This window comes from Leucoraja erinacea, chromosome 6 (assembly GCF_028641065.1).
Source record: "Leucoraja erinacea ecotype New England chromosome 6, Leri_hhj_1, whole genome shotgun sequence".
NCBI lineage: Eukaryota > Metazoa > Chordata > Chondrichthyes > Rajiformes > Rajidae > Leucoraja > Leucoraja erinaceus.
Genome location: NC_073382.1, coordinates 70,917,368 through 71,061,546, shown reverse-complemented (window position 1 = coordinate 71,061,546; position 144,179 = coordinate 70,917,368). Strand labels below are relative to the sequence as shown.

Sequence of the window (144,179 nt, the reverse complement as noted above, 5' to 3'; positions counted from 1 at the left end):
TCACTCGTGGTGCAGTGGAATGGGGTCACTATTTACTTACAGACATTCGAAGCCAGCCGTAGGCCATCTCCTTCACTGACCGGCCATTTTGATTGGCTCATTGGAGTTTCATGACCTAAGAAGACCTACCGGTAGTAAAATGCCCGCTAACTTTATTAAATTTCTTAAAAATGTCTCCACTTCTTTCCCCCTGCTTCTCTCCCCTTCTCCTCCCCTTCTCTCCCCTTCTCTCCCCTTCTCTCCCCTTCTCTCCCCTTCTCTCCCCCCTTCTTCTCCCCCTTCTCCCCCCTCTCTCCCCTTCTCTCCCCCCTTCTACCACCCCCCTTATATCCCCCTTCTGTCCCCTTCTGGCGGTGCAGGCTCGAAGGGCCGAATGGCCTACTCCTTCCCTAATTTCTATGTTTCTATGTCCCCTTCTGTCCCCTTCTGTCCCCTTCTGTCCCCTTCTGTCCCCTTCCCTCTCCCTTCCCTCTCCCTTCTCTCCCCTTCTCTTCCCCCCCCCCCCCCCCCTTCCCCCACTCTTACGCTACTTACGGTACTCTGTGGCAGCCGTTTACCTTCATCTTCATCGTGGAGAAAGCGCTACTCCACTGTCCCTGGCCCCCACCTTTTCGATGTGTGTGTGTGTGTGTGTGTGTTTGCGGTCGGTAGATGCAGCTCGCGGTCGGTCGATCCAGCTCACAGTTTCAACGCGACCGGTTGATCCAGCTCGAGGCTTTCCAGGCGAAGGTCGAAGGCACTCTTCTGGACTCGCGGATTAGGTCTCTCAAGTGGGACAGGCCGTCTAGGCTGAGAATTGGATATTGAGTTTGGAAGGCTGCAATGTTGTAATCACAAGGTCTTTGATTATATCACTACCTTCACAGGAGAACACGAGATAACTTATAAATGCCAAGGCCGCCATACTAGGTTGTTTTTTTCATTTAACATTAATGGGATTAATTTTTTATTTTATAGTGGACCACTTTGGGTCATGTACTGTAGCAGCCTACATTCTCATACACGTTTGGCTCGTAAGCACCATCTGTTTCAACCCTGATGGATTCCGCTTTGCTATTTTTAGAAAGTATCACCATATTTCATTTATTATGGGATGTAGTAAAAACACATTTTTGTATCATGTTTTCTGGCTTCTTTGCTGTAATCTTGCCAATTATGTTCACATAAAGTCGTGAAAGATGCAAGAGAACAAATAACACACATACATCTGGTCAATAAGGACCTGCCGTCAACCCACTTCTACCCATCAAAACCTTGAGAAATGTGAGGCAATGAACTAAAGCAGATTTCTTTACCCTCAACATCTATGTCTGTATCCATCTGACCAGACAAGTGGAAGCACAAATCTATTAGATGTGAGAATTTTATATGAATTTATCTTGGTGAAATTCAACGTAGTATCCTCTGGGTCAGAAGTGCATAATCGATATTATTATAAAACTCTGATCTTGGATGTTTACATTTGTTTGTTTACTCAAGTCTTTTTCTTTAATTTACATCTCCTCGAAAACCCGACGCGCTAATGGTGACATTTTTACATATGTCACCATTTGTAGGGATTTACCTCATTATCTCGAAAATCGCCTCATCTGAAAGTTCGATTCATTATTTTCCAAGTTTTTTACTAAAATTGTTCACCAATCTGAGATCTTTTTAAAATCTAACGAGCTGAAGCGAGCTGATGACGACACAATGGCTCCTCCTCGCGGCCAGCTGTGCAGAGTTTTCAATGCTGGCGAAACTTACATGGCCATCAACTGCCTGATCAGTCTGAAGAAGGGTTTCGGCCCCCCCCCCCCCCCCCCCCCACCCCTCCCCCCCACTGTGACCAATCTATCTTATACGTAGGTCTGTGTGAATGGTTTCTCCGAAAAATCACAATGAAGATAATTAGATGTCTGTTAAAGACAATGCACTGGGATCCTGTGAGGATATGAAGAACTAAATATAACCATAGAAACAAGGAACTGCATATGCTGGTTTTCACAAAAGGGTCACAAAATGCTGGAGTAACTCAGCTGGTCAGGCAGCATCTCTGAAGAACATGGATAGATAAGGTTTCAGGCTGGGAACTCAATGTCACCTATCCATGTTCTCCATAGATGCTGCCTGATCTGCTGAGTTATTCCAGCACTTTGTGTCATTTTATTATAATAGAACTGCAAAAGTTTTCCTATCTCCTGCTTTTAATCAATGCTATCCACTCTGAGGATGAAATATGACATATGGATGTTGGGCTGAAGGGCATGTTTCCATGCCATGTGACTATAGGTCTATCACATGATAACAATGTCTTGGCTTGTAGTATCAAATTTACCACAACGGAAAATTGCAGTGTCATTTCAACGCTGTTTGCTCACATGTTGTCAAACATATGAAAGGCAAATTAGCACCTTCAAAAGTGTCAGACTTGCTATCTGCTGTGTTAATCAACTTAATGGAAAATTATGTAAGCCTTTTCCACTGAATTTGAGTTGTTGATGAGGTAAGTCAACAGTGCATTACATTTCAGTTTGCTCACTGTTCAATTCCAGGCAATCTTTATAACAATCCAGTAATCAACCATAATTTTCCGGTTCAGCTGATAACAGTAAATTCTTAACAAGCTCCATATATAGACAATCACATGTGGTTTAACTATTACTGTCCATACAATTTCCTGGACAAGAGACTGGCTTGCAAAGCAGAAGGTATGGCAGCTAGAACAGGGTTCTGTGTATTCTATCAGAGATGTGATGTTTAAAGGAGTGATTTTGAAAATGATGGCTCTTTTCGAAGTTCAATAGAACATAAACAGTTTACAAGAGATTTGCATCAGCAAACTATTCTAGCAGTGGGAGACAAGAATTGGCAAGACACCACCTTGGCGAAAAGTAAAGAGAATCTGGAACAGAACACAAACTGCTGGAGGAACTCAGCAACTCAGGCAGCTTAGACCCCAGCTGTATGAACATTGGCGTCTCTAACTTCAAGTAACCCTTGCTTTCCCTCTCTCTTCATCACCTCCCCCTTCCCAGTTCTCTGACCCGTCTTACTGTCTCCGACTACATTTTATCTCTCTTTGTTTTATTGTTACCTTCTCCCAACAAACAATGATCTATTCTACATTTTCCTTGATCTACATTCCCTTGGTCCTGTTTTCACACCTTACACTTCTTTATCTATGTACCTCCCACTCCCCTGATATCAGTCTGAAGAAGGGTCTCGACCCAAAATGTCACCCATTCCTTCTCTCCAGAGATGCTGCCTGTCCCGCTGAGTTACTCCAGCATTTTGTATCCATCTCTGGAGGGAATGGACAGGTGATATTTTGGGCCGGAACTCATCTTCAGACATCAGACCAAAAATTTGTCTGTTCATTCTCTCCACGGATGCTGCCTGACACTCAGATTTTCCAGCATTTTGTGTCTTGCTCAATATTCCAGCATCTGCGGTTCCGTGTATTCCCATATTCTGAAACATAACTTCAGCATTATACATGAGGTTTACTCTGAATAGTTCAGTTAACTGTTTCTTGATAGAAAATCTTGAATTAAATTAACTGCAAATGTGGAAAATTCAGAGGGAGTGAAAAGGTTACTTTTATAACTACTAAACCAGGTTCACTTCTTAATAAACAGACACCACACAAACTGTTTGGTAGACCAGTTCAAAACTTTACTTAACATCGGCCGATGGAAGGGAGCGAGAATTCCAGCTAAGTGACCAATGTAGACACTCGACTGTCCTCAGTCCCCTTCCCTGAACAACAGAATTACATTGCCTTAAATAGGTTTTTTTTTGTCCCCTTAGCACATTCCACAGACATTAGTCATGGTCAGAGGTACAGGAAAAGGTTTCCACAGAATGCATCACATCAAAGGCCTTTTGTTTACATGGTACAAGATATACTAAAAACATTGGCCATTTGTTTTAGGTCATTTTATCTTCAAAGAGATCACCCTAGCTCTTTTCGCTGCTTCCTCTCTGTCACTTGGTCCCTCATAAACATAGGCCATTTGGTTTATGGCATCTTACATCAAAGAAATCTCTCTAGCTTCTCCTCTCTGCTTGTCACTTGGGAGACAATGTTATAGGATTTATTATCTCACACACCGCAACCTGAGGCAAACCTAATTTGAGACTAAATATAAGATGCAAGCTAGCCCAGAAGCCAATTTAATATCTTCTTATATTTTTAACTAAAATTCGGCTTCATCAGGAGAATGAAGTGGATTAGCGTCTGGCTGGAGATTGTTCTAAATATTTACTTCCCAACACCCCCCTCCCCCACACCACCCAAACCCACCTCGACCTCTCCACTTCTTTCTAGACACAATACTTCAGCAAGTGCTGCTGCAGCAAGAATATATTTAACTCAATGAAAATGCACATCAAATGGATGGTAAAAAAACAATTTTAAATTAAATCTGAATGGCACTCCAGCACGCCATGAAGAACTAACAGAACTTTAACATGATCCTTTATAACAGGTTGCGAAATATAAACTCCTGGAAGAAGTCAACGCATCAAGCAGCATGTGTGGAGGCAAAGGGACAGATGACGTTTTGAGTCGAGACTCTGCATCAGGTCTGAGAATGTAATGGGAAGAAAGCCAGTGTGTATAACAGGGAGAGGGAGGGGTGAGGCTGGTAGGTGAAACGTGGAACGAGAGGAGAGGAGGGGGTAGGGTGTGGATGGGCAGAGAGATCTAAATGGGGAGTGGAGAGGGAAGATGAACCAACAGAGAAGCTATTTGGGAGATGAGCAGATGGAACCAGGTTGGGAAGGGTGATGAATCTAGTAAGAGTCTAGTAAGAGGAGGGATAAACGGGTCCTTTTCATAATGGCAGGCAGTGACTAGTGGGGTACCGCAAGGCTCAATGCTGGGACCCCAGCTATTTACAATATATATTAATGATTTGGACGAGGGAATTGAAGGCAACATCTCCAAGTTTATGGATGACACAAAGCTGGGGGGCAGTGTTAGCTGTGAGGAGGATGCTAGGAGGCTGCAAGGTGACTTGGATAGGCTGGGTGAGTGGGAAAATGCATGGCAGATGCAGTATAATGTGGATAAATGTGAGGTTATCCACTTTGGTGGCAAAAACAGGAAAGTAGATTATTATCTAAATGGTGTCCGATTAGGAAAAGGGGAGATGCAACGAGACCTGGGTGTCATGGTACACCAGTCATTGAAAGCAGGCATGCAGGTGCAGCAGGCAGTGAAGAAAGCGAATGGTATGTTAGCATTCATAACAAAAGGATTTGAGTATAGGAGCAGGGAGGTTCTACTGCAGTTGTACATGGTCTTGGTGAGACCACACCTGGAGTATTGCGTACAGTTTTGGTCTCCTAATCAGAGGAAATACATTATTGCCATAGAGGGAGTACAGAGAAGGTTCACCAGACTGATTCCTGGGATGGCAGGACTTTCATATGAAGAAAGACTGGATAGACTCGGCTTGTACACGCTAGAATTTAGAAGATTGAGGGGGGATCTTATAGAAACTTACAAAATTCTTAAGGGGTTGGACAGGCTAGATGCAGGAAGATTGTTCCCAATGTTGGGGAAGTCCAGGACAAGGGGTCACAGTTTAAGGATAAGGGGGAAATCCTTTAGGACCGAGATGAGAAAAACATTTTTCACACAGAGAGTAGTAAATCCCTGGAACTCTCTGCCACAGAAGGTATTGAGCACAGTTCATTGACTATATTTAAGAGGGAGTTAGATGTGGCCCTTGTGGCTAAAGGGATCAGAGGGTATGGAGAGAAGGCAGGAACGGGATACTGAGTTGGATGATCAGCCATGATCATATTGAATGGCGGTGCAGGCTCAAAGGGCCGAATGGCCTACTCCTGCACCTATTTTCTATGTTTCTATGTTTCTATATTGACGGGGGGTAGGAATGGAAATGGTGACCAAAAGGACAGGAAAATGTGTAAGAAGGAACTGCAGATGCTGGTTTAAACTGTAGTGAGACACAAAAAGCTGGAGTAACAGCATGACAGGCAGCATTACTGGAGAGAAGGAATGGGTGACTTTTTGGGTTGAGACCCTTCATTAGACTGCTTAGGGTTAAGGGAAATGAGAGATACATTTTCTCATTCCTTCTCTCCAGCGATGCTGCCTGTCCCGCTGGGTTACTCCAGCTTCTTGTGTCTAATAAGGACAGAGAAACTGGGTGGACTGGTAAGGGTGGGAAACAGACACATGCGATGTGAGTTACATGAGATTGCAACATTCAATGGTCATCTCATTGTGTTGTCGGCTATCCAAGCGGAATTTGAAGTGCCGTTCTGATAGTTTGCATTCTAGAATGGACAGGTTGGCTGGGAAGGTGAAGAACTTGACAAGTTCCCCATAAGTGCAGGAGCAGCACTATTGGAGTCATCAACGTTGTAGAGAAAGAGTTAAGGAGTGGTTGCCGGGGTACGTTTAGAACAAGTACTGTTCCATCTAGCCAAGAGAAAGATAGGCGTAGCTGGGGCCCATGTGAGTGCTCTTGGCTACACCCTTGATTTGTAGCAAGTGGGAAGGAATCAAAAAAGAAGATGTTGAGGGTGATAGCAAGTTCTACCAGGTGGATGAGTGGATTGGTTGGGGGGGGACAGGTTCATGTTTGTTTTGGAAAGAAGCAGAGGGTCCAAAGAACTTCCTCATGGGTAATGGAGATAAATAGAAATTGAACATTCATGTGACAAGTCACAGTGAAATAATGGGCAAATAGTTGCACATAAAGGGAGCTTACAAAGTTACAGAGTACTCCCGCGCCATGGCCCCCCTCCATCCCCCCCCCCCCTCCCCCTCCCCCTCCTCCTCACGGCAGTCTTCCAACGCCGGCTCCTCCTTTGTTCCTTCCCCGGGCAACAGCGTCCTCACTTCCACGTGTCTACCCTCGTCCGTTGGTCTGTGCCATCATCGACCGCCACACCGACCTCTCCACTATCACGGGCGGCCGGGTCCTCTCCGGATGCCTCTGTGGTGCCGACCCAGGCCCCAGCCGTGGACACCACAGACCCACCACATGGACACCACAGACCCAGGGCCCATTGGATGAACTTACAGAAGAAGAGAGGGGAGATGTAGGTCACCTACTTGCAGAGAAGGGGAGGGGAGGGGCGGTGAGATTAGATTAGATTAGATTAGATTAGATTTGTTTATTGTCATTCAGACCTTTCGGTCTGAACAAAATTTAGTTTCCCTGCAGTCATACATATAATTTAAAAAAATGACAAAAACACACAATCAACACAAATTTAACATCCACCACAGTGAGTTCACCAAACACCTCCTCACCGTGGTGGAAGGCAAAATCTTAAAGTCTGTGGCTCTTCCCTCTTTGTTCTCCCTCTGCACCGAGGCGACGGTTCAAACTACGCGGGTGGTCGCTGCCTCGCCACAGCTCAGAGGCCGAGTCGGATCTCCGCTGCCACTGCTGCTACCGCCGCCGCCACAGCTCCATGAGTGCCACGTACCTACAGAGTATGTGAAGTAAGTGCCACCTTCTTAAAGAGGAGCAGAGGGAAGGGGAGGGAAGGGGAAGCTACCTATGGAGGAGGGCAATTAAGGGTCACCTATCTACTGCGGACGGGTCACTTACTGCAGATGAGGGAATGTGAAGATCAACTACCTCCAGATGAGGGGAGGGGAGGTGAGTGCTGCTTACCTACAGAGGAGAGGAGAGGAAGGGGGGAGGGTCAGCTACTTACAGAGGAGGGGAAGTGGGGTGAGTGTCACCTCCCTACTTAGCACGCAGGGGGTAGGTGAGTGTCACCTGCCTATAGAGAGCGGGAGATGTGGTGAGGATGAGCTGCCTCTAGAGGAAGTGATTTGAGGAGAGGAGAGTCACCCACTTAGAGATGAAGGGAGGGGAGGGTCACCAAACTCTGCCCCTCAATCTACCTTCACAACGTGTACCATGATAATCCCTCTCGCATCCATACATTTTCCAAGCTTGGTTTTCCTTTCCCTTCCTCCAAAGGCACTCGTCTTCATCTTATGCAATGTAATATCTCTCCCTTAAAGGCACCTTCACCAAATGCAGTACGCTCATCGAGTGAACCCATGCCAATTCACTCATACACCAGTCTGATCATTCCCTAGAAGAGGAGAAGACTACAAAGAGCATGTGTGAAAGGGTGTGAATGGAAGGTGTTGCACCCATCACAAGCATCTAGTAATTGAGCAGTGGGCAGGGGGCAGGTGCTGGACATCCATGTCGTTTCTTTGTGTCTGCATCATGAAGCTATGGAGATGGAAAGCTGATTTTTGGGGACAAAACTACACAAAACACAAAATGTAATGCAGCACTCAGTTCTGTTAATTTAACTTCAGCAGCTAGTGAAATATGCCAAGTTGTAACTTAATTTTACCTTGGAATCTTGAAAGTGTTATGTCTGCTCAGGCTTTCTTGCCAGTCCGAGACATTGCTGTAACTCACTGCCGGTGCCTCCTCTGAGGAGCCTTGACACTGGACTTGTACAGACCATGTCCCCACAACTTGCGTGGGAACCAAAGGCAGATGGTTGGGTTTACACTTGGTGACTCACATTTTACGAGTGAACAAGAACAGATGGTGCAGTCACAATCTCAGTGGAAAGTTCCGATAAAGGTCACAGCCCTCTCCGTGCTGATCAATTGTACACAGGCGATGTGTTCTGGGACCGTTGTGTTCAAATAACACAGCCAAGTAACGGTCTGGAGGAGGTGTAAACAGAAGAAAGTGAATCCTTTTCTGAAATTGTTGAATTGATTGTTAAGCCTGTAAATCTGTAACGCGGCAACAGCATGTTGTCTGAGGTGGATTGGAACTGCGTAGGTTGGAGATATCTTTATGTGTGAAGGACGAGATAATGCTCCACACCTGGATACAAAAGAGTGATCGCACTCTTTAATTTTAGACCTTCAATCGAGCACTCTGTCAACTGTGTATGTGTAGCTGGGTCTGCTCCGATGGGGAGACGGTTAGAAACTTGGGTCTCTGCTCATCCCTATGAAACTGGATCCTTCTTCAGCGGTAGATCACAATCAGTACGAACTGGCAACAACTTCCACAACCATCAGCCGACAATGTCTGCGTTGAACATGATGCCAGTTTAAACTAATCTTTACCCGCACATGATCCACATCCCTCCATTCCCGACATATCCACATGCTTAACTGAAAGCCGCCTAAATGCCACTATCGCTTTCCCCACAACCCCTGGCAACAGGATCCAGGCACCCAACATTCTCCGATCCAGGCTCCCACCATTCTCTGTGTATACAAAGTGCTCTGCACATTTCTTATAGAAACTTACAAAATTCTTATAGAAACTTACAAAATTCTTAAGGGGTTGGACAGGCTAGATGCAGGAAGATTGCTCCCGATGTTGGGGAAGTCCAGGACAAGGGGTCACAGTTTAAGGATAAGGGGGAAATCCTTTAAAACCGAGATGAGAAGAACTTTTTTTCACACAGAGAGTGGTGAATCTCTGGAACTCTCTGCCACAGAGGGTAGTTGAGGCCAGTTCATTGGCTATATTTAAGAGGGAGTTAGATGTGGCCCTTGTGGCTAAGGGGATCAGGGGGGTATGGAGAGAAGGCAGGTACGGGATACTGAGTTGGATGATCAGCCATGATCATATTGAATGGCGGTGCAGGCTCGAAGGGCCGAAATGGCCTCCTCCTGCACCTAATTTCTATGTTTCTATGTTTCTATTTCCTTTAAACTTTGCCCTTCTCACCTTAAAGCTATGACCTCTAGTCCTTGACCCAGTCAATCAATAAGATCACAATTAAACTAACGCATCAACTGTATTTTCCCACCCTTCCTCTATAATACCTCAATTCCTTTATGCCCAATGGTCTGTCAATATTCCCATCACAAGTAATAATTGACTGAGAAATTCCGACTCTCTGCAGGTGGAAATTCCAAAAATCTGGAGCTTTGTAACTAAAGAAACTACTCTTCATCTTGAAACTGTGGTGCCTAATTCTCAACTAGCCTGGGAAACAACCTTTCTCCACTCATGCAGTCAATCCACCTTGGTATTTTTTACATGTAAATGGGATAAACTTCCAATCACCTTCTCCTCATTGGATCCTCTCGCATTCCAACAATCATTCTACTAACCTTTTTTGCCCTGCTCTCTACGGCATGAATTTTCATCTTTGGGTAGGATGATAAGACTTGATATGATATGATATGAATGATAGAACATCCAGTTCTCCAGGCATAGCCTTTCCAAAACCCTGTAAACTTGTACCAAAACTTTCTTGCCCGTATATACCAAACCTATGCAACAAATGCAAACATCTTGTTTTCCGACAGCTGCTTTTTATACTTGCATGTTCACTTTCTGTAATTCATCCACAACGCCCCTCAAACATCAATGGAGCAGCTCCTTCATTTTCTTGAATTGCTGACTGTGACCCATCAAATAAAATCCCTTCATCCCTCACCTCTATTCCACCTCCTTAATCTGCTTATCTCTACCAACACCAGCTTTACCATTTTTTAATTTAATTCTCAACATGATATTCTGTTTGCTGGACCTCCACATGCACCCTATTGGAAATAATCACCCCTCCAGCCCCTCTCCCAACCCCCATTCATTTCAAAGTATATTTCTAAGTATCTTTACTTGGTTACTAGGCAGGTATTGTAGTCTCTGCCATGGCTGCAGATGATACAGGCTAGTTTGCTGATTTCACCCTGGCACATTAATTCTCCACTCATGCAGTCAATCCACATTAATGCACATTCCACAGATGCTGGCTGATCTGCACGCTGTTTTTACTATGGTATGTTCTGGCTTTTATCTTTTTGGGGCAACACAGTGGTGCAGTTGGTGGAGCCACTGCCTCATTATGTCAGAGTCCAATTCCTGACCCAGACCTCTGCCTATGTGAAATTTGCATTTTCTCCTTGTGACCTCGTGTGCTTTCTCCTACATCCTGAAGTCATGCAGGTTGGAGGATTAATTGGCCATTGGAAAATGTTCCTGGTGCAGATGGGTGTTGAGTTGGTGAGAAGGTAGAGTTGATGTAGGATTAGTATAAAATAGTGGTTGATTGTAGCTATGGACTTGGTTGGCGATAAGGACAGTTTGCATTTTGTATTTAAGAATATTTCTCAGTGACTCCAACGAAAACCTCATTGTAACAACCATTCTACTCTTCTGCTCTTCTATGCAATTTTTCCACTACAACAAGATACTATTCCTTAGATCGCCTTTTGCTGGAACCTATATTGTTGGCATTCTGATAGTCAGACTTCAAAATGCTCTTCAAAATCAATGTATAAGCACTCTTGGATAGAGCCAGTGTCCATGATGCACTCTTGGATAGAGCCAGTGTCCATGATAATTGAGACAGGTGTCTCCTCCTCATTCAATGAGCCACAAGGCAGAGACATATGATACAGATCCGTCAGTTAGGATTGTCACAAGTGCAGTTTCTTATATTTATTTACTGAGTAATTGAGAACCATTTCATTCCTGAATTTATTGGATTACTTCAGGTCTAAATTATATTTAACTGATGAATCTGACCAGATTTCAAATGAATTTGCAATTAATGGCTGAATATTTACTAGCTTATTTTTTATTTCACTATTTTTAGTTTGTATATCATCATTTAGTTTGTTAGAGTGTGTTTACATATCATATAAATTATTATCAGATGATAAATTACGCTTAAATTCTCCAGGATCTGCTCCTCTTTACTCTGCAATGGTTAAACCTCACTCTCACAGATTTATTTCTGAATCTGTGGTGCAATAGACAATAGACAATAGACAATAGGTGCAGGAGTCGGCCATTTGGCTCTTTGAGCCAGCACCGCCATTCAATGTGATCATGGCTGATCATCCCTAATCAGTACCCTGTTCCTGCCTTCTCCCCATATCCCCTGACTCTGCTAATTTTAAGAGCCCTATCTAGCTCTCTCTTGAAAGCATCCAGAGAATCTGCCTCCACCGCTCTCTGAGGCAGAGAATCCAACAGACTCACCACTCTCTGTGAGAAAAAGTGTTTCCTCGTCTCCGTCCTAAATGGCTTACTCCTTATTCTTAAACTGTGGCCCCTGGTTCTGGACTCCCACAACATCGGGAACATGTTTCCTGCCTCTAGCATGTCCAAGCCCTTAATAATGTTATATGTTTCAATTAGATATCCTCTCATCCTTCTAAACTCCAGAGTGTACAAACCCAGTTGCTCCATTCTCTCAGCATATGACAGTCCCGCCATCCCGGGAATTAAGCTTGTAAACCTATGCTGCACTCCCTCAATAGCAAGAATGTCCTTCCTCAAATTAGGTGACCAAAACTGCACACAATACTCCAGGCGTGGTCTCACTAGTGCTCTGTACAACTACAGAAGGACCTATTTGCTCCTATATTCGATTCCTCTTGTTATAAAGACCAACATGCCATTTGCCTTCTTCACTGCCTGCTATACCTGCATGCTTTCTTTTCTAAACTGTAGTTCTAATGGTACTAATTGTTCCAGCAGTTTTTATAAATATTCATTTTGTCAAAGTTGTGCTGCTCTATCACATAATATGGTTTCCCAAATTGTTAATCCATTGTCTGGAAATTTGCTTTCTAGGAGGGGGGGGGGGGGTTTCATTTTTTTAATTAATTGCGATTTTCATTGTGGGGAGGTGGGGGTGGGGGTGGAATAGGGGGAGGGAGGAGTGGGGGAACAGGGGGAATAGAGGGGAAAGAGGGGGTAGGGATAGAGAGGGAATGGAACGAGGGGGGGGTGGTAAGGAGGGAGAGTGGGGAGGAGGGGGGGATAGTGGGGGATAGAGGGAGAGGAGGGGGATGGGGAGAGTGGGAGAGATAGGGAGTGGGGGAGGGAGGGAGTGAGGGATAGAGGGAGTGGAGAGTAGTGGGCAGGTGAGGAGGGAGAGTGGGGGAGTGGGATAGGGGGGAGGTGAGGAGTTTAAGAGCAGGGAGATAGAGGGCGAGGAAGGGGGTTATGTAGGGAGGGAGTGACTGGGGGGAGGGGACAGGGGAGGGAGGGGAGGAGGAGAGGGGAAAGAAGAGGGAGGGTGACAAGGAGGGGGAGGGAGTGCTGGGTGATGAGGGGGAGTGGAAGAGGATAGGGGTCGGAAGAGGGATGGTGAGGCGCAGTTGGGAGAAGGTTGCCGTGACTCTCGTCACAATGGGGATCTCTGGCGTCACAGCGGGAACCCTTCAGCTGCGTCTGTGCAGTTGGGAGCTATGGGCGAGTGGTGGAACATTGCGTTGGGGGACAGGGCCCAACGGGTCCCACTTGGAGTAGCATACATGTAAAATTGTACTTTTGATTTCCAGACAACTTGTTACACCTTGGAACTTTTATTATGTAATAGAAATTAGATTTGTTGGATATATTTCTGTTCAAAATGACAGGCTTAAGTTATTGTCACCCTCCTGAATGATGCCGCATACAATGATTTGGGCGATATTTAGAAATCGTGGACAGTAGACTTTTTACATAAATAAATGAGAGCACCAATGATTTATTCATAACTGTTCCAAATGATAGCAGTTTTGAGTATGCCAGGCATAACACAACCTCTTACTTTTGCAGAGTTTGTGAAGCATTTGTCACTGGCATTCTCCACTGAAGCTCCTTGTACAGTTTGGAAAATGTGTGCCATGTTGAGGCAGCTCCAGCCATTATATTGGAGAGTGGCTCCATTCACTGTTGGCGTAGTTAAGGTGAATGCACAGAGTCTTTCACCCTCAAAAACAAGAAGACATATGTTTATATCAACCGGAAGCATCATCTATCCATGTTCCCCAGAGATGCTGCCTGCCTCGAGTTACTCCACTTTGTGACTTTTGTTTGCATAAATGCCAAGAGCTTTGAGAGCTTTTCCCATTCTGTATCCCACCTGTAGCTTTTCCCACCTGTATCTCCACTGTGTCCTGTAGTTCCGCTCTCACTCCCCCTTCCCCCCAGACAGAACAAGGACTGAGTCCCCCTAGTCCTCACCTTTCATCCCACCAGCCTCCAATTCCAACGTCATTCTCCGACACTTCCATCACTTCCAACATGCCGAACACTTGTGCTCAGGCCTCCAGGATATCTCAGTCACTAACCATTTTAACTCTTCTTCTCATTCCTATACTGACCTTTCCATTCTGGGACTCCTCCATTGCCAGTATGATGTCATGCACATTGGAGGAACAGCACCTCATGTTCCGTTAGGGTAGCCTACAACCCAACAGTAAAAAGATTGAATTCTCCAATTTTAGATAACTACTAACCCCCGCCTCCTTCCCTGCTTCATAGCCCCTTTATTTCACACCCCCTTTCCCATCTCCCCTGTGCCCCACCTGGACTTGCACCTATTTCTCCTTTCCCCCCTCCACATACATTCCTTCAAGCATCACAATGCCATCTTTCCTTACAATGGTACCTACACCCGAATGCTCAGAAAAGTTCTAAATGTCAGTTGGAAGGACCACTTCACCAACGCCCTTTGGGGAGATTCCACCTTTGACCGAGAAGATCTGTCGAGAAGGGAGAGGCTCGCTGGTCACTGCCACCGCCACCCAGATATGCCAGCAAAGAAGGTTGTGCTGTAGGAACCCACCCATGGAAGATGTGACGCAGGACGGCCAATCAAGATGTTGATGGAAGACGCATGTGTAGAGACAAAAGAGGTGCTTGCCAGCTGCATGGAGGACAGAGATGTGGGTGCGTCCGTCACCGTGCCGGGCGGAAACCAGCACCACTGCGTTGTTAATGTTTTCAACGATAATAATAAAATAAATAGAAATCACAATGTGCAACTCTTCAATCCCTTTACCTCACTCCTCCTCTTTTCATCTCTGGCCTTTGTCTGAATATTTGTCTATCAAAATCTCCCCTCATCTCTGTCCACCTATTATTTTCCAGGCTTTTCCTTTCCCCTTCTCTCATCAAGCTTTCTTCTTCCCTTCTCCCCCCCCCCCCCCCCCCCCCCCCCCCGCCCACCATAATCAGTCTGAAGAAGGGTCCCATACTAAAATGTCACCTATCCACAGTCTCCAGAGATGCTGCCTGACCTGCTGAGTTACTCCAGCATTTTGTACCTTTTTAAAAAAATAAATCAGCACCTGCAGTTATTTGTTGCTGCTTTTTAGAGCATGAGTTCTTCAGACTGTTCTCCACCCAGTCCCAGGTCGCTCTGATCCTTCGGGATGACTTTCCCATTCCCTCTCCACCACTTTAGCATTCATTCATACAGCACCAATGCTCAGCTGTGGCGCAAAGGTGTTGTTTATATTTTGACACTTCCTTTCAAGAGCTTTTGCAAAGATCACACTCGCTGGGCTAAATGCTGACAATTGTGAGAGGTTGCAATACATCTGGAGTGATCACTGTTTTTTTTTCGAACTCAGTGGTTTAAAACATGAGAGTTCATATTTACTTACAAAAGTATTACATTTTACTAACTCAAATTCCTGTATAGCTGTGTTTTTTTTTTACAGCATTAACAGTCAAAGTGCATCCTTTGTCCTGACTAACAGCTCTGACCATCCCTGTAAAAAGCCCACCATTTAATGGGGAAATAAACTTTTCCAATGAGTGCCAATGAGTATACCCTGTTGCTCTACTCAGGCCCAAGTCAATGTTTAACAGTGCACCACCCTCTCATCATAGTCCAGTAGTTTCCATTTGCTTATAGTTGTATCTATTCCTGCTGATGCCTTCGATAAATTCAATTCCATGGCTTTAAGAGTGAGTTTTTCGATTAGGCGAATGGGGTTTGGGAAGCATTTCCACAATGGTTACCCCTCACATTTATAATTCTCTTCTCGGATCGCATCACTTGGTTCCAAGAAAACGCATAATTCCACATCTCTGAGAAAAAAAGCATGTAAAATTATGGAAAGCTGAGCAAGAAAGAAATGTTTTGGGGACCCAAAGGCTTGACCTTCACGATTATCCAATGTCTCCAGCAACAGAAGCACAGTTCAATTGGGAAGTTCTCATGGTCCTGGTATTGATAATGCACAAAATCTATCCTCAGAAAGTCCTTGCATGGTGCTGGGACCCCAGCTATTTACAATAAATATTAACGAGTTAGACGAGGGGATTTAATGAGAAACTGAAGGGAGCGACAATCAATTGCCACAGATACAAATAATGTCATTCACGAGAAAGGGCAGATGCTGGTTGACAAAACGTGAACACACAGTGCTGGAGTAACACAAAGACGCAGCAGAATTTTGGAAACGTCATCCCATCAAACGTCAAACTCACGGGCTACTACGTTCTTAGAACGAGTTTAAAAGTTTAAAATTTTTACTTCAAGAGTAAATTTGACTCGTGGAAATCTTTCATCATGTTGAAAGATTTTTACGAGTTAACAAGTTTCTCGAGTACCTGCCGTTAGCATTATGAGTTCCCGCTATGTTAATTCTATGTGATTACCACGAGTTTGATTTGTTTTAAACTCATGATCACTCATGGGTGGACTCGCGCTGTGAGACAGGGCCATTAGGAACTTAGGTTTCTGTAGCCATACAACAAAAAGAAACAATTTTACAAGACACACGTCCAACTCAATTCACACAGACATCCATCATAGTGAATCTCCTCCTCACTGTGATGGAAGGCAAAGTCTTGTCTCTCCCCTGCTCTCCATTCTCTCCCGATGTTAAAGCCCCCAGCGGGCGATGGCACATCCCGCGGCCGTTAAAGCCATGCCAGGCGATGTCAGGCCCCGCTCCAGGTCATTTTCAGCCCCGCAACTCGGGCGGGAGAAGCTGCTGCCACGGGAGCTCCGAAAAGCGGTCTCACACCAGGGACCCGCGAGCTCCCGATGTCACCGTCCACAGGCCTGCAGCTGGAGCCTCCGAAGCCCCGAAGTCCGGTCACAGCCACGCACCACCACAGCTCCACACACGCTCCAAGGCCGGCCAGCCCCACGATGGCAAGTCCACAGGCTCCGCGACTGGAACCCCCAGGTCGTTCTGGAGGCCGCTCCACGGTGCTAGGCCCCAACGACAAGTGTGAATTCTTAAAGGATTGGACAGGCTCAATGCAGAAAACATATTCCCAATGTTGGGGGAGTCGAGAACCAGGGGTCACAGTTTAAGAATAAGGGGTAGGCCATTTAGGACTAAGATGAGGAAAAACATTTTCACCCAGAGAGTTGTGAATCTGTGGAATTCTCTGCCACAGAAGGCAGTGGAGGCCAATTCACTGAATGATTTCTGGAGAGAGTTAGACATAACTCTTTGGGCTAAAGGAATCAAGGGATACGGAGGAAAAAGCAGGAATGGGTTACTGATTTTGGTTGATCAGCCATGATCATATTGGATGATGGTGCTGGGTCGAAGGGCCGAATAGCCTACTCCTGCACCTATTTTACTATGTTTCTGTTTCCCCTTCCAATAGCTGCAAGAATTATCCACCAAATGTTCTCTGATTTACTCTGAAGTAAGATAAAGCTAGTCAATTTACTTTAAGTAGCAGCGTTGAAAACATTTCAATTAACATGGGCATCGTTGGCAAAGACAGTGCGTTTGTTCAATTTCTGTGGTATTCTTTGACATTAGTATTAATTTATTACAGTCACAGGTGCTGAGATATAGTGATATTAATATATCTGAGATATCAGTGAAATACAAATATCTTTGATTGCGTTTTATCCAATCAAGTTATACTGTACATGAGTACCATTGTGCCATAGACAAGTACAACAGATAGTGCAAAGTGAAAAATACCAGTGCATAATGTTATACTTTTACAACATTTTATAATTGTGCCTGGAAATAATCAACATTATTTAATATTCAAGTCTTAAACCTAGTTTATTAACTTCATCAAATACTGCAAAGATCTTCTTAATTCAAAAGATCTTATATTTAACACCCTGTTTATTTGGTTCAGTTCCTGAAATGAATTCCTTATTTTGAAGCCATATCTTTTTTTTTACTAACTGTGACCAAAATTAACATGCACATATCTATCTTAATTTAGCCTTCAGCTGATTGCCAAAACCATGACAAGGATGACATTTACAGTATTTCAGCAAGTGATTCATGTTAATCTGTGTTGTGCAGATGGATTGCATTTAGCTTGTCTAACGCTTCAAAGCACATGACTTAGAGACCCATTTGTCAGTTCCTTAAATGGAGTTTATAAACAGCTTTTACATTCCAGCACAATAATGAACATTATTCATAATTGCCAATTGAAGCTAGTTACATTTTAATTTTTTTTCTTTTCATCAGAAAAGCAAATCCGTTGTAAAATATAAATGCCATCCAAATATACAAGTGGAATTCGAGGTAGCCAAGCGATTAGTTGTTTATTAAAATTTAATGTTGTATGAGAGAATTAACCAAGAATGTAAGTAGACTCTTGAGGAATTATTGATGCAGTAACTAATTTGGGATGTATAATACCCTTCACCCTATAGACCAGTTTGCCACTTCATTTATTAGTCACTTGATTTCCAATTGACAAAGTCAAGTCAATATTGTATTCAATTTAATCATCAGTAAACAGCAATGAAGAGATTTGAACCTATGTATTTCCTGAGGATGGTTTGAAATAACCAAATATGAAACATATATTTCTAGAAAAACATAACAGTTTGATCTAAATTTATCCCTAGATTAACAACAATAGAATACCATCTTTAAATGTCTTCCTGTCAGATATCTCTCACTTTTAATATACACTTTAATCTTTCCAACAGTCATTTTTACATCTTCAAAACACATTCCAGTGGGTAGTGCCTTTTCAAATACCCATAATAATGTTATTAAGCAGAACATTCTTGTTGTACGAAAATACAATAACAGAAAATGCTGGCAATACTCAGCAGATCAGATAAGTGCCATGAGAAAAAATGTATTGCTTCAGACTGATGACTTTTCATTGTGATCATTGTTGTTTTAGAGAGGTTTACAGCAAATTCCCTTAAATAGTTATTAAAAATGATATCATCTCTGTTTCAGTAAAGCTGTTTGAGGGATCAACATTAGTCAGGATAATTCCTTTCTTATCCTTCAGGGTCATAGAGAGATACAGCATGGAAACATGCCATTTGGCACACCATTCATTCTGACCATCAACCAACGACACCTTTACACTAAGCATATATTAATATTAATCCTACTGCTCCCCATGCTCTCATCAACTCTCCAGATTCCAACATTCACCTCCATACGATGGACAATTTACAATGGCCAATTAACTTGTCAGCCTGCACATCTTTGAGATGTGAGAGGAAACTGGAGCACCCAGATGAAAGCCACGCTGGGCACAGGTAGAACATCCACAAAGAGAGCATCTGAGGGCAGCATTGAACCCAGGTCTCTGGCAAAATGAAGCAGCCACTATGCAATTTCAACTTCAGCTGAAAGTGTAGGCGGGGGTCTGTGTTTAATATTTCAATTGAAAGGCGATACTTTCTGGTACAGGAGCACACCTTCAAATGGGGATGGGATTCTAATCCACAATCTCCTAATTTTGAGACAAAATGACTACCATTTGAGGCCCAGCTCCAGTAGACAACCTGCACATATCAGGGTGGAATGCCAACAACAAATACTTTGCTACATTATAAATTATTTGGATGAATCTGGGGAAATGCACTGTATTCTTCAGATTCAGATGGTCTGTGGTATAATATGCAGTCTTGCCGTGATGATGCTCAGCCCTCACTACTATTAGTGCACAGCAGTACGGTGGTACAGCGCTAGATTTTCTGCCTTACAGCACTAGATACCCAGGTTCTATACTGACTATGGGTGCTGCTGAACAGAGTTTGTACGTTCTCCCTGTGACCGCTTGGGTTTTCTCCGGATGCTCCGGTTTCCCCCCACACTCAAAAGACGCACAGGTTTGTAGATTAATTGTCTTCAGGAAAATTGTAAATTGTCCCACGTGTGTTAGATAGTGCTAGTGTATGGTGTGACCGCTGGTCGGTGTGGACTCGCTAGGCCGTAGGGCCTGTTTCCGTGCTGTATCTCGAAAGTCTAAAGTTTAAACCTGCACAGCAGGATATGGAAGAGGAGCATGAGGTGGAAGGAAAAGGAAAGGGACGCACTATCTGTGACCAACTAGCCCTATTTGGATTCTGGGAGACACACTAGAAACCCCTTCCCGCCAGGCCCCTGATAGTTGCCTCTATCACATGGCCACAAGGCCAAGTTAAAGCGACCGTAAAACAAGTGTGCTGTATCAAGGCAAATATACAACAAACTGTGTTTTGTTACTAACCCAGCGATGGTACTTCACTAATTTGTGAACATTGTTTCATTGCAGTTTGGTAGTCTGCCATGACACCCTACATACCTCTCTGAACATGAAGAGAGAACCAGCTGGTGGCTGTCTGAATCTGCCAATGTAGCTTCTGTTTGTGCTGCATTGGAAGCCAAGATTTCTGGATGTGGCCTTGGTCAACACTGATCAAGTTAATTTCCCATGTAAGTAAATGATGCAGGATTGGGACAATCCGTGCGATCTCTGATTTTGGCAGCAATTAAATGCCACCCGAAACGACACGAGAGTATGTGGCATGTGTGATGCGGCTGTTATTGTTGAACAGTTAGCAGTTGGTGCGGTCCATGAAATGCACTTGTACTACTCCTGGCAGTGGATAGGTGCAGAATATTGTTTGAATGATAGTATCTGTAAAGAATCCTTGATTGATTAATGGTGAATATGCGGGTGATGAAGCTGGGGTACAGTTTGTAGAAAATGTTTTTGAAGATACATTCACTCACCTGGCTTACAAACAAAATGTCCTTCAACTTTTTGTGCCACATGCCTCTAAACATTCACCTTGTGAGCTCTCTCCTCACTGCCTTTGAGGTTATATGTTGGGGGGCATTTTTGGCACTCTGTCAAATGAGAATATCACCTCTGCTCTCTAACTCCCTAATCTTGCTCCCTTTTCCAATGCAACATTGGAAAGTTGTGGAAACTGCTCTCTCTGCTTGAACAAGTCACATTTGCTGGAACACTCACACACCATCCTTGAACTACTCCCTTCACAAGATGTAGCATGGCTTAGGTGGTGTAGAAAGCAACTGCAGATGTTGTTTTAAACTGAAGATAGACACAAAGTGCTGGAGTGACTCAGCGGGTCACAAAGCATCTCTGGAGAAAAAGGATGGGTGATGTTTCAGTTCGGAACCCTTCTTCAGACAGTATTGAAGACATCCACTGATTCCTGAAACTGGCTCCATTTTGAAATTCAAATTCGTTTGACAGCATAGTTAGAGTTAACTAATGATGAACAGGTAGTACATGGCTTCCATGCTGCCAACCGGCCAGTTGGCGATGTGGTAACTGCATGTCATAATCCTTGTATCCATTTCCTCAACTTCTCAAGCTATCCATTTCTATTTATGTTGCCTTATTTTAACGTTATTGACAAAAGATTCATCTGATTTGTCTGTTACAGTTATACTATTAATTTGCTAAAGATGTAATGACGTTAACATTCTTCTGAATGTTAAAGATGTAATGATGTTAACACCCTTCCCAACCTGGTTCCATCGGCTCATCTCCCAAATAGCTTGCAAAGTGTATTCTGCTTATCGATCTTTATTGTGTGCAAATTTAGATTGCCTCATTATCTGAGATGTTCATGCAATCACTAGTAAACAGCCCCATTTATAATGTCATGCTGGAGACTTTTGAATATGTAATTGTGGATAGTTGAGGGAACTGGGCAGTGATATCTTGGGCTCATATTATCTGTTTTCAACTCTCAACACTATGTTTTTTTAAGTTTGATATAACCACAGCCAGTGTTGCTTACCCCCCTTGATCCTATTGCCTGACATTTTGTTGTGTTTAGTGATATCAGTGGAGTGAAACAAGTTGCCAAGACTAAAGGGCTGTACCACTTTCACGACTTAATTCAAAACCTCTGCCGAATTTAAAGGACCTAAAAAAATTGATTGGCAGTCACCGAGAATGTTGTTGAGTAGAGTGACAAAACCTCTGTTCCTCGACCCTGGTTCGGCAACGGAGAAAGGACCGGATGGTAGGAGGGAAAAAATGAGAGCAGTCCTTTGCTGAGCGCCCTCCGCAGACAGCGCTTCTTTGGACAGACTCAATGGAGGGGAGCGAGGAACCGGTGATGTGTTGGGCAATTTTCACCACCCTCTGCAATGCCTTCCGGTCGGAGACAGAGCAGTTGCCATACCATACTGTGATGCAGTTGGTAAGGATGCTCTCGATGGTGCAGCGGTAGAAGTTCACCAGGATCTGAGGAGACAGATGGACCTTCTTCAGTCTCCTCAGGAAGAAGAGACGCTGATGAGCCTTCTTGATCAGAGTAGCGGTATTGTGGGGCCAAGAGAGGTCATCGGAAATTCCTACAAACTCCTACAAATGTCTATGAATTCCCACGACTATTTCGATGCCCTTCTTATCAGTAAAAAGTTGCAATTTCTTTCATCCCAACCATTTTTTTACTCGTGGCCATTTTTTTATCAGGCTGGAAAAAACGTCCCTACTTACCTGATGTCACGATTACCTATGGCTAGCATAACGGGTCACTACGATATATCTATAAACTCCTACAACCTCCTACGGACTCATTATTAACATTCTGCGAGTTTGAATCAAGGGGAAAACTCAGGAGAATTCATGAATTACTCGTGAAAGTGGGGCAAGCCCTTAAATTGTAATGGTGGAGACCTTGTGGAGGCTGCAAAGGGTCATAGAAACATAGAAAATAAGTGCAGGAGAAGGTAATTCATCCCTTTGAGCCAACACCGCTATTCAATATGATCATGGCTGATCATCGCAAATCAGTACCCTGATCCTGCTTTTCCCCCATCCATATTCCTTGATATGGGCATGTCATAGGGAGATCCTGTGGAGAATGGCACAACATCCCCATCATTGGGGATATATGAATCTTCATCCAACAGCAGAGAAGTGACAGAGCCGGAATGCTTTGAATCGATCTATGAAAACCATGAGCTTTATTTTGAAATACTCAATAGCCACGATCTTAACATGGCTCAACCAGAGACATAAGGAACCGTAGATGTTGGACTTTTGCGCAGAACACCAAGATTAAGGGGGTTTAACACCGCAGAACACCAAGATTGTGCAGTCATGGCTGCACAAGTTTGTTTGTGATTGATCATAATTCATAATGTCTTGGTAAACAAGCACCAAATATTAATGATAAGACCACCAAGATGTGGGAATGTGTTAAATTAATGTGTCATTTCTATGTTAGATTGATTTAACCTCATGAAAAATTGCAATCGTAAAATATGCTTTAATCAAATGAAACGGTTAATTAACTATTAACTCTCTGACATTAGACTGAGTTACTCCAGCACTTTGTGTCTATCTTCAGGGCTGCTTTATGTGTTCATCCTCCAGTGTGAAGTCTCTGCTCTGACATGATCTGCGCCTTGTCAGTCAGTCCGTGCATTCTTGGTGTCAGTCCAGGTCCACACCAGCCTCAAACAGTGAGAGTCGTAGGAGACGTTACGGACAAGAAAGTATCCGCTCCACAAAGATATGTAAAATCTGACGCAGCCGGAGCGTCATTTGAGGACGACGCCAAATCACGGGCTGACTGGGATATAATTTGCTTGGCGAAAACGGTTCAAATCTAAGAAATAGCCAGCCACGGGAGTGCGAGGAGATGGGCGAGACGACGCCGAGGCTCTTTGCGAACAATCCGGCGACCTTTGCCGACTCAGCCCGCGGCAGAGACGATTACAGTCAAATGGACACAGCTTTCCGTCGCGACTACTACACACAGTATGGTCACTGCTCCTCGTAAGTATACAAACACGTGCCAATTTCCCCACCGATCAGATTTTTAATGCACTCTATCACCTGTTTCCAGCACTAAACTGAAGTTATCCTTGACGTGTGCGGTGGTTTATGAAGGTATTGAAATCTTTAGAGCATTGTTGCAGGCTGTTTTGTGTATGTCTCATAGTCATAGAGTGATAATGTAGAAACAGGCCCTTCGGCCCAACTTGCCCTAACCGGCCAACATGTCCCAGCTACCCTAGTCCCACCTGCCTGCGTTTGGACCATATCCCTTCAAACCTGTCCTATCCATGTACCTGTCCATCTGTTTTTTAAACGTTGGGGGGTAGTCCCAGCCTCAACTACCTCCTCTGGCAGCTTGTTCCATACACCCACCACCCATTTCTGTGAACAAGTTACCCCTCAGAATAGAATAGAATAGAATAGTTTCTTTATTGTCATTGTAACATGGACCATGTACAACGAAATTTAAAATGTCAGCCAGATTCCTATCAAATCTTTTCCCCTTCATCTTAAACCTATGTCTTCTGGTCTTCGATTCGTCTACACTGGGCTAGAGACTCTGTGCATCTAAATGTTTTCTGACCTCAAAATTGTTAATGTTCATATGTTAACGTTCCATATTGGGTGTGTGTTGTGTTACATAGAAACATAGAAAATAGGTGCAGGAGTAGGCCATTCGGCACTTCGAGCCAGCACCACCATTCAATATAATCATAGCTGATCATCCAAAATCAGTTCCCCGTTCCTGCTTTCCCCCCATATCCCAAAGACGTATATCGAACTTTCTCTTGAATGCATTGTATTGGTTGATTGTGTTGGTTGATTAGTGGCATTGTATCACCAATGTACCGGAACTATTTGGAGGGAGGGTTGCTTTTCTTCATCGAAATAACGAACAAGGCGTATTTAACACCTTCCGTCACCAGTGACAGATTGAAATGATTGGGGCCATAACCAGTAAAATTCTCCAGTTTCTCCGGAACAGTTCATAATAGGCATGTTTTTTGTTCAATCGGAGTTTTAAGTATATATTTTGTTTAAACTCCTTTATGGTGACTATCTGTAAATATATATTCCAATATTGTTACTTCTGAAACTTCCGTCATGAACTTAGAAACAACCGATTTATAATCAGCCAAACCCAACGTGCTGGATGGACAGACAACTTCCCCAAGTCTGAAGAAGGGTCCCGATCCGCCACGTTGCCTGTCCATTTCCCTCCCCAGATGCCGCATGACCCGCTTGAGTTCCTCCAGCACTTTGTGCCTTGTCTAGATTCCAACGCCTGCAGTTTCGTTTGACTCCAGCAGATTTATAATTGTTGGTTCGGAATTACTTGTCAGAGTCGTTGTGAGGCTGATCCTTCTTGGCTGTTATTAATGAACTAATAATCAATTCAGAGTCGTGAATTTGCGATACTGGTAACCAAGGGACTGTCAGCGGCGGCTATTAGAGTGAGGCTGACAGTTGCTCTCTGGAGTCAGGCTGCGCCGCATGAATAAGCGTGCAAGCCCTGAATTGCTGATATTCAGCTTCTCACTTAACTGCGCTTTTGTGGTCCTCCACGGTGCACAGAAATCGCTGCTATGGTGTGAATTTAACCAAATCGGTCACAAATCTAAACCAATTGAGCAATGTCGACGTCAGGAAAATGCACCTGTGCACGGCAGCCCAGTGGTCAGGCTGGAGTCGAGGATTGTAGCTATGTTGTCTGCCCTACTCCTTCCCAATCAGGGATCTCATGTGACCCCTGCCTCTAATCTTGCTGTAAAACAAAGCCTGAACATTTTACTTCCCCTGCATGAAACGAAGATGAGCTTTCAATGGCTCGATATACCGAAACATCAGTGGTTATAGATCACCGATTTGATATGTGGATTATAATTCCTTCAAATAAAAAAATCAGGATATAATGGATCTTATTTTTGTGCCTTTCAACTTGTTTCTTATGATGGCTCGACTTTATCTCAACTGTAACTGAGTTTGTAATCCCTAATGAAGAAAACTCTCTGGCACTGACGAATTAAGTTAGCAATAAAGACTTATTTAGACTTTAAGACTTAGAAAAACTTGTACATGCCTTTATTACTAGTAGGCTAAATTATTGTAACGGTCTCCTTGCAGGTCTTCCGAAAAAAACTGTCAGGCAGCTACAGCTTGTTCAGAACGCTGTTTCTAGAGTTCTAACAAAGACCAAAAACTTTTGAACACATTACACCAATTCTTAAATCCTTACATTGGCTCCCTGTATGTCAGAGAATTGATTTCAAAATCCTGCTGCTCACCTATAAATCACTACATGGTTTAGGACCAAAGTATATCACTGACATGCTTCCACTATATAAGCCTCTAGACCGCTAAGATCTTCTGAAACCAATCTGTTAGTGAATCCCAGAGTAAATGCAAAACATGGGAAAGCAGGATTTAGTTACTATGCAACAAATAGCTGGAATAAACTTCCTGAAGATTTAAGACTTGCCTCAACTTTGACCACTTTTAAAACAAGCCTGAAAACTTTTATGTTTACTTTAGCTTTCAGCTAAATCTTAACTACATTGCACTTTTAACTTTTGCACTTTTTATAATGCATTTTTAATTTTGCTTTTCTTTTCTTTTAATTCTTCTATTTTATTTCATTTTATTATTTCATTTTATTGTATGACATGTTTTTATGTGAAGCACTTTGAGTCTGCCTCGTGTATGAAATGTGCTATATAAATAAAGTTGCCTTGCCTTGCCTTATTTCAGAAAAAAAAATGCAGGTAAACAAAAAGAAAATTCATGGAAATTACACAAATTAATGGAACAACAGGCCATTTCGCACACAAAATTCATGTAGTTTGTTCAAGGAGGGCTTTTTGAACTATTCCTGCTCTGTGGTGGGTTTCTGCCTCAGTCTGGCAGTGAGTTCCAGATCCCTTCTCAATTCCCAACAAATTAATTTTGTTTTTTCTCACTATCCTCCAATCCTTCCATTAAAATCCATTCTGCCCCAACCCTCCCACCTCCTATTATTTATCTCTCTGGTATGCTCTTGGTTTATTGTCACATATACAGAGTTATAGTGAAAAGTTTTTGTTTGTGTGCTTTCATATCATATGATTCACGAGTACATATGATGCATGAATACAATCAAGCCACACACAAGTGCAACATGTAGTGCAAAGAGAGAAAGTCCAATGTCCACAATGAGGTAGGTTGGAAGATTGGGACTATAACCTAACTTATGCTCAGCAGTCTGATTACAGTGGAAAAGCAGCTGTTCTGGTGGTACGTGTTCTCAAGCTTTTGTAACTTCTGCTTGTCAGGAGAGGGGAGAAGAGGGAATGACCAGGGTGAAATTTGTCCAGCCGTGTTGGCTGCTTTCCTGAAGCAACATGAAGTGTGGATGGAGTTGATAGTGATTTTCTGTTCTTTGTGATGGACTGGGTTATACACTTGACTCACTGCTATTTCTAGCAGTCTTGGACAGAGCTGTTCCTAAGCCTAGCTATGATGCAAGCTGATAGTATATACTTTTTACAGTGCATCCATCGAAGTTGGTAAGTTACATTGGAAGCATGCTAAATATCCTTAGTTCCCTGCTGTGCCAGCGTCCTTGTAGGAGCCAGAACCAAAGCTTGTGAACCTTTCATATCTAGCTCCAGCTGCTGAAGGATTAAGATTACAAACATAGTTACCTTGCAAGTGTACTGGACAATGACATCCAAACCTTTAACACATGGCATTATTGCCCTCTGTTGAATTGCAAAAGACTTTTCAATGCCATAAGCTTAGATTCCTCTTAGCGAGTGTCTCTCTCAGGTTCATGTCCTCAAAATTGCCAACAATTTAATTCCATTTACTCTTGATAACACCATCTAGGTCCATCCCTCATGGGCCATGAAGTTTGCTGCTGCCATCAGCAGAGCCACATGACATCTTCACAGCACCTCATATTCCGCCTGGGGACCTTGCGTCCGGATGGCATTAACATTGAATTCTCCCAATTTTGCTAGCCCTTACTGTCTCCTCCCCTTCCTTAACCCTTGAGCTGTCTCCTCCCACCCTCCTCCTATCCGCCCGCCCTCAGGCTCCTCCTCCTCCCCTTTTCCTTCCTTCTTCCCCCCCCCCCCCCCCCCCCCCCCCCCCCCCCCCCATCAATCTGAGGAAGGGTTTCGGCCCGAAACGTTGCCTATTTCCTTCGCTCCATAGATGCTGCTGCACCCGCTGAGTTTCTCCAGCAATTTTGTGAACCTGACATCTTCACCAACTGCTCCTCCTCACGCTCTTTAACTAAAAGAGGGAAATAGGACCTACTTGTTCACCATGTACTTTTATTCATCTCAGTTAAATCTCTGATTAGCCCCTTTTGGTTTAAAGAAAAGTGCCTCAACTAGGTATGTTACAAAACCTACCTGAATCGTGGCTGAGCATCTGCCCTACCCCGTGTGCGCGATTTTGGCGCTGTTTAGAGGGGGCAGGTTTAAAACGCGATTTTTACTAGGCTGTTGCAATCGAAAATGTTCAGCCTAGTAAATCATTAACGGAAAATCGCTGAAAGACCCCGTCGCAAAAGGTATTATTAGTTTTTATGGCCTTGTATAATAGTTATAGTAGTTTAAAAATCACTCTCTAAACTCGCAACCTCTCGCAGCCCCAGGGTTTTATAAAGCAAACAATTAAAGGTATGTACCTTATTTTTACATTAAATGGGGCTTCTTAAGAACCCTGTATATAAAGTTTTCTATAGCGAGTAGTTCATTTTGGGCTCTTTATATCCCGCAGTATTTTTCTGGGCATTTGAGGGCACAAATCCAGTGCAATGTGAACGTTCTAAACCAGCGCATTCACAGGAACCCACTAGAAAGCTGATTTAAATTGACTTTAATTTACAGCAATTGAACACTAAATTCCTTCCATTTGGCCTATAAATTGATGTAAATGAGATTTTAAAATCATGTTTTATTGTGAATTATTTGTGAATATTATTTGGACACTTGGGCTATTTAAAAATGTTAATCATTTATTAAGAAATGGATAGATGTTTAGATCTAGTAATTGAAGTTTGAAATTGGCTACAATTGGGTAACTAACTAAGTATATGCTTTAATTTCAGGTCATCCAAGTAAGATTATTTTATATTTGTTGCAGAATGCTTCAATCTATGATAAGTGAAAATTTCATTCAGTTCTCTTAATTTTTAAGAAAGTTATGGGCTTTTGACTGTCCACGATCACAGCTTTTTTGTTATGTTCATAGAAAATCAATAGGGAACAAGATGCTAATTTCCAAGTATGAAAATGGCCATAACTTTTTTATTACTTGAGATATGAAAGTGAATTAGATGTCAAATTAAACTTATTGATGCTTTATCTGATGGGATAAATTGCAGACTTGATTTTTTAAATCTCAAAATTTTGTAACATTGCTACCTCAACACGGACAATCTTTTCTCATAATTAAACGTTTCCATCCTTGGAATTATCCTCCCACCCATAACCTTGTGGCATAGCCGGGCTCTCATTCTACTGCTACAGTCAGGCCAGCAAATCACTACTGGTCCAGTGAGGAGAACTGATGGGCATGCTTGGAACACTAATTGGTATATCTCAAGTTGAAAGTTACACCACTGTACTATATATACATCTACGACAGATCAAAGTGGTCCCACAACCACTGGATGAGATTGAAATCTGCAATCCTGCCGCATGTAATTATGAATGATGGTCATTCATTTAGCTGTTAAGGGTTGGAGGGGCAAAAGCTCCAATAATGAATTGAATTGAATTTCCTTGCAGTCATGACAGAAAAAAGCAACAATTTACCACAAACATCCATCACAGTGAATCTCCAGGCACCTGTTCACTGTGATGGAAGGCAAATAGTCTTATTTCTTCCTTGCTTGTTCTCCTGCTGTCAGGCAGTCAAACTGTTGTGTCGAGGCGATCGAGGCTCTCGATGTTGAAGCCTCCGCTGGGTGATGGTATATCCTGAGGCCAATTTTAAACCCTGCGAACGGGCTGATTCAAATTCCGTAATTCGGGACGCATGAAACTGCTGTTGCGGGAGCTCCCGAAAATCGGTCACCAACCAGGGACCTGCGAGCTCCCGATGTTACCGTCCACAGGACTTGTGGCCAAAGCCTCCGAAGCTCCAAAGTCGGGTCGCAGCTATAGCGCCACCACAGCCTCCAAAGTCAACCACCTCCGTGATGGTGAGTCCACAGGCTCTGCCACCGGAGCCCCCAAAGTCGTTTCCAGTTGGAGGCCGCCAGCTCCACAATATTAGACCTCAGCGCAGATGGAGACGGAGATACGACAAGGAAAGGGTCTTACCCCCGCTGAAGGAAGAGATTAAAAAAAAGTTTCCCCCACCCCCCACATATCTAATGTATATTACTAAAAGTCTAATCTTGACCACTTTCTGTTGTTCTGTATATTGATTTTAGAAAAAACACAGCCACTTTTCGCCATCTTAATCAGAATCCCACTCTGCTGCGCAGGACAAGAGGATTTTTCTCAATGATGAAAAATAAAAGCATTATTAGTGTTTAAAAAATGTTGAGGTTCTTTCTCCTGAAAGCCACGCCCCTTCCGGAGGGACTATGAAACCCAGAAGTGTTGAGTGCCTCAGTCAATCTCTGCAAGGTGGTGGAGTGAGAGGGTCATGTCCCTCAGTCAGAGTTGTGAATAGCACTGAACACATGTCTACTAAACTGTGAGTGGTTTTACTGACCTGTCAGTGCCCTTAATGTGGTTTGAAAATATAGTTTGGAAATGCCAAAGCCGTGTTGCCCTTGTTTTGGAAATTCTAAAGCTGTGTTGCCTTTGGTTTGGAAATGCTAAAGCTGTCTTGCTTTTGGTTTGGAAATGCTAAAGCTGTGTTCCCTTTGGTTTGGAAATGCTAAAGCCGTGTTGCCTTTGGTTTGGAAATGCTAAAGCTGTGTTGCCTAATTAAAGTTGCCTTGCCTAATTAAAGTTGCCTTACCTAATTAAAGTTGCCCTGCCTTGCCTAATTAAAGTTGCCTCGCCTAATTAAAGTTGCCTTCTATATAATTAAAAGTCTAATCTTGACCACTTTCTGTTTGCGCTTTATATTGATTTTAGAAAAAATGCTACCACGTACGGCTGTGATTTTTGGCCATCTCAGAGTCCTCCTCCGTTTATCAGGTGCTGAGGATTTTTCCCATCGATGAAAAATAAAAGAGTTATTAGTGTTTAAAAATGTTGAGATTCTCTCTCCTGTCAATCACGCCACGAAGGCCACACCCTTTCTGGTGGGAGGGGGCGAGGGACTATAAAACCCAGAAGTGTGGGCATGGCTCAGTCTCTGCAAGATGGAGGAGGGAGAGGTCACGACTCACTGTCTTTAGTGGCCTTGCACCCTTCTTGAAATGGTATGAAACTGCACTTGAATTTGGTGGCCTTGCACTCTGCTTGAAGTGGTAAGAAACTGCACTTGAATTTGGTGGTCTTGCACCCTGCTTGAAATGGAATTTCAAGGAATAACCGTGAGTCAACTGCCAGCCCACCAGCCATGAGTGAGTTTAACATCAAAGGATCGTTGGAATCTGTTTGAGCATGAACTCTCACAGCAGTTAAGATGAGAACTTGATTTGCTAAGGAATAGAAACCTATGGACCAAATGGTGGTAAATGGGATTAACATAGATAGGTACTTGATGGTTTACATGGATATATTTGGATGAAGGGCCTGTTTCCTGCATGAATCGCATGATTCTATGAATTTCTGACTCCATGATTAGAATAATCTTGCAAATTGTAGTGCAGTGGTAGTGTTGCTGCCTTACTGCACCAGAGACCCTGGTTCGATCCTGACCTCGGGTGCAGTCCGTACAGTTTGTACGTTCTCTTCGTGACCGCAAGGGTTTTCGCCGGGTGCTCCGGTTTCCTCCCACACTCCAAAGACGTACAGGGCTGTATGTTAATTGGCTTTGGCAAATTGTTCCCAGTGTATAGGATAGTGCTAGTGCATGGGGATCACTGGTCGCAGAAAGCTCAATGGGCCAAAGGGTCTGTTTCCGCACTGTATCTCTAAACTAAACTAAATTCATTTGTTTTATGTTGTTCATTATATGATAACTGTCAACCAGGAAAATAGAGGAACTTGACTGCCAGTTCTTTGTATTACACCAGTGTTTCATAATGGCATGTTGGTGCTGCAGATTATTGGTTCAATGTTCCAGTGACTCAAGGATTGGTCCCAACCTCAGTATATCTGTGTAGAGTTTGCACATTCTCCCTGTGACTGTTAGGGTTTCCCACCAAGTTCTCTGGTTACTTCCACATCCCAAATATTTCCTGGTAGATTGATTGAAGACAGCAAATTACTCCTGAGTGTAAGACAAATATCTGGTAAAATGATGTTGATGAGCACGCAAAAGAGAATGAAGGGCCTGTCCCACAGCGATTTTTTCGGCGACTGCCGGCGTCATATCAGTGTCGCCAAAAGATTTTGAACATTTCAAAATCCAGTGGCGACAAAAAAATGTTGCAACATTTGAAAAAACACGGCGCGTCATACGTCATCACGCCGCGTCACTGCCACAAAATTTTCAGTCACCTGATACGTCAGTCAATGATGCCGGCAGTCGTCGAAAGAAATCGCCAAGTGGGACAGGCCCTTTTGTTATTGGATTGTTGGGAAATCAGAAGAGGGGAATGGGACTTCTAGATATGCTCTTCTGAAAGTTGACCTGGACCCCGTGGGCCTCATGGTCTTTTCAGTGTTGTGATAATTAAGCTCAGAAGAGACAACATTTAATCGTGGAAATTGCTTGGAGCTGACCTCTCGATGTGTAGTCAACTTCCATCTACTCACGCCCAAACCCAAATTTGAGGATGCAAGGGTTGTTATTGTTACTGATCCTGGATCAAGGACTCAGACAAGTGTCACACCACACCATGGTTCCTACATGTACTGTAGGTAAACAGAATAGATTGAGCCACTCGGCCAAATCAGTTTCATAAAATAAATTCTGATGTTTTTAGTCCTTCAATGTAATTATCATTTAGCAATTGTTCAGTGCAAGCTGTGTTAGTCTGATAAACAGTAAGCTCATCTTTAATTTGTATCAGCATCATGATGTGAATTCAATACCCTTGCATAGTGTACCTCACATCTGCCTTGTAGACCATTATGTTTTCATATTTACTGATTTGGTGTAATTAGTTATGGTTTAAAATAATTTAGAATACTGTGTAACAGTTCAAATAGTTTTAAATGCAAAATGTGATTAAACCTTCATGCCTGTCAATAATAATCAGTATTGCCTGCAAATGCTTGTATTCAAAGATGATGATTAATGTTGATTTTAATCTTTAAGGATCATGGGTTCTTTGCAGTCCAGTGTCAATCATGTGTTGTGTCATTTGTTTTTTTAACATCTGCTCTTTCATGTTATCCAGTATTAAGCTAGACCAACAACGAACCAACAATGTAAGCACCAAACAGAAGAAATAGACACAAAAAGCTGGAGTAACTCAGCGGGACAGGCAACATCTCTGGAGAGAAGGAATGGGTGATGTTTCGGGTCTCGAGAGATGCACCTCCAGAGATGCTGTCTGTCTCGCTGAGTTACTCTAACTTTTTGTGTCTATTTTCGGTTTAAACCAACATCTGCAGATCCTTCTTACACAGAACATGAAATTAAACCAGATTCCATAAAAGGACACCATAGAATTTGATCTTCCACTCTGGACTATTATTGTTATTATGGCACTATTTTTTGTTTGTTGTTTATGTGTACGTATGTGTGTGTGTATATATACAGTATATGTATGTATATATGTCCCAGCTCCTCCAAAGACTGCAGACCAGTGGCTCTGACTTCACACATCATGAAGTCCCTGGAGAGACTGGTGCTCACTCACCCATGACCCTTGTTTAAACCCTGCCTGGACCCCCTGCAGTTTGCTTACCAAATAAAGGTGGGGGTTGAAGACGCCATCATCCACCAGCTCCATCTTTCCTATGTTCACCTGGATAAGCCGGGAAGCACTGTGAGAGTCGTGCTTTTTGACTTCTCCGGTGCTTTTAACACCATCTGGCCTGCACTGCTAGGGAGCAAACTGCAGAACATGCGGGTGGATGCTCCACTGGTATCCTGGATCACCAACTACCTGACTGGGCGACCACAGTATGTCAGGCTACAGAACTGTGTCTTGGACATGGTAGTGAGCAACACAAGGGCCCCTCAAGGGACGGTCCTCTCTCCCTTCCCGTTCACCATCTACACCTCTGACCTCAGATATAATTCGGACTCCTGCCACATGCAGATGTTTTCGGATGACTGCAGTTGTGGGCTGCATCAGTGAGAGCATGGAAGCTGAATACAGAGGTGTAGTCAACGACTTTGTTGAGTGGTGTGGGCTGAATCACCTCCTGGGATAAATACAGTTCTATTGTATTGTATTGTATTGTAATGTTTTGTATTGTATTGTATGTATGTATATATGTATACTAGACCATTGGGTCCCTGTCACACGGGAGGTCTGGTCCCCAATGCAATATTCCACCACTCCCATAGCCCCCATGGGAGGCCTGGTCCCCCAACGCAACCCGTTCCTCAACACAAGATTCCACCACTCACCCGTTCCCCCAACACAACGCATTCCCCCAACACAATATTCCAGCACTCACCCATTGCCCCCAACTGCGCTGGGTGGCTCATTTCCCCTTATTCACCTTCCCTCATTAAACTTTTAAAAAAAAAATCTTGCTGCCAGGTATATACTTGCTGCCAGGAAAATAAAAAAAAGGGATTGCAACTATGTAGCTTGCAATTGCACTTGCCAGTGCTGGCAGGACTGAGTGTCCCTGGAGTGCACATTGTAACGGGTAGAGGGCTGTCCCACTGCGGCAACCTAATTCGCGAGTTTAGAAGAGTTTAGGAGAGTTTGAAAAAAATGCCATGTTGTAGACCTCCTTCGACTATGTAGAAGACCTCCTTTGACCTCCTTGAATATGTTGAAGACTAGCTATGACTAGCTTCGACTAGCTTCGGGAAAATTGGACTCCGAATAGCGGAGAGATGACGACCTCCTTCGATCTCCTTCGACCTCCCTCGACTATGTTGAAGACTGACTACCTTCGACTACCCTCGATTACCTACAAATAACATGCCGACCTACTACGACCTACTTCGACTAAACCTATGAGTAAAAAAAGTATTGATTTTTTCCATGGTGACCTTTTATTACTCGCGGGCATTTTTCAACATGTTGAAAAAAACGCCGCGACCCAGCTGAGGCCTCGAGTATGTGGGGACTACCCTCAAGCATGAAGGAGAGTTACAAAGACCTCCAAGGACCTTGTGTTCGGGAGCCCCCCCGACAACAGCAGAGGACTACTGAATTTTTTGGGGGGGGGGGGCTTTCTGGAGCGCTAGTATGGGTGTTGTGGGCTGAAGGGACTGGTTTCCAGAGGGCTAGTATGCAAATTGTGCGCCAAATGGATTCTTGGGCTGGCAATCAAGCCTGTTGTGCTGGCAACTCACTCACTCACGGCTGGTGGGCTGGTAGTTGACTCACGGCTAATCCTTGAAATTCTATTTCAAGCAGGGCATAAGGCCACCAAATTCAAGTGCAGTTTCTTACCACTTCTAGCAGGGTGCAAGGCCACCAAATTCAAGTGCAGTTTCATACCATTTGAAGTAGGGTGCAAAGCCACTAAAGACAGCGAGTCGTGACCTCTCTCTCCTCCATCTTGCAGAGACTGAGCCACACCCACATTTCCGGGTTTTATAACCCCTCCCCCCCCTCCACCGGAAAAGGTGTGGCTTTCAAGGAGTGATTGACAGGATAGAGATCTCAGCATTTTTTAAAAAACTAATAACACTTTTATTTTTCATTGATGGGAAGAATTCTCTGCATCTGCTCAGTGGAGGAGGACTGAGTAAGATGGCCAATTTGCAGTAAGTAGTGCCTTTCAACTTCAAGCCAATGCACCCACGCCCCCCATTTGCAGTAAGTAGTGCCTTTCAACTTCAAGCCAAAGCAACCAATCCACCATTTGCAGTAAGTAGTGCCTTACAACTTCATGCCACCATTTGCAGTAAGTGGTGTCTTTCAACTTCAAGCCATACCCAAGCCACCATTTTGCAGTAAGTAGTGCCTTTCAACTCGACAAAGCAACCAAGCCACCATTTGCAGTAATAGTGCCTTTCAACTTCAAACCAAAGCTCCCAAGCCACCATTTGCAGTAAGTAGTGCTTTCAACTTCAAGCCAAAACACCCCAGCCACCATTTGCAGTAAATAGTGTCTTTCAACTTCATGCCGCCATTTGCAGTAAGTAGTGCCTTTCAACTTCATGCCACCATTTGCAGTAAGTGGTGTATTTCAACTTCTGGAACGCTAGTATGAATCATTTTAGAACCAATAGACATTTTTTTGCAAGCTTTAGAACCAATAGAGACACTTTTTTGCAAGCTTTAGAACCAATAGACACTTTTTGCTAGCTTTAGAACCAATAGACACATTTTGCAAGCTTTAGAACCAATAGACATTTTTTGCAAGCTTTAGAACCAATAGACATTTTTTTTGCAAGCTTTAGAACCAATAGACATTTTTTTGCAAGCTTTAGAACCAATAGACGTTTTTTTTGCAAGCTATAGAACCAATAGACATTTTTGCAAGCTTTAGAACCAATAGACATTTTTTTTGCAAGATTTAGAACCAATAGACATTTTTTTGCAAGCTTTAGAACCAATAGACATTTTTTTTGCAAGCTTTAGAACCAATAGACATTTTTTTGCAAGCTTTAGAACCAATAGAGACACGTTTTTTGCAAGCTTTAGAACCAATAGAGACACTTTTTGCAAGCTTTAGAACCAATAGACATTTTTTGCAAGCTTTAGAACCAATAGACATTTTTTTTGCAAGCTTTTGAACCAATAGACATTTTTTTGCAAGCTTTGGAACCAATAGACATTTTTTGCAAGCTTTAGAACCAATGGACATTTTTTTGCAAGCTTTAGAACCAATAGACGTTTTTTGCAAGCTTTAGAACCAATAGACATGTTTTGCCAGCTTTAGAACCAATAGACATATTTTTGCCAGCTTTAGAACCAATAGACATATTTTTGCAAGCTTTAGAACCAATAGACATATTTTTGCAAGCTTTAGAACCAATAGAAATTTTTTGCAAGCTTTAGAACCAATAGACATTTTTTAGCAAGCTTTAGAACCAATAGACACATTCTGCAAGCACTTTAGAACCACTAAGGGCACTTACATTTGAGTGGACATGTGTTCAGTATTATTCACAGCTCAGAGAAACGTGACCCTCTGCCTTCCTCCATCTTAAAGAGTGAGTGAGGGACACCACTTCCTGATTTTATAGTCCCTCCCCCCTGCCGCCAGCAGGGCAGCAGAGAGAATGGGGAATTTTGTAAAAACATTAATATCTCTGTCATTTTTAATCGACGGGAAAAATCCTCTGGCACATATGCGGCGGAGGGGGGCTCTGAGCAAGGTGGCCAAAAATGACGGCCTTAGATGGCGGCGTTCTCTCGGAAATCGCAGCACAGATGGCCAAAACCGGACAAGAACAGACTTTTAGTAATATAAGATTATACCTAAAATATTCTTGAATTTAAATCTAATTTGTTTAAATTGGTAAAGGGCCTGTCCCACTTTCACAACCTAATTCACGGCCTTTTTTACTCATGGACATTTATCATCAGGCTAGAACAACGCCTACTTGATCCCTCGAGTGCCTACGACTAGCATCACAATCTACCTACGACTTCCTACGACCTCGTGATGACCATGCTGCGAGTATGAGTCAAGGGCAAACTCAGCAGAGGTCGTGAATTAGGTCGTGAAAGTGGGACAGGCCCTTAAGGCTTCAGTATTTTCAATGTTTCCATTCTGTATATCAAAACTAAGCTAATATTTAAGTCTCAAAACCGGCTGAAACTTAAGGATTGAGCAAGTGAATTACTATAATGGAATGTAGTTTAATATTTAAACTGTATAAACTTAAATTTATGCAAAAGAATCAATAGCTTTCTAATAGTCTGTCTTTTCAACTTTAGTTAGCAATATGTTTTTTAATCAAATGTTTACTTAAACAAGATTATTACACATATGAATAATTTTGCTGTTAAAGTGACAGTTAATAATTTGCTGTGCAATTATCAGATCAGTGAGACTGCCTAATAATATTTTGAGCACCTCAGAAATGCATTAGCCATGAAAAAGTGTGAAAAAAAGTTTGTGATGCATTCTTTAATTGCATCTCTTGTGGAAATAAACTTATACCAACATGCCTATGGCTTGTGCACCTGATGCACTCTCGATCAATTGATGGCAACTGGAGCAGTTACACAAGTGTTTGTGCGCCCCAAATAGGCCTGGAGTCAGGTGAATGAAAATCAAGCCACAGCTCCCACACCTAATCTCTACAGCTGCCTGAACCACAATGCAAGGAGGTACTGCGAAGGTCAAGCTAGGCCATCGTGTTCTCCACTGCCACACTTGATTTTTAGATTCACTCATGAAGAAAGAAGTCAGGAAAGGCTTAGACTGTACATCGGTGCAAGACTTGTGAAGAGAGGCGACGACAAGTAGAAGAATGTGAGGATAACATGTTGTCAATAATAGCACTCTGGTGCCAAACTGCATGCAATTACGTGTAGGAAGGAACTGCAGATGCTGGTTTACACGGAAAATAGACATAAAATGTTGGAGTAACTTAGCGGGACAGGCAGCATCTCTGGAGTAAAGGAATGGGTGACATTTCAGGTCGAGACTGAAGAAGGGTCTCGACCCGAAACATCACCCATTCCTTCCCTCCAGAGATGCTGCCTGTCTCAGTGAGTTACTCCAGCATCTTTTGTCTGTCTGCAATTACGTGTTCTGTAATTTGAAATTCAATCTAAAGTCATCAGCTAGTTATACAGCGAGTTGTTGTTGTGAGCACCGCAGCTTCCTTATCCCTTACAAGGTACTCCCAGTGCCAGTCAACATGAACTCATGTTAAAAGGTAAGGTAAGAAAATGACTGAATGTTTATTTTGTGATGCTGTTGTTCCACTGTCCAATGGGGAGTTACCATTTAAATCACAACAAATAGATTTCCACTGAAAATATAGTATTTTATCATTTGAACATAGCAAAATGAATAATTAAAAAAAAACCCTAAACTAGTTGGGTTTGGCATGGTTTCTATGCACAGTTGTTGGATTTCATCTTCAGAATTACTCATAATTGTGTTATCATGGATTGGATTCCATGTGTCATTTTTCATACACTTTTATTTTCTGTCACTGAACCAATTTCCACTGTTTCTTGGATCCCATGGGTCATTAATGCTTTCCACAGTCTGCAATGTCAGACATTGTCAAATGTTTTGCAAATATCCATGTTTTTTAGTATTTTGTTTTATAGGGATACAGGATACGGAAATAGGCCCTTCGGCCCACCTGGTCCGCGCCGACCAGCAATCCCCGCACATTAACACTATCCTATACATACTAGGGACATTTTTTTACACATACTCTAAGCCAATTAACCTACCTTACATACCTGTACGTCTTTGCAGTGTAGTAGGAAATTGAAGATCTCGGAGAAAACCCACGCGGTCATGGAGAACGTCCAAACTCCGAACAAACTCCGAACAGCAGGCAGTGAAGAAAGTGAATGGCATGTTGGCCTTTATAACAAGAGGAATAAAATATTGGAGCAAAGAGGTCCTTCTGCAGTTGTACAGAGCCCTAGTGAAACCTCACCTGAAGTATTGTGTATAGTTTTGGTCCCCTAATTTGAGGAAGGACATTGTTGCTATTGAGGGAGTGCAGCGTAGGTTTACAAGGTTAGTTCCCGGGATGGCCGGACGGTCATATGCTGAGAGAATGGAGCAGCTGGGCGTGTACACTCTGGAGTTTAGAAGGATGAGAGGGAATCTCATTGAAACATATAAGATTGTTAAGGGTTTGGACATGCTATAGGCAGGAAACATGTTCCTGATGTTGGGGGAGTCCAGAACCAGGGCCCACAGTTTAGGAATAAGGGATAAGCCATTTAGAACGGAGATGATTAAACACTTTTTCTCACAGAGAGTGGTGAGTCTGTGGAATTCTCTGCCTCAGAGGGCGGTGGAGGCGGGTTCTCTGGATGCTTTCAAGAGCGAGCTATATAGGGCTCTTAAAAATAGCAGAGTCAGGGGATATGGGGAGAAGGCAGGAACGGGGTACTGATTGGGGATGATCAGCCATGATCACATTGAATGGCGGTGCTGACTCGAAGGGCCAAATGGCCTACTCCTGCACCTATTGTCTATTGTCTATTGTCTATTGTCTATTGACTGCACCCGTAGTAGTGATTGAACTTGGGTCTCTGGTGCTGCACGCACTGTAAGACAGCAACTACCGCTGCGCCACCGTGTTGTTACATTAAACACTGATTTTTCCTAAATGAATCCATGTTGAATGTTTCTTGATTAAACTCTGTCATTCAAAATGAATGTACTGTATCTTAAGGCTTTTGAATTGATTTTCATAACTTACCACTACTGCAATTAAATGAACTGGGCTGAAATTGCTTGCTTCGTCCCTTCCACCATTTTCAAACAATGGTATAAAATTTATAGTCCTCTAATCCTATGACACTACTTGCTTTGTTCTGTTAACAGCCTGGGATAAATTTCATGTGGGTAAGGCAAACTCCACGTAAAGTTGCCAAAACCTATAAAACTTCCACTATTACCACTTTTTATTGTCATTCAATATTTTGTCTTGGATTGCTTAAGTACAATATCAACATAATCCCCTCCTGCTCCTGACCATTTATGATCACTACATGTTTTTTATTTCCTAATTTATCCTTGGGCTCTTTGGAATATTGAAAACTTTGGATTTTCTTTGATGTTACTTGCAATATCTTTCATGTTATCAATTTACCTTTGTGAGGCAAATAGAAAGGCTTGATGGTACACAAAATAATTCCCATGGCTAGACAAGAGGGCATAGGTTTATAGGTAGGGAAGATTCATAGAGAATTTGAGAGAACATGTTTGCACACAGAGTGTGGTTGGAGTATGGAACATGCTGCCTGAAGAGGTGGTCGGGGCAGAAACACCCACATTCATGCCAATCATCGATCATCTGTTCTATATCATCACAATTTCTCATCCACATCCCACACATTAGGACCAATTTTTCAAAGAGCAATAAAACTACAAGCCTGCATATCATGGAATGTGGGCAGAAACTTGATCACTGTGAGAAAACCCACACGGTCATAGGGAGAACATGCAAACTCCAGACAGACAGCACCTGTTGTCATGAATAAACTTTATTCTCTGGCACTGTGAGGTAGAAGCTCGGCCTGTTGAGCCTTTGAGCCATCCATTTACACTACTAAGTATCTTAATGGTTTATTCTTAGGTTTTATTGTTCATTGGCTGGTCAGGCCTGTGCTGTATATGGATGACAGCTGGGGACATTGTGCTTTTCAATGAAATGATATAAAAACGCATATAATTTTATAACTTGCAAGATACTACTTGAATATTATTGACAACATTGTACAGAGTGTAAATCATGAACAAAAGATTTTTGGGTTCGTAAGGCCATAAGTGTAGGAATAGAATTAGGCCATTCGGCACATCAAGTCCACTCTGCCATTCAATCGTGGCTGATTTATCTCTCCCTCCTAACCGCATTCTCTTGCCTTCTCGCAATAACCTATGACACCTGTACTAATCGAGAATCGATCTATCTCTGCTTTGAAAATATCCCCTGACTTGGCCTCCACAGCCTTCTGTGGCAAATAATTCCCCTGATTCACTACCCTCTGACTAAAGAAATGTCTTCTCATCTCCTTCCTAAAAGAACGTCCTTTAATTCTGAGGGTATGACCTCTAGTCCTCGACTCTCCCACTAGTGTAAATGTCCTCTCCACATCCACTCTATCCAAGCCTTTCACTATACTGCAAGTTTCAATGAGGTCCCCCCTCATTCTCCTAAACTCCAGCGAGTACAGGCCCAGTGCCGACAAAAGCTCATCAAAGGTTAACCTACAAATTCCTGGGATAATTCTTGTAAACCTCCTCTGGACCCTCTCGAGAGCCAGCACATCCTACCTCGGATATGGTGCCCAAAATTGCTTACAATATTCCAAATGCAGCCTTACCAGCGCCTTATAGATCCTCAGCATTACATCCCTATTTTTGTATACAAGCTCTCTTGAAATAAATGCTAGCATTGAGTGTGCTTTCTTTACTACCGATTCGACATGCAGATGAACTTTTTGGGAATCTTGAACCAGAACTCCCAAGTCCCTTTGCATCTCCAATTTCTGGATTCTCTCCCTATTTAGAAAAGGGTTCTACGCCTTTATTCCTACTACCAAAATGCATGAATCCACACTTTGCTACACTATATTCCGTCTGCCATTTCTCTGCCCACTCTCCCAATCTTTCCAAGTCCTCCTGCACAGTGCCTGGTTACTCTACACTACCTGCCCTTCCACCTATTTTCGTATAATCCAAAAACCTGGCCACAAAGCCTTCAATCTCCTCGTCCAAATCATTAAGAAATGATGTGAGTAGTAGTGGCCTCAGCACCGACCCATGTGGAATCCCGTTCGTCACTGGCATATCAATTAAGTTGCTAATTAAGTGTGAAGATGTAATATCAGGTTTATTGTGGGAAGTTTCATTGTCATTTTCCATTATTAATTTCATCAAAGCCTCGGAAGTAAAATCAGTACTAATACTATTTGAGATGGTGCGCAATGTACTAGTCAAAAATAGTCTTAGAATCTTTTTCACAACAAAGGCAACATACCATCCTGGTCTCATTTGCTGCCGTAGAATGTCCTATCTATGCCTCTAACTAAAGTCTCCTATCACTGTGGGACTGTGGGACCTTTTCCTTCCCTGCTGCGCCTAAGAGCCAGGCCCAAGAGCACAGGCTGGACCACTGCTGCTGCCCTCCCCTGTGCTCCACAACAACAATATCCACAACAATAGGTTGTGTATGAAAATCCACCACCCGTTGCTTCAAACAAAGCCTCCTTATAATCGAAACACAACTTTCTCTCCACTGAATTTGCAAATATGCCCTCTCTCCTCAAAATGGTTGCTAACCGCGCTCTCCAGATGTTTCTGCACTGCAGTATGTGTTTTCTTGATGAGATAATGTCAGCAAATTCAACCAGGGTCATGTCATAATTGCTCATTACAACTAGTAGTTGGTGACATTCAGTTGGGAGAGCAGACACTCAGTCCCCACACAGCTTTGGTCTGAGCACGAAGCATAATCACAGGATAGAAAGTGAGGAAAATAAAAAATCATCACACCAAACTGAGCTGCTGATTAGCAATGGGAATAGACTGGAATAAAACAGCCTTACTCTGAATCGATAAACATGCAAAGTGCTTGTGAATGTTCAACATCACCTTCAATCCTAAAAGTGAACTTCCCTCACCTTGAACTGCATGCAAAAAAAATGCCTGATTATAGGAACATAGAAGCATAGAAAATAGGTGCAGGAGGAGGCCATTTGGCCCTTCGAGCTTGCACCGCCATTCATTGTGATCATGGCTGATCATCCCCAATCAGTAACCCGTGCCTGCCTTTTCTCCATATCCCTTGATTCCGCTAGCCCCTAGAGCTCTATCTAACTTTCTTTTAAATTCATCCAGCGAATTGACCTCCACGGACCTTGTGGCAGAGAATTCCACAAATTTACAAGTCTCTGGGTAAGAAAGTTTTTTTCTCATCTCAGTTTTAAATGGCCTCCCCTGGCAAAGACTGGCAAAAGCAAGAAATATCTGCTGATATCAAACAAGGCTTTAATGCTATCTTAATAGCCTCGTGTAAACCAAAATAGACAAGCATCATTTGAAGTAATGAAAAGCATTGTTTCTTTTAGCAATGAGAATTCTTTTTGGAAGTGGCTGTGAATGCTTTTCAGCAAAGATTGGAAAAATGCTGTCGAAATGGGGGTAATTTTAGTGCAAATCAACGATGAGTAGGATCAGCATTGATATCAAAAGAAATAGAAAATGGATGAGATGCAAAACTGGCTGCTGGTTTTCTAACATTTTATAATATTGCATGAAGACAAATTTACCTCTCATCCATCTACACTAGTCAGAAGAAGTATTCATTATGTTGAAATAATTTTGAGGAACTGGTCACTCTTTAATTATCACCATATGAATGGATTAAAGGCTGGAGACCGTTCTCCATGTAATACGCCCTGTCCCACTGTACACGTTCTGAGTTTTAAAAAAAGGTCAAACTCGTGGTAAGCACGGAGAATGAACATAGCGGGTACGTCAGAGCTCGTGGACGTCTCTTAGCGGCTTGTAACGCTAACGGCAGGTACTCGGGAAACGGGGTAAGCTCGGGAAGACTCGTGAAGATTTTTCAACATGTTAGACACAATGTTTTGGAATAACTTAGTGGGTCAGGCAGCATCTCTGGAGAAAAAGGGTAGGTGATGTTTTGTATGGGACCCTTCAGACTGAAAGCGGTGGGTGGGGGTGGGGGTGGAGGGGAAGGGTGGGGGGGGGGGGGCGGGGGGTGGTGGAAGAACTGGAGACGACAAAAGACCAGGACAAATCAGGGTCAATGTGTTTAGTTTAGTTTAGTTTGATTTAGTTTATCCTAGTTGCGTGTTCTCAGGTACAGTGAAAAGTTTTTGTTTGCATGCGATCCAGTGAAAAAAAAAATATGATAGTGCTGTCCACAGTGCACAGATAAAGGATAAAGGGTACAACATTTAGTGCAAAATCATGTATGATAAAGTCTGTTTAAAGATAGTTGAAAGGTCGCCAATGCGATAGATGGGAGGTCAGGATCACACACAAGGGCCATTCAGTTGCCTGATAACGGCTGGGAAGAAACTGTCCCTGAATCAGGAGGTATGCATTTTCAAACCTGTACCTCTTGTCTGTTGTGAGAGGGGAGAAGAAGGAGACACTTGTACTTGATTATGCTGACGGCCTTGCAGAGGCACTGTGAAGTGTAGATGGAGTCAATGGAAGAGAGATTGGTTTGCATGCTGGTCTGGGGTGATGTCCACAATCCTCTGCAATTTCTTGCAGTCTTGAATGGTGCTATTCCCAAACTAGGCAGTGATGCATCCCGATTGAATGCTTTCCACAGCGTATCTGTACAAGTTGGTGAGAATTTCCTAACCTTTTAAGGAAGTTGAAGCATTGGTGGGCTCTCTTGGCCATTACTTCAATGTGGCTAGTCCAAGACAAATTGCTGGTGATAGACATTCCTAGGGACTTGAATCTTTCGACCATCTCTACTTCAGTGTCATCAATGTATGTGTACTGTGTGTGTGTGTGTGTACTGCTTCATTTTCTGAAGTCAATCACAATCTCCGTTGTCTTGCCGACAGAGAGGGAGAAGTTGTTGTCTTAACACCAAGTTACAAGGTTCTCAATCCCCTTTCTGTACTCTACAGTGGCTTGCAAAAGTATTCATACCCCTTGAACTTTTCCACATTTTGTCACGTTACAACCACAAACGTAAATGTATTTTATTGGGATTTTATGTGATAGACCAACACAAAGTGGCGCATAATTGTGAAGTGGAAGGAAAATGATACATGGTTTTCAAATTTCTTTTACAAATAAAAAACTGAAAAGTGTGGCGTGCAAAAGTATTCAGCCCCATTTACTCTGATGCCCCTAAATAAAATGCAGTGCAACCAATTGCCTTCATAAGTCACCTAATTAGTAAATAGAGTCCACTTGTGTGTAATCTAATCTCAGTATAAATACAGCTGTTCTGTGAAGGCCTCAGAGGTTTGTTAGAGAACATTAGTGACAAACAGCATCATGAAGCCCAAGGAACACACCAGACAGGTCAGGGATAAAGTTGTGGAGAAGTTTAAAGCAGGGTTAGGTTATAAAAAAAAACCCAATCTTTGAACATCTCATGGAGCACTGTTCAATCCATCATCCGAAAATTAAAAGAGTATGGCACAACTGCAAACCTACCAAGACATGGCCGTCCACCTAAACTGACAGGCCGGGCAAGGAGAGCATTGATCAGAGAAGCAGCCAAGAGTCCCATGGTAACTCTGGAGGAGCTGCAGAGATCCACAGTTCAGGTGGGAGAATCTGTCCACAGGACAACTATTAGTCGTGCACTCCACAAATCGGGCCTTTATGGAAGAGTGGCAAGAAGAAAGCCATTGTTGAAAAAAAGCCATAAGAAGTCCCGTTTGCAGTTTGTCTCAAGCCATGTTGGGGACACAGCAAACATGTGGAGGAAGGTGCTCTGGTCAGATGAGACCAAAATTGAAGTTTTTGGCCTAAATGCAAAATGCTATGTGTGGCGGAAAACTAACACTGCTCATCACCCTGAACACACCATCCCCACTGTGAAACATGGTGGTGGCAGCATCATGCTGTGGGGATGCTTTTCTTCAGCAGGGACAGGGAAGCTGGTCAGAGTTGATGGGAAGGTGGATGGAGCCAAATACAGGGCAATCTTGGAAGAAAACCTGTTAGAGTCTGCAAAAGACTTGAGACTGGGGCGGAGCAGGATAACGACCCTAAACATACAGCCAGAGCTACAATGGAATGGTTTCGATCAAAGCATATTCATGTGTTAGAATGGCCCAGTAAAAGTCCAGACCTAAATCCAATTGAGAATCTCTGGCAAGACTTGAAAATTGCTGTTCACAGACGCTCTCCATCCAATCTGACTGAGCTTGAGCTATTTTGCAAAGAAGAATGGGCAAAAATTTCAGTCTCTAGATGTGCAAAGCTGGTAGAGACATACCCCAAAAGACTTGCAGCTGTAATTGCAGCGAAAGGTGGTTCTACAAAGTATTGACTCGGGGGGCTGAATACTTTTGCACGAAACACTTTTCAGTTTTTTATTTGTAAAAAAATTTGAAAACCATGTATCATTTTCCTTCCATTTCACAATTATGCACCACTTTGTGTTGGTCTATCACATAAAATCCCAATAAAATACATTTACGTTTGTGGTTGTAACGTGACAAAATGTGGAAAAGTTCAAGGGGTATGAAAACTTTTGCAAGCCACTGTATACTTCTATACTATTACTTGATATCCAGCCCAATACAGTGGTGTCATCTGCGAACCTGTAAATTCAGTTGTATTTGTGTTTGTCTCCAAAGTCGTGGAGCATAGATGGGGGCTGAAAAAGCATCCTTGTGAGGCATCAGTATTGAGAATTATTATGGAAGATGATTTGTCACCTATACTCACTGTTTGTGATCTGTTGGGCAGGAAGTCAAGGATCCAGTTGCAGTGCTGACTCCTAATTCCATGGGTTTGGAGATAAGCTTGGTTGGGAGAAAGGTATTGAAAGCAGAGAGATAGTCGATGAATTTGAGTCAGAAATTGGTGTCTGAAGAAGGGTCTCTATCTGAAACAGCACCCATTCCTTCTCTCCAGAGAGGCTGCCTGTCCCGCTGAGTTTCTCCAGCATTTTGTGTCTGTCTTTGGTACATTAACTACTATTTTCAGAGACGCTGCCTAACCTGCTTGCTGTCCTAGTTTGATGAAGGGTCTCGACCCGAAACGTCACCTATTCCTTTTCTCCATAGATGCTGCCTGACCTGCAGGAGTTACTCCAGCATTTTGTGTCTATCTTTGCTGTTCAAGCATTTTCTGTTTTCATTTTCAGCTTTCCAGCATCAACTGTTTAAAAAATATATATTTTTACTATTAATGCCTGCACTTTGGAGAGAAAGGAGTTTGGTGCTGAAATATACCAATTGGAAATGTTTATTTAATTATAGAACGTGCTGCAGCTACTCAGCAGGCCAGGCGACATCAGTGTAGTGTGAGAAATAGTTCATGCTTCAGGTTGATGAATTTTAAGGCAGAGATAGACAAGTTCTTGATTAGAATGGGTGTCAAGGGTTATGGGGAGAAGGCAGGAAGATGGTGTTAGGTGGCAGAGATCAGGCATGATTGAATGGCAGAGTAGCCTCGATGGACCGAATTGCCTAATTCTACTCCTATAACTTGTGAATTTCATCGGGATTGATTTATAGTTGTTATTTTAGATATGCACTATCTTCAGTTATTTTGCCGTTTAACTACAGAAAAGCAATTGAAGATGCAAGGAAGGTTCAGTCTCAAGACTGAAGAGTGTGTGTATTAAGCAGTGGGGCTACAGATTGCAATGGTGTGGTTTGTATTTTTAGTCTGATTGAGCCTTCTAACCAGCTTGGCTTCCAGGAGAAATTGCTAATTTGTGTGATCTTGAATAACAGGCATCTGGACAGGTATGTGGAATAGTCAATGTTTGTGGATAAAGAGTGCCCAACATTGTCAAAAAGAAATAATACAATACAGTACAGGTAATAATTCAGAACTGGTAATATGAACATTGATAATATGATGACAATTTGACATCTCTTTGGTATTAATAATATTTCAAGGAGAAATATCAAATTATTGTGGAGTTATCATTTGTTAATGTTGAGTGGACATGGAGAGACAACTAATGTTTTTTTTCCTTTGTATTTAAACAGTCATTTCATGGAGGAGCGGCCCAGACATCAGACGCTGCAGAAAGGCAGAAGACAGGCTTTCCGTGGGCCAGCCTACATGTTTAACGACAGGTCCACAAGCCTGACACCTGAAGAGGAAAGGTTTCTCGATGCAGCCGAGTATGGCAATGTCCCTGTAGTCAGAAGGATGCTCGAGGAATCGGAGACTCTCAACGTGAATTGTGTTGATTACATGGGTCAGAATGCGTTGCAGTTGGCTGTAGCCAATGAACATTTGGAGGTCACAGAACTCCTGCTGAAAGTCGACAATCTCTCTCGTGTTGGTGATGGTTTATTATTGGCCATCAGTAAGGGATATGTGCGAATAGTAGAGGCCATCTTGAACCATCATTTATTTGCTACTAAACAAATGCTGGCTGTGATCCCAGAGCAAAATCAACCGGAGTACATTGATTTTTACGCCTATGATGAAGACGGTACCAGGTTTTCTCAGGATGTCACTCCTATTATCCTGGCTGCCCACTGCCAAGATTATGAGATAGTTCACATCCTATTGAGGAGGGGGGCCCGGATTGATCGCCCACACGATTATTTTTGCAAATGCAAAGTGTGTACTAAGAACCAGCTGAATGACTCCTTCAGCCACTCTAGGTCTCGAATAAATGCCTACAAGGGCCTGGCAAGTCCTGCCTACCTGTCCCTCTCCAGTGAAGACCCTGTGCTTACGGCTCTGGAGCTCAGCAATGAGCTTGGTGTGCTGGCCAATATTGAGAAGGAATTTAAGGTGAGTGAACGTTTCATATTTTCTATTATTGGCATAAACTCAATAGTGATCGGAAGTCTTAACGTCATGATCAATTTTGCAATGTAGAACACACAATGGTACAGCACAAGATTAGGCCCTTTGACCCATGAAGTCTGTGATAACCCACGGTGCCAATTTAAACTACATATATGGTCAATATTCTGCAGGTTACTGCAATGGTTCCTGTGGTGGACATATCTCTTTCAGGGCCAGTTCATATGAGGACAGTATCACTGGTAAGTGCCTATGCATTTAGGAATTACGGTTGTGTAATGTATAGTAAACCAGGGAAACTATACCATTTCACAGGGAAGCCTGACAAAATGATCATGTTGAACTTTTGAAAAGAACTTTTGAGCACGTCCATTTGCTGTTTTAACCCTCCTGAATAAGAGAGGCACTGTCTTCCTCACAGCTCACTTTTCCACCTAGTTTTGCGCCATCAGCAAACTTGGATATGTTACATTCTGTTTTTTCATCTGTCATTTATGTGAATTGTCAACAGCTGAACGCACCAGATACCTGTTAGGGGTTATATATTCAAAAAGCTTGATATTTGTCAAATATGATTCGAAACATTCTGATGCTTCTTTCTCATATCATGTTCTAAGTTCCCTGTTATTACATCCTTCCAGCATTTTACCAGGGCAAGGGTAGGGCAAGAGGATTTTATATCAAAGTCACGTGAGTGACTACGTGAAGAGCCCGCCAGTCCGCATGTGCGTCAACATGCGAGACGAAATGCGGCGAGTCGGAGCAGTTCTCAACTGCTCTGGCAGGTAAGTAATTTTACTGCACGACAGCGGTCCCGGAGCAGCTGATGGAGGCGGCCGCTCTTGGCGGCTGCCGCCGTTGCAGCTCCGAACGGGAGCAAGCGGCCGAATTTGGAGGCCACCGTGGAAGCTCCATAGGAGCTCGGTTTCATTATTGCCTGCCGGCTTTGGGCTCTATACGGGAGCAGGCGGACGTTTTGTAATCCACCGTGGAAACTCCATTAGGAGTTGCGGCTAGGGAGCTCACTGCTAAGATTAACAGCAGATGGTGTTTAAATATAGCCACGGTTAGGTTTCGAATCGCTGCTAAGATAACAGCGGCTGGTGTTAGCCGCGGTCAGGGCAGCGAACGTTAGGTAAGCTCAGCTGCCATAGCGCCTATAAATTTTTAAACATAGAAATGCTGCTGAGGCAGCATATGCTGGAGACCAGCATATTGTGTGTGCTCTATTCGCAGGGGCATTTCGATATACTACACATAGTTCTTTAATTCGTCAAAATCTGAAGAACTGATTAAGGTAGTTAAAAATAGAGCTGGCAGTTTTAATAGCGGTTGCTGTTTCGGTCACGTTTGTGACTATCGCAGCAAATAGGATATTTATTATCATAATAATATAATAATAATAATCTTATTTATATAGCACATTTTTAGTCAACTTGCATTGACCCCAAAGTGCTTCACATAATTACATTACATTTACACACAGGCAAAGGTGGGTGAAGTGTCTTGCCCCAAGGACACAACGACAGTATGCACTCCAAGCGGGATTCAAACCGGCTACCTTCCGGTCGCCAGCCGAACACTTAGCCCATTGCGCCATCTGTCGTCCCTATCATACGCCGTATGGTGTAGTAAAATTTGACTTGCCATTACGGCACAGAATGGGCTCCACTGGAGCGGGCAGCTGTTCGGAGGAACTCCATTGAGGCTCCAGAAAAGAGCTCCTGGCTTGGGAAGCATTTTTTCAGCTGTGTCTATTAGATACCTGTGGAGCAATACCCAGTGCAGGGTTGCGTCATGATAATTTCCACTCAGTGGAGGGGACTGTTGGAGATCTTTCATAAGAGACCCCAACCATGTGGATATCGACAAAGCAGTCGAATCTTTAATCCAATGGGGCTATGCTTCTGTTTAAATCATATGAACTGTGACACCACCTGGCAGGGTTGCAGTATTTCTTCCACTCTGTCTAGCGGACTATCAGGAAGAGGTGACTCCGATTATAATGCCGGCTCATCCGAGTCATGTGGGGGCCAGAGCTGAAATAATCCGTTGAGGCTCCAGAAGGGAGCAAGGACTCGGAGTCACTAGCAGGTGCAACCTGTCTGGTAAGTATAATGATGATACCGACAGAGCACCGATCTGCAGTTAGCCCCGGTTCTGATCTGTATTTAAAAATGATATAGCTCTGTATGAGCCCGGATCGTCTAAATCTTTATCTTTTTTTGGAATAAGTGTAATAGTTGATTCTGTTAGTGTTTCAGGTAGTTTGTTTTCTTTAAAAGCATGGGAGTATAAATTAAATAAATAAGGGGTCGTTATCTCATGATTTTTTATAAAATTCATTACTAAAACCATCTGGTCCCGGTGTCTTACCATTTTCCAACGATTTTATTGTTTCACCTATTTCTTTGATTGTAATTTGAGCTCCAAGTTCCTCTTGTTCCAAAAGGTCCAGTTTTGGAAGATTACAGTTATCTATTTTTATTTTTATTTTACTATCTTCTAGTTTAATTTTAGATGTATATAAGTTTTGGTAAAATTGAGCAAATCTATTATTAATATCTTTAGGTAGTATTAGTAATTCACCTTTCTCTGATTTAATTTTGGTTATAGTATTTTCCTTTTCTTGTTTTTTCAATTGGCGAGCTAAAAGCTTATGTGGTTTGTCACCAAACTCAAAATGTTCCTGTTTTGTAATTTGGAATAGTCTTATTACTCTTGCCGATAAAATAGCCGTACGCCTAGATTTAGAAGTAAATGAGGAGTAGTATGTTTGGCCTATCCACTTTGCCTTTAATCTCATTTGTGTTTGTTGTTTCATGTGTGTTTCCTGCAAAAACATTATGTCGCTTTTCAAAGATTTTAGTTGGGCAAAAAATGTGATTGAGGTTATCATACTGCTCAATAGAATGAAGTAGTTGAAGTCTTCCTCAACACATGATTTATTTTCTCCTCAGTTAGTAGAGTTACCGGTTCATTGGAATCATCTTTGCCATCCTCTCTGGGATAGATAGCTACCAGCAGGAAGCTGGTCTGGCATATAGCTTTTTTTATCTGACCTACAGGTTCATGTTATGAATCAACAATGTATTGATAATAATCCGTAGGCTCTCAATATCAGTATTCCTGGTTGAGTGGCGCGTCGAGGAGATTGTGTTGTGCACTCTGGCGACTCAGCCAAGTGGTTTCGGTCAGAGGACTGCGAGGCAATTCATGATTCAGTCTTGCATTATCCTAAAAATCCACTGAGGAAGAACGCTAAGAATTTGGGCTGACTTATAGTCGAGAGTTGACAGGGAACTCGTATTCCCATATCAAAGAGAGACTGTTTTCAGCTCTAGTCATAAGGTACTGATTATATGTTATCAGCGAAATGTATGAATAACTAGATAATGCATCTTCCGCGGCAAGAGAAACCAAATATTTTCTCTCCGTATGGTCAATAGAGGAACGGTGGTTCTGAGTGGAATCAGTGACATCTCATTGGAGGATGACTGGTCTGGCCAAGAACAAGAGGGGTATATTTCTTCTTTTCTGTAGTTCCTTCCTAAACACAGGGATATATTTCTGTTACTTCTCAAGATTACAGAAACATGGAGCATGCCAAATCAGGTTAGCATTTGGTAAATCTGATCATGTGTTTAGTTACCCAGTTTAAGATGGAAGATTGCTTTTCAGCAGTTTAACTGATTCAAAGAATCGATCTTGGAGATGCATACTTTGCCATATCTGTACACATGAGGCACAGATTATCTGGTGTTTGATAACAAAGCTAGTGGTGGAAGCCAATGCTGCCCTACTCAGATCAAAGGGCGTTGTGTCATCCAGTTTAGATAATATGCAAAATTTGCAGCTGATGAAACTTAGGGGTTATCAGTAGATACCTATTGCGATATTAAAAATGAGGCAACATCAAATTTAATAGTGCCAATTTTGCCTATTCATTCATGACATGGTAAGGCGGCTGAAGCAAATCCTATTTACTCGGTCACAAGTGATGGCTGGGGCAGCCTGTAAGATTGTATGGGAAGCTTGTGAACAAAATATGTGAGTTACTATTAAACGGAAGTAACAGAGGTTTGTGTGGCTTTCAGTTTGAGCCTAGAGAAGTGTTTATGTGATAGCACAATTGACACTGTTTGTGCTGTTTTGTCATTCTCTATAGTACCATAAGTGGGACAATAAATGATTGGTTATTCACCCGCTGTTCACTAATGTTATGCAGGGTGTCTTTTTATATGACCATTCTAATAGCCTACTCTCATTGTAGTGTGTGATGTATATCAGTACATTATTATGCTAATATTCTTCTACTGTATTCCTAATGGGAGCAGCATTTTTAAGATGATTATGCTTTCAGCAACTGATCTCAGCACAAATAACACAGTCTTTACTCAATCTCTGGCTCGGTCTCTGGGTTATACCTGACATTAGGGTAGCTTGTTATGGAAATGATCTCATAAGCAAAATGGGCATGATTGAGTACATTTGAAGTTGATAGGATACCCACCAGAGCAGAGATTGAGGGTGTCATTAGGTATACAAGTGCACTGAGCTTGCTAGTACCTATGAGATGAAATATACTTTCTTTAGTGTTATTCAATAGTCTCAAGATATTGCTGATGGCTCATTAGCAGCCAATATTTCCCTTTCATCATACAGCAAGAGGCTTACATAGTGCGTGTTAATAAATTAAGAAAATTGGTTGAATATGTCTGGATATTTGCAGATAGAATTCTGCACAGTGTTGCATGAGTTATTGTCTAACTCAAAGTCAATTGGGACTATGGTCCAGTTAAGAACAATGGCCATGTATGCAAGCTAGCATCATGGTATTAATAACCAGTGTTTTATCTACCATTAATGGTTTATCTGTTTAAGTGTTTCACACACAGATTGGGTCACTGTATGAAACCACAGCGCTTTGAAGTCTTCACGTAGTCACTCACGTGACTTCGATATAAAATAGAAAGATTAAACGAGAACGTACTGTTTGAAGTTTGATCTTTATTTTATGAGAAGTTGTGAGGGAATATGTGCCCTCCACTCTCAACCCTACTTCTCATAAAGATCATTCAGGTCGTTACGGTCGTTAATCTTTCTATAGTTTAGGTCAGCAACTATTCTGTGGTTTCATACAGCTGCACTAAAGATTGACGAGCAGGCGGACTGGCGGGCTCTTCATGTATTCCCTCACTTCAACTTCTCTTAAAATAAAGATCAAACTTCAAACGGTAAGTTCTCATTTTCTATTATTGTTCCCTCTTTTGTCTGAGCTTGTTTTATTTGCATTCTGAGCTGTTGATGGAGATCCTGGCAAGGATTGGATGGGGGGGGCAATGACGGGGTGCTTTCTTCCAGTAATCTCCTTCTCCGCATTATGTCCAGGTCGCAACACTGAATATTAAATAAAGCTGTAGTTATATATAAAATTCCATGATCATACTTAAAGCATATTATCCCTGTAAATTGCAGCCAAAAGAGCTTACCTGTGTACTCCCTGGGGATATATACATTAAAATATAACTATGATAGAAATTAAAAAAAAAACCTCTCCCTAATTTGCGGAGGTGATACAGAACCTTAGCACATTGATGCAACAATGCAGACCGATGTCTATGTCAAGATATAGAATGTTACTGGTTCTTTAAACTGAAATGTCTGGTAGCAGTCAGTGTGAGTGGAATTTTCAACAGCAGTCCTCCACAGCAATAAATGATATTACTTGTGATAGCAAAATTGTCTTGGTGGTAGAATAGGTGTTTGCAAACTCCAGGTTGTTTTGTTTCACAAACTAGTTTGTCATTGAGTCGTCCAGCAGTTGGTATCCTTGCAGCACTTGTGTCATGGCACTATTTTTACACCCCCCCCCCCCCCCCCCCCCCCCCCCCCCCCCCCCCCCCCCCCCCCCCCCCCCCCCCCCGCATCATTGTAGGCTCTGTCAAGGTCCTGTCATCTTTTGTCGCATCTCCAGAGTTTGCATAGAAACAGAAAATAAGTGTAGGAGCAGGCCATTTGGCCCTCCAAGCCAGCACCGCGATTAATTGTGATCATGGCTAATCTTCCACAATCAGTATCCCTTGCCTGCCTTCTCCCCATATCCCTTGATTCTGCTAGCCCCAAGAGCTTTATCTAACTCTCTTTTAAATTCATCCAGTGAATTGGCCTCCACTGCATTCCGTGGCAGAAAATTCCACAACTCTCTGGGTGAAAAGGTTTTTTCTCCTCTCAGTTTTAAATGACCTCCCCTTTATTCTTGGACTATGGCCCTTGGTTCTGGACTCCCCCCAACATTGGGAACATTTTTCCTGCATCTAGCTTGTCCAGTCTTTTTATAATTTTATATGTTTTTATAAGATATCCTCTCATCCTTCTAAACTCCAGTGAATACAAGCTCAGTCTTTCCAATCATTCCTCATATGACAGTTATGTCATCCCCAGAGAACCTTGTGCACTCCCTCAATAACAAGGATGTCCTTCCTCGAATTAGGAGGCCAAAACTGCAAACAATGCTCCAAATGTGGTCTCACCAGGGCCCTGTACAACTGCAGAAAGACCTCTTTACTCATATACTCAAATCCTCTCATTATGAAGGCCAACGTGCCATTTGCTTTCTTCACTGCCTGCTGTACCTGCATGTTCACTTTCAGTGACTGGTATACAAGGCCACCCAGGTCTCATTGCACTTCCCTTTTTCCTAATCTGACACCATTGAGAATAGTCTGCCTCCTTGTTCTTGTCGCCAAAGTGGATAGCCTCACATTTATCTACTTTATACTGCATCTGCCATGCATTTGCCCACTCAATCAACATGTCCATCACCCAGCAACTTCCTAGCATCCTCTTCGCAATTCACACTGCCACCCAGCTTTGTGTCATCTGCAAATTTGCTAGTATTACTTTTAATTCCATCGTCTAAATCATTAATATATATTGTAAATAGTTGTGGCCCCAGCACCGAGCCTTGCGGCACTCCACTCATCACTGCCTGCCATTCTGACAGGGACCCGTTTATTCCTACTCTTTGTTTCTTGTCTGACAACCAATTCTCCACCCATGTCAATACCCTACCACCAATACCATGTGCACTAATTTTGCCCACTAATCTCCTATGTGGGACCTTATCAAAGGCTTTCTGAAAGTCCAGGTACACTACATCCACTGGCTCTCCCTTGTCTATTTTACTTGTCACATCCTCAAAAAATTCCAGAAGCTTAGTCAAGCAGGATTTCCCCTTCATAAATCCATGCTGACTTGGACTAATCCTTTTACTGCTATACAAATGGGCCGTTATTACTTTTTAATAATTGACTCCACCGATATCAGGCTAACTGGTCTATAATTCCCCATTTTCTCTCTCTCGCTCATTTCTTGAAAAGTGGGATAACATTAGCTACCCTCCAGTCCACAGGAATGGATCCTGAGTCTATAGAACATTGGAAAATGATCACCAATGCATCCACAATTTCTAGAGCCCCTTCCTTGAGTACCATGGGAGCGGTTCCTTTACCTTGAGTTCCCTTATTAAATCTGGTTCATTGGACAACACTAAATCCAGAAATGTCCTCTCTGATAGGCTCCAGTACAAGCTGCTCTAAGTCCATCTCGGAGGCATTCTACAAACTCCCTTTCTTGGAGTCCAGAACCAACCTGATTTTTCCCAGTCCACCTGTATATTGAAATCTCCCATAGCCACAGTGGCATTACCTTTCTTACATGCCAATTTTAACTCCGGCTGCTGTTTGGGGGCCTTTAGATAATTCCCATTAGTGTCTTCTTACCTTTACAATTCCTCAATTCTATCCACAGTGACTCTGCATCGTCAGTCCCTATGTCACCCCTCGCAAGGGACAACATTTCATCCCTCACCAACAGAGCTACCCCACCTTTTCTGCCCACATGCCTGTCCTTTCTATAGGACATACAACCCTGAATATTCAGGTCCCAGCCCCGATCCTCCTGCGGCCATGTCTCTGTAATCCCCACAATATCATATCTACCAATCTCAAACTGAGCCTCAAGATCATTCACTTTACTGCTTATACTCTGTGCATTCATATATAACACTTTCAATCCATTCTCACCTTTCACATCGATTCCTATTTAACTTGACCATACTCTCCTATCCCTTCGTGAGCTTTCTGTCCCATTAATTCTGGTGTCTTTCTTAACTTTTCCTCCAATCTCTTTCCCTTTAACTCCATCCTTGTATTTCCAATTTGTCCCCCCCCCCCACTATTTAGTTTAAACCCACCCATGTAGCATTGACAAACCTGCCTGCAAGAATGCTGGTCCCTTTTATACAATTCACCCTTACCCCAAACCAGATCCCAGTGGTCTAAGAATCTAAATCCCTGCCCCCTGCACCAGCTCCTCAGCCACACATTCATATCCCCTATCTCCCTGTTTCTGCCCTCACCAGCACAAGTTATTGGAAGTAAACCGGAGACAACCACCCCGTAGGCCCTGCTTTTCAGCCTTCTTCCGAGCTCTCTAGCGTCACGCTGCAGAATCTCTTTCCTCTTCTTTTCCTCTTCTTTCCGACGTCATTTGTGCCGACATGCGCAACCACGTCCGGCTGCTCACCTTCACCCTTGAGGATGCCCTGTAATCGGTCCGTGATGTCCTGGAACCTGGCACCAGGGAGGCAACACACCATCCTCGAATCCCGCCTATTGCCGCAGAAACCCCTGTCTGTACCTCTCACTTTCGAGTCCTACCACGTGGATTACTACTACGTCTTTGCCTGACGTCTGTCTCTTCGACTTCGCTTCAGTGCCACGTTTTGACTCGCAGACCTGTGCCCCGATCAGAATGGCAGTGTCTTCTGTTCCGACAGCTTCCATGAACCTGTTTTCAAGAGATACATCCCCTGGGGTCTCTTGTACACCAAGCTTCCTTCCCTTCCTCATCGTCATCCAACTTCCTTCTTCCGGTATTTTTGGTGTAACGATCCCGCTGTAGGTCCTGTCCAGGAAACTCTCCTTTTCCCGGATGATCCTGAGGTCATCCAGTTGCCTCTCCAGAGCCCCAACACGGTCCTTCAGGAGCTGAGCCTGGACACACTTACCTCAGTTGTAGCAGCCAGAGGCACCAGCAGCCAGAGGTCCCTGACCTCCCACATCCTGCAAGCATCACACTGAATCAGCTTACCCGTCATATCTTCACTACGTCTCACCCTCTCCATAGTTTCCTCCCTCAGCCTCCTCGCCGAAGACTCACACTTTTCTCACAAGACTCATGAGCCAAAGACTCACACTTTTCTCACAAGGAACTTCCCTCGACAAGGCCACTCCCCGACAATCCATTGCATTGCTGTGTGGCCATCCTTCCCCTCATTTTTCTCCCCCCTCCCCATCCTAATGAAATGTATACACCAGTGGACTGCTAAACACTTTAAAGTAGGAAAAGGCCCCACCAGCTTTACAGAGAATGAAGCCATTACAATGAGAGTGGATGCAAAGGATCACGAGGCATAGCCCACAATTATGATAACCATTGTGAATAATTTCTAAACATTTATCCTCATGGTTACCCAGAAATGGCTCAAAATGTGGGCCTTAGTTTTGTACTTGATAAAGGCCAGATCCACGGGACTAGGGGAGATTAGTTTTTTATTATTTTTTATTTTTTTAAATGGCTCAAAATGTGGGCCTTAGTTTTGTACTTGATAAAGGCCAGATCCAGATGGAGTTTTTTATTAATAATGTAGTACATAAGTACCTAATACATAATGAGATAATACAGTTCATGTACAACTTCTTGTTTCAAATTTAACAGACTAGACCAGAAAAGGAGACAAGCCAAGATAGAGAAGAAAAGAATATCATAAGCCGTGATGATAGTGTTAGATCGTGAGATAGTAAAGAAAGCCCGAAGAAAAGGTAGAAGGGGGAAAAAAGAGAAGAGAAAAAAAAGAGATAGAGAGAAAGAAAGGAAATAAAATATAGAGATTGAAAGAGATATACCTATTTAATATCTTTATCCATCCTTCACCCGGTTCTGAAACGTTTAATTTCTAAGGTTATGTTGTACCATATGCTTGTAAAAAGTCAATAAAAGAAGACCAAATCATTAAGAATTGTTTTGCTTTGCCTGAAAGGAGGAGTCTCATTTCTTCAAGATGTAACATTTCAAACATATTTGTAATTCACATTTTGAGCGTTGGTGTGGCTGCATTTTTCCAAAATTTAAGTATAAGTTGTTTTGCCGTTATTAAGTCATAGTAGGGAGATATTATTAAGCCAGATGGAGTTTGTGAAATAAAGAAACATCACATCAATATACTTTGTCAATTTGAAATCTACTGACATCAATCACCCCACCCTCAAACTGAACTCCCAATCAACATTACATGTCATGGGAAACAGGATCAGCCACTGAAAGGATGCCCATAACAAGGGATCTGCCTAACTTCATAATTCAAAGACATTTGGACCGGAATATCGATACGATATGGGCAGGAGGGATTAGCATAAATAGGGAACCTTGGTCAACATGAAGTTGTGTTAAAGGGCCCATTTCTGTAATCAAGGGAAGCACTTAGAACATATAGAACAGTGCCCCACAAAGTCTGTGCTGAACATGATGCCAGACAAGCTAATCTCCTCTGTGGAAACAAAATTGGTTATGTACGGAAGGAAAGACACAAAATGCTGCAGTGACTCAGTGGGACAGGCAGCATCTCCTGTGATGCTCCCTGTGGAGAAGGGCATTGGGTGAGAAAATGAAGCTGCTGAATTAGTTGGGATGACGTTGACTCTCCAGTAGTAGTCGTTGCTGTGTTGGTGTGTGTGTGGAGCATTGTATAAATCAGGAAAAGAGAGCTGAAATAGAGTCACCATACTGGACTTTAATCTTCATGTGAATAGGGCAAATCAGGTTTACAGTAATATTCCACTTTCAAGCTAGTTTTCAAGATCTGGATGTCAAGAAACCAATAAAGAATTTAGGTATTGTTAAAACACGATGTAATTAGTTAATTAATAACCTTGCAGATAAGCCTTCGAGCAAGTATCAAAATAGGACTGGATTTTATACTGAGCCTGACTTTGTTAAGATGAATATAGGGTCCAAAACCTGGAAAAAGTAAACAATTTGGCATGACGCAAGTTGTTTTGTAAGATGCAATGATAGACTGTATGGCAAATGAAATTCCTCGTATGTTGCAAAACATACTTGGCTAAGAAAGTATTACTATGATTATGATTATGATAGATTACATAATTTCAAACATTGAAAGGAATACTTGGTATTCAAAATAAATATAAATACTTTTAAGGGCTTAAAATGCACATGGAAGTGATCCAACTATGGTTAACCTGGCAAGTTATAGACTCCTTTCTTAAAAACTGGATTTTAACCTTATATGGCGTACTAAACACACGCTGCATGTAGAGCTAATGCTCAATTGAATGACCCAAAGAAAACAACAAAATTGGACAGCCTTGCTAAAACAATCATTACGTTTTTACACAAACTCTTGCATTGAAGCTTACACTCCCAGCTTCCATTGCCACAGAACTGCTGCCAAGGAGGCTTCCTTGGAAGTGAGAGGATAAAAGTAGAGCAATCATTCCCATCCGATACAAATCATTAATAATGTGCTGTGGCATGGGTGGCCTAAGGTCACTTAAAGGCATGGGCTTTCCTGTCTGGAATACTTTGCAGCATCTTGCATTATGAAGTGGAACATGAAAAGCCATTTTCATCAAAGTAATGCATTGGCATAAATACTGAGGAATGATCAGCCAGAGGCAGATATTACATTGATGAAATGATCCTATGGGAATCTGTGCCAATAAATTGTCGTCAACGTTGGCAGCCTCACCAACGGTCGGTCTGTCTTTTCGTCTTTTTTGTTCTTTTTAGTGTGTTTGATAAAGTATGTGCTAATGTTCTTTGGTTTTGTTTTATGTGGTGGGGGGGGTGGGGGTCAGGTAAAACGTTTTTCAATCGCCTGCCGTACTGGAGATGCGATTGTTTTCCGGACATCTTTTTACCTAACATCATGGAGCTGATGGCCTTGCTCGAGACTGATTTTGGGCCCCACCGTGGGACTGTGGACTTACCATCGGAGCCTGCGATCCCTTGCCTGGGATTGACGCTCCAACCATGGCCTGCGGATTTCACCATCGAGGAGCTCGCAGTCTTGGGTAGAGACTGATGCCGGGAAGCTCCAGTCACAAGAGGTTCGACCAGCCCCGACTCGGGGTCCGATCGCCTGGCTCAAGGTAGCTGAGATCCCCCTGATGTGGGAGCTTGATCGCCCCGAAGTGGAGGGCCTGACCGCCGGTGACAGAAGCCAAGATCGTCCCGTCAACAGTAGGCTCGAGGCCCCCGACCACAGGAGGACAAGGCAAGGCAAGGCAACTTTATTTATATAGCACATTTCATACACGAGGCAGACTCAAAGTGCTTCACATAAAAACATGTCATACAATAAAATGAAATAATAAAATGAAATAAAATAGAATTAAAAGAAAAGAAAAGCAAAATTAAAAATGCATTATAAAAAGTGCAAAAGTTAAAAGTGCAATGTAGTTAAGATTTAGCTGAAAGCTAAAGTAAACATAAAAGTTTTCAGTCTTGTTTTAAAAGTGGTCAAAGTTGAGGCAAGTCTTAAATCTTCAGGAAGTTTATTCCAGACAAAGAAGGGAAGTGATTGAATTTTTTTTGTCTTCCATCACAGTGAGGATGTGGAGGAGTCACTGTGGTGGATGTTTATGTTAAAATATATTTTGTGTGTTTTGTTGCTTTTTATTGGTGTGACTGTATGGCAAATCAAATTCCTTGTATTTTGCAAAACACACTTGGATAATAAAGTATGATTATGAATACGATTATGATGATTATGATTATATGGTTTGATTCTTAGTTTTTTGCGATTGGCAAGCAAATGGCACAGATTGCACCTTTAAGCAGCTGTTTTTGAAGGTAATCACAGTAACATATGCGATGCATGTGTTTGTGCCAGCAGCTATATGATTAATGCTTGGCAAGTGTGAGTTGTGCTAAGTGAAACACATTCAGAAGTCCCTGGCGAAGCATCCCAATGCACCGAAAAATAATTACCAACTCAATTTAATCTGCAGAAAATTGTTACATTTTATTTGCAAATAATAAAAAAAATAGTTCCACTTTCTAGCCAAGTACTTTTTGGATTTCAGCAAAGAACAATCAAGAAATTAATAAACAGAGAGAAACTACCAGTAAAAAAAAAACAGAAATATTATTAAAATGTTTAATTTATTTATAATTTAGGCATTAGGATCACCAATACCTGCTTGATGTACTATATATTCAAGAAGGAACTGCAGATGCTGGAAAATCGAAGGTAGACAAAAGTGCTGGAGAAACTCAGCGGGTGAGGCAGCATCTATGGAGCAAAGGAAATAGGCCAAATTTCTATTTGATTGTGGCACTGATCATATAGCTGCTGGCACACACACATGCATCGCATATGTTACTGTGATTGCCATCAGAACATTGCCTATTTCCTTCGCTCACTAGATGCTGCCACACCTGCTGAGTTTCTCCAGCATTGATGTACTATATGGATGGACCAAAAATTACACCATTTACCCCAGATGTATGCTCATGGATCACGATCAAAATACTTCACTATTTGCTTTGTGTGAGTTGAATAATATAATGTATAATCCAAAGATTGAATAAACTAGACTTTACAGGATATATGAAATGTTTAAATTAAATCTACTTCTGCAATATTAAAAAAAATGTGACCACAACACATCAGGTCAATCCATCACCAGTCCAAATAACTTCTAATTACATTTTTACTATGATTGTATAACTTGTCTGGGGGAAACCAATTTTACAGATGTAAGGCTGAGCCCTTCAGGAGTGGTACTAAACTATCAAACTCCTGGAATTCTAAAACAGTGTGCAGTTCACAAGAGGGCTACACTATTTGCTGCCAAGTTTTGTGGAAGTTGTATCTGACAGTGAGCTGTAGCTATGGTCCCACAATTCATGTTCCATCAAGTTACAGACACACACTCCATGCATGGCTGACCCAGAATCAAATCAGTAATGATCAAAAATAGTAAGATTAAATGAGAATTTACCAGTTTGAAGTTTGATCTGTATTTTATGAGGAGTTACGATGAGGGATTACGTGAAGAAGAGCCCGCTCAGCACGCATGCACGACATACTTCAAAGCAGCGGTGTGGAATCACAGATAGACACAGTTATTGAAATAAACAAAGTAAAGAAAAGGAGAAATCACTTATCAGTTTGACCCATATTATTGAGGTTGGGAGCGGAGGGCACGTAATCCCTCATCGTAATTCCTCATAAAATACAGATCAAACTTCAAACTGGTAAGTTCTCGTTTAATCTTACTATTTTACTTCGTAGTCACGTGGGTGACCACGTGAAGATTTTAAAGTTCTGTGATTTCAAACCCTGTAACAGTTATTACTTCACTCACTGCCGAAGTCCTTGAGGGAGGAAGTGTGTTATCGTAATCAACCAATGAACCTGTTTGTAGAAAAACACAATGGTATTTTTTAACAATAACAACAAAGAAATTAAATTGCTCCCCTGGGCTTAAATTAAATATTTGCAGTCTGTAAAAATCTTTTTTTTTTAATCTATTTATTTATTTAGTTATTTTTCTGCAAATAAAGCAGGTTTGCCAACGGCTTATTATAAAAAATTCTGAACGGTCTTCCCCCCGACCATCCTGCTGTAGCCAGGATGTGGTCTATAGGCACGTCCATTCTTTTGGCCGTCGACATGGATGCTGCCCTGGTGGAATGAAATTTGTACATGTTAGTGTTTATCCCAGCAGCTTTTAGTACCTGCTTGAGCCATCTCGAAATGGTTTGGCTCGTCACCCGACCATAAGGTTTTTTATGACTGACCCACAAGGCTTTTCCACTCCCTTGAATATTTTTGGTTGTGTCTATGTAGGACAGTAGGTGGGTCATGGCACATAATCGTGGTTTTGGCGGGTAAGTCCGGAATTCCACGACTGGATTAGGTGTTCCTGGTCTGCTCTGTTTGATCAGTCCCTGGATAACGACAGAGATCTGGTCTGGAGCTGTGAGCATACTGTCCAGTCGCAATAGGTGTAGTGACTGGACCCTCTGTGCAGATACAAGTGCCACGAACATGAGTGTTTTGAGCATAGATTGTTCCAGGTTGAGGGATATAGGTGGTGGCCATCCCCTGAGGTATGTCAGGACCACACTGACATCCCATATATGGGTGTACCTTGGTCTAGGGGGTTAGAGTTGTAAATACCCTTCATTAGTTTGACCACCAGCGGGTGGGATGCCATGGCCTGTTGTCCTGGAGCTTGTTCGAAATAGACAGACAGGGCACTTCTAGCTGTGTTGATGGCTCTGTAGCTGAAGTCCTTCATCGTGGTGAAGGTTCGCCAGGAATTCCAGTACGTTGGTAACTGTAGCGGTTGAGTAGGTGGTCCCTGTATCCAAGCAGTACTTCTCCCATTTTTTTGATGCTGGACAAGTACTGTTTGTTAGTGGATGTTCCGAGGGATGCTGACATGGTGTCGACGGTTTGTTCTGATAATCCCAGTCCCAGAAGTGGTTTGTGCAGAATCTGCAACCCAGGAGTTTGATTTTTTCATGGCACGGGTGGCTTATGCCCGACACTGGGTGTTAATAACTCTGGGTCACTGGGGAATACCATCGGAGTTTCAACAACCATGTCATGGAGTATTGGGAACCATGGCTGCGTAGGCCAGTCGGGTACTATCAAACTACCTGAAGCAGAGTCCATTTGTATTTTGTGTAGTACCCGACTGATGAGGCAAAAGGGAGGAAATGCATAGAAGAAGAATTTCCCCAATCCAGCGCGAACGCATCTACCGCTGATGCCTCAGCGTCTGGTTCCCAAGTGACATACATAGGTACCTGGTGATTTAGCCTTGATGCAAATAAATCGATATCTGACGTGCCATATTGCTTGACAACTTTTGCAAATTTTTTGGGGTTTAACATCCATTCAATGTTGTCATAAATTTACGTGACCTGGTGTCTGCCACTGTATTTAGTTTACCTGGCAGGTAAGTTGCTGATAGCCAAATATGTCTTTCGACACACCATTGTCAACTTGTCGCATGATAACGATTTTATGCCATACATATGGTTAATGCAGGCCACCACCGTAGTATTATCTATTTGTAACCGTACATGCAAGTGATGCATATTTGATGCATATGCTTTTAAACCATAAAAGGCACCCAACATCTCTAGATAATTAATGCCCAGTGTAAGTGGTAATGATGACTCTGGGTTAGTCCATCTACCATCTGTGCTGGATATGGAGTTAGTGGCTCCCCAGCCTTGAGCACTGGAATCTGTTTGGATAACTAACGTAGGGTTAGTGATGATAATAGGGCTGAAACTATGCCAAACATTTTTTGCCCACCACTGTAGTTCTGATATTGCTTCAGTGGGTAACTTCATGACACGATCATAATGACCTGCATGTCGTTTTGGTGCCTGTACCTTTGCTCTTTGTAAGTTTTGATAGTGCAAAGATCGAATTGTGTAGCTGGAAATGCTGCTACCATTTTCCCAATTACTCTGCTACTTGTCGAATAGTTGGTCGTTCGTTGACCATTAAATTGTTGCATGATTGTGCCAATTCAACTGTTTTGTCTCTTGGCAATGTTACAGTCACATAGACTGAATTAATTGTGAAGCCCAACTAGTCCATGATTGTGGATGGCTTCTACTTAGATTTATCTGGATGTAAGACAATCCCAGGGTTTCAAACAACTGTTTGGTAGCTGATACAGCTGACATAGTCAATTCCATGGTCTTGCCTACTATTAAGACATCATCAAGATATGCCAAGATAACATGTTTTTGTCTTCTTAATATTGCCATAGCTGGTTTTAGTATCTTTGTGAATAATCTTGGGCTGATGTGAACTCATTGGGTAATGCTTTAAACTGCCATAGCTGCCCCATCCAGGTAAATTTCAGGTATCTGCGATGATCCTTGTGAATGGTACTGAATAGTAAACATCTTTAAGATCAATGCTTGCCATGAAGTATGCTTTGGAAATTAGTTGTTTGGCAGTAACAAACGTTTCCATTTTGAAATGTATATACTTGACAAACATATTTAGTGAAGTTAAGTCAATGATGATGCGACATCCACCATCTTTTTTGGTTTTAGTGAATATATTTGATACGAATTCCAAGGGTTCATGTTTTGTTTTTGCAATGATACCCTTTGTAATTAATCTCACCAGTTCAGCTTGTCCCTCTCGTTTTTCTTTAACTGAGAGGGAAAATACCCTCTGGGGTGAATGTTGAACAGGTGGCAATTTTTCTAGTGTGAATTGTATTTGGTATCCACTAATGCCATTGAGTATATACTGATCACTCGTGATAGACTCCCGTGCTTCTATAAACAGGTGTAATCTCCCCCCTGTTAGTATTAAGCCCCTACTTTCTATACGCTGGTAGGAACCAGACCCACCTACCTCCATGGTTATGGGTATTTCTTTTGTTTCCTGCCGGTCCAACTAGTCTTGCGTGTTGTCTGACGTGGCGGTGATGTTGGGGGGTGGTGCATTTTCCATGGGGTCCGCTCTGGGCCCGGGTCTAAAGAAGACTTCTGGTGATAGAATGCGGACCCCGAGCTTTCACCAGTCCCATATGGTAGACGTCGACTGGTGGATGCGATGGGGTGCTGCTGCTTGGAATTATTGTTTTTGGTTTGCTCATCCCGGGGCCTGCCCTCATGAGACCGAAAGTATTTTAAGGCCTCTTCCATATCCTTCATATGCTTTGTGAGGTTTTTGCCAAAGAGCAGTGGGTCTGGCTCAGTGGCTGGGGTTTTGCACAACCCCGCAAATTTAGGATTTTATGGCAGGTCTTATGATTTGTTTACGAAGGTTGTGGTCATCTCTGTATTGTCCACGGAACGAGCAAATGATGTGATGGCTGACGACAGGAGCCTGAGGATCCGCTGCAGTTTTAGCTCCTGGTTCCGAATATTTGCCCCAGGTTTGGCTGTTTACAGCCGGCACTTTAAGGGACTCACAGTTCTCTGGAGCTGTATACGTTTCTAAGGCCTCATTGACCACCTGCTCCTGTAGGGGCCTGTTGGAGAGGTGGTTAATGCTGGCCGATAGTTTGGCCTCTAACGGCCTCCAGCACGTGGGGCTGCTACGTAGCGATCCACCACACCCAGCAGCTCTTCCTGTTCCTGCACCCCTTGCATACTCCCGACATCTTCAGCCAGCATCCCCTCTTCTTGACCAGCCCAGTCCTGGTCAGCAAAGCTACCCTCGGGTAAGGAGGAAGCAATGGACAGTGCACAAGACACTGTGGAGGAAGTGCCTGAACTCCCCCTGCGAGAGCGCCCCTCACGAAGCGCGTCTTGCTGGAGCTCCAGCTTCTTCGGTAGCTTTACTTCCAGCCCGCTGCTCAGGCGCTAGCGGGACTGGGCTCGGCACGGTGTCGGGGATAGCGGAGCGCCCGGTAAGCGGTCCTACCGTCTGTTGCTGCCCCCCCCCCAGATGGAACGCTCCTCCGTTGGAGTCGAGCGGGGGACAGGTTTGTCCAAGAGCCTTTGTTCTCTGCCTGAAATAAAGCAGAAGGCTCTCCTGTGAAAGAAAACCCGATCTCAGGGCACTTACCTGACGGTCCGTTCTTTCACGCTGTAGCGGGAGCGCCTGACTCCCGATGTGGCCGCTGTTGCACTGCTGAACGCAATGCCGCGCATGCGTGCTGAGAGGGCTCTTCTTCACGTCGTCACTCACGTGACTCCGAAGTTAAATCCTTCAGTAGGTATCCATTTATTTTTAGTGATTGGCTTTCTGATAAAAATGTGATTGCATCGCGCAAATAAATATAGTATTCCTTATTAGAAATTCGTGCACATAGACAGGGGGTTAAGAAAATGGGTTGCCCATTGCAAATTTTCTCTGCACCCTAATTTGAAAGTCCACCAAGTTACAATGCAAAACATTGTATGTTTTTGATGCAAAATGCAACATCTGGTAACTTAGATATTTTGGGAATGGGATGTTCACATACATACCAGAGAGAGAATAGGCATTTGGGAATGGGTAACATTTTGGCTCGAGTACCTTCTTCAGACTGAGGAAGGGTCACCTCAGTCTGACGAGGGTCTCGACCCAAAACGTCACCCATTCCTTGTATCCAGAGATGCTGCCTGTCCCCCTGTGTTACTCCAGCATTTTGTGTCTATCTTCGGTGCATCTGCGGTTCATTCCCATACAGAGAATAGGCATTTGCTGACCTATACTTGTGCAACCCTGATTTGAGATGAGCCTTCCAAAAACATGGCCAAGTTGGGTTGTGTCAAGGAACACGCTCATTATGTTAACTAGACAAGTGAAGCAGGAAGAAACCACTATCTATTCCACATCATTCCACATCCACTCCTCCACCACCTGTGCTATTTTGAATTACTTGTAGCCTTGTTGAGCATTGAGTTGGAGTTATGTAGAGGTATCAACCTTGTCTCATGTTAGGTAAATATGCGGCAATAGGGGAAAGGTTAAAGGAGTCATGAACAGGAGGCCCCATCCAGTGAAGGCGTTCTGTCAGCAGTTCACTTATCTATACTTAACTGAAGAGCAGTGACCCAGGAGACCACTCTTTACTAAGAAGGTGACCAAGCGTTCTCCTACACGCTGCCATCTCAGCTGAAACCACAGACAAGTCCATTCATGCTGCCAGTTACACAGTATCCTACACTTTCTTTGCATCATTGATCCATCAAAGAAATCACAGACACACTGTTGATTGGGGAGAGTATTTTGAAGGGAGGAGTGGAAACCTATGCATGGGCATAAGTTCCACCAAGGTTTACAGAGCAAAAATCTTAATGTAGAACTGCTGTAGTCATCTGCTTTGATCCAGATGTAACTCTATTGCCCAATTGACCTACAGCTACCTTCAGAAGTTGAAGATGCCAATGTGTAGAACCCAGGGAGCTGGTGTGACAACTTCCACAGTCAACTTGTTGTTCTCCCAATATGTTTCCTCCACCATGCCACCCAGAGTAAAGCCCTGTCCTCCGGTGACCTTGCACCCCACCCAAGGTTTCCGTGAGTTTCCCAGAGGTTTTGGTCACTCTCCCTAATGGTCGAAAGTAGTTCCCACTTAGTCGAGGCTTCTTCTATGTTCCTGCGATTATTTCACCAAAATCAAAACCGGCCTTGACTAAAAATAGGTTGCCGTTTGGTCGAAGCCAGTGGAGTGGGGTCGCTATTTACTTAAGGCAGTCGAAGGCAATCTCCTTCGCTGACTGGCCATTTTGATTGGCTCATTGGAGTTTTCAGCAAAGATCCTATAGGATCGTTGGTTTTCAGATCCGCCGGAAGGTAAAATGCCCGCTAACTTTATTAAACTTCTTAAAACGGTCTCACTCCTTCTTCTCCCCCCTTCTCCTCCCCCCTTTTCTCTCCCGTTCTCTTCCCTTTCTCTCTGCCCTTCTTTTCTCTTCTCTCCCTCCTTCCCGCGCTCTCTAAAGGATTTACCGTGCTCTGTGGCAGCCGTTTACCTTCCTCTTCATCACGCAGACAGCGCTCCTCCGCTGTCCCTGGCCCCCACCTTGTGTGTGTGTGTGTGGCGCGCGTGCGCGTGCGTGCGTGTGTGTGTGTGTGTGGTCGGTTGCAAAGATCCTGTAGGATCTTTGGTCAGTAGATGCAGCTCACGCTTCGGTCGAGGCTTGCCAGGTGAGTGACCAAAACCTCTGGTGACTCATGGAAACCTTGGGTGGGAACGCAAGGTCACCAGAGGTTTCCGTTCAGGTTTCCTAAGTGGGACAGGGGCTTAACGAGCATCTCAACAATTCAGAGACATGAATCAAATACCCATAATTGCAAATTTGTAAGGCAAGTGCCGCAGGTAAAACAGGTGTAGAAGTGAATGGGAAAAGTGTGTATTTTGTGGATTGGAAAATCATTTTGACAAATAGTGCGCATTATAAATGACAACAAAAGTTGAGGATGTGAGGTGAACCTGTTCGGTTGTGGTACAGGGTTGGATTCAGTGTACTAGTGGCGACAATGTACCTGGATGGTGATCAAGGTCAATTCTGTTGAAGGAACAACCACTCCATGTATTTACATCAAGCGGTTGACACAAGGGCAAAATAACTTTTCAATTTGGCATTGGAGGATCAAACAATGCAACAAACCATCAATATCAGAGAAACCATCTATTGCTGTGTTGTCAATGTGCCACAAGACTACACTGAGTTCTGCTGGACGATCCCTTCTGAGTTGTTGGTCCGAAAGAACCAAGAGACAAAAGAAACAGATTTCACTTCCAGGAAATGAAATCCATTTCCTAAAGGGCTTGTCCCACGAGCTTGCGACTCCATGCGGCAAGCGCGACCTAAGCGACTCCATGCGGCAAGTGCGACCTAACGTGGTCGCTTGAGCCGTACGCCCTTGCGGGGCTGGTCCCACTTCGATCGCCGGAGCTGTGTGGAGTTGTGCGGAGCTGGTCCCGACATCGCGCAGGGCTCCGAAAAACTGTCCGTGTTTAAAAATCCCGCGCGGCAACGGCCTGCCAGCCCGCAGCCGCCTCGACGCCGTACGTCATGCGCGAACTTCCCGCGGACTTCGCTCGAACTTCATGTTACTCACTCAACCTCCACTCGGCCCCCGCTTCTGGTTTGGTCGTGCTTGCCGCATGCAGGCGCATGCTCGTGGGACAGGCCCTTAATTCCCAGATGTTGCTTTGGTGGGTGAATCACTGAAATGAGGCAAGAACTTGCATGGGTAGTTGGTGAACCAGGACACCAGGAAGATACCAAATACATGGCGGTAGTCCAACAGATACAAACATGGAAAATGACCTACCAGGGGGATTGCATCAATGTAGACCATAACTTCACTACACATATCACAGAAGAATATGCAAGTATCTTATGTGCCATAGGCAATCTAGAAATTAAATGCCATCATGATTTAGATGGGATGAAACTGCCAGTAGGACATGGCTTAGGAGTGTTCTTGTTGGTCTTAAGGAGAAATTTAAAGCTGAGTTGGAGAGACTGACGATGGCAGAGAGTGTGATCTCAGTTGATAGACTAACCCTCTAAGTGTACGGATTGGTTTGTTTTGAGAGATCAAGAAGCAAGCTGAGAATTTGCCTGAATCCAAGAAACTTAATTGAGTTGTACCGATTACCCATTACCCTGTCAAGATGATAAATGTTGTCTTGCCATGAGACAGTGGGGCTCCATTTTATGTGAGATGCAAAGAAGGAGTTCTGGCTCAATGAGGAGACATTGTATGTAACCATTTCAACGTGCCATTTTATGAATGCTGTTGGAAAAGAAGGCACGTTGCCAGCAAAGACCTCCAGCAGCACTCAAGGGTCTCAGCAGGGTAAAGACTATGACAAATAACATATAAGTCTTTAAATAAAGAGAAACCATGACAGAGGGTCCTGATGGGGGGATGATCAGTGTCCTCATCACCAGGGTTGATCTAAAGCCAGGTTCAGCAAAACCCACCGCGATAAAGAAGGTAGACAAAAATGCTGGAAAAACTTAGTGGGTGAGGCAGCATCTATGGAGCGAAGGAATAAGCGACGTTTTGGATCGAGACCCTTCTTTTGACTAATAAAGAAGGTGCTATGTCTAATGGATGCTGAAGGATTTGAATATTTCCTGGGATTCATTAACTTCCCATGCAATTTCCTACCTCATCTGAGAGACCCACTAATGCTTCCAAAGTAACATCTGGGAATTTGGAAATGGGTTTTATTTTTTTTTTGCTGTCGAGATGTTGACTACTTGTGCTACCATTTATGGGCACCAAGTACTTTCACTTGAAGGCCTGTAATTAATAGCTAGCCTTAACGAACACTACTTCAGAAAACAAGCAGCATGTACCAATGCTAAGTCAGTAAAGGGCCTGTCCCACGAGCATGCGACTCCATGCGGCAAGCGCGACCTAACGGGCCTGTCTCACGAGAATGCGATTCCATGCGGCAAGCGCGACCTAACGTGGTCGCTTGAGCCATACGGCCTCGCGGGGCCGGTCCCACTTCGATCGGCGGAGCTGTATGGAGTTGTGTGGAGCTGGTCCCGACATCGCGCGGGGCTCCAAAAAACTGACCGTGTTCAAAAATTCAGCACGGCAATGGCCTGCCGGCCCGCAGCCACCTCGTCGCCGTACGCACCGCCTCAACGGCGCACGTCACGCTCGAACTTCCCGCAGACTGCGCTCAAACTTCATGTCACTCACTTGACCTCCGCACGGCCCCCACTTCTGGTTTGGTCGCGCTTGCCGCATGCAGTCGCATGCTCGTGGGACAGGCCCTTTACAGTGGGACAGGCCCTTTACACTGTACTAGCAATAGGCAATTACTACAATCAAAGGTAGGTACAACATGCTGGAGTAACTCAGCGGGACAGGCAGCATCAATGGAGAGAAGGAATGGGGGAATGTCTCTCCAGAGATGCTGCTTGTCCTGCTGAGTTACTCCAGCATTTTGTGCCTACCTTCGATTTAAACCAGCATTTGCAGTTCCTTCCTACACAATTACTACAATCATGCTGATAGAAAATGACCTGTGAGCATAAACCTTCTATGTGACATTCACTGCAGCATCCTGTGGTGGACTAATTGGCCATTATGCATCCTACGCTTGTTCGCTCGTCCTATCTAATTTTGCCCCCAATATCTTTCGAAGAACTTACTGAGATATATCTCCAACAGTAACTGAGTTTTATAATAAGTGTATATTGAGTGTGAAAATTGACAACTCAAACCACAAACAACTTCCTTCTTAAACCGTATCAAGGATGGTAAGGTCATTGAATAAATACCTTTGTTATAGCATTTTTAAATATATGCGCACAATAGGTTACGTTAAAGTGCTGTACTCTTCACTGTTGCTGGAATAAAGTACAGCTTGTGTCACCTCCTCTACAGCAGGGAGCGTTCCTTGGTGCCTCTACACCTAGTCTCCGCTGAAGCTGCTCATTTAACTGTGTGCAGTGGTCCTCACCACCAAAGGGTTGACTCCTTCTTTCACTAGTTACTCATTGTTTTCCCTTTTTTATTCTCAAATGGTTTATCGCAGTATATATATATTCAATTGTTTTAGTTTGCTCAACTTTTTAAATTTGTTCAGGTTACTTTGCTTTTAAAAATTGTTTATTTGTAAGTAATCTAACGCTGACATGTTGAAGGCCAGGCTGTTAATGCGGAATGGAACAAATTAGCACCAACTAAGTTGCTCAGAACATTGTTATCGGCTGCTTCATCAATTACCTTCTTTCAAACATGAAGCCAGTTCTCCCAGATCTTTCCTGAGAGCTGGTCAGCACGGATTCGATGGGCCAAAAGACCTGTCTCTGCATTGTATCTCTAAACTAAACTAAACTAAACTAAACTAAACGAAAGCATACTCCTGGCAAACATCCAAGGTATTGAAAACACATTGATGAACCATACCAGACCCATCTAAGGGAACTGTGAAACTGCAGTTGCTCTGTTTTACAGAGACATGACGCACTCCGGTTTCATCTGCCGTGCCTTACAACCCGAGAGCTTCTCACTTCACCAGATGGACCGCATTGTATCTTCAGGCCAGATTATGGGCGGAGGGGTCTGCTGCTTAATCGATTCCTCATGGTGTTCAGATGTGCCTATCCTGGCGAGGTCCTGATCTCTGGACTTGGAAAATCTACAGATGAAGTGCAGTCACTCCTACTTACCATGGGAATTTACTTTGGCTATCCTAATGGCAGGGTACCTCTTACCCCATGCTGATGCTGATCTTGCACTGGGTGAACTACAGTACTACACCACATTACCAATAACCTCGAAACAAAGTACCCTTGGGCTTTGTTCATAATAGCCGGGATTTTCAGCCAGGCCAACCTCATGAGTGTGCTACCACATTACTATCAGCATATTCCCTGACCTACCAGAGGCCCAAATAGCCTGGACCATAACAACTCAACTAGTGCTCCATTCCTTGGACAATCTAACACTTGGCTGTGTTTCTACTCTCTGCTGACATGCTGAAACCGAAATGGGAGGTTCCAATGCTGAAAGCCGCTTGTTTGAGGAAATGGATATCATCCTTTCTGACTGCTATGTCACCGGACAGGTCCATATTCAAGGACAATGACAATGCCTCTGCTATCATACGACTTCATCAGTAAGTGTGTAGAGGAATGCATGAGAAGAAAACTATGCGAGTGTTTGCCAACCCAAAACCATAGAAGAAACGTGAGGCCCATTCTCAAGTGAGGCCCAAGTCTGCAGCATTCAAGTTGAAAGACCACGAGTGGTACAAGAAACCTATTTATAATCTTCACTAAGTCCCAAGGATGCCCAGAGGGAATTCTAGATGAAGCTGAGCCCTGGGATGAACAGATGGATAACTATTGATAGCTGCATGTTTCCATGCTATAGTGGGCTACAAAGTGGAGCTACTGGTGGAGTTCCATGCCGCATCCTCAGGACCTGCGTGCATCAGCTGGCAGGAACATTCACAGATATCATTAACCTCTCCAAACTCCTTTCTGAGGTTCCCATCTGCTTCAAGAAGACCACTATCACCCAAGAGCCAAAGAAAAGCAAGGTAGCATGCTTAATCCACTGCAGTTTGGCAATCGTTGCAATAGGACTATGGCAGACATCATCTCCTGGCCTTACACTCGTCTCTAGAACATCGGAAGAACAGGAACACTCATGTCAGACTCCCATTTCTTGACCACAGATCTGCTTTCAACACCATAATCCCAACAAAACTCCCCTCCAGACTCCTGAACCTAGGAGTCAGCACCCCAGTCTATAATTGGATCCTTGACTTGCTGACCCATAGACTACAATCAGTGAGGATAATTGACAAAACATGCTCCATGATAATTCTCAACATTGGTGCGCCTTAAAAATGTGTTCTCAGCCCAAATGCCTCTGTGGCCTATTGCTGATCTAACGCCTTTTACAAGTTTGCAGATGACACTACGGTAATGGGCTGGACTCACAAAATGACAAGACAGATACTGGGCGGAAATTGAGAGCTTAGTAACATGTTGTCAAGACAACAATCTCTCCCTTAATGCCACCAAGATAAAAAAAAGTGAGGTGTACACACCCTAGTCAGCATCAATAGTGCCCGGGAAAGCAGCCAACAAAATCAAGGACCATTTTCACTCCATTATTCCCAATTTTACCCTTTCCTCTCGGGAAGTAGACACAAAAGCATGATAAAATTCTCCTGGGAATTCTATCAGTTACTCTCTAGAGTTATGAAGCTGTTCAGTAGGACACCTCTAAATGTAACGTTTAACATTTGATGAAATGTATGCAATCATTCTGTTATAGTGGAGTCATGGAGGTATACAGCATGAAAACAGGCCATTTGTCAATGCTGAACAAAATGTCTATCTGAGCATGTTCCATACACCCATCGTCTTCTGTCCAATAAAGTTGCCCCTCTCTTTTAAATCGTTCTTCATGTTAAAGTTATGCCCTCTAACTTAATTGACCACTTCTAAGCAGAAGCAGTCTGTGACTTAGAACCTGCAGGTAGTGGTGTTTCCATGCAAATATTATTTGATTGGTGTGTATTACCACCATAGTTACTGGTTGCAAGTCAATCAATCATACTAGGTAGACACAAAATACTGGAGTAATTTAGTGGGTCAGGCTGGATCTCTGGAGAGAAGGAATGGGTGACTTTGCGGGTTGAGACCCTTCTTCTGACGAGTCAGGGGAAAGGGAAACGAAAGGTTTAGATGGTGATATAGAGAGATATAGAACAAATGAATGAAAGATATGCAAAAAATATATGATAATATAGGAAACAGGCCATTGTTAGCAGTTTGCTAGGTGAGAATGGGAAGGTGGTGTGACTTGGGTGAGGGAGGCATGGAGAGAGAGTGGGAATGCTGGGGTTACTTGAAGTTAGAGAAATCAAAATTCATATCACTGGGCTGTAAGCTGCTCAAGCGAAATATGAGATGCTGTTCCTCCAATTTGCATTTAGCCTCACTTTGACAATGGAGGAGGCCTAGGACAGAAAGGTTAGTGTGGGAATGGGAAGAGGAATTAAAGTGTTTGGCATCCAGGAGATCATGTAGTCCAGGCAGACTGAGCGAAGGTGTGCAGCGAAACAATCCACACAATGTACATTTTATGACGTGAACATATCGAAAGAATGTTCTGCCGAATGCTCCTGGGCCTTTATAAGTCTGTGTTGGTTTAATTTACCAAAATACAATACCTCATACTTATGTGTGTTAAATGCATCTGCCATTCATTGACCCACTTCTCTAGTTCATCCAGATTATTTTGTAAGCTTAGCTAACCTTCTTCAATGTCCACTACACAGTCAATTTACCTGTCATCTGCTAACTTATTGACCATGTTAACATTGTCATCTAAATCATTAACATAGATAACAAGCAACAATGGATCCAGCACGAGTCCCTGCAGCACACCTTTGGTCACATGCTTCCAATCGGAATAACAACCCTCCACTACCACCTTCTCATTGCCCCACCAAGCCAATTTTATATCTAATTGGCAAGCTCATCCTGGGTTGGATTAGCCTTTCACGTGGTTCCTTGTATAATATCTACCACCCTGCCTGGACAATCGTCTTTGTCATCTCTTCAAAACTAAAATTTATAAGGCACAATTTCCCATGAACAAAGCCTCGTTGACCATCCCTAATATTCCTTACTTTTCTAGATGTAGGTAGATCCTGTCTCCCAGTACTCTGTCCAGTAACTTTCCCACCACTGATCTCAGGCTCACTGGCCAGTAGTTCCCAGGCTGCTGCTCTTCTTAGATAATGACACTCCTCCAGTCTCTGGTACCTGACAATAGATGATGCAAACTTCTCTATAATCCCTGAGTCCCTGTAATTACTTCCCTAGCTTTTCACAATGTCTTCAGTGAAAAGCTTTGTTTTGCATGCTATACAATAAAATCAGATATTGTTATCTTATATTACTAAAAGTCTGTTCTTGACCGGTTTTGGCCATCTGTGCTGCGATTTCTGAGAGAACGCCGCCATCTAAGGCCATCATTTTTGGCCACCTTGCTCAGAGCCCCCCTCTGCCGCATGTGTGCTGAGGATTTTTCCCGTCGATTAAAAATGACAGAGATATTAATGTTGTTACAAAATTCCCCATTCTCTCTGCTGCCCCCGCTGGCGGCAGGGGGGAGGGACTATAAAATCAGGAAGAAAAAATGTCTATTCTAAAGCTTCCAAAAAAATGTCTATTGGTTCCAAAGCTTGCAAAAAAGTGTCTATTGGTTCTAAAGCTTGCAAAAAAATTGTCTATTGGTTCTAAAGCTTGCAAAAAATGTCTATTGGTTCTAAAGCTTGCAAAAGTGTCTCTATTGGTTCTAAAGCTTGCAAAAAAGTGTCTCTATTGGTTCTAAAGCATGCAAAAGAAAAGACCATTGGTTCTAAAGCTTGCAAAAAAATGACCATTGGTTCTAAAGCTTGCAAAAAAATGTCTATTGGTTCTAAAGCTTGCAAAAAAAATGTCTATTGGTTCTAAAGCTTGCAAAAAAATGTCTATTGGTTCCAATGCTTGCAAAAAAAATGTTGGGGGAACAGACCCAATGGGTCTGCACGTGGTCTAGTACTTAAATACAATCAAGCAAAACTGGAGTAAAATAGATAGAGTGAAAGGATTGGATTGGATTGGATTCAATTTATTGTTATTGTCTCATAAGAGACACAAAATGGATTTTCCTTACAGTCATAAAAAATAAAAAAGAACACACACAGAAGTCCACGAAACAACATCCCCACAGCGGCACCAAAGTTAGGGAAGGAACCAAAGTCCAGCCAGCCTCCCCGCCAATCTTGCCAGATGTTCACCCATGGTCGGGGCCTCCCGAGCACCCTACAGTCACCGCCACGGGCGGCCCGATACTCAGGACCTCTCGCCGGGAACGATAGAACCCCGACGCCGAACCCCGACAGAGAACATCCTCAGCGGCCCGGACCTCCAAATCAGCTACTCCCACCGGAGTCCGTGGCTCCCGAAGTCCACAGGCCGAGCCAGGCCGGAGACCCACGCTGGCGATCCCCGACAAAGGGTCGCAGGACTCCGCAATGTTGATCAGCGCCGCCCGCGTTGGGAGCTCCGCGATGTCAGTGCAGCAGGCCCAGCAATCCGCAGTTCCAAATGGCGATCCCCGGTAAGGCATCGCCCGCCCCGCGATGTATCCAGCGCTGCGCCACCGCCGCTGGAGCTCTGGTCGGTCCCGGCAGGAAAGGCCGCGCCAATCCAGTAGGTAGGCCGCGGGGGGGGGGGGGGGGGGGGGGGGGGGGGGGGGGGGTGGGGGGGGACGAGGACGCGGCTCGAATAATATTCGCATCCTCTCCAGGAAGCGACTGAAGGACAGTATCCCCCTTACCGTACCCTCTTCCCCCCACGTAAAAGACAAAAAAACCCCCAAAAAACGCACTTCAAACATAACAAAAAACAAAAACAATACCGGACTGAACATCGAAACATAGAAACATAGAAAATAGGTGCAGGAGTAGGCCATTCGGCCCTTCAAACCTGCACCGCCATTCAATATGATCATGGCTGATCAACCAACTCAGTATCCTGTACCTACCTTCTCTCCATACCCCCTGATCCCTTTAGCCACAAGGGCCACATCTAACTCCCTCTTAAATATAGCCAATGAATTGGCCTCAACTACCTTCTGTGGCAGAGAGTTCCAGAGATTCACCACTCTCTGTGCGAAAATGTTTTTCTCATCTCGGTCCTAAAGGATTTCCCCTTTATCCTTAAACTGTGACCCCTTGTCCTGGACTTCCCCAACATCGGGAACACTCTTCCTCCATCTAGCCTGTCCAACCCCTTAAGAATTTTGTAAGTTTCTATAAGATCCCCCCTCAATCTTCTAAATTCTAACGAGTACAAGCCGAGTCTGTCCAGTCTTTCTTCATATGAAAGTCCTGACATCCCAGGAATCAGTCTGGTGAACCTTCATTGTACTGCCTCTATGGCAAAAATGTCTTTCCTCAAATTTGGAGACCAAAACTGTGCACAATACTCCAGGTGTGGTCTCACCAAGACCCTGTACAACTGCAGTAGAACCTCCCTGCTCCTATACTCAAATCCTTTTGCTATGAATGCTAACATACCATTCGCTTTCTTCACTGCCTGCTGCACCTGCATGCCTACTTTCAATGACTGGTGTACCATGACACCCAGGTCTCGTTGCATCTTCCCTTTTCCTAATCGGCCACCATTTAGATAATAGTCTACTTACCTGTTTTTGCCACCAAAGTGGATAACTTCACATTTATCCACATTATACTACATCTGCTATGCATTTGCCCACTCACCCAGCCTATCCAAGTCACCTTGCAGCCTCCTAGCATCCTCCTCACAGCTAACACTGTTAACAGGTGGAGGCAGCCATGACAACGCCACCGGATGTCCCAAAAAGAAAAGATATAGAGTGCAGAATATAGGTTTCAGCATGGTAGTACAACAGTTCTAGTGGCAAAGTCCAATGTCCGCAATGAGGTGGAAGATAATTTGATTGTATCCTAGCTTATGGAAGGACCATTCAGAAGCCTGTTAACAGAGGGGAAGAATCTATTCCTGAATCTGGTGGTCCGACAGATGTAGTGATTGGGTTGGGATGTCTTTGATTATGTTGGCTGCTTTCACAAGGTGATGTGAAGTGCAGATGGAGTCATTGGTCTGTGTGCTGGACTGGGCTACATCTACAACTCTCTGCAATTTCTTGAAGTTTTGGGCAAAGCTGTTCCCAAACCAAGTTGTGATATACGACCTGACAGTATGCTTTCTAAGGTGCATCTATAGAAGTTTATGTGTCATTGGAGGCATGCTGAATTTCCAGTCTCCTGAGGAATCGGAGCCATTGGTATGTCATTTTGGCTGTCACACCAATGTGTTTAGTCAATGACAGGCTGTAGGTAATGCTAAGGAACTTGAAGATCCCAACCATTTCTACTTTGGTGCCATTGGTGCTGATTGAGCAATGTACTCCACCACACTTCCTGTGGTTGATAACTAGGTCCCTCATCATGATGACTTTAAGGGTGATGGTGTTGTCCAGACACCATTCTAAGTTCTAAGTCAGAGGTCGGCAACCTACGGCCCCCGGGCCGAATGTGGCCCGTAACCCGAAATGGGGGCGGGATCCATGTGTACACGAGATAGATGTGGCCCGCCATCCGCTCACAGACATGCATCCTGGCCCCTATGCAGAACAGGTTGCCGACCCCTGTTCTAAGTTCTCCTACTATATCTCCTGTCCATCTTGTCATTGTTTGCATCTATGGAGCGAAGGAATAAGCTTTCAGGTCGAGACCCTTCTTCAGATTGATGTCGGGGGAGGGGTTGGGAAAAAGAAAGGAAGAGGCGGAGACAGTAGGCTGTGGGAGAACTCGGAAGGGGAGGGGAGGGAAGGAGAAAGCAAGGACTACCTGAGATTGGAAAAGTCAATGTTCATACTGCTGGGGTGTAAACTACCCAAGCGAAATATGAGGTGCAGTTCCTCCAATTTGCAGTGGGACTCACTCTGGCCATGGAGGAGGCCCAGGACAGAAAAGTCGGATTTGGAATGGGAGGGGGAGTTGAAGTGCTGAGCCACCAGGAGATCAGGTTGGTTATTGCGAACTGAGCGGAGGTGTTGGGCAGAGCGATCACCAAGTCTGCGCTTGGTCTCATCGATATAGAGCAGTTGACACCTGGAACAGCGGATGCAGTAGATGAGGTTGTAGGTGCAGGTGAACCTCTGCCTCACCTGGAAAGACCGCTTGGGTCCTTGGATGGAGTCGAGGGGGGAAGTAAAGTGACAAGTGTAGCATTTCCTGCGGTCGCAAGGGAAAGTACCAGGGGAGGGGGTGGTTTGGGTGGGAAGGAACAAATTGACCAGGGAGTTACGGAGGGAACTGTCTCTGCGGAACTCAGAAAGGGGAGGAGATGGGAAGATGTGGCCGGTGGTGGGATTCCATTGGAGGTGGCGAAAATGTCGGAGGATTATGTGTTGTATGTGATGGCTGGTAGGGTAGAAGGTGAGGTCAAGGGGGACTCTGTCCTTGTTATGAGTGGGGAGATCCATCTCTATCTGTGCTCCATTCTATTGTGGAATTCAACCAGAAATGTCTTGCTTTACAATGGACGTGGCCAGCGCTGATATTCGTCCTTGGCAGCCTGTTTACCATGGCCATTAACAGAAAGATGGCAGCTTCTTCCATGGTCTGGCTGCCAAGCTGACAGGCTTTAGGAAGGTAAAGTAAGAATTGTGTGTGTCTGTGTGTCTGTGTGTCTGTGTGTCTGTGTGTCTGTGTGTCTGTGTGTCTGTCTGTCTGTCTGTCTGTCTGTCTGTCTGTCTGTCTGTCTGTCTGTCTGTGTGTTCCCATGACCACTTGGGTTCCCTACAGGTGCTCCAATTTCTTCCCACATCCCAAAGACATGTGGGTTTGCAGGCTAATTGGCCTCTGTGAACTACCTGCAGTGTGTAGGGTGTATGTGGATAACATAGAACAAGTGTGAACGGGTGATCGATGGTCAGTTTGCACTTGGTGGGCCGAAGGGCCTCTTTCTAAGCTCTAAAAAAAAGATTGCATTTGCCTTACTATTAACCTGGCCTATACATATAAACCATTAATATTCTTTATGAAAGAAATAAGTTACACAAAATGACAACATTTCCAAAATATCAACCATAACCCTAAAACAGAACCGACAATATTTGTTTAACTGAGGTGACCAGATGTTGGAGACGCAGGTTGTAATGTTTGAATGCAACTAGGTGCTTCCCAGTAACCTTGTACATGTCAGTGGGTTAGGGCTGGTAGGTCCTGGTAAATGGACACACCAAACCCATCTGGGATTGAGCGCTGTGAAGTTCCACAACCGACAATTCTAACATATGTATCGGTAAAAATATACATGTATTTGTGCATTGAAGTCGGGTCATCCAATAGTTTAATTGTTTTAAATTTGTGTTTTCCAGAATGATTACAAAAAATTATCTATGCAATGCAAAGATTTTGTTGTTGGACTTCTAGACTTGTGCCGAATTACTGGAGAAGTAGAAGCCATTTTAAATGGAACTGTGGAGACTAATCCCAACGGTAACGAACAATTTAGACTGAGCCTCAGTCGGCTAAAATTAGCCATTAAGTGTGAAGTCAAAAAGGTAAGATGCATTGCAGTGCAGTAGAAGCCACAACAAAATATTTCCTTACAACAGTTTCTGCACTTCTCCTGAATTTAATAGTTTTTTATATTGTAAATTCTTACTTAATCTCAAATTTGTAACTATTGCATAATGTAGAGTCGCCGTAATATTGCACCCCAGTTACCTCAAAAATCCTGAAAAACATTTGATTAATAAAATCAGAGATAATATTTAAAAAGTTAACTGATCATTGTTTAATGCTTGTGATGCTTCAACAAACTCAATCTAGAAACAGCAACCATGGTTTAGCAATGAAAAATGTAATAAGGATAAACAAAGCTATTGATGAGTATTGATATATTAGTGGAATCCTTATGAGAGGTTGAGTGGGCCATTTTCCACAGCAAACCTCAATGCATACAATTTTCATCTTGGGCCTAGTTAGTGGATAGTAGGTGTTATAGTGGGCATATTAACAGTGGGCAGTGTACTTTGCAAAGGCGTACAGTTAGTGAGTTTTCCAGCAGACATGTGGTGGCCACTAGGTGTTGCAGTGAGCAAACAAGTGAATAGTCATCGCAGTAGTGATATATAAAGAGAAGTCAATGGATATTAATGGGGCATGCAGAGGACAACTGGCATAGTTGGATAGTGGCGTTGCAGTGCCAAACACGTGAATAGTCAATGGATATTGCAACAACACATAGTGGATGCTGCATTGTGTCCATTGTAAGCTACTGATATTATAAGGGGCACACCAGGGAAGGGATTTTGCAGGGTACACATAGTTAATGGCCTGCCAGTATTGCAGTTTCATCATCCATTTGGTGGTGTGAGTGAGAGGGACTTTTTTTTCCTATTGAATTGGATTGGCAATTGAGTTGCAAGCTTTTCATCCACTAGTGCTCACAAAATCAAGTCTGGATCCTAAATCAGCCAAAGACATAGATACACTCTTGTATTTTTTTGGTATCAGCAACAATAATACCCTCCAATGTTCAGCCTGCTACAAATGGCAGCTTTCAGAACCAGGGAGCAGGTCATGCCCTGTGATTTGGAAAGGAAAACCTTCCATTGGATGTTGTGCTATAAACTGGGGCTTGATTCAGTGGTCCCAGCTCTCAGCTCTCAAGTCGTGCATGGGAACAGGAAACCCGCGATGGGGGCCCACAATGTTTTTGTTCAGCTTACCGTGACAGAAAAGAAGCAGCTTGTTGAAGATGATATACTGTAAACTCTGGCAACGCCTGATCCTTCCCTGTCTGCATTGCATGAAAAATATTAACATAATAAAAATAAGTGCAGTAGTTGTGCATGTTTTTGATTATCTGCTTGTTATATACTCTTCATTTCCTGTATACTTAGTACCCCACTATTACTTGCAGGAGAAAGAATTAATTTTAAGAGCATAGTTGTCATTTCTAAGAACCCTCCAATTCCTTATTCCCTCCTCTCTTTTGAAAACTACTTTCATCTTGATTATTGATTAATTGTTTGGTGTATTGAGATACCTTGAGAGTTAGCTGAAATTTTGGATCTAAGGCAGAGGCAAGGATGTATTGCCGAATATTGCCGTAGATATAAAGTTATCCACCTGTATTTCCAAATGCAGTTTAGAATCCGATCGAAATGTCAGCAGTTTAATTAGATTCTCAAAAATTGATTTTCTTTATATGTCACAAAAGCATCACTTAAAGAGGTTATAAACTTAAAAAATCCTCATCAACGAAAGTTTGCTGAAGTAAAATGTTTTTTTGCAATTAAAAGTTCTGACACTTTTATGATTTTATAAAATTATATCACTGACACATTTATCACATTGTTTTATGAAAGAGTAAGAATATTACATTAAAAGTGCATCATATTTAAAAGATTAAACATGTTTTAGTGTCATTAACTATCTTCACTTTGATTTCTAACATCATATTGTTGTGTATCTTTTTTAAGTTTGTAGCTCATCCAAACTGTCAACAACAGCTTCTTTCTATCTGGTATGACAACCTCTCAGGATTACGTCAACAACCAATAGCAACCAAGTTTCTGATAGTGCTTGCTGTAGCCTTTGGGCTGCCATTCATGGCCTTGTGCTATTGGATTGCTCCCTGCAGCAAGGTTAGTCATCTTCAACTTCTAAAGCTTTCTCACATCAGTAGAGGGGGAGGGGGGGTAGGGGGAAGGGGTGGGGGGGGGGGGGGGGGGGGGGGGGGGGGGGGTAGGAGGCGGAGGTGGAGGGGTGAAAAACAAACCCACCCAGCTGAGGATAAATGTCCTGGATTTATTGTCAACTAATGGTGTCCTTGGATACCTAACAAGTGATCCTATCCCCTTTGTACTTCCATGGTTTGCTGCTGATGGTTCCTACTGGAATCCAGTACTGTCTATAATATTCTTTATGTACCTTCTCCTCTATTTCTTAGAGCACATTTCTTCCATTTAAATATTTCAATATGTGCCAGTGCATTTCGTAGGAAGCTGTGCATTTTATGTGTCTGGACTCACTGACTGAGAGCTAATTACTGCAGCCCTCAGTGACTGATTTTACCCACTCTTTCCTGACTGTCCAACATCCATGTTTCCACTGTCTATTGTGAGCACTTAGAAAACAGGGGGAAAAAAAACGCATTGTTGCTGGCAGTGCTTTGCTTTTGTTGTACAAAGGCTTTATCTCAGGCAATTGTTGATTGTCGCATTGTTTCCACCTATTGCAGACTGTGATGTATCCTTCCTTGTACCATAACATTTGTTTACTGATATCTTATGCTCATGTTTATTCCTCAAGTCCAATTAATACCGGGGAGGGAATATCGCAAACTCTCCAATCTATTGATCTGCGCACATGACTTCAGAATTAAGGGACAGAAGTTTAGGGGTAATGTGAGGGGGAACTTCTTTTTACGCAGAAAGTGGTGGTCGTGTGGAATGAGCTCCCAGTGGAAGTGGTGGAGGCAGGTTCATTGGTATCATTTAAAAATAAATTAGATAGGCATATGGATGAGAAGGGAATGGAGGGTTATGGTACGAGTGCAGGCAGGTGGGACTAAGGGGAAAAAAATTTGTTCGGCATGGACTTGTAGGGCCGAGATGGCCTGGGACGGAATATCGCAAACTCTCCAATCTATTGATCTGCGCACATTTACTTATAATTCTAAATAAATTATAGTGGATCAGTGGGCAAAAGTCATCCGTTAACATATCTCCATGTAAGACATTCCTGAGTATTCAGTAAAAGAGGTTTGAGGAGTTCACCAACTGAAAGGTTGAATGAACAGAATGAATTGCTCATAAAAGTGAAATGTTTTGCATGGTTTAATGAGTCAAATCAATATCCAATGATACATAATTATAATGACATCCAATTACTGTGAGATATCATTCCCTGTACAACAGTGTTTGTTTGCTGATGTTTAACGCTTGTGTATTATCTGTAACTCTAATATATTCTAAGGGGGGAATCTCTCAAAGTCCTTATCATTTAACTTGGATTTATTTCATTGAAATCTTCTGGGTTTTCCTTTTATGGCTCATGTTTTTTTCCTGGTAAAGTGAAGGATGGGTGTAAACTCAAAATCTCTCTGTTGTATTGTAGCTGGGGAAGATCTTGCGAGCGCCATTTATGAAATTTGTGGCCCACGGAGTTTCTTTCACGATATTCCTCGGCTTGTTGATCATGAATGCAGCTGACCGGTTTGAAGGCACCAAACTGCTGCCCAATGAATCCATTACAGATGACCCGAGACAAATCTTCAGAGTGAAAACTACCAGATTCACGTGGATGGAACTTCTGATTGTTGCCTGGGTTATAGGTAGGGAATTCATTTTCAATTTTATCGCACCAGACCCTCCCATTGAATTGGGTCAGGCAGCATCTCTGGAGGAAAGCAGAAAAGGAGAAAAATATTCCTTTTCTCCAGAGATGCTGATCTATTCCTTTTCTCCAGAGATGCTGCCTAACGTGTTGACTTACTCCAGACCTGTGTGTCTATTTTTGGTATAAACCAGCATGTGCCTTGCCTTCCAACACTTCCCATTTAATTTCCATGGCACCATTCTTGAAACCTAGAGAGAGTTTAAACCACAATAGCTTTGGTACAGAAACAATGTTGATGAACAGTCAATGTGCGATGGTGGCACAGTTAAGGGCCTGTCCCACTTACACAACTTTTTCAGCGACTGCCGGCACCTGTCATAGGTCATTACAGGTCGCTGATAATTTTCAACATGTTGAAAATCCAGCGGCGAGTAGAACAAGGTACAACTCTTTGGTCGACTACTCACGACCATATAGGTAGCAATGTTACAAAATTTTGAAATTTAAAAAATCAAGTCTGTAATTTATCCCATCAGATAAAGCATAAAAATAAGTTTAATTTGACACCTAATTCACTTTCATATCTCAAGTATTTAAAAAGGTATGGCCATTTTCATACTCGGAAATTAGCATCTTGTTCCCTATTGATTTTCTATGGACATAACAAAAACGCTGTGATCGTGTGCAGTCAAAAGCCCATAACCTTCTTAAAAATTAAGAGAACTGAATGAAATTTTCAGTTATCGTAGATTGAACCATTTTGAAACAAATATAAAATAATCTTACTTGGATGACCTGAAATTAAAGCATATAATTAGTTAGTTACCCAAGTGTAGCTAATTTCAAACTTCAATTACTAGATCTAAACATCTATCCATTTCTTAATAAATGATTAACATTTTTAAATAGCCTAAGTGTCCAAATAATATTCATAAATAATTCACAATAAAACATGATTTTTAAATCTCATTTATATTAATTTATAGGCCAAATGGAAGGAATTTAGTGTTCAATTGCTGTAAATTAAAGTCCATTTAAATCAGCTTTCTAGTGGGTTCCTGTGAACGCGCTGGTTTAGAACGTTCACATTGCGGTAGATTTGTGCCCTCAAATGCCCAGAAAAATACTGCGGGATATAATGGGCCCAAAATGAGCTACTCGCAATATTAAACTTTGTATAAAGGGATCTTAAGAAGCCCTTTTTAATGTAAAAATAAACAGCCTACCTTCTGTTGTCTGCTCTATGCGACCCTGACGGCTGCCGGTGGTCGCGGGTTTAGAGATTGATTTTTAAACTACTATAACTATTATACAAGGCCTTTAAAACTAATAATAGCTTTTGCGACGGGGTCTTCCAGCGATTTTTCGTTAATAATTAATTAGGCTGAACATCTTCGATTGGAACAGCCTAGAGAAAATCGCGTTTTAAACCCGCCCCCCTCTAAACGGCGCCAAAATCGCGCACACTGGCTAGGACAGATTTTCAGGACGCTTCAGGTACGCTTTGCAACATACCTAATATAGGTTTCACCCCGCGACATGTCGCCAGGATGTCGCCTGTATAGTCGTGAATAGTCTCCTCAGTCACCCCAAGAGTTGTAGCATCTTTCTGGTCACCACTAGAATTTTCAACGTTGAAAATTTTTGGCGACCTATGACTGGTGCCGGCAGTCGCCAAAAAAGTTTCGTAAGTGGTACAGGCCCTTTAATGAATTGCTGATCTACAGTATGAACACTTTAGTTTAGTTTAAAAATACAGCGCGGAAACAGGCCCTTCGACCCACTGAGTCCGCACTGACCAGCGATCCCCGCACATTGACACTATCCTACACACACTAGGGACAATTTACATTTGTACCAAGCCAATTAACCAACACTGTACGCCTTTGGAATGTGGGGAGAATCCGAAGATCCCGGAGAAAACCCACGCAGGTTATGGGGAGAACGTACAAATTTTGCACAGACAGCACCCACAGTCAGGATCGAGCCTGGGTCTCAGGCGCTGTAAGCCAGCAACTCTACTACTGCTTTACTTGAGAGGCCAGAGTACAAATTCCATTCTGGTATCTGCAATTTAAATGTAGTTAATAATCCAAATTCTATTTTGTACTGGGGGGATCACAGCATTATCAATTTATCATAAAAATACATTTAAAGTTCACTAATGTGTCTCCAACTGCACCAATGTAGTTTACTCTGAAACAGCATAGCAAATCATTCAGCTTACTGGCAATGAATATTGGCCTCGCCATTGATTCTGAAACATGAATAAAAACCATTTTTGATTTCTTAACTAATAGCCATCCTAGGAAGGTTACATTTAATGTGACATTTGAAAAGGAGAAACAACAAAAAGCTACTATGATTCTCGGTAATCCTAAAGTTGACTATTCGCAATGTGTTAAAAGCTAAGTCAATTTATGAATGAACTGAATAACGATCTGTCAGAGGGGTTCAATGTGGAATTAATGTTGTACACAACCTGCTTACATCCAGAAAGGGTGAGAAAAGAAATAGTCATGGATGACTGAAGCGGAAAGAAGTATAACATTTAGAGAAACAGCATTCAAAAAGCAAGAAGTAGCACAGTTCCTGGTGACTATTTTATAATTATATTGGGGGAAAATGAGAATAGTTAGATCGGCTTCTTCAAAATTAATAATAGTGACATTATTAATGAAAATGAAGGAATGACAGACATTGAAAAATTAATTTGCAGTCGTGTATATTGTAGAGGAAGAGGATAGTAGGAAAGAACTGCAGATGCTGGTTTAAATTGAAGACAGACACAAAATGCTGGACTATCTCAACAGGACAGGCAGCATCTCTGGAGAGAAGGAATGGGTGACGTTTTGGGTTGAGACCGTTCTTCAGACTGATGTCATGGGCGAGTGGGGTACAGAGATAAAACGCAGTCAGAGACAGTAAGGCTGGTAGGAGAACTGGGAAGGGGAGGAGATGGGGAGAGAGGGAAAGCAAGGGCTACTTGAAGTTAGAGGTCAATGTTCATGCCGCTGGGGTGTAAGCTGCCCAAGCGAAATATGAGGTGCTATTCCTCCAATTTGCGCTGGGCCTGACTGACAATGGAGGAGGCCCAGGACAGAAAGGTCAGTTTGGGAATGGGAGGGGGGGTTAACGTGTTGAGCAAGATGATAGTATGTCAGACTTCCAAAGAAAACTGATATTGAATTAGGAAGAAGGACACATGTGATATAAACAAAAAACAGTAATAAAAAAGTAGCCAGAATGAGCAAAAGATCTCTGACACTGGATCAGTTCCATCCCTGGCTTCTAAAGGAGGTAGATAAGTCATGGCTGATTTCCAAACTGTAATCTTACAATGTTCTTTAAGATGCGATGGAAAGAAAATGAGATTTGAAAACTCTTCTCAGCAGAATCATTCATGGAAACATAGAACATAAAAAAATAGGTGCAGGAGTAGTCCATTCGGCCCTTCGAGCGAGCACCACCATTCATTATGATTATGGCTGATCATCTAAAATCAGTGTCCCGTTCCTGCTTTTCTCCCCACATCCCTTGATTCCTTTAGCCCTCAGAGTTAAATCTAACTCTTGAAAACAGTGGTGATCTTTGCCCCCGAGTCTCCAGACAGAGGTCTCTACCAAACTAATTTGCCAGTGGTGGCACAGTGACATTGCCGGTAATGCAATGCCGTTCATCTGGGTCCAGTTCTGACTAGTTCCAGCGTAGTCTTTGTGGAGTTGCCACATTCTGCAATCTCCCTGTGAGCACATGGTCTTCCTCCCACATCCCTAAGATATGGTGGTTTGTTTAGTGAATTGTCCAAATTTCTCATTGTGTGTTTGTTTGTGTGCGTGTGTGTGTGTGCATGTGCGTGTGCATGTGTGTGTCTGGGTCTGTGTCGGTGTGTCCCTGTGCGTGTGTGTGCATGTGTGCTTATGAGAGGGGGACTGTTGGAGGAGAGTAATAAAGGGATGTTGTTGTTAATGAGCAAGAGGAAGAAAATAGGTTACAGGCAAATGTGGGAGATTGGTGGAATTGCTCTTAAAACTGGCATAGATGTGATGGGCTGAATAGCCTCCTTCTATGCTGTAAGGCAATGTGCAAATATGAGACTCAGCAAAGACAAGTTCCCGTGATGATATTAGATGTAGTATAACCACATATTAAGCTAAAATATTCCAGTGTTTACCCCAAGTAATTCACATATTTTAGGAGGAGGGGTGTGAATAGGATCGGGGTTCCTATTGACATGAATGTTAACTCGGTCAACCATATCAGTAGATAGGAACTTGTATATCAGTGCCTTTAACATTTATAGAGCTGGAGACAGGAGGGCAATAAAATATTCATTATTCACCTGTTGACTGTAGTCGTCAGACTTGAAACTTTTTCACTTCCATCCATGACAAAGTAAGTGTTGATTAACGACGCAGTAGCAGGCTCAATATTCAGTCATTTACGATCAAAGTGCCTACTGTATGAATCATATTTCTGCTGTCTTTCCACAAGATTGCGGAAGGAAACCACAAACTGAAGTTGACATGTGTTGCACGCCGACTTGCTGCATAAAAAGCCCATTCAAGGTTAGATTTCAGCAAATATCAGACATCCAAACCCTCTCAAGAAGAAATATTTAAAGTTATGAAGTGTCTTTCATATCCCTTCCAGAACATTCCAATGTATTATACAGCCAATGATGTGATTTTGCATGATTTCCAAAGATGGGACAAATATGAAACATTCCACAGGGATTTCTATCTAAAACTAAACTTGGATAGTCCCTGATATTCGAGTTTAACTCTTTTAGTTGGTAAGTTATTGAATGGAGCTCTTTTAATTCAGTTTCAAATTTATCTTTCAGTAATTTAAATTTAATTTTGCTGAGAGTAATGGAACGTTTAAGGGAATCTTTTCCCCCAATTTATGATCTTAAATATCTAAAGACTGTAATCGCCTGTCCCACTTGGCGATTTTTATGCAACTGCCGGCGACTGTCATAGTCATAGCAGTTCGCCGAAAAACCGGCGATAACCAACCTACGACAGCACTTACGTCAGGAGAAATCAAGCTACGCTCATTGGCGTCAAACCCCCTGTTCCCGAAAAATTTTCAACATGTTGAAAATTTAGCGCCGACCAGAAAGACGCTACGACTTTTTGCACGACTGAGGAGACGACTCCTGGTGACCACCGGCGAACATGTGGCGACAAACTCGTCGCCTGTAGTTGCCTAAAAAATCACCTAACTGGGACAGGCCCAGCAATTTGCCACATTGTGACATGTGGCATCTTGTGAGATTTCTGTGAGTCAGAAAGTGGCAGGTTCAAGAGATGCACCAACTTTTTCAGGGAAAACGTAGGCTGACATTCCAGTGCAAGATTGAGGGAGTGTGAGAATATTATAGACACTGCCTTTTAAATGGAAGTCCAGTTTCCCTCAAATACAGTACTTAAAAACAATACCAATGTAGCATTTCACAGAAAACCAGTGTTTATCCCTGATGTTTGAGCAATAAATCATTTCCAATTTCAGATTATGTGCTCATTATTATTTTACTGTTTGATGGAGCCTGCTTTGGTCTGTGTGCTATCCAGACAGATCAGCCCATATGTGAGTGCATTGGCGCCCAAGTGGGACAGCCCTTTAGTCGTACATTTTGTTTTGGGCTTTGTGTCTTCTACCCGGCAGGGGTGTGGGGATGATTCAGGTGTGAATGGTCCTTGATTGTGTTGGCTACTTTCCTGGGGTGGAGTGTGTATGAGTGGAACTGATGGGCAGAGGACAGTGGGGTGGGGAGGGGACTAGTTGGTGGGCTACATTCACGCTGCTCTGAGGTTCCTTGCGGTCTAGGACAGTGTTGCCGTGTCAGGCTGTGATGCATTCGGATGGGGAGTATTCTGTGGTGCCTCTGTGGAGGTTGGGGGGAGAATATGTGGGGAAGGGTCGAGTATCCTTGACTTTCCGGGGCCATCATGTGCTTTCTTCCCTAGTGTGCGGAGATCACTGGTCGGTGCTGTCCCGGTGGGCCGAAGGGCCTGTTTCCGCACTGTATCTCTAAACTCTAAACTAAATTAAACTAGGTGTCGATATGATTGGACTGGTACAAACTTGGGGCTATGGAACATCTACACTTTGGCATCATTTATACAGACTGGGGCATGTGCTTCTCCCTGCTTCCTCAGATCGCTGACCGATTCCTTCCATTTTCTGGCATTGGACAGGAGATTGTGGTCTTTCAGCCATTCTACTAGGCTCTCTATTAGGAAGTGTTTATGAGCCAGATGCTCTGGGATATTGAGGACTATGGGCCAAATGCAGGCAATTATGTCTCGTCCAGAATGCCAAATTGATTGGCATGGACAGATTGGGCCAGAGAGCATTTTCCATGCTGTATAACACTATAACTCTATAACTAATCTGCCATACTTCCTTTATTACAACAATGACCTCTTCAAAATTCTGACATTGGCTCTGTAACACTTTGGAATGTTCTGGAAGTGATGCAAAACACACTTTATAAATTGAAGTCTTTCTTCTTTAGAGTCGGTTCCTTGATATTTGCTGGATTCTGGCCCTGAATGGAGTTTAATCAGCAAGTATGTGTCAGTCTTGGTATCTTGATTCCCTTTTCTGCAATCCTTAATTACTTTTGAGTTCCTTGATCTCAGGTAGATCAGCTGTAAGTGCGATGAGGAGGAGTATAGAGACACAATTAGCAACTTTGTGGAGTGGAGTGCACACAATAATCTCCATCTCAACACCAAAAAAACGAAGGAGATAGTTGTGGATTTCAGGAGGGGGAGGAGGAGGATTCAACCAACACCAATCACCATCAGGGGCACTGAGGTGGAGGTGGTCGCCAACCACAGGTACCTTGGTGTGCAGCTTGACAGTGAGCTGGACTGGAAGAGTCATATGGAGGCGGTGTACAGGAAGGGACAAAGTAGACTGTATTTTTTAAGGAGGCTAAAGTCATTTAATATCTGTCAACCCCTACTGTGCAGTGTCTACCATTCAGTGGTGGCCAGTGCTCTGTTTTTTGCTGTGGCCTGTTGGGGAGAAGGCGCCCGAATAGCGGACAAAAACAGACTGGATAAGCTGATCAGGAAGGCCGGCTCAGTGGTTGGGGCAGAGCAACTAACGGTCAAGCAGGTGGCAGAGGCCAGAACTCTGAAAAAACTAGGCTCAATAATGACCAACCCCACTCACCCACTCCACGCCCTGAAGGTGATCAAGTGCAGCATCTTCAGTCAGAGACTGATTGCACCAATGTGCAAAACGGAGAGACATAGGAAGTCTTGTATACCAGCTGCTATAAGGTTTTATAATGCACAAAAATTTTAACTTATTATGTATTGAAGATATCTGTTGAAATGTGTGGTGTTATGTCTGTCTTGAAGCTGTTGTGGCACTGTAATTTCCTGTAAAGGATTATTAAAGGTTATTCTATTCTATTCTATTCTATTCTATTCTGTAAGACTGATGGAGTTGACTTCAATGCCTCTGGGGGAGGAAGGAGGAAATTCATCTGTTTTCCCAACGACATCACTAAAACTGGGAATGGCTGTGCAGGGACCTGAGTGACTACCTCAATGTTGGGGAATTTGTGTATCTGCTGTTACTTGTGGCAATTTGTGTTACTTGTGGCAATATCACACCACCAGGTAATGTGATTTGGGTTTTGAATGGAAGCAGAAGCCAACATCATTTCTACCAGGAGTCAACTAAATGGAGATTGCTATATCAGCAATCTGCTATAGCTCCCTCTAAATATTCAGTAACCATTATGGAGTGAGGTACTAAGGGTATGATGGCCAACTTTACAATGTGTGTTTAGTGCTACTAACCAACAGTGATATTCTGCCTCTTCATGGAAGCAAAGGCAGAGTGAAAACAGGGCACGCAGAAAAATAGGTTAAATTGTTGTTCTTCCTCATTATAGAACATAGAAAAGTGCAGTACAGGGGCAGACCCTTTGACCCGTTATGTCTGTGGCGAATATAATACCAAGATAAACTCATCTCATCTGCCAGCACATGATCCATATCTTTCCATCCCCAGCATATCCATGTGCCTATCTAAAAGCCTCTTAAACACCACTATCAGACCTGCCTCCATCACCACCCATGGCAGCACATTTCAAGCTCCCACCACCCTCAGTGTAAAAAAACGTGCCCCCCACATCCCTTTTATATTTTGCCCTCTCACCTTAAAGATATTCCCCCTAATCTTTGACATTTCCACCCTTGGAACAGACGTTCTGACAGTCATCAAAATCTATTTTGCCATCTAATGGCCAATAAGACAAAATGTGACTAAACAGCTGAAGTTTTTAGTTCTGATAAAATGTTGGGCATACTGGAAAGGGTAAAGAGAAGATTTACTTGGATATTGCCAGGACTCGAGGATCTGAGCTATAGGGGGAGGTTGAGCAGGCTGGGACTCTATTCCCTGAAGCGCAGGAGGATGAGGGGTGTCATCTTATAGAGGTGTATAAAATTATGAGAGGAATAGATTGGGTAGATGCACACAGTAGGTGAATTAAGGACCAGAGGACACAGATTTAAGGCAAAGGGGAAAATATTTAATAAGAATCTGAGGGGTAACTGTTTCACACAAATGGTGGTGGAGAAAGCTGCCAGAGGAGGTAGTTGAGGCTGCGACTATCCCAACGTTTAAGAAATAGTTAAACAGGTACATGGATAGGATAGATTTGGATGGATATGGGCCAAGTGCAGGCAGGTGGAACTAGTGTAGTGTGGACATGTCGGCAGGTGTGGGAAAGGGCCTGTTTCCACGCTGTATGACTCTATACGAAACAAAGAGCATCAAAATGCAACACACTCCAGGCTGTCCTTCTGCTAAAGTCCAGTTAGTGGCAGTGTTGTGCTGTTAGATATCACTGTTCTCACCAATAATCCCACCAACAACTTAATGATACTTCAAGTTTATCCATTGCATTTAATTTGTGAGGTACAATCAATAGCTAGGAATTTACTTAAATTTGCAAACCATGAAGCTCAATTGTCCTGAAAATTGGAGGGTCCAGAAGTACTGTATTCTGAAACAAAAGTTAACTCAGAGTGTTGTTGCTGCATTTAGTTTATTTTTGATTCAGAGAAGCCATATTGATTAGCAGTTGAAGCCTCCTTGTTTGCAATTGTTTGTTGAATATTAGTTAACAGATTTCAGATTAACAGCAGATTGTGTTCGATTTGTGTACTGGTCTCGGGACTTCCTGCTCTTGCTCATTTACATGACTAATCTGGCATAATTGGGAGCTAATAAACTTAAACATATCTTGTCATCTTTATAATGCAAATTGTGAATAGTGTATTATGTGCTGATCATTAAGAAGCAGCATTTATAAAGGGCCATACCTCTCTGACGACTGTAACAAAAGATTGGAGGAATATATATTGAAGGAATATATATATATCCTTGGCTGTTTGACAGCTTTTCTGGATGGCTTAGGAGTACTTTTTAGAAGCAGTCAATTGGAAAATACAATACATAGCACTATAAAAGCAGCAGGACATGGCACATGCGCACAGGAAATTCAACAAAGGGAAATGCTACTGGTAGTCTGTGAGACATAATTGCAAAATATCATCTTATGCAACCTGTTACCTGAAGAATCAATTCATTGTGACAATTTGTATGGAGCCTTATTTTGAGGAGTCAGATTCTGTGTATGTTGCCACATTTAATTTGGAACAGTATAAGGCACTTCTGTTGAGGACGTTGGGTGGTTGAGGTGAGAGCTCACAAATCAATGAGAGTTCCACTTACTGCTCCCTGCACCCTGGCAAAGGCAGCAACCTAATGATGCCAGAAGGTCCCATGTAGTTCTTCACGATGAATGTACAAAGAGGCCAGATGACATGATTTGTAGTTTATGATGCAATAAATGGCGGGAACCGTGGCTGCGTTCTCAAAACCTATGTGGACCTGTGTGGCCTACTCCTGCACCTATTATCTATTGTCTATTGTCTATTGACCAACTGGCTGGAGTTTTCAAGGACATCTTCACCTCTCCCTACTGTGCTCCAAAGTCCCCGCCTGCTTTCAAAGGACCTCCATAATACTTGCGCATGAGAAGAGCAAGGTTACGTGCTTCAATGACTACTGAACGTCGCACTCATGTTCATTGCGGTGATGCCCTTGAGAGGTTGGTTATTTAATTGAATGGCGCCAGAAAAACAATCTTGCTCTTAATGTTAAAAAGACCAAGGAGCTGATTGTTGACCAGGAAGAGAAAGCAGATGATCCATGAACCTGGCTTCATTGGTGGGATAACTTCAAGTTCCTGACCATGCACATATTTGAAGATTGTTCCATTGCCAGTCCATATGACAACTAAACATTCTTGAACCCTCAGTCTGTTGATGATGAATATACTTAAGGTAACACAATTTTCACTGGCAATTTCTTATTTGACCACCTTATTTTGTCTACCTTCTTATTTGACCAAATTGGCCTTCTGTGCCACCATTGCCCCCTCTTCATGGCCTGTACTGATTTGTGGTTTCAGTCATCCTGGAGGTCCCAATCCAATCAAAAAAAAAATTAAAACTGGCTTAAATAGTCAAATAAAGTTACATTGTAACAATAATGCTATTATTGTAAAAATAAGTAATACATTATTACCTGTTAAAACTCTGAGAAATAATGATTAAATATTAAAATTAAGTGAGCATTAATAAATTGGACTTTGTAACATGGCATGGGTTTATTGCTAAAACGTGTATTGAGAAACAGTAAAAAAGCACTTTGTGTACTATCCAGGCAAATCATACCATGAATGATTACATCGGGTGGTGCAAAAGAGAAATTAAATAGTACGGAATATAGATTTACAGTTATATTCTGCACTCTATTTGTTACCAAGATCATATTACAAAGTCCAGCTAATTATCTTGTATTTATTTTTGTTGATTTTAATGTTTGTAATTTTTATCCTCTTAACCCGGAGGGTTTTTTAATTCCTGGAGGTTTTTTTACAGTCTCCCTACCTGCTTCCACTACCTGCAACCTCCGGCAACCACCTGCAACCTCTGGGAACCGCACGGAAACCTTGGGTGGGGCGCAAAGTCTCCAGAGGTTTCCGTTCAGGTTTCCTAAGTGGGACAGGGGCATTACAGACTACGTGTAAGACCTTTGATCTATCTCAAGCAGATGTGCCAATACCCGATCATGATGTTGTGCATACCCATCAACCTTCATCTGTAGACTGCTTATAGAGTCCTCACTTAAATCAGGTGGAACAGAAAGGGGGGGGGGGGGGGTTGCCACTTCTAAGTGTCACTTTACAGAAGTAGAGAAATTTATACTGTGCCATTTTCTCAAGAATACTGAGGGATGTTTATTAAACACTGACCTCCCAGAAATGTCTCATGATTAGTTTAAAAAATGAATTCAACCATAGTTCTCACTTCCCCTATTACCAATCACAATTGCTTGACCACAATTGGTGAATGTGTGGTCAAACTAACTTACCATCTGACTATGATAAAACCCCAAATAATCCTTGAGGCACAGTCTATAAATACTCACACCTGCTTTTGCATCTATTTTTATCTGTTATAATTTCAGTTCAGTTAAATTTATTGTCTCGTGTACCGAGGTATAGTGAAAAACTTTTGTTGCATGCTAACCAGCCAGTGGAAGACCAATACATGATTACAATTGAGCCATTCACAGTTTATAAATACATGAGAAGGGAATAACATTTAATGCATGGTAAATCCTATAAGGTCCGATCAAAAATATACCGAGGGTCACAGATGAGATAGATGTTAGTACAGGGTTTCTCTCTGGTTGCGGTAGGCTGGTTCAGTTATCTGATAACAGCTGGGAAGAAACTGTCCCTGAATCTGAAGGCGTGTGTTTTCACACAGGCATGCACTGCTCCCAGTGTTTTTTTGCAGCATAGTCGTTTCAACTTATTCTACAATGACAAGTGTAGTCATCAGATGTTACATGATGGCTGTGCCCACAGGTATTGAAATTATGTTGGTCTATGCTTGCACTCTGGGAAGGATGGGTTACAGACTATGCAAAAGACCTTTCATTTATCTCAAGCAGGTCTGCTAATATCCAATCATTATGTTGGGTATACCCATCACCTTTTACCTGTAGACTGCTTATAGTCCTCACTTAAATCAGATAGAACAGAAGGAGAGGGAAATGGTTTATCTTTATCTGACCCTCCCTCACCATTCTACCCACTGTACTTCTGCCCCAAACATTGCTAAAGACCACATATCCTGTAACCAGTTTGTTTGTAGTTCAGTTTGTAAAAGTGGTAAGCAATTGGAATGTGATAACTTATAAAAAATTGCAATGGAAGCTGAGTAAAAACTGAGAAACACCAAGATCTTTTTGTTCTATGAACTTGACTGTAATGATAGCCTTTTTTTAAATCTTGGAACAACTTCTGTCAAAAAGTATTGGAAAAGCTCATCATTTGTGGAAAGGGAAAGAGGATTGACATTTCAGGTTGAAGACCTTTTATCAGAACATTAAGCTTTTATATGTATACATATAATTCCCCTCACCCGATGGACGCATCTCATGGTAAATATAAATGGAGAAGGCGCACAGGGTTAAAAGGAGAGCCATGGTAAGTTTAGAATGGAAATTGCTGAGATTTTAAATGCCATGTTTTCTGTTTACAAAATACAGCCAGTGAGCTGGTTTAAAATCTGGCAGAATTGTATTAAGGTTCAGGAAATTAAATATAAATTTCTATAAGATAGAGTATAGTAATCAAATGAAGGTCAACTGATGGCAGGGGAGAAAGGTTGGATAGAAACCTGGCAGAGCATGTATTTGTATCAATCTTTGATTTAAACCATCATCTACACTTTCGTCTGACACATGTGTTCAGCATTGTCAGGCAAGAGTTTGGGGTGAAGCTGCTGAGAAATTTGAAAACTTTGATAACATGGAATAAGGATCAATATTCTGACAAGAACAATTATCAAGAGTATTAGATCACTCATTTAGCACTCAATCATACAATTTGGAATACATTGTAGCAGCACCTAGTGGCTAAACTGAGTATGCAGAACTCTCGTCATAGGTTGGGTCTGTCATGTGACAAGGTTCGTTCGCGGGCTTTTCAGTGTGTTCAGTAGCTAGTGCTCTTCACGATGACAAGAGCTGAAAACATTTTCTCTCGACTAAGTGCTCGTGTAGTTCAAGTGTTGTTTCGACAATAAAAACCATTTTGCTCGACCTGCTTGGTCTCGCTACAACATCAACCAGTTACTAGTAGATAGACACAAAAAGCTGGAGTAGCTCAGCGCGACAGGCAGCATCTCTGGAGAGATGAAATGGGTGACATTTGGGTTTGGTGACCTTGTGACTAGTGACTTGTAACAAGTGACCTTGTTACTAGTGCCAAATTTTGCTTGCTGAGCCGCTTTGCACAATCCCGACTGAATTACATTAGTATTCACACAATTATCTTCTAACTACGACTCACACAAGTTATTGAGCCAAACTGCAGAAAATGTAGAATATCTTTAAATTCAATTGAAAAATCTTCATACCACTTGCAAACAGTGAAAGTTGCACTGAAAATATCAGCAATAAGATTTTCTGTGTTTGGTTGGTTGCTGTCAGGAGAGGGCACTGAATGATATATTATCTACCATGATGACATAAAATCTATAATGCAAGTAACTTTATTCTCCTCCAAACCCTCAGTAAATCTCTTGGCATACTTCAACCCTTGTCAAGGTAGCTTATTGTACTACAGTAATTAACTAAACCAACATTGCGTGTAAAAATTACTGTGGTCACCTGTTCACAATCAGGGACATTCAAACAAAATGACTTCCACTGACTCTGGACTCATAAGTTAATTCATGTTAGGAGAAGAATTAGGCCATTCGGCTCATCGAGTCTACTCCACCATCCAATCGTGGCTGACCTACCTTTCACTCTCAACCCCATTCTCCTGAATTCTCCACATTAGCTTTGACACCCTTACTGATCAAGAAAGTAGATTAGTCAAAAGACTCCCAGATTCCGCACCAGATGTGTTCATGAAACAGAGGATAGAGATTTTACAGTGAATCACATTCAGTTTGATCCTGGTTTTGATATAACTAATTGTACATTGTAGACCACAACAACTTCCCTGAAGCCCTGCTTAGATTTCACTCTGGAGCCACAGGCCTGATGATAAACAAAGAGGTGGCATTCCTCTGTGTGCCCAAGTTATTCTTTACCTTTTTAGAATGTGGAATGTGGCGTGATTTTTCATTCATCTATCTTTCATAACATATATTTGCATAAAACCAGCCTCTTTCAGAGTTGGAGGATGATATGCATTCAGAATTTGATTGCTCATCTTTGGTTCTAGTTTCATGGGAAGATGAGGACATTAATTGTGGTTTAATGTAAAGCATGTTGACACTATGTCATTACTGACAATCAGTTTCATTCAGGCTGTTGTATGTGTGGTAGATAATGTCATTCATAGTCTGTCAACTAACCATGTCACTGGTCTGTTCCAGTGACTCCACATAACCAGACACTAGGTACTTCTACAATCTAAATGTGGGTGTGAAAATATCAAAAATAATTAAAATGTAAAAATCTGAAGTGAAATGATGGCCATTCCTAGTTAGCCTACATTCACACATGACCTGTATCCAAGAAACCATGAGTCTCCTGCAACTCCATTCCATTTGTCTATATATCTGTCAAGTAAATATTTAGGAATTATTAAATGAGCAGAGTTAACCTTTTTGGTTTTTTCTTCCCACAGGAATGATCTGGTCGGAATGCAAAACAATGTGGTCCCAAGGCCCAGGAGAATATTTACTGGAACTATGGAATTTATTAGACTTTGGAATGTTGGCCATCTTTGCAGCGTCTTTTATAGCACGATTCATGGCATTTTGGCATGCTTCCAAGGCACAGAGTTTTGTGGATGAAAAAATCAAAATGGATTTAGATAATGTGACACTTCCAACAGAAATAAATTACTACACCTTTGGTCAGTTTTTCCTGTCAGTCCTTGTTATGCTGATCAATTTGCTTACCAGTTATAAAATCCAAATAGTTTGGTATTTTATTGTTTAATTAAATCCTTTTACTTGAAGGGTTAATTGAATATTCCTTCCTGCTTTATGAATGATGTGAGAATTATTTAATGTGAATGGCAGTTCAACCAACTTGATGACACCACATCAGCTGGTACCAGGGATGCCTTTACCAGGAGTCCAGGTCAATGGATATTTTTAAGGTAGAGATAGATAGATTCTTGATTAGTACGAGGGTCAGGGGTTATGGGGAGAAGGCTGGAGAATGGGGTGAGGAGGGAGAGATAGATTGGCCATGATTAAACGGTGGAGTAAAGTTGATGGACAGAATGACCTAATTCTACTACTATCACTTAAGACCCTATGCCTTATTACCTAATGGCTGACAACAGCAGTGTTCAGAAAAGTCGCAGGTCCCACTGTAGAACTTACTATATCTTCTTGAGATGCTTTCCTCAAACTCTGTGGCTTTATTGATTAGTGCAGAGTCTGAAGAAAGGTCTCAACCCCAAAACGTAACCTATTCCTTCACTCTAGACATGCTGCATATCCCGTTGAGTTACTCCAACACTTTCTGTCCATCTTAGGCAGAATACTATGCAGGGTAAATATTGCGTAACATCTACCTAGACACCATACTGTTTCCTTGATACTTTGAATTCTTGAATGCCCTCACCAAGTTTGGGCATTATGGAAAAGACCTAAAATAGCAGAGTATTATATAAAATACAAGAAATATTTTACATTTTTTTGAGTTGTTTTACCTACCACTATACGATAAATCCTTTTTGGAATATTGAGTTAATAAATTTTACATTTCTGAAAAATAGGTGGGCCCAATGAACAAACCCCCTAGCAACTTCCAGAGAGAGCTCAAAGCATTAACATTTCTCTCCCGATTTCCAGATTTTTGTTTTCATCCACTCACTCCTTGTGTTGGGAGGAGCCAAAACTCATTTTTTCTCTCCAGTGTTTGTTGTAAATTATCGTTGAATGCAGTACAAGTGAAAAGTCATTTGGAGTTCAGTGTCTTGAATCAAAAACGACATCAAAGTACAAGAGCATCTGGTTAATTAAGACCAGACTAGGAGGGAGGGTAGATTCTTTCCATAACATGTAATACCATTGATTTTATGAGCCGGTTTATGATGTTATTCACAACAACACAGAGGGGAGAGCTATTTTTAGGGACAATTGGTGTAATACCTGAAATTTCAAAAAGGTTGAAGGGGTTCATCATGGGTATTAGTGGTTTGGTTGCTTATTATATGCCATGTACAATATTCCCCTTTATTGACTTCAATGAACCATGGTACCAGTTGCCCTCCTCTTGTTCAGATTAATAAGGACAGCTAACAAAGTCTGAAGAAGGGTCCCAACCTGAAATGTTGATTATCCATGTTCTCCTGACTGGCTGCCGGAGCCGTTGTGTTACCCCAGTACTTTGTGTCTTTTTTTGAAAATCAGCAAATGCAGTTCCGTTTGTCAACATTTAATTTGTTGCCTGCAGATAATTAAATATGAGGGTCTTGAGCTGGGACAACTCCTTCAGCTTCCTTTTCTATTAAAGATCAGCAAAGGTGTCATAGCATTGACCACGTTTACTTCACTATGAGAACTTAGATTGTTTAGAAGTTCAGCTTCCTGGTTTCCCCAGACACCTTCACACCACTTGACTGAGACTCCTTTGGTGAGACTTCTTCAGGCATATTATTGCCATCTATTGGAGAAATGTGGTAATTCTGCACATGAACATTGATCGTGGTGCTTTAACCTGCTAAATGACTTTGATTCTTATTTATGTTGCTGGCCTGTTTCCCCCAGTAATGCATAATACAATTTTGAAAGCCTTCAAACACACTTTGTATTGTGCCTCACTTTGTATTGTGACGTTTTTGTGATAGTGTTGTGCCTATATCATTTGAGTGAGACAATTAATAAAAGGCTGGCAGTATCATCAAAGACCCACACCATCCTGGCCACACACTCATCTCCCTGCTACCTTCAGGTAGAAGGTATAGGAGCCTGAAGACTGCAACAACCAGGCTCAGGAATAGCTACTTCCCCACAGCCATCAGGCTATTAAACCTGGCTCGACCAAAACTCTGATTATTAATAACCCATTATCTGTTATTTGCACTTTATCAGTTTATTTATTCATGTGTGTATATATTTATATTATGGTATATGGACACACTGATCTGTTTTGTAGTAAATGCCTGCTATGTTCTGTGTGTTGAAGCAAAGCAAGAATTTAATTGTCCTATCAGGGACACATGACAATAAACAATAAACTCACAAACTCAAACTCAAACAAGTTATAGTCACTCGTAGCTCGAGAATTTCAAGTAAGCTAGGTAAACAGAGGACATTTTAAACTAATTGACATAAGTTTAGTTTAGAGATACAGCATGGAAAAAGCCCTTTGGCCCACCGACTGCCGATCCCTGTACACTAACACCAACCTACACACTAGGGACAACTTTCAATCTTTACTGAAGCAAATTAACTTACAAACCTGCATGGCTTTGGAGTGTGGGAGGAAACTGGAGCACCTGGGGAAAAACTCATGGGGTCACGGGGAGAATGTACAAACTCTGTACAGACAGTACCCATAGTCAGGATCGAACCCGGGTCTCTGGCGCTGTGAAGCTGCGCCACCGTGCTACCCCTCTGGATTACCAGAGAGGAGATGAGAAAATTCCTTTTAGGCAATGCGCTCCCATGCATTGAAAGCATTTCCAGAAAGGGAGAAGATATTGGGCGCAATAATAATTTTGAAAAGGGAAAGGCTGCAGAACTGTAGTAAATGAACAAAGACATGGGTTCAATTAGATAGTTCCATTAAAGAAGTGTCCGTTATGCCTTTACAATTTTATGACTCAGTGGGAGAACTCTGGTTTCTGCGATAGCTTCCTCAAAGATGACCAATAAATTGCAAATTGTGGGCCATCTCTAAATGGGAATTGTTCCCTTTTCTTACATTTTATTCTACTCGGACAAAGAAAACACAGTCTGCAGATGTAAACTTATAAAACATGTATAACAGTAAGCTTATTGATTCTGTGCTTGGTCCTACTCAGCAAGAACACTGTGTGACAGTATTGTGGCCATTACTTCCAACCCATGTATCTCTTGAGAGGCTTTATACAATCCAACCAATTATGCCAAACTAGTAATGGACGCATGCCTATTTATCTGCCAATAACTTAACCATCCTCCAGCATCTAGGCACAATTTGCTTGAATGTACTATTTTTTGTGTGTTATGCTATAGTTTTAAAATAAAACAGACAGGTTGCCTCACCAAAAGTAAAAGATGTATTTTGAACATAGAAGAAAAGATTTTAAGATTTATTTTAATATGCTTTACATCAACGAGACCTGTAGCAGAATTGATGATCTGTATTTTCAATATTTCTTCCAGCTCGAATAAAATGGCTTCCATCTGATCCTCAACTGATCTCAGAAGGCCTCTATGCAATAGCAGTTGTGATGAGCTTCTCCAGAATTGCTTACATTCTTCCAGCTAATGAAAGCTTTGGGCCTTTACAGATATCACTGGGAAGAACAGTGAAAGACATTTTCAAGTTCATGGTTATATTCATCATGGTTTTCGTGGCCTTCATGATTGGAATGTTTAATCTTTATTCACACTACCTTGGAGCAAAGAAGAACAATGCATTTACAACGTAAGTACCGGCTCACAATTTGGTGCTTTTAACGTAATCCTACAAAAAAAAAGGCTAATGAAAACTTGACCATTAATAGGAAAGTTAACTTGTGGCCAGAGCAATTGGTGGGAACTATTCAGAAACAATCCTGATCTGGGAAGTATCTAGCGCTGTAACATTTTAGAACCCAGTTTCACCATTGTTGGTTGACACAAAATGCTGGAGTAACTCAGCGGGACAGGCAGCATCTCTGGATAGAAGGAATGGGTGACATTTTGGGTTGAGACCCTTCTTCAGACTGTGTCAAGGGAGAGGGAGTTAAAGAGATAAAGAGACCCAGAAGCAGATCAAGAGAAATGTAGTATAGACCATTGTTAGCTGGGAAAAGGTGACAGCAAAGCAAACAGAGGTAGAATGTAATCAGAGGGACAGTCAGACTGGTTGGAGAACTGGGAATGGGGAGGGATGGAGAGAGAGAGAAAGCAAGGGTTACTTGAAGTTAGAAAAGTCAATATTCATACTGCTGGAGTGTAAGCTGCCCAAGCGAAATATGAGGTGTTGTTCCTCCAATTTATGCTGGGCCTCACTCTGACAATGGAGGCCCAGGACAGAAAGGTCAGTGTGGGAATGGGAGGGGGAGTTAAAATGTTTAGCAATTGGGAGATCAGGTAGGTTTAGTGAACTGAGCGGGGGTGTTCAGCGAACCGATTGGTCTCAACAATAGGTTGGTTTGGTGCACTTTCAGAACCAATGGGGCTGGATGACTTGTGCATTGCAATCTTTATACCATTTTATTACTCCGGCGTCCTCTGAGAAAAAAAATAGCTGGCTCAAATCTGACTAATGACATACCTGGCCTTGGAAGGTAATGATGAATGACCTCCTGCGTTTCAAGTTGAGTTGGTGACTGGGATGGTGGGGAAATCTGAGGAGTAGAAGGGAAGAAGTAGATTGGAGAGATGATCGATGGATGTGGGAAGAGATTAGTAGGAGAGATTGGTAGGAGAGAAAGCAAAAGTGGAAGAAGGATCAGGATTGAGATCAGGGGGTCAGAGAGGTGGTCGAGGGTCACTGAAAAGAAGATTAGCTTTAGAAAATGGCGCACGAGGACAGCGAGCAGAGATAAAATACAAGGTAAGATAATCACTCAGAACCAGATGAATAGGCAGGAACCTACCTAAAGGAAGTCTACACACCATGCCAAACAAGTAGTTAGCATGTTCAACAGAAGAGAGTCTAACCTTTTGAAATTCAGCACCATTAACATCAATTTGGTCTATTTCACTAACCAGAAACTTAATTTGATCAGTCATTCTATTAATGAGTTTCATGGCTTCAAGAATATGTCAGAGGTGGGGTGCTTATTCACAATGTGGTGACTTAATTCATTTTTTTCAACTGTCTTCGCATTATTGACAAAGCTCAAGCTAGGAGTGTGATGAAATGCCATCCATTTTCTTTATTGGAACTGCATTCATAAGCATTAAGATCACCTGGGAAAAGCCAGACCAGTTTCTTGCCACTCCGTCCACTACCGTATCATCACCCATGATGCCGATGAATTGTTATTCCCCCAACAACGAGGCAGAGTACAGGAGGGCAATTGAAAATCTAAGATTGAACGGTGTCAGAATAGAGCAATCGTGCTCTCCATGTTAGCAACACCAAGGAGTTGATTCTTGACTTCAGGAGCGGAAAATAAAGGATCCATGAAACAGTCTTCATCAATAATGTGGCAGTGGAGGGAGTCAACAGATTTAAGTTTCTGGGCATGCATATCTCTGAAGATCTGTCCTGGGCTAGCACATTGATGCATCACGAAGAAAGCTCTTCATTGCCTCAACTTGCATGGAAGAATGGGGAGTATGTCACCGGGTCACGTCATAGAGCAACACAAAGTGGAAACAGGTCCCTTGGCCTAACTCTCACTTCTTTGTATTAAACCCCATCAACATTTCCATCTCAGCCCATCTGCTCAACCGATCAAGATCCTGTAGAAATTTCTGACAACCACCTTCACTATCTACAATGCGGCCCACTTTCATGTCATCTGAAAACTTACTAATCATACCTTGTATGTTCTAATCCAAATCATTGGCATAGATGACAAACAGCAATAGAATACATTATCAAACTTCTATTGATGTAGAAAGCATACTGACTGGTGGCATTACGGCTTGGTTTGGTACATATGGCAATTAAACACTCTTGACGTATTACTTACCTCCACCATCAGAATGTGTGCTCCGTTCCAGCAAGAACAGGTAGAGTTGCCAGTCACCAAGATTCCACTGACAACACCATGAAAGAAAGCAAGTAAGCTCATGGCAATATCTCCACCTGCAAGTACATTTCCCAATTATACAGCACCCAACCCTGGAAATGTATATCTCTTATCATTGGTTAAAATCCCTGAGCTTCCATTTTAACAGGCATAATGACTACAGCGGGTTGACAAGGCAGCTCGTCAGTCTGTATCAGACTAGAGTTGGCTCGCTGCCCTAATGTGGTGCTCACACATCTGCATCAACCTGATCCAGATCTGATATGGAGGACCTGCCCAGAAAAGCCTCCCATGAAGGGAAATAGGTGACATTGTCTCAGATCGCTCACAAGTGTCAAAGATCGTTAATAATTGGAGACATTTAGAAACAGTTCAAAGAGAGCAGAACAATTAAAAATGATAAGTGATTAGTAAATTTAATTTAGAATTGCTTAAAGTCCTGTAAAATTAATTAATATCAATAAGGTAAATTAAAATAAAGACCAAGATCATCTGTCTCACTTTAACTTTGGGGTTAACAACTCCATTCAAATGAGTGGAGCTTTCCCTGAGGTGCTTGGTGCACTGGGTATCCAAGCCCCCTGCTCAGGACACTGGGGATCAGTGGAAGGTTCAGCAGTAGGTTGGATGTGCTGATATCTGACCTTTCATCTTTGGTTCATGCACTTCAATGCACGAGGTGCAAAAGTCAGAGGTGAGGTAACCTGGGAGAGGTGAGCATGTTCCAACCCCGCATTTCTACAAATGTCTTCTCGAGAGTCTAGAAGAGATGACCAGACGATATAGCGTAATAGAGTCATACAGCATGGAAACAGGCCCTTCGGCCCAACTTGCCCACACCGGCCAACATGTCCCAGCTGCACTAGTCCCACCTGCCTGCGTTTGACCCATATGCCTCCAAACCCGTCCTATCCATGCACCTGTCTAACTGTTTCTTAAACGTTGGGATAGTCCCTGCCTCAACTACTTCCCCAGGCAGCTCGTTCCATACCCCCACCACCCTTTGTGTGAAACAGTTACCCCTCGGATTCCTATTAAATCTTTTCCCATTCACCTATGTCCTCTGGTCCACGATTCACCTACTCTGGGCAAGAGAATCTGTGCATCTACCCGATCTATTCCGCTCATGATTTTATACCCAAATGCTTTACTTAATTATTCAGCTGTCTGTAGGCAGTGTTCTGGGAAAAGAAAAAATGGGAATTAATATCCATACACAATAGGCAATAGACAATAGACAATAGGTGCAGGAGTAGGACATTTGGCCCTTTGAGCCAGCACCACCATTCAATGGCTGATCATCCCCAATCAGTACCCCGTTCCTGCCTTCTCCCCATATCCCCTGACTCCGCTATTTTTAAGATCCATTTCTAGCTCCCTCTTGAAAGCATCCAGAGAACCTGCCTCCAGCGCCCTCTGAGGCAGAGAACTCCACACCAAACTGAAAAGGAAACTATTTATTCCCTAGAATGGTTCTGACGCAGGAATCTTACCCACACATTTCATTTTCCTCTTAAGCAGGCATTTTTTTATTGAAGTTACTTCAGAAAAAGTTTCCAGTTATTTCTACAAATGTTGTTATAATTACATGTTGGATGTTGTCCAAGATAAATGGATGGGTTTGTGGCATAACAGATGTACACACAAAATAGAGAGGTGGCAAATTTTAAGTTGGTAAAAGGCAGCCAGACTGTATATGCCAAAACTTGGACAATAATATCTATTACATTAAATGTGATGGTGGAAATCCTGGTATGGAACATGTTGTACCCAGATGCAGCAACACATCTGTGTTCAACATCAAGTAGCCAACATTTAATCATCTACCGCTCTCATTTATGCCTTTTTCCTGATTCATTAATTTCTCGTTAAACAAAGTCTGCTTGATTAAAACAGAGAAACTCTATTCATCCTCAATCTTTTCTGCCATCGTTAGATTAGTGAAAGGGTGAATTCAGGATTGCTGAGCACTGGATCCTATTACAATTTAATCTGTCAAGTGATAACATTGTGAGAAACAGATTAAAACTCATTTTTCCCTACTGTGCAATGTGCTGAGTTTTCCAAAGTAATGACCAATAATTATTTGAGTTATATTAGTTTGAGTTACAGTTAGATCATGCCTCGATAGGAATAATTTGGCAGTACATCACATAACACAATAATGTAGCAAATTGCAGTACTGAGGAGATGTACCTTCCTCACCTCACTGTCTATAACTACGTCATTAACCTAATTGCTTTCAGCAAGAATACATTTTGGAGACAAATAGCTATATTTGAAGCTCTGTTTCCTGAAAGTTTACCATCCATATATGCTGATTATCTACTTTTTGATGTCCTTTTACAGTCTGCTTGCAGGTGAAAATTTTAGTTAGCGATCGTTCCTTGGGCATCTCACTGTATAGCCACATTAGGAACAACTTCCACTTTCGTCTTTAGGAATTTTACAGCCCTAAATGTAAAGATCATGGTTCCTAAAACATCACTTCATTCAGCTATTCATTTTGCACAGCAATTTCTGATTTTCCAACATGATTTATCACCAGGAAAATACTCAAATAACAAAATCATGATTAAGTATGCGGGGTTATTTATAATCTAAAATCGTTCTGATTAATCTGGACATGGTTACTGTAAAATAGAGTAAATCCATAACAATATACACGTTCAAAGGTTCAAAGGTCTTTTATTGTCATGTGTCCCAATTAAGGTATAGTGATATTCATATTACCATGCAGCCATACTAAAAAAAGCAACGACACACCACTACATAAAAGTTAACATAAACATCCATCACAGCGGATTCCCCACATTCCTCACTGTGATGGAAGGTAATAAAGTCTAATCTTCTTCCCTCATTTTCTCCCAGGGCAGTTGAACCATCATTGGGGCAATCGAAGCTCCCCCAACCGGCGGTCGAAGCCCCCACAACGGGGCGTTTGAAGCTCCCACGTCGGGGTGGTTGAAGCTCCCACGTTTGTATCTTCCAGAAATATTTTAATGTATTACATGAAAATAGGAAGTGCTGTAGAAGTAGCTGAATCAAGTTGCTGTCATGTATTGTTAGTGTTAAAATTGGCCAAATTAGAGGTATTATAAAATGGAGGATCTTTGCATTTGCAGGGCCTGTTTGGCTTCTTTCTGTGAGAAGTTATAAGATGTAAATTGGTGCCAGATAATCTGGAGCCCAGATTGATATGCAGGATAAGGTCAGATCCAGATGTCCTTCCTTTGTTAAAATTCATGAGGACTTTGCAGATGAGCTCAGAGGTGTTGCAAATGCAGAGTAAGGATTGGCCAAATATGGGGGAGTGTAAATACTGTTAATAATGTTGCAAGGTGTTTGTGCTGCTCTTTGATGATTGGCTGAGGTGTGAAACTTTGTTTGAATTGTTTATACAACCTGGGAGAATGTTGCATTTCCTCGGTTGACTGACTTCCTTCCAGAACCTTCTGTAGAAACATTGTACTTTGTAATTGTGTTAGGGAACTGTCAATAACAGTATAATGTAATCGATATTTATGATTGGTTTGTAGGGGCTGCCACCCCCTATAGTTTCACGCCACAGGGTCCGATAACCTATAAAGAGCGAACCGCACAAGGATCAAAGTCGATCTTTTGAAGGGGCGCTTTGGACTGCGTAATCGTTTGGAAGTGTTTGCTTGCATGAGGCTGAAGGGCTTGAACAAGCAGAGACAAGGATCGGGCCCGTGGTGGATAGGTGTTGTATAGTGAGTTTGTTGTTGTTGGAAGGAATAAAGTTTAGTGATCCGGTGCTTGACTCAGTGTTTTACTGAACTACACTAAGGGGGATAAGCTCTAGGAGCATAATTACATTAGAAGGGGCTACTGAGACAAACCCTGGGTGAAGTGAATGGACATTTAGAGCATTGGATGGTGATGCTAATCAAGCTGCTCTGCTCTGGATGGTGTCAGGGGTTTTAGGAGTGACAAGATGTGGAGAATGCACTTTGTCATGGAATAACTATGGGATGTGAGGAGGTAGGATTATTAATCATAGGAGCTGTGAACTGATAGTAGTGATGAAAACACAAAGAGAAACTAGAACATGAGATACTAAAAAAAAGGGTCATTATCAAATTTATTAGTTTTAGAGGAATTGTACTAATGTGGCTCATTGTCTCAAAAGCAATTCTCAGATAGGTTGTGAATAGGTGTTAGAGAGCCAGGAGAACCTAAGCATCTTGAAATTAGAGGCACTTACAGTACATTTAGAATGGGAGAGAGAACAATTCCCACATAGCATCTTTGTCCATAGGGACAAGTTGAAGCCATACCATAACAGGTAATAAAGAGAATTTTAAAACCAAATAGTCTCATGATAGCATATATGTCTGAAGAAGGGCCTCGACAAGAAACATCACCCATTCCTTCTCTCCCGAGATGCTGCCTGTCCCGCTGAGTTACTCCAGCATTTGTATCTACTTTATGTCATATATAAAATTTGATATGAATTTAAGAGGACATTATTGCCATAGAGGGAGTGCAGAGAAGGTTCACCAGACTGATTCCTGGGATGTCAGGACTGTCTTATGAAGAAAGACTGGATAGAGTTGGTTTATACTCTCTAGAATTTAGGAGATTGAGAGGGGATCTTATAGAAACTTACAAAATTCTTAAGGGGTTGGACAGGCTAGATGCAGGAAGATTGCTCCTGATGTTGGGGAAGTCCAGGACAAGGGGTCACAGCTTAAGAATAGAGGGGGAAATCCTTTAAAACCGAGATGAGAAGAACTTTTTTCACACAGAGTGGTGAATCTCTGGAACTCTCTGCCACAGAGGGTAGTCGAGGCCAGTTCATTGGCTATATTTAAGAGGGAGTTAGATGTGGCCCTTGTGGCTAAGGGGATCAGAGGGTATGGAGAGAAGGCAGGTACGGGATACTGAGTTGGATGATCAGCCATGATCATAATGAATGGCGGTGCAGGCTCGAAGGGCCGAATGGCCTACTCCTGCACCTAATTTCTATGTTTCTATGTAATAAAGAGAATTTTAAAACCAAATAGTCTCACAATAGCATATATTTCTGAAGAAGGGCCTCGACCAGAAACATCAACCATTCCTTCTCTCCAGAGATGCTGCCTGTCCCGCTGAGTTACTCCAGCATTTGTATCTTCTTTATATCATATATAAAATTTGACATGAATTTAAGAGGTGTATTTTGAATTGATACATAGAATGGATGTAATGTTATTTACTATTTCTCTTGCAGTGTTGAAGAAAGCTTTAAAACGTTGTTTTGGGCTATATTTGGATTATCGGAAGTCAAGTCTGTGGTCATCAATTATGACCACAAATTTATCGAAAATATTGGCTATGTTTTGTATGGTGTATACCATGTGACAATGGTCATTGTGCTTCTGAATATGCTGATTGCGATGATTAACAGTTCCTTTCAGGAAATTGAGGTAAAATTTTAATTTCTTAAAATTGCTCTGTTTTTAATGTTATGACTGGTAAAAACAGGGTCCCGATCCAAAGCATCATCCATCCATGTTTACCAGAAATGCTGTGTTACTCCAGTGCTTTGTGTTGTTTTTGTAAACTGGCATCTGCAGTTCCTTGCTTCTAAAAATAGGCAATTGATTGTTATTGAAAAATTAAAATATGACATAAAAAACTGTCTACGTCTTATGAATAGAATTTGGTAAAGTGCTCATTTCCATATTATAGGATATGTCTATGACTTTATGACTCAATTCATTACAGACAACAGAGATCAAAATTTTATGTCATAATATTTTATTTTTTCAGTAACCAAATTCGAAACATAAAGACACAGCATGGGTAATGGGCACTCTGACCTAACATGCCGATGAAGATGCCCCATCCAAGCTGGTCCCATATGCTTCACCTGGCCCATATTCCTCTCTCAATCCTTCAAATCCATGTATCTGAATAAATGTCATTTAAATGTTGTTATTGTACCTGTCTTAACTGCTTCATCTGGCAGCTTATTTCATATACCCACACCCTCTGTATGGAAAATGTTCCCCTCAGGTTTCTATTAAATCTTTGCTCTCTCACCTTGAACCTATGCCAGTTACTCATTCGCTTACCTTGGGAGAAAGACTCTGCATTTACCCTATTTCTCTCATAATTTTATATACCTCTATACGATCAATCCTCAGCTTCAAGGAGCAAAGTCCCACTTGTTCAACTTTGTCCTATACTGTAGCTCAGGTCCCCAAGTCCTTGGAACAACTTCTTAAAGCTTCTCTGCTTCATTCTTTGCAGCTTAATAGCATTATTCCTACAGCAAGGTGACCAAAACTGAACCCAATACTCCATCGCTCCAACTCCTTCGCTCCATAGATGCTGCTGCACCCGCTGAGGTTCTCCAGCATTTTTGTGTACCTCCAATAATCCAAATGTGGCCCCGCCATTGTCTTGTACAATTATAACATAATGTCCCGATTTTTATACGCAAATCCCTGACTGATGATGGTCTGCCTGCCAAAAACCTTCTTGACCGCCCTATCCACATGAGATACCATTTTAGAGAACAATGTACCTGCACTCCAAGATCTCTCTGCTCTACAACACTCCCCAGTACCTGACCATTTACTGTGAAAGTCCTGCCCTGATTTGACCTCCAAAAATACAACACCTCACACTTCACTGAATTAAACTACATTTGCCATTCCTTGGGCCACTTGCCCAGTTGACCAAGATCCCACAGTAATTCTTGATGAACATCGTCATTGTCAACAATAGCACCTATTTTAGTTTCTTCTGCAAACTTGTAATCATGGCTTGTACATTCTTATACGAGTTATTGATATTGATGATAGACAGCAATGGGCCCAGCAACGATGGCTGAGGTACACCACTAGTCACCGGCTTTCGGTCCGAAAAACAACCTTCTTGCTGGGCCACCCTAGTTCCACCACCACCCTCTGCTTCCAACTATGAAGCCAATTATCTAATCAGTTAGCTAGCTCTCTCTGAATCCCATGTGATAGAAACATAGAAACATAGAAAATAGGTGCAGGAGTAGGCCTGCACCGCCATTCAATATGATCATGGCTGATCATCCAACTCGGTATCCTGTACCTGCCTTCTCTCCATACCCCTTTAGCCACAAGGGCCACATCTAACTGCCTCTTAAATATAGCCAACAAAATGGCCTCAACTACCTTCTGTGGCAGGGAATTCCAGAGATTCACCACTCTCTGTGTGAAAAATGTTTTTCTCATCTCGGTCCTAAAAGATTTCCCCCTTATCCTTAAACTGTGACCCCTTGTTCTGGACATCCCCAACATCGGGAACATCGTGATCTAACCTTCCAGAGCATGGAATCTTTACCAAAACCTTATTGAAGTCCATATAGACAATGTTTAGAGCCCTGCCCTTCAACCTTCAATACACTCAATCAATTTCAAGAGACATGATCAATTATACATAAAGCCACGCTGACTATTCCGAATCCATATGATAATGAATAATAAAGTACAGAAAGTCCACATTATTCATGAGGCATAGGGGCATAGGCTTTGGCAGATATGAAAAAATCATGGAAACCATGAAGACCACTGGCATTTACACGAATATTCCAATAATGTACATGCTGAATGCTCTGACAACTTGTAGGTAAATTTCAGCTTCTTTTTCAGTTTTGTTTCAGCTTATACGTATCCTCGGTGTTCTCAATCATCAACTTCAGTCGTAAACTTTCTCACATTTCTGACTACCCCACACACGACCCCCGTGTTGCTGAAGTCCAATTTATGAGCACACTGACCCACAGATGATAAGTCAGCAGATATTGGGGACATGCGTGTTGCAAAGGGCAAGACTCTCCACTTACAGTATTTGTTTCCGCTGACTTCAATTCAACCAATCATAATGGTTCTGAAATTATGTTTGAAAGTTTACTGAAATTAAATACTTATTCTATGACAATATCTTCCCTGACTGTAGCCTAATAGCAAGTTCCGTTGTATTATACTCACTGTCAGTGCAATGGTTTCTTACTGTTAGATTATTAATTAATTCTGGTCCATTACCCACCATTAAATCTAATGTGGCTTGTTGGTTTGAAGATGGATAGCTGCGAGGAGCTGTCTCAAATATGTTATAGAAATACATTTGGCATAAAATGTTAGCTGTTTTCTCATACAAATATGTATGGAAATTAAAATTTCTTGTAATTGTCATCTACTTTTTAGACTCCCAAATAAAGATAAGTAGGTCCTATAATCATCCAAAAGCAATATGAAGCCTTGATAGACACATTGAATCATTTAAAGATCTAACAGGAAGCAATTTTATTTAACTAAACGATATAAAAAAAAGCATAAATTACTCATACCTTTAATGATAATCTTGAATGCGCTATATATCATCTTGAGGAGAAGTACTGTGACTCTCAGACCTTGCTCATTTTGTGGTGGGGTTGAGGGAATGGCTCACTCCTCCTCTGGGCAAACTAGGAAACGAAGGTTGGAAGAAAGAGGCAGGAAGATGAGAGTGAAGATGAGAGGCCCAAGGTTGCGATGCTTCTCGTGGTCTTGTGGCTCGCATATCTTTTGTAAAGGACACTCGCTCAAGAAAAGCACCTGTACACACTTCTTCTCTTTCAATGGCATTGTGTTATGATTCAAAGCTTCTGAAAAAGAATTGGAAATAGTCCTGGGACTGACCTTACGAGTGTGGGTATCCATGGGGAGCAATCAGTGGATAATGGGGACTGAATGCATTGGATTGTTGGGGCTTGTACCATGGAATAAAAGCAATTTGATTCCACAGTTTAACATGCCTTGGTGGTGAGGTAATCCAATTAGATTGCACTTTGCTGTGTTTTAATCAGCAGATCTCAGTATTAGAATCATAGAGTCCTACAGTGCCGATCAACAAGCCCCATCTACACGTCCCACCTGCCTGCATTTGGCCCATATCCCATAACATTGTGGTAGTACCTGCCGCAACTACCTCCTCCGGCAGGTCGTTTCTGCCGGGTCTTGCGTCAACCGTGGGTGACCGGCTCAGCTGCCACGTCATGTTGGCCGTGGCACTCTGCGAGATTCTCCTAAATCAAACTAAATCACACTATAGATTTTCCATCACTTCATCCATCGCAAAAAGTTATCTCAGAATATCTCAAGCCGAAATGCCCAAAACTTAACTTCCTATTCTATTCCCATTTAAGGTGAAGGGGAAAAGATTGGTTCTTTTAAAAGATTAGACCAGTTGGTCTGCACAGGTTTAATGAAAACAACCAGATATATCATCGGGTCCAGATGGGTTCACCCTCCTGAAGGATCTTCTTCTATGTCTCAGTGACTGGGGAATGGGGGCCCAGGATGGTACATCAGTGCTCTCCCTATCAAATTGTGCAATGAATGCATTCAGCTTGTCTGGGAGTGATGCTTCGCTGTTGCTTCAGTTGCCCCCTGATTTCGCCTTGCAGGAATTGATGGCGTGCATGTCCTGCCACAGCAGCCGAACATCCGCCTCATCCTCCAATTTAGAGTGAAGATCCCTTTTAGTCTTTGTGATGGCTCTATTAAAGTCATATCTGGACTTCTTGTATGACTCTGCCTCGCAAGACTTGAATGACGAGATCTGGTCCTCAGTGAATGTGGACCTTCTGGTTCATCCATAGTTTCATGTTGGGGAAAACGCTGATGTTTTTTTTGGAAACACACACTTCGTTATGAAGTCAGTAACTACTGTGACGTATCCATTCAGGCCTGTTGCCGAGTCCTTTCTTTTGCTAAGCAACTGGACCAGCAATCTAAAAACAAACCTTGCTAATGTTGGAAATCTGAAATAAAAACAAGAATTGCAGGAAACACTGAGTGCCCACGGAGAGAAAAAGAGTCAACATTTTAGGTTAATGACCTCTTATAAAATATAAGAAAAATTTGGTGAAATGCGTTAACTGAGAAAGGGAGAGGGGATGGAAGAGCAAAGAGAGAGGTTAGTCTAAAATAAACTGAAGGAAACAAATAGTGATGGTTCATTCAGCTCATCTGGTCTGTAAGAGGGTGATGACGACATCATTCAGCTCATCTGTCTGGAAGAGATGCAAATAGAAAGAGGACCAGAGAGAAGAAGGAGGGGAGGAAATAATTTTGTGGCTGGGATTTGCAGACAGGAGAAGCAAAGCTCTGCTCATGCTGGGGGACCGGGTAAAAAGAGAGAATGTTGGTAAAACAGCACATTAGCAGAGGGAGAAACAAAGCTAACAATTTATATTGATGATGTTTTGAACCAGTCGGCTCTAATGCAATAAAGAAAAGCTAGTTACCTGAAATAGTTAAATTCAATGTTGAATCCTGAGTCATAGAGTCATACAGCACAGAAACAGACCCTTTGGTCCAACTTTTATGGGGCGTCTATTGCATATCTTGGGTATGCAAGCAAATAATTTCACTGTGATTTATCACATGTGACAATAAAGCATTTATTCAATAAAGTATTCATTCAACTTGTCCAAACCGCCCACATGCCCCATCTAAGCTAGTCTCATTTGCCCATGTTCTGCCCATAAACTTTCCTATCTATGTACCTGTTCTTTTAAATTTTGTTGTTAAAATAACTGTTTCACAACATGCCAGCTGCTTTCATCCTGGTTGTCAGTCTGACCCTGAGATAGGCTAACAATTATGTATCTGTTCCCAATCAAGATCCCCTGCTTCCTCCTGTGTGACCACCCTCTGATTCCAGCGTGGCTCGGCTCGGCTCAGCTGCCATTGAAACTCTTATGCATGTCTTAATTACTTCTGGCATGGCTACTCCGAGGCAGTCCTGGCGGCCACTCTGCTTCCAGTGTGGATAAACTTGAGGCGGTTGAAAACTTTTCAGTATTCAGATTTCTTCTTTCATGTTTTATTAGCATCACCCACAGTCTGCTCACCGCTCCCACAACTTTCCTTTGGATAGGAAGCAGCAGTGGCGGTTTTAGCAGCCTGTACCAACACTAGCTGGGCTTATTAGAAGGCAGCTGGTGAGGAGGTCTGGACGGAAGTATCTGTATCCGGCAGACGGGCCAAGTCACGCCAGTTATTTGTGGAAGCAGTTGTTGTATGGAGCAGGTGTAGTTAATCTCAGCAGCTTTCTGGAGCAGAGTCTTGCAGAGTCTGGAGCCCTTACTTTGTTAGTGGCTGTGAATGTCGTCAGTGCAACCCTTTCCGTCCTGATGTCCTTCAGTCTTTTCAGAACATGTCAAAGCCGACTGTGTTGACAGTGCGAATCATTGCACCACCTTCTCTGCCCCCTCTTTAGTCTTCAGGTGGGGTGAGTGTGGAGTTGGTAACATTATAGGAAATACTAGACTGTGGGACACGTTGGGTCCCATGTTCACACGGGAGGGCTGGTCCCCCAACTCAATATTTCACCTCTCCACCAATTCCAATATTGGTGGCCAGTGTGGGTGGGCGGCTTTCTGGAGTGCTAGTATGGGTGTTGTGGGCTGCAGGGACTGGTATTCAGAGGGCTTGTATTGACATTGTGGGCCGAATGAATTATTGGGCTGGCAGCTCAGTCACTCAAGCCTGGTGTGCTGGCAGCTCACTCACGGCTGGTGGGCTGGCAGTTGAGTCACGGAATTTGAATTCCATTTCAAGCAGGGTGCAAGGCCACCAAATTCAAGTGCAGTTTCGTACCACTTGAAGCAGGGTGCAAGGCCACCAAATTCAAGTACAGTTTCGTACCAATTCAAGCAGTTTCATACCAATTCAAACAGGGTGCAAGGCCACCAAACTCAAATGCAGTTTCATACCATTTCAAGGAGGGTGCAAGGTGCAGATCAGCTCAATCAATTTATTGGCCAAAGATGTACACATACAAGGATTTTGCATGTGGTAAAACACAATGCACAGCAGACAATCATAAAAAAATTATAAGTAAAAAAGTGTAAATTAAGTGCAAGTGTAAAGGGGCAGTTTTGCTATATATTGCACATGTAGATATCTAAAGTGCACTCGGAAAGCTCATGCGTTTGGTTTACAGATCAGAATGTTTAGTGGTGTAGTGTGGCTGTTAAGTAGAGCTACCGCTTTTGGGACAAAGCTGTTCTTGTGTCTGGATGTGGAGGTTTACTGAGGGGAGGAATTCAAAGAGTTTGCGGCCAGGGTGAGAGGGGTCAGAGATGATCTTACCCGCTCGCCTCTTGGCCCCTGCAGCGTACAGTTTGTCGATGGTGGGGAAGGTTGCAGCCGACAACCTTCTCAGCTGAGCAGATGTGCTGCAGTCTCTGGGAGTCATGTTTTGGTGGCTAAGCTGAACCAGACCATGATGGAGGAGGTGAGGACAGCCACCATGATGGCACTGCAAGACTGGGCCATCATTGCCTGTGGAAGTATAAGACTGGACCATCATAAAACAGTGCAGCCTGAATAGGTCCTTCGGCCCACCATATCTGTGCCAAACATGATACCAAGATAATTAATCTCATTTGCCTGCAGTTCATCCATATTCTGCAATTCTCTACATGTCCCTGCACCTATCTAAAAGCCTCTTAAATGTCACTACCTGATCTGAATCTGCCACTAACCTTGGCAGCAGTTTCCAAGCACCCACCATCATCTCTGTGTAAAAAAAAAACTTATATCTGTGGCTCTCCTTTAAACATTGTCCCTCTAACCTGGGAGCCCTTTAGTTTTTTAACATTTCCACCCTGGAAAAAAGGTTCTGACTGTCTCCTATATCCATGTATCTCCTACATTCATATACTCTGTTAGGTCTCCCCTCAACCAGCAGAACTCCAGAGAAATCAATCCAAGTCCATCCAACCTTCTCCTTGTAGCTCATACCTTCCTATCCAGGCAGCGTTCTGGTAAACCTATTCTACTCCCGCTCCAAAGACCCATCATCCTTCCTGCATGGGGTGACCAGAACTGTAGCAAAACTCCAACAGTTTGTTGCTCTGTTTTTCCTGCTGAATTCTGCTGTGTCGTCCGCATTCGAGCAGTTGGACTCTGATGGCTCTCAATTGGCAACACATTTTGTGGTTCTGGTGACAATCCCCACACAAATGCAGAGCGTTCCCATATTGAAAGCCATAGCCTTCACTCAAAATCTGACCAAGCATTGATCTTGAAGTGTACGGAAGACCCAAGCAGAATAGGCTGTGAAAATCTGTGTGGAAATTGGCAGCAACGTTGATGACATTTTCTATGCAAGAATGATACAAGGGAGGAAAACAATGTATTGGGAAAAATAGCAAGCATAGGAAGCATTGTAGATTTGAGCAAATAATATATCCCATGAAAAGCAAAGTTAGGAGCCAAGTTAGGAATTGCGTTTTTTTTTTGGCAGAGAGAGATTAATCAAATGACAATGTGTTTAAGGTGGGACCAAGTTCAGCAGAGATATGCCCCTGTCCCACTTAGGAAACCTGAACGGAAACCACTGGAGACTTTGTGCCCCACCCAAGGTTTCCGTGTGGTTCCCGGAGGTTTTTGTCAGTCTCCCTACCTGCTTCCACTATACCTGCAACCTCCGGTAACCACCTTCAACCTCCGGGAACCGCACGGAATCCTTGTGTGGGGCGCAAAGTCTCCAGAGGTTTCCGTTGTAGGTTTCCTAAGTGGGACAGAGGCATAAGGTGGTGGGAGGTGGAACTAATTTAACATCTATTCAAAAAGAAGCAGAGGCCCTACAGCCATTCTGTTTGAGGGTGGAGACGCAGAGGTGTTGATGAAAATGAAATGGGAGCTGGAACCTGGCCATGGAAAGGTCAGATGTACCTCTGATGACACTGGACCAGTAGAGAAAAAGTAGTAAACATCATGTTTTCTTGATTTTGTAGAATGATGCTGATGTGGAATGGAAGTTTGCCAGAGCTAAGTTATGGATTTCCTACTTTGAAGAAGGGCAGACACTTGCCGTGCCTTTTAACTTGGTGCCAAGTCCCAAGGCCTTCTTTTATCTTCTTTTGAGAATCAAGAAGTTTCTGCCTAATCTTCGGCGATGTAGCAAAGGACAGTGCCAGGAAAATGCAGAGATGACAAAGGTAATGGTTTGATAATTAAAGCATTCACTGGATATTCTCTGCAAACAATTCTTGAATAATATGCTTAATAACAGCGAGGCAAGGAGCTATCATCCATTGTATGCATATAAACTAATATACTGTAAGAGGATAAATATGCAAAGCTAATTAGAGAACACAAACTGAGACAACAAAAGGTGACAAATGAAAGCAAGAGCTACAATAAATCAGACTTCTAAAAGAAACTTGGGATATGAAAAGCAACAAAGCATGTTTTTACAATTATATTAGGAAAATATAATTTCCTAATATAAATGATTTCATTTATTTATAGATATTGTTTATGACATTTTATAAATATTTTTGTTTTTTTGTATGCTGTTTCACATTTGCTTTTTATTCTTTTATTCTGTCCGAAATAAATAACTAATAAATAAATAAATAAATAAATAAAAATATTGAATAACTGAGCATAGAAACATTTTACAAGAAAAAGGAAATTATGGGCATGTTAAATAACTATATTGTATTGGTGTTTGGAGTAGAGAAAAGGAAAATGATGTTGGGACAAACAAAAGACTAACATTTAATCAGGGTAGCTTCTCATCAAAATCAATAAATTGGTCAAAGCATTTGTGAGCATCCTTAGATTCTTATATATCACTATTTAATTAGGTCATGGTATCATGGTTGCCACTTCTGTACAAACCTTTTTTTTGATAGTAAACAGTGCTTAATTAACGACAGAGAATGGTGGAAATAATCAGCAGGTCAGGCAGCATTTGTGGAGGGAGAAACACAGTTAACATTCCAGACTCTTGGCGTTTCAACCGAATTGAGAACATTTAGAAAGTAAGCATGTTTAAAGTTGCAGAGCTGATGGAGGGATGGAGAGGACAGAGGGAATGTTTGTGATAGGATGGATACCAAACGAAGTTCAGTGTAGACTAGAAGAAGCTTGTTAATAGAAACTAACCTCCATTTTATAAATTTCTCTCTCTTCATCTGCTCTTTTTTACACATCTTCCGGAAATTATTAAACCTTCAACAATGTCTCCTATTTGTTAACAATTGATATTAATATATTTATATACACAAGTTTTTACAAACAATTAAATATTTGAAAACCATGCATATACATAGATAGGAACGATAATCTATACATAACTAAAACCCTGATCTTGTTATCTTCCGGATAATCTGGTCTTTCTATTTGCTCAAAACAGTTCACTATAGCGCTACGATTTTTTGCCAGTTCACTCACCGTTCTCCTGTGCTGCGATTGCACCAAGTTTCGTTCCGATCGGCTGAATGTTGTAAAAGTTAGCGAGGTTTAAAAATCTTAAAAACCGCGCGTGCGCAGATCGATCTCGTCTCCTGCTAGTCGGCACGGCGTGGATTGGTATTTTCTCCTTCACAGTCCGCTCCTTCCTGCGCCATCATGTCTTTACTGTAGCTGAGGATGGCTGGCAGAGGTTTCCAACCGGACAATTTTTGCGGTGACCCGAAGCGGCCCAGCCCCAAGCAGCCCAGCCCCAAGCAGCCCAGCCCCAAGCAGCCCAGCCCCAAGCAGCCCTGCCCCAAGCAGCCCTGCCCCAAGCAGCCCAGCCCCAAGCAGCCCAGCCCCAATCAGAACAGCGTTGGAGATCCGACTGAGCCCAGCGTGGGAGACCCAACCCAGCGTCAGGAACCCAGCCCAGCCCAGAGTCCGAGGCCCAGCCCAGCCCAGAGTCAGCGACACAGCCCAGCCCAGCCCAGCCCGAAACGGATTTGTCGCCAAACAGAAAGCGGAGACTCTGACCGCGGCAAAGTAGAACGACCAGTGACCAGTGCCCGCTGTGAGTCCCCATCGCACCGCCAATTCCAGCCACTACCCCTCTGGTCCCCCTCGTTGGCTCCTCCCACCCTCCCCCGTCATGCCCCCCTCTCCCCCCTGGCTCTTTCCCTGTCTTTTCTCCGAGCTCACCACCCCCGCCCTCAAACCCTTCTCCTCCCACACAACCGCCCCCCCCACACACCCCTCCCCCCACGTCCCCCTGCCCACACACAACCCCTACGCCCACACACACCCAGCCCCCCGCCCACAACTCCCCTGCCCCCCACATCCCCCCAGCCCCCACACCCCCCCCCCCCCCACAACCCCCGCCTCACAACGCCCCCAAACCCCCCGCCCCCACACACCCTCCACACCCACATCAATAATAGTTAAAAGACACGGGGTGATTCCACAAGCTGAGGTTTAGTTCCCTGGAGTCAGTAATTCAATCAACACTTTCAACATTGAGGAAAACCGAAGGGGTAAAAATTGAGAATTAATTGCCTCAGATTTAGAAGTATAGGATGAGAAGGCATAATTTAAAGTTATAACTAAATACATCAGGCATGATTATAGAAACATAGAAGCATAGAAACATAGAAAATAGGTGCAGGATTAGGCCATTTGGCACCGCCATTCAATATGATCATGGCTGATCATCCAACTCAGTATCCTGTACCTGCCTTCTCTCCATACCCCCTGATCCCTTTAGCCACAAGGGCCACATCTAACTCCCTCTTAAATATAGCCAAAGAACTGGCCTCAACTACCTTCTGTGGCAGAGAATTCCAAAGATTCACCACTCTCTGTCTCGGTCCTAGAAGACTTCCCCCTAATCCTTAAACTGTGACCCCTTGTTCTGGACTTCCCCAACATCGGGAACAATCTTCATGCATCTAGCCTGTCCAACCCCTTAAGAATTTTGTAAGTTTCTATAAGATCCCCCCTCAATCTTCTAAATTCTAGCCAGTACAAACCGAGTCTATCCAGTCTTTCTTCATATGAAAGTCCTGACATCCCAGGAATCAGTCTGGTGAACCTTCTCTGTACTCACTCTATGGCAAGAATGTCTTTCCTGTTTTTGCCACCAAAGTGGATAACCTCACATTTATCCACATTATACTGCATCTGCCATGCATTTGCCCACTCACCCAGCCTATCCAAGTCACCTTGCAGCCTCCAAGCATCCTCCTCACAGCTAACACTGCCCCCCAGCTTCGTGTCATCCGCAAACTTGGAGATGTTGCATTCAATTCCCTCGTCCAAATCATTAATATACATCGTAAATAGCTGGGGTCCCAGAACTGAGCCTTGCGATACCCCACTAGTCACTGCCTGCCATTGTGAAAAGGACCCGTTTACTGCTACTCTTTGCTTCCTGTCTGCCAGCCAGTTCTCTATCCACATCAATACTGAACCCCCAATACCGTGTGCTTTAAGTTTGTATACTAATCTCTTATGTGGGACCTTGTCGAAAGCCTTCTGAAACTCCAGATATAACACATCCACTGGTTCTCCCTTATCCACTCTACTAGTTACATCCTCGAAAAATTCTATAAGATTCGTCAGACATGATTTACCCTTCATAAATCCATGCTGACTTTGTCCAATGATTTCACCACTTTCCAAATGTGCTGCTATCCCATCTTTAATAATTGATTCTAGCAGTTTCCCCACTACCGACGTTAGACTAACTGGTCTGTAATTCCTCGTTTTCTCTCTCCCTCCCTTTTAAAAAGTGGTGTTACATTAGCTACCCTCCAATCCTCAGGAACTACTCCAGAATCTAAAGAGTTTTGAAAAATTATCACTAATGCATCCACTATTTCTGGGGCTACTTCCTTAAGTACTCTGGGATGCAGCCTATCTGGCCCTGGGGATTTATCGGCCTTTAATCCATTCAATTTACCTAACACCACTTCCCGGCTAACCCAGATTTCACTCAGTTCCTCCTTTAAGTTTATATACTAATCTCTGTGTATTTCATGTATGTTTATAAAAAACATACATGGACAATGTGGTACAGGTTTGGAATACGGATCATTTTTCATTTTTTCATCACAGGAACAATGACTTGGCATTCCCTAAAAACATTATTATTGGACCACGTTGACTCATAGTCCTTATTACTGGCATTTGAAGATAAACACCCCTTTGTTGGTGTCAATCACATCCCAGGATGAAACAAAAGAAATGAGTGAAATGTTTTAATCTTAATATTGGACGACAGAATTCCACTACCAGATCTTTTGGGATAATTAGAATTTATTTTGAAAAATAATAATACATCCGTTCTGTTTTGAGTTATTAATTGTTGAACTTGGGTTCCAGATTCCAGAAGGTCCAGTTTCTCTGCAAACATTGCACTATATTTGACTTCTCTCATTTTTCTTCTCAGCTCAAACACAGCAAACGTTCAAGTGTTCAAAGTACTGAAAACAACAATTTACATAGTGTCAGAAATCCACCAACACAGTACCAGGTAGGTACAGTTATGAACATTATGAACCTTGTACTAACCTGCAAAGTGATTAGGATTTAAGGAATTCTGATGGCCTCAAATTCTGGGTACGAAAGTTACTTGCATGTTCAGACAGGTTCCGAGCATTGTCAGCATTTCAAGAGCAGTTACGCTGTATACAAATCGATTTATGAATTGTGCCTAATGGCTCGTTGGGGAAGGAGAGATAGTAAGCCAGCTGTGTAGTACAAGACAGTGTTGGATCCAGCTGTTTTGGCTTCTCTCCATTGCTGGGGTAGCCTCATATTCACATTGGAATCAGTTGTTTGAGGAATGATTGCAATGCGAATATGGCTTTGCAAACCTGAGTACAACAATCATGGCCACTTAATGTACTATTTGTTGCTGGCAGGACGTGTTGTATCTGACAGATTTTTCATTTGGGACTCCAGGCAACCAAAGAAAAAAGGTCTTGCCTGCCTTCTTTGATAAGAGTTGGAAATGTTGTAAGAATTGGTTTATTTTACCATTTATTTGTTTGTAATAACTACTTGGGGGTAATGAAGAGTTAATTGTTAATAAATAAGCACATCTAGGAATATACGGCAAGTAGCCAAATGACTGTAAAAGCATTGAAATCTAACCTTCATATATGCGCTCAACAGAACATACACATGGCACATAAATCAATGTGACAGTAATATCAAATATTGCACTGAATATTTCTCATATCTAGCCTGTACAGTTTAATACATACATCTATACATTTGATAATATTAATTACTATGTTTTAATTGTTACATATTAGCAATATTGCTTTGACACTTAAGTGATGGTGATTACACGCAATGAAGATTCTACATTCAACCATTTCACACAGATTAATGTACTGAACACTAATTCAGAGCAGTTAACCCATAAGCAACATGCAATAACTATTCTTAATTACATATATAATGATGTCAGGAATGAGGTAATTATTTCTGAAGGTAGATTAAAAGTTGTGTTGGGAAGCCACAGTAGGGAAAGTGAATGCTCCTTCCTAAGAATTCTGCTTAAACCACAGCATAACATTCAGTAGTAATAGGATCATTCTGCCTCCAGAGGGACTTATTTTACTGATCACATAAAGAAACACAGATCATAGCAGCAAGACGTCTTATGAAATGTCTCAATTAGCTAAATCTTAAAAGAGTACTATTCAAATCAGTACATTTTTCTACATAAGAATCCCATCCCACATTAAACTGGTAGCTTGTATAATTAATGTACATTGCTGTCTGTACAGAATGAAAATCATTCACAGCTCTAAAATAATTCTTCAATTACTTGCTATAGATAGTGTGAATTTCTGAGTGACAATACCTAAAGTATGTATTAATTGAAGCTATTCACATACATCCATGTTTGCAGTGTGGTATCATGTATACATATGACCTGCTTAAAGCTCACCTTAACTAAACTTTCTTCATTATTTTTATATGTACAAATAAAAATGAGTTTTTCAGTAGGTTTGCTATGTTCAGCAAATTAAAGGAGAAAGAAAACTATGCATTTATATAATGCCTTTCTAGAGTTTAAGTTATTTCAAAATTCTTTACAACCAATTAAGCTTTTATAACCAATTGAAGTCTAGTCATTGTTGCGGTAAGATAATATCAATCAGCCCATTGATCTTCTGCAGGCTCTTTGAACAAACTGTCTAATTAGTCTCCTCTTTTATTCTTCCTCCTGAAAGTGGTTATCCTTTGGGTATGCTTTTAATTCTCTTTCAAAGCTTATTGCTCAATTGGTTTCCACCATTCTTTCAAGCAGTACATCCTTATAGCCTTGTACGTATATCATGATGGCTAACTTGTGCACAGCATGATCTCCAAAGTAGAAAAGGAATAAATGACCAAATAATCTTGAATAAGTAGAATGGAACAATCATATTTTATGAGATGCTATTTGAACTTGTACTGATGCAATGTATCCAGTCAGGAAAAGCTCTCTCCATCCTTCCCCCATTCTAGTTCTCAGACTAGTTTGACTGTCCTCTTGGTTAAATTTTACATTGTGCGCTTCATTGTCACCTTCCCCTAGCTAACAATGATCTATTCTACATTTTCCTAGTACTTTGTCCCCTTTGATCTCTTGGTTTCACGCCTTATCCGTCCATATCTTTAGTTTCCCTCTCATCGTGAAGAAGTGAACATCGTGAACATTCCAGGTTGAAATTGTTGCTTGCGATGTAATTTTAATCTCAAAATTGAAGTCAACATGCCTCACTTCTAGTATGAATACAGGTTAGAATTGTGCTCCATAGATTGAGCAATTGATCAACTCCAAGAGGTAGATCAATCGTTCATCACTAGAGAGCACACTCCCAGTTTCATCATGGGTAGCCATTGAAATCAACAAAAATCGATCACAGTTGAGCTATGATGATTAAACAATGTAACATGATAGCCTTTAATATCTTTAGTTTGCATTCACTAAAATAAACTTCAGCTATTGAAAGAAAATCTCTGAACATAGACACAAAGTGTGGGAGTAACTCAGCGGGTCAGGCAACATCTCTGGAAAAAAACGTAATGGGTGACATTTGGGGTCGGATCCCTTCTTCGACCTAAAGATCTGAAATGCTGTGGGAAAAATAACTTTGTTACTGCTAGTCTTAAATTTTGCAGCCCTCACCCCCTTTATCACATTAACACAACTATATAACACAATGTTGTATAAAGCTAGGTTGCTTAGGAACACAACTGTCACGTTATAGCAGATCTATCTGCAAGTTCTTGAGACGATACGATATGACACGATACGATAAAACTTTCATCATCCCAGGAGGGAAATTGGTCTGCCAAAGAGTCACAACACACAACAAGGTACACAAAAACTTGAAATTAAAAGTGAAACAAAAAGTAAAAGTCAAGCGACTGTTGGCTGGCTGCAGTGTGCAACTTTCACCGAAACAAATGAACAGGCAAATAAACGAACACAGACTTATTCCCTGGGCAGAGGATTCTAAACGAGAGCACCCCCCCTTTATTCTCCCACCATCCCTCACAGTAGTCCCCCCATGTCGGGTCCCCATTGCCTTCCCCTCCCCCCGCAGACCAGCAGTGCAGTCTGTTATGTACTGACTGCTAAACATTTTCCTATGGTCTGGATAGGTTCTGCTGTCCGCAATGTAAACAAGTGTAAGATTTTCTCTGCTATTGTTAAATACCTCCTGCAGAGTAAATAGCATGTGTTCCGGAGCCCGACAAGCCCCGGAGATGGCACAGCTGCTTCTATTAGATGGTGATCTGTGAGAAGTCTGTGTGACCTTGCTGCAAAGTGAACATGCTAGGTTAGTGTGATCTGCTGCATAATTGGGTAACCAGATGGAAAGTGGGCTTACTTCAAAGTGAGAATTGAAAAATAAATGAGAAAGACAGCAGACCTTTCCCAATTTAATGATTTGAGAACACCTTTTGACTGTACAAAACTATAACGTAATTAATTTCAAAGTCTTTTCAAATTTACAGTACTTGTAGTTAGATCACACTTTTGTGAAAGTTTTCCCAAAGCTGTTCCCTTTTGTTCTCTTTTAAACTCTTGCCTATAAGTTGGATTTCAGCTGTTTGTGGCATGATAAACTGATGTGTTTTGTACTTGGGCACCCACAGCTCCCATGCTAAGGCCATGAAATTGGTCAAACATTACTACGCTGTAGGTGCTAGTTGGTTTACACCTAGTTATATGCACTAGGCTGAGGCCATTGCTCCCAATGGGATCAAACTAAATTGGATACAACTTCTGACATTTGATTTCATCAATCTGAGAAGGGTGTAAATCCTTGATGGGCCCCCCTACCGCAACAACATATACTAGAGATGCTACGGAGCAGAAAATGGTGAGAGAGATAATCTTTCTATTCTTTCTGATATATGTGTGGTGACACACTGGTCAACCTGAGGAGTAACTCCAGCAACAGACTGGTTCCACCAAGATGCAGAACAGAATGCCATGGGAAATTCTTCCTCCCTGTGGCTCTCAAACTGTACAACCCCTCCCTCTTCCGTTCTGAGGTAGACTGAGACTGACTCCCTTCCCCCACCCCTCCCCAATCTTTACACATTCCCAATCCTTTCCACTCGTCACTTTAATTTCTTGTTCCATGTATTTTGTGTTGTAACGACTGTTGGCAGATCAATTTCCCTCCTGGGATAAATAAAGTTCTATCGTATCTTATTGTATCATTATCGATATGGCCTCGTGTACATCGGTGAGACCATGTGTAGACTCACCGAACACTTGGGCATGCTCAGCCAAGGCCTACTGGATCTTTCATCATCATCATTTAAAGCATTAGCGAGGTAGTGGTTCTGGTTTCCAACGGGAACGCTGACGGACGCACCACACATCTCTGTCCTCCAGTTCCTGCGGACTTCCTCTGCTAGAAGTATAGGATTATGGTGTGTGTGCTTTATCATCAATTCCTTACAATGCTATGTACGACAGTGATCGCAACTATGGAACTGTTGATGGCCGTTGGCTTGCTAGAAGGTCATACACCCTTTGACAGGTCTTGTTTTTGGTCCTGCTGGGGGTCCACAGCCCCCTCCTCACCTGGCAAACCAGGTGGGGGAGACAATTTAGTCGCTGACTATCTGACCATGGAGCAGATAGCACGGGATTACATGGAACCCGTGGCGGGGGAACTCTTTGTTGCTAACTATTTTCATTTCCCTTCCCACTCCCAGACTGACCTTGCTGTCTGGACTTCCTCCAATTGCCAGACTGAGGCCATTCACAAACTAGATGCACAGCACCTCTTAATGAGCTTGGTTGGCTTACAACCAACCCTTTCTTCCTCTCTCTCCCCTGTGCCCCACCTGGACGCGCACCTATTTATCTCCTCCTACTAACTACGTTCCTTCCTCTGGTTTCACAATCCACAACTCTCCAATTCTTTTGTCTCACACCTCTGACTGGCTTTTGACCAAACATCTGCCTATCAAAGGCTTCCTCCATCTGTATCCACCTACCACTTGCCTGGCTTTGATTTGCCCCTCTTCTCTTCCAGCTTTCTTCCTTTCCTCCCCTCACCACAATCAGTCTGAAGAAAGGTTCTGAGCTGAAACGTTAGCTATCCATGTTCTTCAGGGATTCTTCCTGACCTGCTGAGTTACTCCAGCACTTTGTCTTATTTAGAATCTGGTTACAGATGTGAATGACCTGCTGGGTATTGGTTCAATGCTCTGACATTGCTCTATGTATTACATGCCAGTTGTTGTGTGCCCAGTAACAGTCTTCTTATTTCTTTCTGACCTGCAGAAAATAATGAAGCGTCTTATAAAGAGATACGTACTAAAAGCACAAATGGACAGGGAGAAAGATGATGTCAATGAAGGTATGGTAAAGGCACAGCCATGTAATGGGAATCGTCAATAAATTTGATATTTTTTATGTGGATCACAATTCTGATCAACTTGGCAATCAATTTTACTCAATTTTCCATTTAGCAAAAATGCAACTCAAACTCAAGAGACAGCTAGATAGGGTTCTTGAAGAAAGCGGAGTCAGGGGATATGGGGAGGGCAGGAACTGGGTACTGATTGTGGATAATCAGCCATGATCACATTGAATGGCGGTGCTGACTTGAAGGGCTGAATGACCTATTCCTGCACCTATTGTCTATTGTCTATTATCACATTTCAGGTTTCAATAAATTGAACAGAGAACATAGAACAGTACAGCACAGGAACAGGCCTATTGGCCAGGTAATCTGTACTGAACAAGATGGCAAGTTAATCTCCTCTGCCTGCTTGTGATCCATATCCTTTCATTCCCTGCATATCTACATACCTAACTAAAAGCCTCTTAAATGCCACCATTGTAGCTGATTCCACCACCTCCCATGGAAGTGCACAATCATGTTTCTTAACATTATTGAACTGAACAAAAAACTTCAGAATGATAACCAACCCAAAAGGTTGCAATGTAGCCCATGGTCTGTTAGATTGTTGCTAAAAAAAACCCTATATTTTATTAATCTGAGTATAATTTTGTCCCTTTCAACTTGGTTTCCCATTAAATCATGAGTATTGGTGGAACATGAATTTCTCATCTGGTAAAATAGAACAGATTAAGCACCCGCTGAGTTTCTCCAGCTTTTTTGTGTAACCTTGGAGTATAGAGGATGGAATGATAATTTGCATGGGTAAATTCCGGTGTCATTTAATGTGGGGGTGTAGGATTCAATAGGAACCCGAGGGACAACTTTTTTTACACATAGTGTAGTGGGTTTATGGAATGAGCTGCTGGAAGAGGTAGTTGAGGCAGGTACTATCACTATGTTTAAAAAACATTTGGACACGTACGGTATGTTTAGAAGAATATGGTCCAAACGCACGCAGCTGGGATTTGTGTAGATGGGTGTGTTGGTCAGCGGGGCAAGTTGGGCCAAAGGACCTGTTTCCACATGGTATGATCTATGACTCTGAAATAGCTTGTTCATATATTCATTTGATACACTTTAAGGTATTTATAGATCTCTCCATGAAAGATCAAGCCATGTTTCCACTCTCTTGATAGTCAATGGTACTGCTGAACAATCTCAGATCAAGTGCAGGATAAGCAGATGCAGAGTGAAGCAGTCTTGATCTCTGTTCAGTTGTAACAAGATGTTTAAATACTGGATTCAAGAGAACTGCTTCATCCGTGTGACATTCAGAGTCCTAACATGTATCTATCCCAAACAAATTACCTGCACGATGAACACTGGTGACTGAGTCAGAGTGAAATTAAGAGGAATTCTATGTTGTGGATCTGCTCTCACTAACGTGAGACATTGCACAGAATAATTCTGTACATGTCCTGTCAAATTATCATGGGGGGAGAACTTAGACATCCTCAGATTGGTCTTGGTTTCAAAGAAGAGAAGGGACACTCTGGTGTTGCATTACATCACCCATTCAGCCAGGGAACTATCTCTGTGAAGGTTGAATATGGGGATTGGGTTTGACAATCTCTCATCACGTTAACTGGTCACTATCAGGTCAGGTAAGTTACAGGTAGAAATCTTGCTTCACTCAACAACAACTATAACTTGTATTTTACAGAATCTCAGTAGTATAATATGTCAGGGGTTTGGTAATACAATGAGTCAGTAAGGAAACCCTGGGGAGGACAAGGGGATGGGTATTAATGACCACGATCCAGTGTTGACACTGGAGCACTATAAATACAAGTTCTAGTTTTAGAAGCTAAGGACATGAACAGGCCCTGATTTACTTATAGAATGCCAGGTCTGATGAAGTGAATGTTCTCCCTCCCTGATAATTCAACAGGCCATATGCAACATGATTTTGTGCAAACTCAGTCAGTGGAAGCATATCCACAGCATAGCATTGCTCTTTACTCAGCTCTGAACCAATCACTGTTCAGGGGTGAATATAGTGGGGCTCTGATAAAGAGGCAACTTCATCCAGATGCAGGTATTCTGCTGAATGCCAGTTTTTGTTGAAAGAACTGAGTTGAGCGAACACACTCCTGGGCTCTTTGTCCTTTCAAACAGAGGATGGGGTGCCCATAGCAAAAATAATCTTGCAGATTGGTTTCAGAGGAATCAAAACCATGGCTGAAGTGGTAAGTAGAGCGTTACATTGGTTTGCAATCCTGAGCTTATTCAGAGTTTAGGATTTAGTTTGCATTTTACATGGCGTGCAGAGGTCATGGATAGCGTTATCACCTATCTCTAATGGCTCTTGTTGACAGTGCATTTGTTCTGGTTAATCTATTCCTGGGGAATAGGAAGCTCCAAGATTTCAACCCAGTAGCAATGAAATAATGGTGCTATGTTTTCAACCATCTGACTTGGAAGCAGACCTGCAAGTGGCACCAGTCCCATGTATTCCTGTGCATGCCATCCTTACTGGTTATGGCCACATGTTTCAGAGGTGATGCCAAAAATGGCCTTGGCTCATTACTGCCAGACATCTTGCAAATGGTACACACTGCAGTCATGGTGGCGAAGGGAGCAAATGTTGAGAATAGTTGATGCCATCAGTCTAACACAGTGCTTTGTCTTTAATTGTGTCGAGCTTCTTAAGTGATGTTGCAGCTGGTTCAATCTAGGAGACGAGAGTGATTTGTAACCTGCATCAAATGGAATGATAACTGATGTGGGTGTATGTAATGCCGATTTTTAAAAATCCTGTTTTCAAAATGTGATCACAAAGAGTATAAATTCAAGCAAAATTTTAAACAGTGGATTTAATTAATGCAACAAATTTGATACGAGAAAGCTCCTTCAGAAACAAATGTTAAGGGAATAGCAGACAATATAAATACCATTCTTCATGTTGATATCTCTTTTGGGAGGGGGAGAATTCATGGGTGCTAAACTTTTAATTTTATGATATCTACTATACCAAAAGAACAAATAAGTACAATAATTAATAGATTAGTCTAAAGGGGATAGTCAAGCAGATTGTATATGATTGCAATGTTTTGTATTTTGCTTTACCAGAGTACAGTTAGTTTTTTGAGCAATTTTTTTTATCAATCTTTAGTTTCTTGAATGTTTGCAAATTTTAGTCCTAAACAGAGATTATTTTTCCTCAATAAAGTAATATCTTGTGTTCTTGTTATTGTAATTCCAAGCCTTTCAAGATAATTATGTTGCATGGCTTCTCTTTATCTCTGTGGTTTAATCATTTGTTTGCTTGGTATTTTCAAGGTGAACTCAAGGAAATCAAACAAGATATTTCAAGTCTCCGATATGAACTGCTTGAAGAAAAGTCTCATAATACAGATGACCTTGCTGATTTGATCAGACAGCTTGGAGAAAAAATGGGACCCTAGTGCTTCAACAAAGCAACCAATTATCTGGTTACCTTATCTTAAGCAATTCTTCATCAAACCACCAACAACAATATTTGACTTTGCATCTTAATTTCAATAGTGCCAAATGTAATTTAGATTTGAATATTTCAAGGCATTAAATGCTTAATCACAGCAGTAGTTATGCAATAATTTGTACAATAATAGAAGTTTTTACTATTGTATTGGAAAATATTACTTGACTGACGAATACACTCCTCAGTATTAAAAATTTTATAAATCAATGGAAATGTGTCTAAATTATGTTTTCTTTACAATAAAGGGGAGCTTTTTTTATGTTCATACGTTCTAGAAGCAGAATTAGGTAATTTGGCCCAGCAAGTCTACTCCGCCATTCAATTCTGGCTGATCTATCTTTCCCTTTCAACCCCATTCTCCTGCCTTCTCCCCATAACACCATATCATTCTCCACTTTAAAAATATCTATTGACTTGGCCGCCACAGCCTTCTGTGGCAATTAATTCTGCAGAATCCCCACCCTCTGACCAAAGAATATTCTCCTCATCTGCTTCCTGAAGGTACATACTTTTATTCTGAAGCTCTGGCCTCTGGTCCTAAACTCTCCCACGAGTGGAAACATCCTCCCCACATCCACACAAGGCATTTCACTATTTCAATACCTCCAGCTAGAAGGTCTTGCATCTTCTCTGCACTAACCTCAGTTTAGAAGAACAAATTATATTCTGGTATCCCCATTCATTTGATGGGATATTAATATGGAAAGTGGTTTGGAACTAGTGGAACGGAACAGCAAATTCAAATCATGATGTCTTCTGGCATGCAATGGCTGATGTATTGAGAGGGTGGGGGGGGGGGGGCGGGGGGAGAGGATGTTGGAATAAACAATGCATGGGTGACTTTTTACAATTCAGTTTACATCTTCTCTGTAATGGTTTTGGTTTGCATACAAGCTCACTGTTTGCCAACTCTTGGACTCCTCAGTTTTGTACAGAATACTCCCATGCGCTATGCTCGGTTGAGAGGCTAGTTAACAACTGACGAGAGAGCGTTGAATAGCACAAGGATTTGTCTTTGTAAAGGGTGGAGCTGCCAGTTTATAACTTGAAGTTTAGTTTGGAGATACAGCATGGATCAGGCCCTTCAGCCCACCGAGCCTACTCCGACCAGTGGTCTCCGCACATTACCACTATCCTACATACACTAGGGAGAATTTACATTTAGAACAAACCAATATACTTCTTTGGAGTATGGGAGGAAACCGAAGATCTTGAAGAAAACCTACACGGTCACAGGGAGAACCTACAAACTACGTACAGACAGCACCCGTAGTCAGGATTGAATCTGGGTCTCCGGTGCTGCACGCGCTGTAGGGCAGCAACTCTACTGCTGCGCCACCATGCCACCCCGTTTTGCACTGTTATAAAGTGACTTCATGGAGTGTGCTCAGGATTTTCACGAGCTCTCTTTCATCTGGTTGTAAATTTATGATCATTAATGTAGGAACTAAAAAGAGTGCAATCTCCTTGTGGTAAATCTTGAACTTGAAGGTCGGTATAAACTGGAATTAAGGCAAAATGGGAGCTTATTTTCAACCTCTGCTACTATTTCAAGGGCTGACATCAAGAAATTTCTTCTCAATCTTCCACAAGTAAGGGCTTTGTGTTTTTACAACCATGATGGAAAGCCCTGAAGAATAATCTTTTCGAGTAGATATTAACACTAAATATCAAGTTATGGGCAATCTATACTTATTTTATGGCTTAACTGTGATGAATGCAGAGACGAATGTATGAAGAAAGGAAACTTGATTAAATATCCCCAGCTTCTCCTTATTTATCTTTGCACCCGATCTTGCTCAAAATTTCATGATCTAATTGGATTAATTTTGAAAAAAGATTCTGTGAAGAGAGTAGAAATAAATCCCCCCCGCCAAAAAAATCTTACATTTCCTTTCCTGTCTAAGCACTGACTACAATTTGGCTTTAACCCCTTCTGAATGGGCCACAGTGGAGCCTTTATGCAGGATAGTTTAAAGAAGATCACGTAACCACTGAGAAGATTAAACTTCGGAGCATCCAGCAGTTGGATGAGAGAGCAATCCTACATAAAGTGGAAGGTAATTTACAGACAGAAAATTAGGGACGTGTTGATTATCCACTGCTGGAAAATGGATGGAACACTATATACCTCACATTGTTAATGCTTTTCATCTGCTTCAAAATAATGGAGTTCAAATGTCTCAGAAGTAGTTACAGAGCTCATCTCATTTCATAGAATCCTTCCCCCAAGGGTGGCATGATCCTTTTGAAATCTTGCCAACAAAAGCCGATAAGAGGCAGCACTGATTGCTGAGTAATAGATTTGAGAAAAGAGCAGAGACATTCTCACAGAATACTTCCACATTTTACAGAAAAGAAAGGGGGTGCATTTCCTTCCTCTTGGAAGTAGTTACGTTTTAAGGAAACGTGTAATTAGGGAGGAGCTGGTGACTTCATTTATATTGTGGCTGTTGGTCATTCAAAGCAATGACTTGGGGGTTAGTAAATGGAGGTACTGCGCAACAAAACATCTCCAGATTCAGATTAATTGTTCACTGTGGGTCAATTTCATTATCAGAACCGGTGAAGATAGCAAGTGAGGAATTGAAGATCATCACCCTTGAACAGTAAGAAGTAGCACTAGACCCTTAGAATCCTGCAATATGGAAATAGTATATTTGACCCAAATCACCCACATCTGTGTGAACACCCTTCCTTGTTGACACACTGTCTACTGTATCTACTTAGGTCCCCTTTGGTCATGGCTGGCCATGGGTGGCTCCGAGGTTCTATTGGAGGATGCCTGTGCATGTCTTTATTTAATGTGGGGAGACTGGTGCACAGACAGCCACCACACGGTCCTTGACAGATCTGGGTCAGGATCCAGTGGCATGGAGTCCAAGACGACCGGAAACCCTTTTCTGCTGCAGCCTTCATCCGCCTTCCCAGCCGTTGTGACGCTCCACTAAGGTCAGCCATCATCCTCCGCCTGTTCCACTGTTGAGGTCTTAGTTGGATTGCTCTTTGTCAGAGACCTCCCCCTTGACCTTACCGCCATGGGTGACCCTTCCAGGAGCATCGCTCTCAGGGTCTCAGGTCCACACAAGCTTCTCCACCATGACAAGGTGACAATCCACGGAGATATCTACTGTATATCATAATCATAATCATATTTTATTATTGGCCAAGTATGTTTCGCAACATATGAGGAATTTGATTTGCCATACAGTCATACTAATTAAAAGCGACAGGACACACAAAATAAATGTTAACATAAACATCCACCACAGTGTTGGAAGGCGAAAAAAAGTTCACTCTCTTCCCTTCTTTGTCCTCCAGCGGTTGAGGGCCTCTAACCTTCTGTTGACGGGACGATCATGGCTCTCATAGCCGGCAGCGGGTCTCCTCGTCAGGGCGATCAAGCTCCTGCATCTGGGGGAGGAGGGGTATATCTCAGCTCCCCCGCGCCGGGCGATCTACCCCGGGTCAGGGTAGATGTCGTGCGGCTTTTGAAGCTTCCCGACGTTGGTCTCTTACCCGAGACTGCAAGCTTCTTGATGTTAAAGTCCGCAGGCCGCGGTTGAAGCGTTGATCCCAGGCAAGGAATCAGCTCCAATGGTGAGTCCACACTCTGTGGTGGGGCTTAAAGTCACTCCTGTGCAAGGCCTCCAGATGTTAGGCCGCAGAGCGTCCGGAGATACGATCCAAAAACCAATCACATCTTCGGCAAGGTAATAGATTGCAAAAAAAGTTTCCCCCTTCCGACCTCTGCCGAGTTTGCCCTTGACTCATACTCGCAGCGTGGTCCTCATGGAAAAAATGTCCACGAGTATATAAAAGTTTGTCATACTTTTTACTTGTAGGTAGGTCGTAGGTAGGTCGTAGTAGGTCATGATGGTAGTCGAAGGCAATCGTAGGTCAGTAACTGGCCCGAGAAATAAAATGCAAACATGACATAATTTTATCATGTGATCATTTCCCACTCATAGCTAGTCGTAGTTGGTCTTGGTGTGGAAGACTCTGGTCGAGGGGGGTCATAGACATAGTCGTAGGTCATAGGTCTTTTACTTCGGCAAGTCAACACGACCTTGACACTTTTTTCAACTCATCTAGGGTCTTCTAAACTCGTGGATTAGGTCGTCTAAGTGGGACAGGCCCTTCAAGCTGGGCTTATATTCACCATGAACATTTGATTTTATGGAGGAGACCTTTCCACCTGAGGTCTAATTGAATTTCTTGGAATCAATATCTAAATATAAGCTAATGTTGGACATAAAGTGTTGGAGTAACTCAGTGGATCAGGCAGCATTGCTAGAGAATAGGGATAGGTGACGCTCCAGGTTGAGACCTTGAAGAAGACCCTGAAGAACCCTGAAGAACATCTTAAATCGACAAAATAAACAAGCATAAATCAAAGATGAAATCAGGAAATGCTAGGAATCTGCTTGGGCCTCTATCTTCAGGTGCGAATGGGGGTGACTCGGTCACGCTGCCGTAGAATTGCTGCCATACAGTTCATGTTCATGTTCAAGTTCAAGTTCAAGTGAGTTTATTGTCATGTGTCCCTGATAGGACAATGAAATTCTTGCTTTGCTTAGCACGCAGAACATAGTAGGCATTTACTACAAAACAGATCAGCATGTCCATATACCATAATATAAATATATACACACATGAATAAATAAACTGATAAAGTGCAAATAACAGATAATGGGTTATTAATAATCAGAGTTTTGGTCGAGCCAGGTTTAATAGCCTGATGGCTGTGGGGAAGTAGCTATTCCTGAACCTGGTTGTTGCAGTCTTCAGGCTCCTGTACCTTCTACCTGAATGACGGAGATTAGTATGTGGCCAGGATGGTGTGGGTCTCTGATGGTGCTGCCAGCCTTTTTGAGGCTGCAACTGCGATAAATCCCCTCAATGGAAGGAAGGTCAGAGCCGATGATGGACAGAGCCAGAGGCCCGGCATTGATCCTGATTACGGGTTCCGATTGCACAGAGCTTGTACGTTTTTCCTGTGACCTGTGGGTTTTCTACAGGTGCTCCGCTTTCCTGCCATCTTTCAAAGACGTACAGAATTGTAGGTTAACTAGCTTTGGTAAAGTTGTAAAATTGTTCTTAGTGCATAGGATAGTTCTAGAGTACGGGAATCGTTGGTTTGTTGCTGAGACAGTGGGCCAAAGGGCTTTCTTCTGTGCTATATCTCTAAACTAAACTAAACTAACTTGTTCCTTGCACTTATTATACATATTTGTAACTCAATGTACTTATTGCAAGTTTTTTTCTAAATATCATATATGCTTCTGTAGTGGGTCACTATGCTTTTCACCATCAGCCACGCTCTCTGGGTTTGTGTCGTTTGCTTCTCTGCCCATGACAAGTTAACATATGAATTAAAGGTCATAAATGTCCTAAAACTAACCTCAAATGATATTGCTATTGCTTTTGCAAAATGTTGTAATTTTGGAAAAATAACTGTAAACAGTTAATCTTTGTTTCCTACATTTTCATTATTTTAACTTCTATTTAACATGCACATTAACTTTTATTGACAAAAGGCGTGTAGACCTTGCAAAATGCCTGTTCAAAATCAATACAGATGACATTCACTGCATTTCCTCCAATCAATACACGTTATTATTTTGTCAATGAACAATTAAGTTTGACAAAATTTATTTGCATTTTAATATTCTGCCTCTTTAATGAATTGATGTATTTCTGGGACAATATTAATTTTATCCTGCTTTATAACCTCAGGAACTGACTGATCAATAGTTACTTTTTTATTACCCTATTCAATTTTGGTTATCAATGTTAAATTCCTTCATCTATTCTACCATCTAAATCATTTTCATATGTTGAAAATGATGGTCAAACTCTCACATATTTTCTAAATCGGCATGTGTTCAGGATAACAAATTATAAACATAAATATAATTGTGAAATATTATGTCAGGCTATTGCTTGACTTTTCTTAGGGACTATTCTCCAAACTGAAGCACCTTCCAATAGATTGGTGAGGAATGTGCCAGTAAATGGACTGGGATTTTTGGAACTGAGTGGTAGACCCAAAACCACCTGGCGTCGAACTGTCGAGTAGGAAATGAAAACAATGGACTTGACCTGGGGTAGTGTCCAGAAGCCAGCCCAGAACAGACAGGAGTGGAGGACCTTCGTCGCTGCCCTACATGCCAGGAGGCATAATAGGCAGTAAGTAAGTAGTAAGTAAGTAAGTAAGTATCACGGTGTGGATATAGAGATAATACATTAAATCTCAGAGGCAAATATTTCGGGGTGCCTCACTGACTTTTAAACAAAATAAAATATATTGAGAAAATATATCGCATTTTTCCCTTGTCCCCTTTTTCAATCGCTTACATGTGTCCAGTGAGATTTCTCCTGTTGGGAATACACCTGCAGAATGTGTAGGAAGGAACTGCAGATGCTGGTTTATTCTGAAAAAAGTCGAGCAACACCTGTAGAGAAAAGGAATAGGTGACATTTTGCGTCAAAAATCCTACCTTAGACTGAAGAAGGGTCTTGACCCGAAACGTCACCTATTCCTTTCCTCCCGAGATGCTGCCTGCGTTACTCCAGCATTTTGTGTCCATCTGTAGAATTTGCTCTGACATGCAATTTAAAGCTGCAAATGTTTGTGAGGTTTGTGTTCACTGGGGAACACTCTTTTAACATTAATATATCTTGTTCAAAATGTTGTAATTCATTGGTTAGACAAGCCCTTAGCTGCAGAGTGGATGATTCCCTGGCCTAAGGGCAATGAGCTATATCATAGTTCAATCCCAATTTTCTTCTTGTACTCATTCATTACTACTGCTATAATATTCAACGGGAAATGTTAGTTGATCTGAATGTAGACCTCTCTGATCCTTCACAAGATCAGTGTCTTTTATGCAATTAATTTACCTAAGCTTTTATTTAATATTTTCACATCTTTATTTGTGAATTATTTTACTATACTTCTGGTAGGCTTTCCTCGTGGTCAACAATAACTTCATGATTCCTATTTTTTATATTTTCCTTTAAAACTAAATCTTCGGTTTAATCTACATTTTTTTTTAACAGAAGGGAAGAGTATTTTAATGGTGCTTAATCTTAATATCATACAATTATGCAGTATTGAAGTAAGGCATTGTGTCTGTCTGGTCCTTGAAAGAAACCCACTCCCTTCTCTAATAATTTTAATGTTCTTCTTTTCAAACATGTATTGAATTCCCTTTTGAAAAAATGCCTCAGTATCACCTTCCACTCCCTCCTTAGAAAAATCTCTCAATTTCATTGCATTACAAACTCTCATCTCCATTTACCCCACTCCCACTTCACCCCATCGTCCCAATAACTGGGTTCTTTTCTTTTCCAATTCCCTTAAATCTGTTCTCTCTGGTCCCAATCTCTTTACTATGGGAGAAAGTTTCCATTGCTGAAATATCTCTGAATTTTGGATTATAAAAGCCCAAACTGCTGGCAACAATCAGCAGGTCAAGCAGCATTACCGGGAAGAGAAACTGTTTGTGTTTCAGGTTGAAGACCCTTTATTAGAACTTTACAAGAGAAAAATTCTTTACCTTCTGATATACTTTCTTAAAGAACATTTTGTTTATTTCCTTTAGCTTTTTCTACCTGAATCAGAACTTCAATTTCCCTGCATATAACACCCAAATGTTGTTTCCATTTCTTCTGCACGTTCCCCAAGGTGCTGACCTCTTATTATTGGCCAGAGACAGATGCCATGACACAGAAGAAATCTAAATAATGATCTCTAATTTAATGAACACATTTTCCTTTGTCCTTTATACCTCTATTTAAAGAGTCTAAAGATTCCATTTATCAATGTTATTTAGTTGCTCAATCTTGTGCATGTGATATTCTCTGTGCCTGTAACCTCTATCCATTAGTATAATTTGGTTTACACTGAGTTTCTCATTCTTCCTTTCAAATTACACAAGTACCTTATTTGAAATTGTTGAAGCTGGTTAGGTGGACAGTTAACAGGTTTTGGGGTATGCTGTAGCTATTGAAATTTTGATTTTTAAAGTTGCATTTTAATTCCTGACATAAATTTACAACATAAATTTTAGCTGGGTATCTGTTGTATAGCAATTGAAAAAAAGGGAACTAAATAAACAAGGATAAAGCTTATGTTACTCAACTCAAACAAGTCAAGTCAAGTCACATTTATTTATATAGCACATTTAAAAAACAACTCTTGTTGGCCAAAGTGCTTTACATTTGTTATAAGAATAGTATAAACAAACAAACTACATACATATATATATATATAACCCTCGCTCAGTGGACGCCAGGAAAGGCTTGGGATTGTAGGCAGGCAAACAGCCTTCCTTTTCATTCAGTTCTTTGGTTTAATAATTTCAGACATTTAAAAATGGTTAATACTAAAAAAGCAGATCTCCATGAGGCGGCATTGGACAAACCAGTGCTAGTTTACAGCAGTCACAATTCTGCGGCCTATTACGCGAGTTTCAAAACTTTGGTCATCAATGGCTAATTTTGGGGGATTGAGAAATGTGTCTTTATATCTCCTTTACTAATTTTGGAATTCTCCTCGATAAAGGTCTTGGATCTATAATGCTAATATAGTTTTGTATTTTCTGTGTAGAAAAACATATTAACCTGGAATTATTTGCTGGAGTGACATTTAGTGATCATGGTGAGTGTTAGAAACGCAACTTAATGTTTGATAGAAATGTGCAGAAGGTGTGTAGCACAGACCTTTCCAAACGGTTATGGGAAAATGTGAATAAAGCCATACCTTTGCCATAAGCAGAGTCTCATTGTTTCAGGCTGGGATGGAGGACGTCTGAGTCACCTGCGAACTACATCTGGGGGGCCTTGGTTGGCTCCATGGAGGGATTGATGATGTCGGGTTCAGCCAGGCCCAGTGACAGGGTACTGCCTCCTTCGGCCACTACTCTGTGTAGCTGTTGCAGACAGCGCTCGATCCACATACTGTAGGGCATCTGGCAGCCGCCTCTACCTTCACCACGAATCGTGACTACCCCAACCACACTGCCTGTCGCCTCTCCCGTTTCCCGAACTGACCCCAGTGCGAAATGCCTAAGAAAGTTTAGGGCATGGGTGGTGAGCTCACAGACTGTTCACAGCCACTAACTTTCTTCCCCTTCACCTTCCACCACCATCATCCTGCCCATCCTCACTCCCGTTCTGTTGGCTGCCCTCTGTGGTCTTACAACCTGTCTTTAGGGATACGTATGCATGCTGCACATTATTATAACCCAACTGATCTGAGTGAGGCAGTATTGATTAATGAGTCACAATTGTTGTAGTGCCACCTCAACCAAACGGCTTCTGAGTGATTTGTGGCACACAGACAAATGAAACTATGTTGGTTAGAGCTGCAGAACACTTCAAGGAAACAGAATCACCTGTAAGAATTAATTTCAGTTATCATTAGCAGAATAAAATATTTCATGCTGAGGACTAGTTGAATGTGGCATAATGAATAGCAATAAGGATATTAGCTGCTACATAGAAATACATTACAATCCTTGTTTCCTTGTTAAAGGAAAAAGTGCAGGATAAATTTCATATGAAAAAATCACCTGCTTTTAGTAAGGTGTTTGTACTCAGATCCCAGGGGTTAGGGAGGGAAGTGGCTATCAGCTGTTGTAGACAGGACCTCTGGAATTACAGCTACCCCTGATCACACTCCTGTCTTCGATACAGAGCACATGAAGGCGTCGTGTTTGAAACTATTTTCATATATGTAAGTACTGGCATCATGCTTGACTGCAGTCTCCTTGTGAATTGAATGTGTTAATGTACTAACGGAGCTTGAACCCTGCATCCATTCTTTGCAGATTGTGTGGGCTTCCTGGCCCAGAAGAACACTTCTTATTCTTTATCTATTCACATAATAACAAATAACATCAGTAATCGAGGACTTATGAACAGCAAAGTTGGCAGAAGAAGGTCCCAAACGAGGAGCAGATAGATTATGTCGTAGAAGTGACGAGTCAGTGATCATAAGAGCTGGGCAAAGCATCTGCTCTGTGGAATCATTC

The 144,179-nt window shown here is 42.3% G+C and overlaps 1 protein-coding gene across 1 annotated transcript; it reads left to right on the top strand.

Annotated features, from left to right (window-relative positions):
- The first annotated feature begins 23,065 nt into the window (after positions 1-23,065).
- On the top strand, positions 23,066-134,316 carry LOC129698285 (short transient receptor potential channel 6-like). The gene is made up of 12 exons (XM_055637339.1): positions 23,066-23,732; positions 48,232-48,994; positions 82,020-82,205; positions 84,135-84,299; positions 85,774-85,990; positions 100,766-100,996; positions 104,469-104,733; positions 112,236-112,431; positions 120,783-120,986; positions 125,180-125,263; positions 130,550-130,625; positions 133,956-134,316. Exons 1-12 carry the CDS (start codon positions 23,596-23,598, stop codon positions 134,078-134,080), a joined length of 2,649 nt encoding a protein of 882 aa, XP_055493314.1. The 5' UTR covers positions 23,066-23,595; the 3' UTR covers positions 134,081-134,316.
- Positions 134,317-144,179: the final 9,863 nt, after the last annotated feature.

What these genes read in the sequence shown, in the direction of transcription:
- LOC129698285 (XM_055637339.1), top strand. Translation starts at nt 23,596, where the DNA reads ATGGGCGAGACGACGCCGAGGCTCTTTGCGAACAATCCGGCGACCTTT. An exon ending in TTAAGTGTGAAGTCAAAAAG is followed by an intron (nt 82,206 to 84,134) that starts GTAAGATGCATT and finishes ATCTTTTTTAAG; the next exon opens with TTTGTAGCTCATCCAAACTG. An exon ending in GAAAGATGATGTCAATGAAG is followed by an intron (nt 130,626 to 133,955) that starts GTATGGTAAAGG and finishes GGTATTTTCAAG; the next exon opens with GTGAACTCAAGGAAATCAAA.